The sequence below is a fragment of the Callithrix jacchus genome, chromosome X, assembly GCF_049354715.1.
Source record: "Callithrix jacchus isolate 240 chromosome X, calJac240_pri, whole genome shotgun sequence".
Taxonomy (NCBI): Eukaryota; Metazoa; Chordata; class Mammalia; order Primates; family Cebidae; genus Callithrix; species Callithrix jacchus.
This window is the reverse complement of record NC_133524.1, coordinates 24,701,697-24,845,875: the sequence shown is the minus strand read 5'-3', so window position 1 is coordinate 24,845,875 and position 144,179 is coordinate 24,701,697. Positions and strand designations below refer to the sequence as shown.

General features: G+C 42.5%; 2 protein-coding genes across 14 annotated transcripts; one reads left to right on the top strand and one right to left on the bottom strand.

Annotated features, from left to right (window-relative positions):
• Window positions 1-30,462: 30,462 nt before the first annotated feature.
• On the bottom strand, window positions 30,463-52,578 carry EIF2S3 (eukaryotic translation initiation factor 2 subunit gamma). Of its 3 annotated transcripts, none has more exons than XR_013531454.1 (12): window positions 52,497-52,578; window positions 51,865-51,928; window positions 50,301-50,428; window positions 50,101-50,222; window positions 47,597-47,691; window positions 45,594-45,752; window positions 44,154-44,288; window positions 42,067-42,161; window positions 41,100-41,244; window positions 37,646-37,815; window positions 34,931-35,984; window positions 30,463-32,430 (listed from the first exon to the last, which is right to left on the bottom strand). XR_013531454.1 is itself a non-coding variant. In XM_002762729.7 (12 exons), the coding sequence occupies exons 1-12, from the start codon at window positions 52,563-52,565 to the stop codon at window positions 32,367-32,369; spliced, it is 1,419 nt and encodes a 472-aa protein (XP_002762775.1). In that variant the 5' UTR covers window positions 52,566-52,578; the 3' UTR covers window positions 30,463-32,366. The 3 variants fall into 3 exon arrangements, 2 of the variants coding, with proteins under 2 accessions (XP_002762775.1, XP_008987331.1); XM_002762729.7 differs by having other exon boundaries at window positions 35,812-35,984; XM_008989083.4 differs by lacking the exon at window positions 34,931-35,984.
• A 24,101-nt stretch (window positions 52,579-76,679) lies between these two features.
• On the top strand, window positions 76,680-127,670 carry KLHL15 (kelch like family member 15). Of its 11 annotated transcripts, XM_078362545.1 has the most exons (6): window positions 78,193-78,249; window positions 78,804-79,005; window positions 91,486-91,580; window positions 93,381-93,530; window positions 98,946-99,657; window positions 122,391-127,670. In XM_078362545.1, the coding sequence occupies exons 5-6, from the start codon at window positions 98,953-98,955 to the stop codon at window positions 123,498-123,500; spliced, it is 1,815 nt and encodes a 604-aa protein (XP_078218671.1). In that variant the 5' UTR covers window positions 78,193-78,249; window positions 78,804-79,005; window positions 91,486-91,580; window positions 93,381-93,530; window positions 98,946-98,952; the 3' UTR covers window positions 123,501-127,670. The 11 variants fall into 11 exon arrangements, with proteins under 11 accessions (XP_035144022.1, XP_078218671.1, XP_078218673.1 ...); XM_078362547.1 differs by lacking the exon at window positions 91,486-91,580; XM_078362546.1 differs by lacking the exon at window positions 93,381-93,530 and having other exon boundaries at window positions 91,489-91,580.
• The last annotated feature ends 16,509 nt before the right edge of the window (window positions 127,671-144,179 follow it).

Sequence of the window (144,179 nt, the reverse complement as noted above, 5' to 3'; positions counted from 1 at the left end):
CCCCTGTAATCCCAGCACTTTGGAAGGCCAAGGTGGGTGGAGCCCAGGCGTTCGAGACCATCCTAGGCAACATGGCAAAACCCTGTCCCTACAAAAAAAGTACAAAAAATTAGCCGGGCATGGTGACGTGTGCCTGTAGTCTCAGCTACTGAGGAGCCCGAGGTGGAAGGATGGCTTGAGCCTAGGAGTTCCAGGCTGCAGTGAGCCACAATCATGCCACTGCACTTCAGCCTGGGCGACAGACCGAGACCATCTCAAAAAAAAAGAAAAACAAACAAAAAAAAAACCTGCAAAAGAAGCCAGCTGTGACTCACACCTGTAATCTTAGCATTTTTGGAGTCTGAGGCAGGAGGAGAGCTTGAGCTCAGGAGTTCAAAATCAGCTGGAGCAATATGGTGAGACCCCATCTCTACACAAAAAATAATAAATTTTTTTAAATTAGCCCAGCATGGTGGCACATGCCTGTGGTCCCAGCTACTCAAAAGGCTAAGGAAGAGGATTGCTTGAGCCCAGGAGGTGGACGCTGCATTGAGACCACTGCACTCCAGCCTGGGTGACAGAGTGAACAAAAGACCTGTCTGAACCAAAAAATGAAAGAGGAGAAAAGGCATTAGCACTAAGAAATGAAAATTAAATCACTGGCCGACTTTGCATCTGCCAACAACTGGTTGACAGATGACAGCAGAATGATAGTTTCAAAGTGAAAAAGGAAATAATTAGCCACTTAGGATTTTATACCTAGATAAATGATCTTTCTAGAGTAAAGGCAAAATAGAGACATTTATAGACATAAAAAAGTAGGGTTTACTACTCTCAAACTCACTAAAAGAAATACCATGGGCCAGGTGCAGTGACTCACACCTGTAATCCGAGAACTTTGGGAGGCTGAGGCGGGTGGATTACTTGAGGTCAGGAGTTCAAGATCAGCCTGGCCAACGTGGTGAAACCCCATCTCTACTAAAAATGCAAAAAGAAAAAATTAGCCGGGTGTGGTGGCACATGCCTGTAATCCCAGCTACCCGAGAGGCTGAGGCAGGAGAATTGCTTGAACCTGAGAGGCAGAGGTTGCAATGAGCCAAGATCGTACCACTGCACTCCAGCCTGGGTGACAGAGTGAGATTTTGTCTCAGAAAAAAAAAAGAAAGAAAGAAAGAAGGAAGGAAGGAAGAAAAAGAAAGAAAGAAGAAAAAGAGAGAGAGAGAAGGGAGGGAGGGAGGGAGGGAGGGAGGGAGGGAGGGAGGGAGGGAGGGAGGGAGGGAGAGAAAAAGAAATATTATGAATGTGCTGATTTCTGTTGCCAGCCAAGATGGAGTAAGCCCACTATAATCTCTCTCTCCTACTAATGACAACTAAAATTTCTGTAGAAAACACAAAAAGCAGGAACTGCATGAGAACTCTGAAAAGTAAGCAAGACTAGGTAAATTGGGGAAAAAAAGTCAAAACTTGAAACAGTGCTCAAAAAGGGAAGAGTCACTTATATTTTTCCCCTACCTTCTCTTCCAACATTTATCAGCAAGGAAGTCTCCAGCAAAGCTGCTGTAGTCAGTGCAGGGAAGAAAACTCCAAGGAACCCCATTTTACTGGCCAGAAGACAGAGAAAATGGGGCCCTGAAAACTGGACAGTGTGGAGGGAATCACAGAGGAGAGAACTGGAGAGGGGATCCTTGAATTGTCTGTGTATGAACATGGCACCAATCCCAGACTCACCTCTGAGCTGAGCATGTGTGTGTCAGACACGAAGAAATAGCAGACTTTGAGAACTGAACTACGATTTAAAACACTAGACTAACCCCTGAGGAGGCCATATGTGAAATAAGCCCAAAATAGTATAGCAAAGCCTTTGAAAAATGATCTGACATTGAACCAACTGCACACAGAAGGTAACAGAGAACTTGTAGTCAGAGCTTTACCAGGTTGATTGCCTGATTTAAAAAAGAAATTGCATTCGCCAGAGGACTTGAACAGGACCCATATTCTTACAATATAATATTCAAAAATGTCCAGGATCTAATCCCAAAATTACTTTGAATACAAAGAACCAAGAAACTATAATTCTCAAGAAGAAAGATATTCAACAGATGCAAAATCCAAGATGACTCAGATATTGAAATTAAAAGACAGACTTTAAAGTGGTTATTATAATTATGCTCTGTGAGGTGAGGTAAAAGTAAAGGTGAACACTTTTTTTTTTGAGATAGGGTCTTGCTCTGTCACACAAACTGGAGTACAGTGGTGTGATCTCGGCTCCCTGCAGCCTTGCCCTCTGCAGGCTCAAGCAGGTCTCCCGCCTCGGCCTCCCAAAGTGCTGGGATTACAGGCATGAGCCACCACAGCCGGCTTGAACACTCTTCAAATAAATGAAAATATAGGACTCAGCAGAGTAGAAAGAAACTATACAAAATAACCAAATGGAAATTAGAGAGTAAAAATACAATATATTTTAGGGCAGTAAAAATATTCCGTATGATACTATGAGGATGGATACATGTCATTATATATTTGTCCAAATCCATAGAATAAAGAACTCCAAGAGTGAATCCTAATGTAAACTATGGACTTTGAGTGATTATTGTTGTCAATGTAGGTTTATCAATTGTAACAAAAGAATCACTCTAGTGGGGGATGTTGATCATAAGGGAGGCTATACATATATGGGGCAGGGGATATAAAGAAATCTCTGTACCTTCTTCCTCTTATTTTTGCTGTGGACCTAAAACTCTAAAAACGAAGTCTTGGCCAGGGGCAGTGGCTCATGCCTGTAATCCCAGCACTTTGGGAGGCCAAAGCAGGCAGACCCCTTGAGGTCAGGAATTCAAAACTAGCTTGACCAACATGGTGAAACTCCATCTCAACTAAAAATACAAAATTAGCTGGGCCTGGTGGCACATGCCTGTATTCCCAGTTACTGATGAGGCTGAGGCAGGAGAATTGCTTGAATCCAGGAGGCAGAAATTGCAGTGAGCCGAGATTGCACCATTGCACTCCAGCCTGGACAACAAGAGTGAAACTTCATCTAAAATAATAAATAAATAAATAAGAAGTCTTTACAAAATACCAATGCACCAAAAATAATAATAATACAATATATCAAATTAAAACCTCACTACATGGGCTTAATAGCAGAAGTATATGTATATTAGGACACAGAGAGAGAGAGAGACAAGTCATATATATATATATATATATATATGTATATATATATATATATAGAGAGAGAGAGAGAGAGAGAGAGAGAGAGACAGAGACAGAGACAGAGAGAGGCAAGTCCAAGTTCTGTAAGGCAGGCCAGCAGGTGGAGACCCAGAGAAAAGTTGATGCTGCTATCTTGAGTTTGGAGGCATAATTCTTTCTTCCTCTTTAGTTTTACAGCCTCCTACTGATTGGATGAGGCTTACTCACATTATAGAGGATAATCTACTCAAAGTCTGCTGATCTAAATGTTAATCACACATTAAAAAAATACCAGCTGGGCGCAGTGGCTCACCCCTGTGATCCCAGCACTTCGGGATTTAGTTTTGCCTTTTCCAGAATGTCATATAGTTGGAGTCAAACATTATGGAAACATAATGGCTGCCAAGGGTTGGAGGGGAGGGAAGGAAGAAGGGATCAGTAGGTGGAACATGGGAATTTTTAGGACATCAAAACTATTCTGTATGATATTGTAATGGTGGACACATGTCATTATACATTTGTCCTAACGCGTAGAACATATAGTGCAAAGAGTGAACCTTAATGCAAGCTACAAACTTCAGTTAAAAGGAAACCTGCTGAAGAGTTAAATGAAAAGAACACAGCCAAGGAAGTCATAGTAACAAGTGTTGGTGAGAATCTGGAGAAATCACAGCCCTGGTACATTGCTGGTGGGAATAGAAAGTGTGCTGCAGCTGCCGTGGCACATAATCCGGCAGTTCCTTAAATAGTTACCATGCGACCCGGTGATCACATTCCTAGGTATACACTGAAGAGAAATGGAAACATATGTCTACACAAAAACTTATATAAAATGTTTGTAGCAGGTGGGGCATGGTAGCTCATGCTTGTAATCCCAGCACTTTGGAAGGCCGAAGTGGGTGGATCACCTGAGGTCAGGAGTTCCAGACCAGCCTGGCCAACCTGGTGAAACACCGCCTCTACTAAAAATACAAAAATTAGCTGGTGCCTATAATCCCAGCTACCCAGGAGGCTGAGACAGGAGAATCACTTGAACCCGGGAGCAGAGGTTGCAGTGAGCTGCGATTGTGCCAGTGCACTCCAGCCTAGGCAACAAGAGAAAAACTCCATTTCAAGAGTTTTGAAACAAAAACAAACAAACAAAATGTTTGTAGCAGCATTATTCATAAAAAAGGTAGAAACGCAAATGTCCATCAATGGATGAATGCATAAACAAAATGTGTTATATCCACACAAAGAAATATTATTCCAGCAATAAAAAGGAATGAAGTACTAATAGATGCTACAGCTTGGATGGACCTTGAAAACATTAAGCTAAATGAAAGAAGTCAGTCACAAAAGACCTTCACGTTGACGGGGCTCCCACTGGCCAAACAAGGAATAATTTGAGGATCAGAAACAATAATGAATGTAATTGATTGAAATATGTAAAATATATAATATACGTGAGCCCACAGAGATCATTTTAATAACCCTCGCCATGCTAGAGCACAACCTCATAACTCTGCAAACTGATAAATGGAAAGAATCAAACACTAATCATGGCATTTCTGTCCCCAGCCAGAACCTCAGGGTCACCAAGTAATTAATGTAGAATACTTTGTCTCCACAGAAGAATTCCAGACAAAAAAGTATAGAAAGAATGAGAAAATTAGAAAATCAACATTTTGCCACTCTTAATGAAGTTATGAATTTAGGTTTCAATTATCAACGGATGTTAAAACCCCTAGATGAGAGGTGAAAGGTGAATTTTATAAGAGGGATCACACTGAGAACACCTGAACCCAATAGCTCATTAAAAGTGGGACAAACGGGCTGAGTGCATGGTTCACGCCTATAATCCCAGCACTTTGGGAGGCCAAGGCAGGAGGATCACTTGAACACAGGAGTTTGAGACCTGCCTGGCCAACATTGTGAAACCCTGTCTCTACAAAAAAAAAAAAATACAAAAATTAGCCAGGAATGGCGGCACACGCTGGTGCTCCCAGCTATAGGTGTGAGCCACTGGGCATGGGCTTTTTTCTTTTCTTTTCTTTTCTTTTTTTTTTTTTTTTTGAGACGAAGTCTCACTGTGTTGTCCAGGCTGGAGTGAAGTGGCACGATCTCGGCGCACTGTAGCCTCCACCTCCCAGGGTTCAAGTGATTCTTGTGCTTCAGCCTCCCAAGTAGCTGGGATTACAGGCATGAGCCACCACACCCAGCTAATTTTTGGTACAGATGGGGTCTCACCAAGTTGGCCAGGTTGGTCTCGAATTCTTGACTTCAGGTGATCCACCTGCCTCAGCTTACCAAAGTGATGGAATTATAGGCGTGAACCACAGCGCCTAGACTTGCTCTCCCCACTTCTATTCAACATTGTAGTAGAGGTTCTAGCCAGGGCAATCAGGCATGAAAAAGAAAGAAAAAGCCTCTCAGATTGAACAAAGAAGCAAAACTGTCTCTATTTGCAGAAGACACAGTCTCAAATGTAGAAAATCCTAAGAAATCTGCTTAAAAAAAAATCAGAACTAAGGAACAAGTTCAGAAAAGTGGCAGAATACAAAATCAACATGCAAAAGTCAGTTACGTTTCTATACACTAGCATTGAAGAATCCAAAAATCAAATTAAGAAAACGATCCCATTTATACTAGCAGCAAAACCAATAAGATATCTAGGAATAAATTTAAGAAAAATTACAAGATTTGTACACTGATAACTATAAAACACTTTTGAAAAAACTTAAGTAGATCTAAAAAATGGAAAGATATATATGTTCACGGATTGGAAAACAAACGTCATCAAGATGATAATACTCCCCCAATTCACCTCCAGATTTAGTGGAATCCCTATCAAAATCCCAGGTTGTTTTGTTTTGCATAAATAGATAATTTAATTATAAAATTCATATGAAAACACATGGAACTCAGAATAGCCAAAAATATTGAAAAAGATCAAAGTTGGATGACTCACATGTCCCGATTTCAAAATTTACTACAAAACTTAAAGTAATCAAGACAGTGCAGTACTGTCATAAGGATAGGCATAGACATCAATGGAACAGAATTAAGAGCTCAGAAATAAACCCTTACATTTGTGGACAATTGATTTTGAGAAGGTTGCCAAGATGATTCCATGGGGAAAGAATGGTCTCTTCAACAAATGGTCCTGAGACAACTGGATATCCAAATGCAAAAGAATGAAGATGGACCCTAAACTCACACAACACACAAAAATGAACTCAAATGGATCACAGCCTGAATGTAAGAGCTAAAATGGGGAAACCCTTAGAAGAAAATATAGGAGTATGTCTTCATTACCTTGGATTTGCAAATGGTTTCTTAGATATAATAGCAAAAGTACAAACAACAAAATAAAAAATAAACTGAGCTTCCTCAAAATTAAAAACTTCTGTGCTGCAAATGATCAAGAAAGTAAAAGACAATCCACAAAATGGAAGAAAATCTTTGCATGTTACATATCTATAAGGAACCTGTATCTAAAGTACCTAAAGGGCTCAATAATAAAAAGACAAATAACCCAATTAAAAAATGGGCAAACGAGGCCAGGCACAGTGGCACATGCCTGTATTCCCAGAACTTTGGGAGGCTAAGACAGGTGGATCACCTGAGGTCAGGAGTTCAAGACCAGCCTGACCAACATAATGAAACCCTGTCTCTACTAAAAATACAAAAATTAGCCAGGCTTGGTATGGCAGGTGCCTGTAATCCCAGCTACTTGGGAGGCTGAAGCAGGAGAACTGCTTGAACCCATGAGACAAAAGTTGCATTGGGCCGAGATCGCGCCATTGCACTCCAGCCTGGGCAACAGAGCAAGACTCTGTCTCAAAAAAAAAAAAAAAAAAAAAAAGGGCAAAGGATTTAATAGACATTTCTTCAAAGAAGATATGCAAATAGCCAACAAGCACATAGAAAGATGCTCAACATCCTTACTTGTCAGGGAAATGCAAATCCAAACCACAATGAGATACCACTTCACATCCACTAGGATGGCTAGAATCAAAATAATACATGCTGGTGGGGATGTAGAAAAATCAGAACCTTCTTACATTGCTCGTGGCTATGTAAAATGCTGCAGCAGCTGTGAAAAACAGCCTGGCATTTCTTCCAAAGGCTAAACACTGAGTTACCATACATCCCAGCAATTCTACTCCCAGGCATATATCGAAGAGAATCAAAAATATGTGTCCACCCAAAACCCGCATGTTCATAGCAGCATTATTCATAATAGCCAAGAAGCAGAAACAACCCAAGTGTCCATCAACAAATGAATTAATAAAGAAAATGTGGTATTTCCATATTATTCGAACATGATTTGGCAATAAAGGGAATGAAGTACTGCTATGAGTTGAGTTGTGCCCCTCGAAAAAGATACCATGGAGGCCGGACGCGGTGGCTCACGCCTGTAATCCCAGCACTTTGGGAGGCCGAGGCGGGTGCATCACGAGGTTAAGAGATCGAGACCAGTATGGTCTCGATCTAAAAATACAAAAAATTAGTTGGGCATGGTGGTGCGTGCCTGTAGTCCCAGCTACTCAGGAGGCTGAGGGAGAATTGCTTGAACCCAGGAGATGGAGGTTGCGGTGAGCCGAGATCGCGCCATTGCACTCCAGCCTGGGAAACAAGAGCGAAACTCCGTCTTGGAAAAAAAAAAAAAGATACCATGGAAGTCCTAACCCCCCGGTACCTTAGATTGTAAACTTATTTGGTAATAGGGTCCTTACAGAGGAAATCAAGTTAACATGAGTTCATCAGGGTGGGCCTTAACCCAATATGACTGGTGTCCTTAAAAAAGAGGAAACTTGGACACAGAGACAGACACATACAAGGAGAATGCCACCTGAAGATGAAGGCAGAGATAAGGGTGATGTGGCTGGGTGTGGTGGCTCACGCCTGTAATCCCAGCACTTTGGGAGGCCGAGGAGGCGGGATCACCTGAAGTCAGAAGTTCAAGACCAGCCTGCCCAACATAGTGAATTTTGTCTCTACCAAAAATACAAAAATTAGCTGGGCATGGTGGTGAGCACGTATAATCCAGCTACTCAGGAGACTGAGGCAGTAGAATCGCTTGAACCCAGGAGGCAGAGGTTGCAGTGAATCAGGATCACGCCACTACACTCCAGCCTGGGCGACAGAGTGAGACTCTGTCTCAAAAAAGAAAAGAAAAGAGATAAGGATGACACATCTTATCTTTGGAATGCCAAGGACTGCCAGCAAGGCAGCAAAAGCTAGGAGAGAGGCCCGGAACAGATTCTTCCTCACAGCCCTCAGAAGGAGCCATTCCTGCCAGCCTTGACCTCAGACTTCAGTGTACAGAACTGTGAGACAATACATTTCTGTTGTTTTAAGCCACCCAGTTTGCAGTACTTTTGTTACAACATGGATGAACCTTGAAAACGTTATGAAAAATGAAAGAAGCTGGGCAGAAGAAGCCACATATTATATGAGTCCATAATAAAAGTGTCTAGAATAGGCAAATCCAAAGAGACAGAAAGTAGATGAGGGGTTGCCAGGGGCTAGGTGCGTTTGAGGTAGTGCTGGGAATAACTGCCTAATGGACATGGGGTTTTATTTTTCACAATTAGATCATGGTGGAGGCTGCATAACTTTGGGAGTATACTAAGAGCCACTGAATTATATATTATAAAAGGGTGACTTTATGGTATGTGACTTGTATTTAATACAAAATAAAATTAAAGGCTGGGCCAGGCACAGTGGTTCACGCCTGTAATCCTAGCACTTTGGGAGGCCGAGGCTGGCAGTTCACTTGAGGTGAGGAGTTCGAGATCAGCCTGGCCAACATGGTGAAACCCAGTCTCTAAAAATAACAAAAATTAGCCAGGCATGATGGCAGGTGCCTGTAATCCCAGCTACTAGGGAGGCTGAGACAGGAGAATCACTTAAACCCGGGAGGCAGAGGTTGCAGTGAGCCAAGACTATGCCATTGCACTCCAGCCTGAGCAAGAGTGAGACTCCATCTCAAATAAATAAATAAATAAATACTATAAAAATAAATAATCCCTCAAGCCTCAAGGAACAGGACAAGGCCCAGTGGCTGGATTCCTGTTGTGGCTGGATGTTGAACCCACTGGTTCCTGGGGAAGGGGTTTGATTTAAAAAAAAAAAAAAAAAAAAAGGCTGGGTACAGTGACTCACACCTGTAATCCCAGCACTTTGGGAGGCTGATGCAGGCAGATCACTGGAGGTCAGGAGTTTGAGACCAGGCTGACCAAAAAGGAAAACCCCATCTCTACTAAAAAAAAATACAAAATTAGCCAGGCATGGTGGTGCATGCCTGTAATCCCAGCTACTCAGGAGGCTGAGGCAGGAGAATCACTTGAACCCGGCAGGCGGAGGTTGCAGTGAGCTGAGATTGCACCATTGCACTGCAGCCTGAGCAACAAGAGCGAAACTCCATCTCAAAAAAAAAAAAAAAAGTTGTGAAAACAAAAATAGGAAAGCCTGGAAATAAGTGAGTTATATATTCAGTTCAGGATCTTAGATAGAAAAGTAAATCGAAAAGAAATAGAAAGATGGATATAAAATATATAAGAGCAGAAATTAGTGACAGAAAGGAAAGAAAAAAGCAATCAGTACAACCAAAATCTTGTTCTTTGACAAAACTACTAAAACAGAAAAAAACTGTTGGGCACAGTGGCACCTGTAAACCCAGTTACTCAGGAGCCTGAGGCAGGAGGATCACCTGAGCTCAGGAGTTCAAGGCTACAGTGAGTTATGATCCTGTCACTGTACCCTAGACTAGGCGACAGAGTGAGACAGCATCTCTGACTTGAAAAAGAAAAAGGAAAAACTTCCAGCAAGTCTGATCATCAGACAGGAGTAAGAAGAGAGAAAATAAACAATATTAGGAACAGAAAGAAAACATAACAAATGATAACAGCAGAGATTTTTAACATCATGTGAGAACACTGTGAACAACTTTATCCCAGGACATTTGAAAACTAAGATACCACGGAAAGATTTCAACAAAAATATAAATTACCAAAATAGGAACTGATAATCAAATACCTTTCATGATAAGAAATATGAAGCCCACACAGTTTTATTAAAAAGTATTATCAAACCTTCAAAGGAAAGATAATCTCTCTATATTAAATAATTCTTAAATAATATTCAGAAAACAGAAATATTGAGAAATTTACTCAGCCCATATTATAGGCTAATATAAACTTAATATCAAGTTCACAAAACAGTGTTAAAGAAAGTAATGTTTTGGCCGGGCGCAGTGGCTCAAACCTGTAATCCCAGCACTTTGGGAGGCCGAGGCAGGTGGATCACGAGGTCAAGAGATCGAGACCATCCTGGTCAACATGGTGAAACCCCGTCTCTACTCAAAATACAAAAAATTAGCTGGGCATGATGACGCATGCCTGTAATCCCAGCTACTCGGGAGGCTGAGGCAGGAGAATTGCCTGAACCCAGGAGGCGGAGATTGCAGTGAGCTGAGATCATGCCATTGCACTCCAGCCTGGGTAACAAGAGCGAAACTCCGTCTCAAAAAAAAAAAAGTAATGTTTTAGCTGGGCGCAGTGGCTCACCCTTGTAATCTCAGCACTTTGGGAGGCCAAGGTGGGCAGACCACCTGAGGCCGGGAGTTCAAGACCAGCCTGACCAACTTGGAGAAACCTCGTCTCTGACAAAACTACAAAATTATCCAGGCGTGGTGACACAGTCCTGTAATCCCAGCTACTGGTGAGGCTGAGACAGGAGAATCATTTGAACCTGGGAGGAGGAGGTTGCGGTAAGCCAAGATCACACCATTGTACTCCAGCCTGGCCAACAAGAGCAAAACTCCGTCTCAAAAAAGAAAAAAAAAGTTTTAGACCAATCTCACTTATTAACATTCATGCAAAACTTCTAAATAAAATAACATGGTGGATCCAGTGCTGCATGCCTGTGGTCCTAACTAACTGGAGGCTGAAGCAGGAGGCTAAGCCTGGGAGTTTGAGGCCAGCCTTCGCAATATATCAAGACCCCAACTCTAATAAAAACGAATGTAGTAACCAAATTTTAGCAGACCGTGTCTCTAATAAAAATGATAAGCCAGGCACAGTGGCTCACGCCTATAATCCCAACACTTTGGGAGCCCAAGGTGTGTGGATCTCTTGAGCCGAGGAGTTCAAGACCAGCCTGGGCAACATAGTGAGACCTGTCCACAAAACAGTCCTTAAAATTAGCCTGCTGTGGTGGCACATACCTCTAGTCCTAGTCCCAGCTACTTGGGAGGCTGAGGTAGGAGGATTGTGTGAGCCTGGGAAGCAGAGGTTGCAGTGAGCCAAGATTGTGCCACTGCACTCCACTCCGGGCAACAGAGGAAGACCCTGTCTCAAAAAAAATAAATAAATAAAAATAAAAAGTAATGTATTATGACTAAGTAGAATTTTATGAAGAATGCATGAGGAAGGGTTCAACATTGGAAAATCTAGTAAAATATTTTATAGATTAAAGGGAAAATGTAATCATTTCATGAGATAAAGAAGAGACAAACACTCATTTAAAACAAAACAGGCTGGGTGAGGTGGCTCATGCCTGTAATCCCAGCACGTTGGGAGGCCGAGGCAGGAGGATCACCTTGAGGTCAGGAGTTTGATACCAGCCTGGCCAACATGGTGAAACGCTGTTTCTACTAAAAATACAAAAATTAGCTGGGCGTGGTGGTGTGTGCTTGTAGTCCCAGCTACTTGGGAGGCTGAGGCATAAGAATCTCTTGAACCTGGGAGGTAGAGGTTGCAGTGAGCCAAGATCATGCCATTGCACTCCAGCCTGGATGACAGAGTGAGACCCTGTCTCAAAAAATAATAATAATTAAGTCAGAAGCAGTGGGTCAAACCTGTAATCCCAGCACTTTGGAAGGCCGAGGCAGGAGGATCGCCTGAGGTCAGGAGATCAAGATCAGCCTGGCCAACATGGTGAAACCCTGTCTCTACTAAAAATACAAGAAATAAGCCAGGCATGGTGGTGGGAGCCTGTAATTCCAGCTACATGGGAGGCTGATGCAGGAGAATCACTTGTTGCTGGGAGGCAGAGGTTGCAGTGAGCCGAGACTGTGCCATAGCACTCCAGCCTGAGCAACAAGAGCGAGACTCCGTCTCAATAATAATAATAAAACAAAACAAAAAACTTCTAAGATAATTAGAATTAAAAGGAAATGTCCTTAATCTGGAAAAAGAAATCTATTTAAAAAAAACAACACTGTAGTAGAGGCAGGACTTCCAGTGAAGATGGAAGGCAAATCCTCTTCCAGAAAAGTAACTATAAAGATGGACAAAATTGACAAAAAACAACTGTACAATGATCTGAGAAGTGCTCATGCCTGAAAAATTGCTGAACTTTGTGCAAGAACAGTGGGATTCTGCGGCGTTCTTCCCTGGGGCCTCTCCCAGATTCCAGCTCCATTAGCATGAATGTTCTGCTAAGATCGGGTTGGCTGTGAGGGAGGTTGGCAGCTTTGCTGCCACAGTCAAAGTGGTCTCACTCAGTTGGCAACAGCGGGCAATGCCCATGCACAGTAGCACAGTCAGAGGAAGTGAGGATCTCAGCAAAGGGCGTGAGGAGGTGATACACATCTCTCTTAGCCTGGGGTTGCCATTGTGGGTGCAGCAAGTACACTCCTGGCTGAGACTGTGTGTACAGCAAAATCAGACAAAATGGTGTTTAAGATAAGAAATTTTTCTAGAGACAAAGACGTTCATTTCATGATGATAAAAAGGTCAATACATCAGCAAGATACAACAGTTATAAATTGATATATACCTAATGAGAGCCTCAGAATACATGAAGAAAAAGCAAACGAATTCAAAGGGGAAACAGACAATTCAGCAACAATAGACAAAGATTACAATACCCCATTCTTGGTAATACGTGGAAAGAAAACTTTTTTAAAGAGTCTCAATATGTTGCCCAGGCTAGTCTCAAACTCCTGGACTCAAGTGATCCTCCCGCTTCAGCCTCCGCAGTAGCTGGGACTACAGGCATGTAACACTGTGCCTGGGATAGAGAAAAAATTGAACAACACTATTGTAGTAGACATAGTCCCTCCAAAATGTCCACATCCTAATCTCCAGAACCTGAAAATACATTATCTTACATGACAAAAGGGACTTTGCAGGTGTGATTAAGTTAAAGATCCCAAGGATTATCCTGGATTATCTGGGCGGGCCCAATGTTATCACAAGCGTTCTTATGAGTGAAAGAGGAAGACAGAAGAGTGAATTTCAGAGTGATGTAATGTGAGAACGACATGAGCAGCCTATTGCAGACTTTGAAGATGGGGAAGGGGACCATGAGCCAAGGAATGCGGGGCAGCTTGTAGAAGCTGGAATGGCAAGAAAATCCCCTAGAGCATCCAGAAAAGAATGCAGCCTTGTCAACATCTTCCTCTCACCCAGTGAGACCTATTGCAATCTTCCGACCTCCAGAACTATACGATAACAAATACGTGTTGTTTTAAACCACTAAGTTGGTGGCAACTTGTTACAACAGGAATAAAAACTGACTACTACTATCAACTAACTCAATCTAACAATTTTAGAACATTCCACTCAACCAGTTCAGAAAACACATTCTTTTCAAGTAGACAGGAAACATTCTCCAAGATAGAGCATATCATCGGTGATAAAACAAGTCTCAATAAACTTAAAAGAACTGAAATCATAGAGTGTGGTCTCTGACTGCTATGGAATCAAACTAGAAATCAAAATCTCTGAACATATGGGAACTAAACTCACTTCTAAATAATCTACAGTCAAAGAGGAAATTTCAAGGGAAACTTTTAAAATACAGTAAATTAAAAAGTTAAGTATTATATGATTCTCTACTTAAATAAGGTATCTAAATTTATCAAATTCGTAGAAATAAAAAGTAGAATGGTGTTTACTAGGGGCTAAGGGGGAGGAGGGGGAGTTGCTTAGTAGGTATGGAGTTTCAGATCTGCAAGATGAAAATGTTGGGGAGATCTGTTTTACAGCAACGAGGTGGATATATTTAAAACTACTGAATGTATAGTCAAAACTGATTAACATAGCAAATATTTATGCTATGCTTTTTAAGATTAAAAGGTAAACACATCACATACTTTGAGAAAACTGGAAAGAAAAATTAATCACCTTTATCAAAATAAAAACAAACAGTGAACTGCATGAAAGTGAAAATACAATTATCAATATTTGTAGAACATTAGCTGAAGCAGTATTAAGAGGGGAAAAAATATCTCAAAGCAATAATGTAAGCTTCCAACAGAAGAGCCTAGGAAACTAAGAGTAAAATTAACCCAAATAAAGCAGAAAGGAGGAAATAATAAAGATAAGATCAGAAACCAATGTGAAAAAAAAAATAGAGAAAAGTCAATAGAGCAAAAAGCTGGGTTCTTGGGAAGAGACCAATAAAATTGACAAACCTCTAGCAAGATGGTTGAGTGAGAGGTGAAGGACATAAGCTACCAATATCAGGAGTGGAACAGGGGCTATCGCCAGAGTCCCCACAGACATCAAAGTATAAGGGAATACCACGAACAGCTCTATATAGAAAAACTTGTCTTTTTTTTTCCTTTTTGTGGAGAATGGGGTCTCGCTATATTGCTCAAGCTATCCTTCTGCCTCTGCCTCCCTAGTTTCTGGGATTTATAGGTGTGAGCTACTGCGCTTGACCAGAAATTTGACAACTAAGATGAAGTGCACCAATTCACCTGAAGACACAAACTAACAATGCACCCAATATGAAATGCATAATTTGAATAGTTCTGTATCTCTTAAGGAAATTGAATTCTTACTCATGTAGGCCAGGCGCAGTGGCTCACACCTGTAATCCCAACATTTTGGGAGGCCCAGGCGGGCAGATCATGAGGTCAGGAGATCGAGACCATCCTAGCTAACACAGTGAAACCATGTCTCTACTAAAAATACAAAAAGTTAGCCAGGCGTGGTGGTGTGTGTCTGTAGTCCCAGCTACTCGGGAGGCTGAAGCAGGAGAATCGCTTGAACCCGGGAGGTGGAGGTTGCAGTGAGCCAAGATCGTACCACTGCACTCCAGCCTGGGCTACAGAGCAAGACTCCATCTCAAAAAAAAAAAAGAAAAAGAAAACCCATGTAAAAGGCTGGGCACAGTGGCTCATGTCTGTAATACCAGTACTTTGGGAAGCCGAGACAGGTGGTTCACCTGAGATCAGGAGTTTGAGACCAGCCTGGCTAACATGGCGAAACCCCGTCTCCACTAAAAATACAAAAATTAGCCAGGTGTGGTGGTGGGCACCTATAATCCCAGCTACTTGGGAGGCTGAGGCAGTAGAATCGCTTGAACCTGGGAGGCAGAGGTTGCAGCGAGCTAAGATTGCGCCACTGCATTCCAGAGTGAGACTCCATCTCAAAAAAAAAAAAAAAAAAAAAAATTCCATGTAAAATGGTGTAGCAGCTTCGGAAAATACTTTGGAAGTTTCTTAAAAAGTGAAAACATATAATTACCATGAACCAGCAATTTCACTTCTAGGTATATACCCAAAAGAATTGAAAACAGGTGTTCAAACAAAAACTTGTACAGGAATGTTCATTGCACCACTATTCACAATGGTCAAAACATGGAAACAACCCAAATGTTCATCAACAGATGAATAAATAAACAAAATATGGCATATTATTCAATTGCAAAAAGGAATGAAGTACTCACACATGCTACGACATAGAGGAACCTTGAAAACATTATGCTAAGTGAAAGAAACCAGACACAAAAGACCACATATTGTATGATTCCATTTATATGAATTATCCAGAGTTGGCAAATCCATATAAACAGAAAGCAGATTAATGGTTGCCAAGGGCTGAGGGGAATGAGAATGAGGAGTGACTACTCAACGAGTCTAGGGTTTGTTTTTGGGGTGATGAAAATGTTATGGAATTAGATCATGGTAGTGGTTGCACAACATTGTGAACGTACTTAATGTCATTAAACTGTGCACTTTACGTGGCTAAAATGGGACATTTTATGCTACGTATATTTTACTACAATAATTTTTTTTTTTTTTTAGTGAATGAGAGGTTTTTATGTTGCCCAGGTTGGCCTCAAATGCGTAGCCTCACCTCCTCAAGCACCAGGACAACTGGTCTGAGCCACCGCGGCTCCCAATTTTTTTTTTCCAGATGGAATCTTGCTCTATCGCCAGACTGGAGTGCAGTGGTAGGATCTCGGCTCACTGCAACCTCTGCCTCCTGGGTTCAAGCGATTCCCCTGCCTCAGCCTCCTGAGTACCTGGGACTACAGGTGCCTGCCACCACACCTGGCTAATTTTTTGTATTTTAGTAGAGACGGGGTTTCACCATGTTGGCCAGGATGGTCTCAATCTCCTAATCTCATGATCTGCCCGCCTCAGCCTCCCAAAGTGCTGGGATTACAGGTGTGAGCCCCCTAGCCCGGCCTAATAATTTTTTTAAAAAAGGAATCAGGCCGGGCGCGGTGGCTCAAGCCTGTAATCCCAGCACTTTGGGAGGCTGAGGCAGGTGGATCACGAGGTCAAGAGATCGAGACCATCCCGGTCAACATGGTGAAACCCCGTCTCTACTCAAAATACAAAAAATTAGCTGGGCATGGTGGCGCGCGCCTGTAATCTCAGCTACTCGGGAGGCTGAGGCAGGACAATTGCCTGAACCCAGGAGGCAGAGGTTACCGTGAGCCGAGATCGCGCCATTGCACTCCAGCCTGGGTAACAAGAGCGAAACCCCGTCCCAAAAAAAAAAAAAAAAAAAAAAAAAAAGGAATCATATGCCGGCAGGGCGCGGTGGCTTATGCCTGTAGTCCCAGCTACTTGGGAGGCTGTGGCAGGAGAATCTCTTGAACCCGGGAGGCAGAGGTGGCAGTGAGCTGAGATTGCACCATTGCACTCCAGCCTGGGCAACAAGAATGAGACTCCGTCTCAAAAAAGAAAAAGAAAAAAGCACTCATACACCATGACTAAATAAGGTTTTTTCCATGGATGAAACTTTGGCTCAATATTCAAAAATGAATCAAAGCAAGCCACCACATTAACAAGCTAAAGAAGAAGATCACATAATCATATCAACTGCTGCTGAAAAGGCATTTGACACCCATTCAACACCTTCAACACCCATTCCTGATAAAAATTCTCTGAAAACTAGGAACAGAGGGTAACTCCTTCCACTTGATAAAGGATATCTACAAGAAAACTTGTAGTTTACATATTTACTGGTGAAACACTGAATGCTTTACCCCTAAGAACAGGAGCAAGGCAAGGATGTCCCCTCTCATTACCTTCTTCAACATAACACTGGACATTCTAGCCAGTGCAGCAAGGTCAAAAAGAAAAAAAAAAAAGGAAATAAAAGCCATCTTAATTGGAAAGAAATAAAATTGTCCCTATTTACAGATGATATTATTATCTATGTAGAAAATCCACAAAAGAACTCCTAGAACTAATAAGTGAGTCCAGCAAGGTCACAGAATACAATATGAACATACAAAATCAATTGCATTACTATATATTAGCAATGAACACATGGACAATGAGATTTAAGCCACTGGTCGGGCCCAATGGCTCACGCCTATAATCCCAGCACTTTGGGAGGCTGAGGTGGGCAGATCATGAGGTCAAGAGATCGAGACCATCCTGGCCAACATGGTGAAACCCCGTCTCTACTAAAAACACAAAAATTAGCTGGGCATGGTGGCACACACCTGTAGTGCCAGCTACTCCAGAAGCTGAGGCAGGAGAATCGCTTGAACCCAGGAGGCAGAGGTTGTAGTGAGCCAAGATCATGCCACTGCACTCTAGCCTAGTGACAGATCAAGACTCCGGCTCAAAATTAATTAATTAATTAAAATAAAATAAAATAAATACCTTGGCTGGGTGCTGTGGCTCACACCTGTAATCACAGCACTTTGGGAAGCCAAGGCAAGTGAATCACCTGAGGTCAGGAGTTTGAGACCAGCCTGGCCAAGATGGCGAAACCCTGTCTCTACTAAAAATACAAAAATTAGCCAGGTGTGGTGGTAGGCGCCAGTAATCCCAGCTACTTGGAAGGTTGAGGCAGGCGAATCGCTTGAACCCGTAAAGTGGAGGTTGCAGTGAGCCAAGGTCACAGCACTGCACTCTGGCCTGGGCAACAGAATGAGGGCCTGTCTCTCAAACACACACATACTAAAAAAGAAAAAAAGAAAAAAAAAAGGGAAGAGAAGAGAGAAAAAATAAAATCATTTATAATTGCTCAAAAAAATGAAGCAGGTGTAAATCTGACAAATCATGTATAGGACTTGCATGCTAAAAACTCCAAAACACTGATTTAAAAAAATAAAAGAAGATCTAAACAAATGGAGAGACATTTCCATAGATTGGAAAACTTAACATAGAAAATATGTCAATTTTCTTCAAATTGATATACAGGTATAATACAATTCTTATCAAAATCCCAGTAAGATTTTTTTATTGATATAGACAACCATATTCTAAAATTTACATGGAAAGAAAAAGGAACTAGATTGGCTAAATTAATTTTGAAAAAAATCAATAAAGGGGAAGGAATAAGTTGATCTGATTTCATGCTTTATTATACAGTAATCCAGATTGTGTGATATTGGCAAAAGGATAGATATAGATCAATGGAACAGACTAGAGAACCCAGAAACAAAACCACACAAGCATACCCAACTTCTTTTTTTTTTCTTTTCTTTTTTTTTCCTTTTTTGAGACAGAGTCTCGCTGTGTTACCCAGGCTGGAATGCAGTGGTGAAACCTCGGCTCACCACAACCTCCGCCTCCCGGGTTCAAGCGATTCTCTTGCCTCAGCCTCCTGAGTAGCTGGAACTACAGGCAAGTGCCAGCATGCCTGGCTAATTTTTTGCATTTTTAGTAGAGACAGAGTTTCACCGTGTTAGCCAGGATAGTCTCGATCTCCTGGCCTCGTGATCCACCCACCTTGGCCTCCCAAAGTGTTGGGATTACAGGCGTGAGCTCCTGCGCCCTCCTGCCCAACTGATTTTTAACAAAAAGCCTTTTCAATAATTGGTGCTACAGAAATTATACATTCATAGGCAAAAAATGAGACTCCACCTAACTGCACACCTTATACAAAAACTAACTCAAAATGGGTCATGGTCTTAAATATAAAACATAAAACTACAAAACTTCAGGGAAAAAAAAAGTAGAAAAGCTTTAGGACCCGGGGCCAAGCTAAGTGTTCTTGGATTTAACACTCATAGTATCATACAAGGAAAAGTGAATATGTTGAACTTCATCAAAATGTACAATTTTGCTGTAATAGAACCTATTTAGAGGATAAGAAGTCAATCTACAGACTGGAAGGAAATATTTGCAAACCACATATTTGACAAAGAATTAGTATCTCAAAACTCAACAGTAAATAAGTAAATAATCCAATTATACAATGAGAAAAAGACATAACAGTCATTTCATCAAAAAGGATATACAAATGGCAACTAAGCCCATGAAAAGATATTTAATATCATAGCCATTCCAGAGATGAACAGAAGTTAAAACCACAATGAGCTATCACTGCACACCTGCACACCTATCAGAATGGCCAAAATAAAAAGTATGACCACACCAAAGGGTGTGGAAAAACTGGACGCAAGGCTGGTGGAAATGTTAAAAAGTACAGCCACTCTGGAAAACAGTTTAGAAGTTTCTTTAAAAACTAAGTATGTTTAAAAAGTAAAACTACCTGGCTGGGCACAGTGGCTCACGCCTGTAATCCCAGCACTTTTGCAAGGCCAAGATGGGGGGGATCACCTGAGGTCAGGAGTCTGAGACCAGTTTGACCAACATGGAGAAACCCCATCTCTACCAAAAGTACAAAATTAGCCGGGCGTGGTGGTACATGCCTGTAATCCCAGCTACTCAGGAGGCTGAGGCAGGAGAATTGCTTGAACCCGGGAGGCGGAGGTTGTGGTGAGCTGAGATCGCACCACTGCACTCCAGGCTGGCGACAACAGTGAAACGCCATCTCAAAAAAACAAAAAAAAACCTAACTACCTGTTCTGTGAGTTACCCAGAATAAATAAACAAATACTAAAACTGTCACACAACCCAGCAATTATACTGCTAGCCATTTATTCAGGAGAACTGAAAATTTAAGTTCAAAGACCTGTATATGAATATTTATAGCAGCTTTACCTTTTTTATACATGTATTTAATCTTGCTTAATTAAGCTGAATATGGCAGCTTTATTGCAACAGGCAATAAATGGAAACAACCCAGAGGTCCTCCAATAGGTGAATCGTTAGACAAACTATGGTATATCCAGAATACTATTCGGGGGGGGAAAAAAAAAAGGAACAAGCCTGGGCAACATGGCAAGACCCCACCTCTACAAAAAATATACAAAAAATTAACCGGGCATGGTGGTGCGTGCCTATAGTTCTAGCTACTTTGGAAGGTTGAGATGGAAGGATCACTTGAGTCCCAGAGGTAGAGGCTGCAGTGAACCGAGATTGTGCCACTGCACTCCAGCCTGTGGGACAGAGGAAGACCCTGTTTCAAAAAAAAAGGGAAAAACTATTGAACTATTGATACACACAACAATTTGGATGGCTCTTCAGAGAATTCTGCTGAGTGAAAAAAAAGGAAGTTATGGTTTCATTTAGATAACATTCTTGAAATGGCAAAATTATAGAAATGGAGCACTGAATAGTGGTTGCTAGGAGTGAGGTAGGAAGAAAGCAGACGTGGTTACATAAGGGATCTTTGGTGGTGGAACAGTCCTGCATGCTGACTGTGTCAACAGTCCTGTATGCTGACTGTATCAACAGTCCTACATGCTGACTGTGTCAATGTTAGTATCTTGGTTGCCCTATATGGTGCTACAGTTTTATAAGATGCTGCCACTGGGGGACACTGTAGAAGGTACATGGGATCACTCTTTATCAGCGATACCCAACCTTTTTGGCCCCAGGGACCTGTCCCTTGGAAGAAAATTTTTTCATGGATAGGGGGTGGGTGGTTTCAGGATGAAATTGTTCCACCTCAGATCATCAGGCATTAGTTAGATTTTCTTAAAGAGCATGCAACCTCGATTCCTTGCATGCGGGGAGTTCTCCCTCCTATGAGAATCTAATGCTCGCTCGCCTCCTGCTGTACGGCTGGGTTCATAACAGGCCATGGACAGGTAAGGGTTCACCACACCGGGGTTGGGGACCCCTGCTCTATATGATTTCTTAGAACAGCATGTGAGTCCACAATTATGTCCTTTTAAAAAATTTAATTTTTGTTTTTCTGAGACAGAGTCTCGCTCTGTTGCCCAGGCTGGAGTGCAGTGGTGTGATCTCGGCTCACTGCAACCTCCACCTCCCAGGTTCAAGTGATTCTCCTGCCTCAGCCTCCTGAGTAGCTGGGAACACAGGCATGCACCACCACACCCAGCTAATTCTTGTATTTTTAGTAGGGACGTGCTTTCACCATGTTGGCCAGGATGGTCTCGATCTCTTGACCTCATGATCCACCTGCCTCGAACTCCCAAAGTGCTGGGATTGCAGGCGTGAGCCACTGTGTTCGGCCTAAAGAGTTTAATTTTAAAAATAGGAAGGGATACAGACAAAATGGTGCTTAGAGAGAAACTTACAGCTTTAAATGCCTATATCAGAAAAGAAGACGGCATCACTATGCTTCTACCTTAAGAAACTAGAAAAAATTAGCTGGGCATGGTGGCGCATACCTGTAATCCCAGCTACTCAGGAGGCTGAGGCGGGAGAATTGCCTGAACCCAGGAGGCAAAGGTTGCGGTGAGCAGAGATCGCGCCATTGCCCTCCAGCCCGGGTAACAAGAGTGAAACTCCGTCTCAAAAAAACAAAACAAAACAAACAAAAAAGAAACTAGAAAACAGAAGAGCAAACTGCACCAGACGTGAACATAAGAAAGAAGTAATCAAAAAAAAAGTAATAAAGGTGAGAACTGAAACACAGAAAACAGAAGAAAGAATAGAGAAAATCAAATAAATGAAACGCTGTTTATTTGAAAAGATCCAAAAAATTGACAAACCTTTTGCTACATTGCCACATAAAAAAGTGAGAAGAGGGCCTGGCTTAGCGGCACACACCTATAGTCCCAGCTACTTGGGAGACTGAGGCAGGAGAATTGCTCGAACCCCGGAGTTGGAGGCTGCAATGAGCTATGATCATGCCACTGCACTTGAGCTTGACAGAGTGAGACCCTGACTCAAAAAAACAAACAAATCAACCAAAAAAGTGAGAAAGAGAGAGAGAAGACATAAATTACCAAAATCAGGAACGAAACTTTATAGCACTACCTACACTTCATATACAAGGATTAAAAGGCATTCTGTGAATAACTTTATGCCCACACATTAGAAAACTTAGATGAAATGAATAAATTCCTAAAAAGACACAAATTACCAAAATTAACTCAACAAGCAATAGAAAATCTAAATTAGGCAGAATATCTTGTTTTACTACACTTCGCAGATATTGCATTTTTTAACAAATGGAAGGTTTGTGGCCACCCTGCGTCAAGCAAGTCTAGCAGTTGCAATGTTTTTAACAGCGTGTGCTCGCTTAATGTCTCTGGGTTACATTTTGGTAATTCTCAAAATATTTTAAGTCTTTTCATCATTATTATATCTGTTATGGTGATCTGTGATCAGTGGTCTTTGATGTCAGTACTGTAATTGCTTTGGAACACCAGGAACCGTGACTCTGTACCCATAAACATTATGTGTGTTCTGACCGTTCCACTCACTGGCCACCAGTCTCCCTCTTCCTGGGACCTCCTTATTCCCCGAGACACAACAATATTAAAAATAGGCCGATTAATCACCCAACGATGGCCTCTAAGTGTTCAAATGAAAGGTAGAGTCACGTATCTCTCACTTGAAATCAGAAGGTAGAAATGATTATGCTTAGTGAGGAAGGCAGGTGGAGAGCCAAGACAGGCCAAAAGCTAAGCGTCCCGTGCCAAACAGCCAAGTTGTGAACGCAAAGAAAAACCTTTTGAAGGAAATTAAAAGTGCTACTCCAGCAAACACACGAATGATAAGAAGCAAAACAGCCTTACTGCTAATATGGAGAAAGTTTAAGTGGTCTGGATACAAGATCAAACCAGTTACAGCATTTCCTTAAATCAAACTCCATTCAATTCTATGAAGGTTGAGAGAAGTGAGGAAACTACAGAAGGACGGGTGGACGCCAGCAGCGATTGGTTTATGAGGATTAAAGAAATAGGCCATCTCCAAAACAAAAAAGTACAACGTGAACCAGCAAGTGCCGATTTACAGGCTGCAGCAAGCTATCCGGAAGATCTAGCTAATGGATAAGGTGGCTGCACTAAACAACAGATTTATTTCCAATATAGACAAAATAGTCCTCATTTTGAAGAAGATACCATCTAGGACATTTATAGCTAGAGAGACATCAATGCCTGGCTTCAAAGCTTCAAAGCACAAGCTGACTCTCTTGTCCTAGGGGCTAATGTATTACTAGCTGATGACATTAACTTGAAGCCAAAGCTCTGGCCATTTCAAAAAATCCTAGGGCCTGGGCCTGGTGTGGTATCTCATGCTTATAATCTCAGTGCTTTGGAAGGCCAAGGTAGAAGGATCCCTTGAAGCCAGGGGTTTGGAGACCAACCCAGGCAACATAGCAAGACCCCAATTCTACAAAAAATTTAAAAAATTAGGCATGATGGAGCATGCCTGTAGCCTTAGCTACTCAGGAGGCTGAGGCAGGATTCCTTGAACCCAGGAGTTTGAGGCTGCAGTGAGGTATGATCATGCCACTGCACTCCAGCCTGGGCAACAGAGTGAGCCTCCGTCTCTAATAAAATAAAAATAAAATCCTAGGGCCCTTAAGAATTGTGCTAAATATACTCTGCCTGTGCTCTATAAATGGAACCGAAAACCTGGATGACAGCATATCTATTTGCAGCATGGTTTACTGAATATTTCAAGCCCAATATCAAGACCTATTGCTCATTTTTAAAAAAAACTCTTTCAGCCAGCGCAATGGCTCACACCTGTAATCCCAGCATTTTGGGAGCCCAGAAGGGCAGATCACCTGAAGTCAGGGGTTCGAGATGAGCCTGGCCAATATGGAGAAACCCTGTCTCTACTAAAAATACAAAAAATTAGCCAGACATGGTGGTGCACACTTGTAATCCCAGCTACTCGGGAGGCTGAGGCAGGAAAATTGCTTGAACCCGGGAGGCAGAGGTTGCAGTGAGCCAAGATCATGCCACTGCACTCCAGCCTGGGTGACAGAGCAAGACTCTATCTCAAAAAAAAAAGGTATCTCATGCCTGTAATCCCAGCACTTTGGGAGGCCAAGGCGGGTGGATCACTTGAGGTCAGGAGTTTGAGACCAGCCTGACCAACATGGTGACACCCTGTCTTGACTAAATATACAAAAAATTAGCCAGGTGTGGTGGCAGGCACCTGTAATCCCAGATACTCCAGAGGCTGAGGTAGGAGAATTGCTTGAATCCAGGAGGCGGAGGCTGCAGTGAGCCGAGATCATACCACTGCCCTCTAGTCTGGGCAACAGAGTGATATCCTGTCTCAAAAAAAAAAAGGTTTATAAAGTAACCCCCACCCCCCATCTCTGGTTTTGCTTTCCAAGGTTTAGTTACCTGTGGTAAACCACAGTCTGAAACTATTAAATTGAAAATTCCAGAAATAATTCATAAATTTTGAATTCTGTGCAGTTCTGAATAGCACCATAAACTATCATGCCATCTCACTGTGCTGCCTATGTACATCCCCTTGTCCAGCATATCCATGCTGTATGTACTATCTGCACTTTTGTCACCTAGTAGCCATCTTGGTTATCGGATCAAAAAATAGAGTATTTATAGTATTTGGTACAAGCTACTGTTTCAGGCATCTACTGAGGATCTTGGAAAGTATCCCCTGCAAGTAAGGGGGAGACAACTGTAATAACAAAACAACAACAACAACAAAAAGGCCGGGCACGGTCACTCACACCTGTAATCCCAGCACTTTGGGAGGCTGAGGCTGGCGGATCACGAGGTCAGGAAATTGAGATCATCCTAAATAACACAGTGAAATACTGTCTCTACTAAAAAAAAAAAAAAAAATACAAAAAATTAGCCAGACTTGGTGGCACACGCCTGTAGTCCCAGCCTCTCAGGAGGCTGAGGCAGGAGAATCGCTTTAACCAGGGAGTCTGAGATTGCAGTGAGTGGAGATCGTGCCATTGCACTCCAGCCTGGGCAACAGAACAAGACTCTACCTCAAAAAACAAACAAACAAGAAACAATACCAAGTATTAGAGAAGATAATGAGAAACCGGAACCCTCCTCCATTGCTGTTGGGAATGTAAAATGACACAGCCTGGCTGGACGTGGTGGCTCATGCCTGTAATCTCAGCACTTTGGTAGGCTGAGGTGAGTGGATCACTTGAGATCAGGAGTTCGAGACCAGCCTGGCCAACATGATAAAAACCCCGCCTCTACTTAAAATACAAAAATTAGCCAAGTGTGGTGGTGGGCACCTGTAGTCCCAGCTACTCGGGAGGCTGAGGCAGGAGAATCACTTGAACCTGGGAGGCGGAGGTTGCAGTGAGCCAAGATCATGCCACTGCACTCCAGCCTGGGCAACAGAATGAGATTCCGTCTCAAATAAAATGAAATAGCACAGCCAGCTGGCAAAAATTTAGCAGTTTCTTTAAAACTTTAACATAGACTTACCACACAACTGAACATTCCACTCGTAGGAACCTACTCAAAGCAATTAAAACATACGACCGGGCGCAGTGGCTCACGCCTGTAATCCCAGCACTTTGGGAGGCTGAGGCAGGTGGATCACCTGAGGTCGAAGTTTGAGACCAGCCTAACCAGCATAGTAAAACCCCGTGTATACTAAAAATACAAAAATCAGCTGGGTGTGGTGGTGGGCACCTGTAATCCCAGCTACTCTGGGGGCTGAGGCAGAGAATTGCTTGAACCCAGGAGATGGAGGTTGCAGTGAGCCGAGGTCACACCACTTCACTCCATTCTGGGTGACAGAGCAAGACTCTGTCTCAAAAAACAAACAAACAAAAAAAAAAACCTACTACACAAAGACTTGTATGTGAATGTTTATAGCAGCATTATTCTTTTTATTTTTATTTTTATTTTTTTATAGAGATGAGGTCTTCCTATGTTGTCCAGGCTGCTCTCTAACTCCCAGGCTCAAGTGATCCTCCCACCTTGCCTCCCAAAATGCTGGGATTACAAGAGTGAGCTAGTGCGCCCTGCCTGCATTATTCTCAACAGACAAAAGGTGGCAAGATCCAAACGTCCATCAAGTGGTGAAAAGATAAACAAAATGTGATATTTCTTTATAGTGTAATACTATTCAGCAATTAAAAGGAACGAACTATTAAGACATGCTACTACATGGATGAATCGCAAAATATTTTAAGTGGCTGGGCATGGTGTGTTACGCCTGTAATCCCAGTACTTTGGGAGATGGGTGGATCAAAAGGTGAGACATTTTAAATCTTGACAGATGTAACAGTAATATATCCTCACCAACATTGATTATAAATATTTTTAACATTTTTCTTTTTGAGATAGGTTATTGCTGTCACTCAGGCTAGGCTGGAGTGCAATGGCGCCATCTAGGCTTACTGCAACCTCCACCCCTCACCCCCACCCCCACCCCCACCCCCAGCTCAAGCCATCCTCCCACCTCAGCCTCCCGAGAAGCTGGGACTACAGGTCGTGCTACCATGCCTGGCTAATTTTTTTTTTTTTTTTTTTTGTAGAGGTGGGGTTTTGCCATGTTGCCCATTCTAGTCTGGAACTCATAGACTCAAGCCATCCGCCCTCCTCAGCCTTCCAGAGCTGGGATTACAGGCATGAGTCACTGCTCCCATTCTTTTTTTTTTTTTTTTTGAGACAGAGTATTGCTCTATCACCCAGGCTGAAGTGCACTGGCGCCATCTGGCTCACTGCAACCTCTGTCTCCTGGGCTCAACCGATCCTCCCACCTCAGTCTTCCGAGTTGCTGGAACTACAGGCACATGCCACAATGCCCAGCTAATTTTTGTATTTTTTGTTGAGACCAGGTCTCCCTATATTGCCCAGGCTGGTCTCAAACTCCTGGGTTCTACCTTGTCTTGGACGACAGAGTGAGACCCTGTCTCACAAAAATTTTCTTTTAAGCCTTTCTGGATTAGATTGAATTTGTAGAAAAAAATGGCACAGTCATCTGTACAGTATTGATCCTATCCAATAATATTTTTCTTATAATTCATCTCTTCTTTAGCAAACGTTTTATTCATACATATCGTGAGTATTCCTGTTAAACGTATACCTGGGTAGTTTACATCTATCACATTTTTTTTTTTTTTTTTTTTTTTTGAGACGGAGTTTCGCTGTTGTTACCCAGGCTGGAGTGAAATGGCGCCATCTCGGCTCACCGCAACCTCCGCCTTCTGGGTTCAGGCAATTCTCCTGCCTCAGCCTCTCAAGTAGCTGGGACAACAGGCACCACCATGCCCAGCTAATTTTTGTATTTTTAGTAGAGATGGGGTTTCACCTTGCTGACCAGGATGGTCTCGATCTTTTGAGCTCGTGATCCACCCGCCTCGGCCTCCCAAAGTGCTGGGATTATAGGCGTGAGCCACCGCGCCCAGCACATCTATCACGTTTTGATTTGTGTGTGCGCACACACGTGTCTGCGGTGAATAAGGAAACTAATATTAAATAATTTTGCATATTTATCTTGAATTTGTCACCTTATTGAACTCTCCTAGCAGTTTATGTTTTTCCGTTTCTGGGTTGTATTTTCTAGATGGACTATCTTATACTTTGCGAATAACAGTCTCTCCATAAGGTGAACTATCTTACATTCAGTCTCTTCCATTCCCAGCACTAACATCATTTGCTAAGCCCCAGAGAACAATGTTGTGGAGTTGAAGTAGGGGCTGACATTCTTTAGAACTTAATGAGAATAGAGGTGATGAATTCTGATATAATGCACATGATTGCTTCTCACACTCTGAATTGCATCCTAGTTATTTCATCAAGCTCACAACAACCCATTTTTACCCAACTGACATATTTACCCCACCTATCACATTATGGCAAGGATGTTATTTTGCTCCAGTGTCTCATCAACTGAAAATGACTCTGCAAGTTCTTTGCTTAGTACACATTGTTCGCAGTTCCCCTTACATTATCTGAGTGTTGAATCACTTCGAACTGTATCAAACACATTCCCTAGGTACTTTTTCTTTCAACCTATAGTACATCCCTGTATACACAAGAATGCATTATTTTTAATACATTGCTGGGTTTATTAAATTTTAGTATAGACTTTATATCTGTATGTGAGAATGGTCTCTAGCTTTTTTTTTTTTTTTTTAAAGTATTCTATCTTCAAGTTTGAGTAGTGGGAATAGAATAACCTTGTCTTTCTTTTTGTTTTTGAGACAGTCTCACTGCAACGCCCAGCCTGGAGTGTAATGGCACAATCTCGGCTAACTGCAATCTTTGCTTCCCAGGTTCAAGCAATTCTCCTGCCTCAGCCTCCCAAGTAGCTGGCATTACAGGCATGCACCACCACGACCGACAAATTTTTTGTATTTTTAGTGGAGACGGGGTTTCACCATATCGGCCAGGCTAGTCTCGAACTCCTGATCTCAAGTGATCCAATCACTTTGGCCTCCCAAAGTGATGGGATTACAGGCATGAGCCACCATGCCTGCCCAACAGAGGCAACTTTTAAGAAATTATTGAGACAGAGTCATGCTCTGTCACCCAGGCTGGAGTACAATGGTGCGATTTTGACTCAATGCAACCTCCGCCTCCCAGGTTCAAGTGATTCTCCTGACTCGGCCTCCCGAGTAGCTGGGACTACAGATGCCTGCCACCTTTTGTAGTTTTAGTAGAGACGGGGTTTCCCCATGTTAACCAGGCTGGTCTCAAACTCCTGACCTCAGGTGATCCACCTGCCTGGGCCTCCCAAAGTGCTGGGATTACAGGCGTGAGCCAACACACCCAGCCCAGCAGAAGTAATTTCTGAATCACCTTTCTCATAGTTATTAATCTTTTAAGGGTATCTGCTTCATTTTAGGTAATTAAAATTTTAAAAATTTTTCTAGAAAAGCACCCATTTCACTGGAAGCATCACCCTATCAAGTTTTTCTACCACTCTGCCACCCAGGCTGGAGTGCCGTGGCAAGATCTAGGCTCACTGCAACCTCTGCCTCCCGGGTTTAAGAGATTCTCCTGCTTCAGGCTCCTGAGTAGCTGGGATTTCAAGTGTGGGCCACCACACACAGCCGAAAATGTTATGTAAAATGAAAGCTGGGCAGAAAAGGCCACATTATATGAGTCCAGAATGCCTATTCTGGAAACTACAGAAGTGTCCAGAATAGGCAAATCCATAAAGTCGATGAGCAGTTGCCAGGGGCTGGGTGTGTCTGAGGTAGCGCTGGGACTAACAGCCTAATGGATGTGGGGTTTCATGTTTCACAATTAGATCATGGTGGTGGCTGCATAACTTTGGGAATATACTAGGAGCCACTGAATCATATCTTTTAAAAGGGTGACTTTATGGTATGTTGACTTTTAGTTAACAAAAGGCCAGGCCAGGAGCAGTGGATCACACATGTAATCCCAGCACTAAGAGGCCAAGGTGGGCGGATCACGAGGTCAGGAGTTGGAGACCAGCCTGACCAATATGTGTGAAACCCTGTCTCTACTAAAAAGACAAAAATTAGCCAGGCATGCTGGCACACATCTGTTATGCCAGCTACTCACAAGGCTGAGGCAGAATATCTTGAACCCAGAAGGTGGCAGTGAGCCAAGATCGTGCCACTGCACTCCAGCCTGGGTGACAGAGCGAGACTGTCTCCAAAAAAAAGGGGGGGGGGAGGTTTGTTCTATGAGTGTAGTTATTTGCATACCCTTATTCGAATAAGTCACATTGCCTCTGCCAAAACAAGCACACACATGCATCCTCTTTGGAAGTTAGATACAAGAAGGAAAAGTGCAGAATGCTTTTTAGGTCAGCTTGAAAGTCACTTGGATGATGTCACAGCTAGTCTGTCTTTATGCCCCTCATTTCTGAGGCTAACTTTACAACTATCATAGAGTTGTATGCAGTATTCTCTTAGAAACAGGGACTCTGGCTATTGTGTTGAGAACAGACTGCAGCAGTGCAAGTGCAGAAGCAGGACAGTCAGAAGGCCAGTCCCAGTGAGAGCCACTGGTGGCTTTGACTAAGCAGGTAGCAGTGGAAGTGATGAGAACTAAACAGATTTTGAAAATATCTTGACAGTAGAGCCTAGAGGATTTACATAAGCCATGTACTTTAATCAGAAACATTACAGGCACATTCTCAAGCAGGTACATCTCTTGCTAAGAATCACTGCCCTGGTTTCAAGTTCTATGAAAACAGGGTCCATTTTCTTCCTATCTGTATATGCCCATTACACTCAGCACAGTGCTTTACAAATTTGCTGCTAATTCATGTGGATGTCTTAAATTAATTACAATAGATTTCTGGTTTCAAATCTGACATGAGATTGTAATAAATTTGTCTATATTTTAAGTCTTATTCCAAAATTTCTGGTAGAAGTTACTTACAAAACACATGGGGACATGTTAGATATAAAATTAACATTTGATGTAGAATTGTTTATTTGTGTTCCTCATGCTACAACACAACCTTCGAAGTCAGCCAAGTATATAACATGAATATGCGTCCTCAAAAGATCAACTTACATAACCCATAGCCACAGGTTCTCAACTTCTACAATGCAACTTCAACACTCAAAAGAGCACAGTATGTTTCAAATCCCATCTCAATGCAAATTTAAAAGAGCAAACTGTATTATCAGACTATCAAAACTGTGAGATTCTGTAATTTAATATCCCTACTCCTCAACTCTCTAAATTTCTCAACACTGAGGAGAGTTGTTAAATGCCTGAATTTTACTCCAAGCCAATTAAATCACAACAATTAAACCAGAATCTCTGTGGGGCATCTTGACTCAGTTACAGCTTTCTAACATCTTTTACTTCTTGGCCTTTTGGAATGTCCAAAAATTAGTAATATTACAACATGTGTTATAATCAAAATATAACAGTTAAGAAAAAACATAAAATGAAGGCCTAGAAAAATCTTTGTTACTCATCTAGAATTATTTGGTACAATAGTATTTTCCAATGGAGGAAGACTATTGGATTTCAGGCATAAACCAACGCCGAAAAAATTTCAAGCCATCACAGGGAAAGAAAGGTAACTTCTGACTCTGGTTTCCTGTGTTTCAGGCCAGGAAGAGCAAGGGAAGAAAAAGATTTGTCCATAGGAACAATTTCTAAAATCTCTAAAGAACAATTTCATTTGAACCCATTAATTTCCTTTTCATGCAAAATTTCAAAGATAAAGCAATATAAAATATGGGGCCAAAAAAAAGGGGAGGTCTTCAAGGAGAATCTGTCTCTTTAAGTTTTCATTGGTACAACAGTTCATCGGCTTGGAGCTATTCAAAGAGGAATCATGAAAATGAAACTATTTCAGACGGTTTCAGTGGTATGTGTGTGTATATATATATATATATGTGTGTATATGTGTGTGTGTGTGTGTGTGTGCGCGCGCGCGCGCGCGCTACAGCAAAGGCTGGTTGTAGCAAAAATTCATTTCAAACTGTATGATATGGGCAGGGCAATATGGCTTATGCCTGTAATCCCAGCACTTTGGGAGGCCGAAGTGGGGTGATCACCCTGAGGTCAGAAGAGACCAGCCTGGCCAACATGTCTCTCCTAAAAATACAAAAATTAGCCAGGTGTGGTGGCACATACCTGTAATCTCAGCTACTTCGAAGGCTGAGCTTGAACCCAGAAGGCAGAGGTTGCAGATCAGGCCGCTGCCCTCCATCCTGGGTGGCAAAGCCAGACTCAAAAACAAAACAAAACAAGACATGCAGAACAAAACTGCATGATATATAATTGTGACATTATATGGGAATGCTTCTGTCAAAATATAGATTTAATCCAACATTACGCCAACTTTTATATTAATTTCAGTCCCTAAGTCTTCATAACCAAAAACATGAGAATAATCTTATAACTATCTACTTAGGTAACAAACTGTAAATAAATTCCCCAATATTGCTTTGAAAATAAACTCCTTGGTTGTTAAGAGAAATTCCAACTTCCAACTCCATCCAAATGCATTATTTAACTGGTGTTCGTCAGTCATCATCTACTGTTGGCTTGATTGTCACTCCTCTTCTTATCTGACCCCAACCAATTAAACTGCAAAATGAAAATAAAAGAAATCATAAATCTTACATCCATTTCATTGTCATTACCACACAATTGTATGATACATTTTACCTGCTTATCTTCTAAATTCAAATTTGTTCCGAAAGCCTCCTCCCTCCATGAAGAAAGCCCATACTATATTCTTAGATTACTTTTGTTGTTGTTGTATTTTTTGAGACAGAGTCTCACTCTGTCACCCAATCTGGAATGTGATGGCATGATCTCGGCTCAATGCAACCTTCAGCTCCTGGGTTCAAACGATTCTCCTGCCTCAGCCTCCCAAGTAGCTGGGACTACAGGCATGAACTACCATGCCAGGCTGGTCTCAAACTCCCGGCTTCAAGTGTTCCGCCCACCTTGGCCTCACAAAGTGCTGGGCTTACAGATATGAGCCACCGTGCCCAGCCTGAAAATTGTGGTTAAATCTATTTTAAAATACACTGGAAGTCATATGTTTGTAATAGCAATATATATATAAAACCACACAAGAAAGTAAAATCAAAAGGGCATAAATTACCACAAGCAATTATTTACTTAAGAGACAACAAAAATGTAACTTTCTAAATTACAGGGTAGTAATTCAGATAAATCTGGACAAGTGATGAGACCATTGTGGGTACAGTATCATGAAAGCCTAATAAAGCAAGCAGGGCTGGGTGGGGTGGCTAATGTCTATAATCCCAACACTTCCTGAGGTGGGAGGATGGCTTGAGGCTGGGAGTTTGAGATCATGCAGGGCAACACAGTGAAACTCAGTGCCTCCAAAAAACAAAAAAATTAGCTGGTCATAGTGGTGTAAGTCTGCAGTCCTAGCTACTTAAAACACTGAGGCTGCAGCAAGCTATGATCATGCCACTGAACTCCAGCCTGGTCAACAGAGAGACGCTGTTTCAAAAAAATACAAAATAAATAATTAAAGAAGGAGATAGTGAGCAGGGGTGATCTGAATAATTATGGGGACAGTCAGGGCACGAAACAGTCTAATTTAGAAAGTTTACATAAGACAATGCAGAAGGAAAGGTTAAATGGGTTGAAGCAGATTTCTAGTCCGAAGTATCAGAAAGTAGTGAGAAGCATCTAGAAATTATTGAGCATTGCATGATGAAAATATTTTGATTGAACTCTTAAGTAATAAAAGGCAAACTAGGAGTATTTCGCAATAACTGTGAAGTGTAAAGTGATGGTGGCATGGGCTATAATGAGGTGACAAGGAATGGAAAGCAAGGGGCAAACTCACTAACCTGGGAAAGAGCAAAAAGTCAGGAGCTACAAATGTGTGTGGGCTTCCTGGCTCTATCCTCTCAAAAGACCTAGAAGAGGGCCGGGCGCAGTGGCTCACATCTGTAATCCCAGCACTTTGGGAGGCCAAGGAGGGTGGATCACAAGGTCAAGAGATCAAGACCATCCTGGTCAACATGGTGAAACCCCGCCTCTACTAAAAATACAAAAAATTAGCTGGGCACAGTGGTGCGTGCCTGTAATCCCAGCTACTCGGGAGGCTGAGGCGGGAGAATTGCCTGAACCCAGGAGGCGGAGGTTGCGGTGAGCCTAGATCGCGCCATTGCACTCCAGCCTGGGTAACAAGAGCGGAACTCCATCTCAAAAAAAAAAAAAAAAAAAAAAAGACCTAGAAGCAATAGCACCCTAAGAGCAATGGGCATATACGTGAACACTCAGCTCTTCATTTATAAGAGAAATGGCCAGTTCTAAAACTGGAACAGAGAAAGTACAAGATGAGTCTAGAAGATCTTGTGCCAGAAAATAGGAAATGTTCCAAAAAAAGAAGAAGAAAGAGCCTGGGCGTGGCAGCTCATGCAAGGTCAGGGGTTTAAGACCACCCTGGCCAACATGGTAAAACCCTGTCTCTACAGAAAACACAAAAATTAGCCGGGCATGGTGGCATGTGCCTGTAGTCCAGGCTACTTGGGAGGCTGAGGCAGGAGAACTGCTTGAACCCTGGAGGCAGAGGTTTCAGTGAGCCGAGATCGTGTCACTGCACTCCAGCCTGGGCGACAGAGTGAGACTCGGTCTCAAACAATAAAAAAGAAAAAAATGAGTACATGTGAAAGGAACACAAAAGCCAGCCTGAAGGACGTCCACGGGCCAAACTTTGAACAATGCACATCAAAATAAAGGAAGACAGTGATGAATCATGATATGTTGAATAAGACTCTATTAATCCATATTATAACTAGATAGGTAAATAAATAATGGCAAAGAACGAATGCCAAATGATAAATGTGGGGTGGTATAGTTGGGGGAGGATACTGTGACCTGCTGAGGTGCTATGATTTTGTAATTATAGTCAAGTTCGATTCAGGCAAGAATCATCAGTGGATGCTATATCCAGGGGCGTGGGATTCGATGAGCAGCAGGCTATCTGTATCGGCTGAAAAGATCTCCCTACACATTGCTTATTAGTTGCAAGGATAGAGACTAACTACACAGCAGAGAAGCTGGACAACATCTTGACTACATAGTCAAAACTAACCTTAACAAAGAGGAGCAGTCAGATGACATGTGCCTCTGGCTGTGATTCCCGAAAAGGAGACTTCACAGTGTATTTAAGTATTCCAGCCAAGAATATATAACCTGAATCTAATGTTAGGCCTCCGAACCATAAGACAAACCAAAATTGAGGAATATTCTATAAAGTAACTAGCTTGTATTCTTCAGAACTGTTAATGTCAATTAAGACGAAGGCTGAAAAAGTTCCAGATTAAAGATCAAAGAGACATGAAATTAAATGCAATGCATGACTCTAAACAGAAGGAACGTAAACTACGTTATTGGGATAATAAAACTGAAACATGCACCATAGATTTCAGTATTTGACCAATGTTAAATTTCTATGTGGTTATGTAAGAATATCCTTTTTTGGTGAGAAATATACACTGAAGTATTAAGAGATCAAGGAGCATAACATATATAGCCTACCCTTCAAACGGTTCAAAAAAACATATGTAAATAAATGTGTATGTGTGTTTGTCAATCTAGGAAAGGGTTATAGAGGAGTTTTCTGTAAAATTCTTGCAATTTTTCTATTGTGTGAAATGATTTCCAAAGTCAAAGGAAATACCGAACCCAAATCATTGGGTTTTGCATAGGTTTGTGTCTAGGAGGAAGAGAAGCCAATCACAGTATTTGGACTAAAATACGGGACTATAGTGAAGGTTGAAGTATAGTTTTCAAAGTCATCCAAACAAATAGTTAAGACTGAAAGCCCCAATAACTGTTGTCCTCAATGAAGTGTGTGTGTGCTCATGTGTACACCACCAAGAACTTAAGGAAACTGACTGTTTTGTTTTTCTAAAACTTTTCTGTTTTAATGTCTTTTTTTAAGTAGACAGTGACAAAGACTAACAAACTTACCGCCAGTGTTTTTCAACTCTTCGGCTAAGGGCAATTTTTTCTCCTACCTCTGTGCACACTGGATTGGTCAAAACAATTTTACCCAAATCGGCCTTGACAGCACTAACTCTCCCTCCTGTAGACAGGGACCCTATGTTCACCATGAGTACTTCATTTTTAGACAGCTTTTGCACCTAGAAAAATAAATTGGAAAAAAATAAACCCCCAAATCAAGACAATGCTTTCCAAAAATACTAAGAATTTACCAAATACTACTGGAAGTATGTCAATCATAAAATTAAAAAAAAAATTCTATAGAAATTTCATTGTAAAGGAATTTAAACTATAGTCTAAAGATGACAAAAGGAAGGTTTATTTGCCACCCACTGAATTTACATAAGATCCACCTTTTAAAAATAAGGTAGTAACCATAGCAGAGAACCTCTTACAATTCTGAAGAAGTTAAATGGTACAAAATTCCCCAAAGTGGGGAGAGGGGAGGACTCTGGCTATATATGAGTTAATATAAACTAATATTATGGCTATAATAATAATATGGCCATATATATAAGAGTTAATATGGGCCGGGCACAGTGGCTAACGCCTGTAATTCCAGCACTTTAGGAGGTTGAGGCAGGCGGATCGCTTGAGGTCAGGAATTCGAGACCAGCCTGACCAACATGGTAAAACCCCATTTCTACCAAAAATATAAAAAATTCGCCGGGTGTGGTGGTGCGCTCCTGTAATCTTGGCTACTTAGGAGGCTGAGGCAGGAGAACTGCTTGAACCCAGGAGGTGGAGGCTGCAATGAGCCAAGATTGTGCCACTGCTCTCCAGCCTGGGTGACAGAGCAAGACCCCATCTCCAATAAATGAATGAATGAATACTACAGTGAAATTTGCTGGGATAGGGTGTTGCCACATTTAAATGTTGACAAATATCACCAAATTTCTCTCTCAGAAAGTATTACCAGTTTGTACTTTCTCAAAAAGCATGATTGCTTATTTTCCAAAATCTTTGCCAACACTAGGTGTCAGCAATTTCCCATCTCTGTCAACCTAATCTGGGACATTGAGATCGGCCTGGGTAACACAGCAAAACTCCATCTCTACAAAAAGTACAAAATTAGCCAGGCGTGGTGGCCCGTGCCTGTAGTCCCAGCTACTCAGGAGGTTAAGGTAGGAGGATGCCTTGAGCCGGGAGATCGAGGTTACTGTGAGTCGAGATCACACCACTGCACTCCAGCCTGGGCAACAGAACAAGACTCTGTCTCAAAATCAACAACAACAAAATCATATGGATATTAGGAATGTCATTTCTTTGTCATACATGGCAAAAACTTTTCTGTTTTATTGGTTTCTTTCTTACACTGACTGCTATATAGAAGCTCTCAATTTTGGCCAGGCACAGTGGCTCATTGCCCAGCACTTTGGGAGGCCCAGGCGGACGGATCACTTTAGGTAAGGAGTTCGAGACCAGCCTGGCCTACATATAGTGAAAACCCATCTCTACTAAAAAATAAAAAAATTAGCTGGGCGTGGTGGTGGTGTACGCCTGTAGTTCCGGTTTTCCCTTATTTGGGAAACCAAGGCAGGAGAATCACTTGAACCCGGGAGGCAGAGTTTGCTGTGAGCTGAGATCACATCACTGCACTCCAGCCTGGGCAACAGAGTAAGACTCCATCTCTCAAAAAAAAAAAAATTTAAAAAGTAGTTCTCAATTTTGCAGAAGTCAAATTTATTTACCTTTTCTTTTTTCTAAATTTCATGTTAACTATAAAAAAATAAAGCTCAAAACTAGTTTAACACTCCCATTTGTCATGTTTTTAAAAACAGGAATTATAAAAAGCATTTACCTTTGCTGCTTTCTTGTCTCCTTCAGTGCGTACACCTAGAAGTCGTCTAAGCAGGAAATAGGAAATTTCCAATTCTGTGAATATCTCAGGTAAGGCTCCGACTGCACCAAGTACCTGCCCCACCATTCTGTCAGCCCGGCACAAAGTGGGGTCAATTTTTGTTCCAACTCCTAATATAAAAATAAGATGTATATAGCTCAATGTTTTATTTCCTAAAACACCTATAAAGTTAATTAGTTGGCTGGGCACCGTGCCTCACGCCTGTAACCCCAGCACTTTGGGAGGCCAAGGCAGGTAGATTGCCGGAGGTCGGGAGTTCGAGACCAACCTGAGCAACATGGTGAAACCCCGTTTCTACTAAAATACATAAAATTAGTTGGGCGTGGTGGCATGTGCCTGTATTACCAGCTACTCTGGAGGCTAAGGCAGGAGAATCGCTCGAACCTAGGAGGCGGAAGTTGCAGTGAGCCAAGTTCACACCACTGCACTCCAGCCTGGGTGACAGAGTGAGTCTCAAAACAATTTTTAAAAAGTGAACTAGTTACCCCAAAGCCAAATAAGCACAACATGTACCTATATACTTTAATACATACTTTTATTTTCATACTCATATAATAGCTATATAGGCATATGAAAATACCTGTTTTACCGAGACAAATAGATATGTACACTCATGAGATGACTGGGCAAATGAGAATAGAAACATTCTCTTGATTTAAATTCTAAACAAAGGGTTTAGAAACCTGATATTCTAGGAATGATGGCTTGGCTGAGAACTTAATGCAGGAGATGGTACTTGGTCTGCAAAACGATAAAAATAAGTTCTAAACAAAGAATAAATAGAGATAATAACGGAACTCAAAATAGCCTTAACAAAGACTGAAAAAATAGAAAATTCACAATGAGAAGTTTGCAGAATATTTGCATGCCACTTCTCCCCTGGAGGAATGATTGAAAAGACAGCTTAGAGACTACATATGGGCCAGGCCAGGCACAATGGTTCAGGCCTATAATCCCAGCACTTTAGGGGGCCCAGGTGGGCAGATCACCCGAGGTCAGGAGTTTGAGACCAGCCTGGTCAACACAGTGAAACCCAACCTCTACCAAAAATACAAAAAGCAGTTGGGTGTGGTGGCAGGTATCTGTAATCTCTGTTACTTGAGAGGCTGAGGCAGGAGAATCATTTGAACCCAGAAGGCAGAGGTTGCAGTGAGCCGAGATCTCAGCTGGGGCGACAGAGTGAGACTGTCTCAAAAAACAAAACAAAAGTAAACAAAAACAAAAAACCACATATGATTCCTGGGATTCACTTCAAAATACTCCAGCTGTGTCTTTTGGGGAGTGGAGGAAAGAAGACATATAGAGCAAGATTAGGAAAATTTTTTTTTTGAGACAGTCTCTGTCGCCCAGGCTGGAGTACAGTGGTGCAATCTCGGCTCACTGCAACCTCTGCCTCCTGAGTTCAAGCGATTCTCCTACCTTAGCATCCTGAGTAGCTGGGATTACAGGCATGTGCCACCACATCTGACTAATTTTTATATTTTTATTAGAGACAGGGTTTCAACATGTTGGCAAGATCGGTCTTGAACTCCTGACCTCAGGTGACCTGCCCACCTTGGCCTCCCAAAGTCCTGGGAATACAAGTGCAAGCCACCGCGCCCAGTCAAGATTGGTAAATCATTAATAATTGCTGAAGCTGAGTGATGGCTACATGGGGTTATCATTATAGCATTCTCTCCTATGTTTAAAGAGTTCCTTAGGCCAAGTGTGCTGGCTCACACCTGTAATCCCAACACTTTGAGAGGCCAAGGAGGGTAGATCACTTAAAACCAGGAGTTTGAGACCAGCCTGGCCAACATGGAGAAACCCCATCTCTACTAAAAATACAAAAATTAGTTGGCCATAATGGTATGTGTCTGTAGTTCCAGCTACTCTGGAGGCTAAGGTACAAGAATTAACTGAACCCAGGAGGCAGAGGTTGCAGTGAGCTAAGATCACACCACTGCACTCCAGCCTGGGTGACAGAGTGAGACTTTGCCTCAAAAAAAAAACAAAAACAAAAAGAAAAACAAAAAAAAAAAAACAAAATTTAAAAGTTCGTTAAGTTAAATTTTAAAAAAGTTTCCAAATTTCCCTTGATTACCACACACATGCACATAAAGGATAAAATGATAGATGGGACTATAGGCATGCATCACCAAATCCAGCTAATTTTACTATTTTATTGGAGAAATGGCAGCTTACTGTTACCCAGGCTGGTCTCAAGTGATCCACCCAAGTTGGCCTCCCTAAGTACTGGGATTGCAGGTGTGAGCCACCACGCCCAGCCTCTTTTTTTCTTTTGAGACAGGGTCTCTTGTCGCCCAGGCTGGAGAGCAGTGGCACGATCTTGGCTCCCTGCAGCGTCAACCTCCGGCCTCAAGCAATCCTCCCACCTCAGCCTCCTAAGTAGCTGGGACTACAGGCATTTGCCACCACGCCTAGCTGATTTTTGTAGAAACAAGGTTTCACCATGTTGCCCAGGCTGGTCTCAAAGTCCTGAGCTCAAGCGATCCACCCACCTCGGCCTCCCAAAGTGCTGGGATCACAGGTGTGAGCCACTGCACCCGGCCAATCTGGTAAACTGTTTTTCGTGTCTTTTTTAAATTTCCTCTTTACAATTTTTAACCAAAGATACAACTTGTTAGGTGAAGAATAAACTGTTTCTTCAATTAACATTTTCTTCTTTAATCTAAAGGTACAACATCCCCTTTAATTCTCACTGAATCTTTCAGTTTTGGGGGTGTTCAATAATAAACTAAGTTGTAAGGGACTATTGCACAATATACATAAAAGCAACCACGGCCAGGCACAGTTGTTCACACCTGTAATCCTAGCACTTTCTGAGAGTCCGAGGCAGGGGAGGTGCCTGAGCTCAGGAGTTTGAGACCAGCTTGGGCAACACAGTGAAACCCCATCTCTATTAAAATACAAAAAGTTAGCTGGGCGTGGCCACATGTGTCTCTAGTCTCAGATACTTGGGAGGCTGAGGCAGGAGAACTGCTTGAATCCAGGAGGCAGAGGTTGCAGTGAGCTGAGATTGCACCACTGCACTCCAGCATGGGTGACACAGCAAGATCCATCTCCCCCCCACCCCCCAAAAAAGGGGAACTGTTATCTACCACAAAAATTGTGCAAACAAAAACGTTAAGTGTAGGTAAGAATCTTAAATGATAAGTCATCAAACTTATCTGATCAGAATGTATCCTTTGTGTTTAAAAATAATTTTTATTAACTCATAAAGTCATCTTATAACCTAAAGCAAGAGCTTAACCACATGACTGTTCCCCCACCCCACTCTATTATTAAAATAGCCAGTTAAAAAATCTATAATATGCCCCTTTTGGTAATCCACCTCCCACGGTAAGTACCACAAATAGCCACGAATTAGAAGAGATGAGAAGAAAATCTTTACCAATAAGACCGCCTGGAGCAGCATATTGCAGATCATTATGCTCCGCAAAAAGTGATACAATTTTGGAAAAGATTGGTTTACACATGAGTTTTCCTTCGCTATCCTTGGAAACAATACCAGGTCTTACTTCTATCTCCTGGCCCACCTGTAAACATATAATTAGTAATTAAAATTATTGTGTTACAGCAAAATTATCATTTACCTATCAAAAGTTCCATCAGGGGCCGGGTGTGGTGGCTCACGCCTGTCATCCCAGCATTTTGGGAGGCCAAGGGGGGTGGATCACCTGAGGTCAGGAGTTCAAGACCAGTTTGGCCAACATGGTGAAACCCCATCTCTAACGAAAAAAATTAGCTGGGCAAGGTGTCAAGTGCCCATAGTCCCAGCTACTCGGGAGGCTGTGGCAGCAGAATCACCTGAACTAGGAGGCAGAGGTTGCAGTGAGCCGAGATGGTGCCACTGCACTCCAGCCTGGGTGACAGAGAGAGACTGTGTCTCAAAAAAACAACCTAAAGAAAGAAAAGAAAATGCAATGTGTACACACACACACACACACACACACACGAATATTATTCAGCCACAAAAAAAAAACAAAACAAAGAAATTCTGCCATTTGCAGCAACTTATCTAGAACTGGAGGCCATTGTGTTAACTGAAATAAGCCAGGCATAGAAAGACAAATATCACACATTCTCACTCATGTGTATACGCAGGGGTTAAAAAGGTGGATCTCACAAAGGTAAAGAATGGACTGGTGGCTATCAGAGGCCCAGAAGAGTGAGGGGAACAGAGTTTGAAGAGGGAAAAAAAGAATATTAAAAAAGAGAACTCTATCAAATACCAGAAACCATGGAAAAAATTTTTTTTCAATCTGGATCATGAATTTTTTTTTCCTGATTAAGACAAAGGTAAAACAAAGAAGAAAAGCAAAACAAAACAAAATCACAACATTCAAAACCCAGTTTACCTTTAATACTCCTTTTAGGATACTACCACCAGCTACACCCCCCTTAAGGTCATCAACTTCACAGCCAGGTTTGTTGACATCAAAAGATCTAATAACTAAAAGAAAATAAAACAAATTAAAGCCAGCTGTGTTAATTTTAACTTTAGAAGAAATATTATTTGCCATGTTAACTTTTCTAAAATAGTGGCAATATAAGATTTATACCAAGGGGTGACTTTCTAACAAAATCTATTATTACTCCAATGCTTATGCAGCCTCACTTATGATGGGGAAAAATGAAAATAAGTTTATTAACAAGTGGCATATATATCATATACCAGTATTACAGAGTATCATGCAGCTATTAATGTTAGAGCTATAGGTAATGATCTGGAAAAATAACCCTCATATACTATTAAGAATAGTTAGAAAAACTACATGCATAATATAATCCCACTTCCATTAAAAAAAAAAAATTCATGTCTGTATTTGGATTTTTTTTCCCCCTCTATCACAGAGGCTGGAGTGCAGTGGCACAATCATAGCTCACTGCAACCTCAAACTCCTGGGCCCAAGTAATCTTCCTGCTCCAGCCTACCGAGCAGCTGGGACTACAGGTAGACACCAACGTACCCAGCTATAATATTTTAGTTTTTGTAGAGACGGGGTCTTCCTTTGATGCCCAGGATGGTCCCAAAATCCTAGCCTCAAGCAATCCTCCCACCTCAGCCTCAGCATCCCAAAGTGTTGGGATTACAGATGCAAGTCACCATGCCCAGCCTGTGTATATGTTTATACATGATGATATGAAAAAAGAGAAAAGTGTGGGAATAATGGACACCAACTGTTATCTTTGCTTACTTTAGGGCTAAGGGACTAGAACTTGAAGACAGAGAGATTATGAACATTTTCTTTCTTTATTTTTTTTTTGAGATGGAGTTTTGCTGTTGTAACCCAGACTGGAGTGCAATGGCGCGATCTCAGCTCACTGTAACCTCCGCCTCCTGGGTTCAAGCAATTCTCCTGCCTCAGCCTCCCGAGTAGCTGGGACTACAGGCGCGCACCACCATGCCCGGCTAATTTTTGTATTTTTAGTAGAGACGGGGTTTCACCTTGTTGACCAGGATGGTCTCGATCTCTTGACCTCGTGATCCACCCGCCTCGGCCTCCCAAAGTGCTGGGATTATAGGCGTGAGCCACCGTGCCCGGCCGAACATTTTCTTTATATACCTCTATATTATTGACTCCTGTAAGAACAATTCAGCTTTATAACTACAAAACAACACTAGGACTACATGACCTGCACTTAAGTCACTGCAGAGAATATTTCCTACTAAACACCAGGAGCCTGGATGAAGGCCCAGACAAGTTCAAATGTCTGTTTCGAGAAGGCTTCTACATTCTTGGATAGGAACCACAAGCTTAGGTGATCAAATTATACCAGTATCAGTTTTTCTCTAATGGAACAATAAAATCATCTGTATAACGTTTTAGTCAGGAAGTTCTAACGCCCTGACTAAAACCTTATGATTCCATAGATAAGATTCTATATTATTCCATCTTGATCACATACCATGTATTGAGCACAGAAAGGTTAACAGTTGTTTTTGTTTTTTTGAGATGCAGTTTTGCTCTTGTTGACCAGGCTGGCATGCAGTGGTACGATCTTGGCTCACTGCAACCTCCGCCTCTCGAGTTCAAGCAATTCTCCTGCCTCAGCCTCCTGAGTAGCCGGGATTACAGGCACGCGCCACCATGCCCAGCTAATTTTTTGTATTTTTAGTAGAGACAGGGTTTCCCCATGTTGGCCAGGCTGGTCTCGAACTCCTGACTTCAGGTGATCCACCCACCTCAGGCTCTCAGAGTGCTGGGATTATAGGCACCAGGCCGAGGTTAACAGTTTTTATTGTGTTCAGGACTCTGTCCTTCATCCGGTAATCTAATACTGCCAACACAATCTCAGAATTGATTGATTTCAAAAAAAAAAAAAAAACCTGTATGAATTATCACCTATGCAGAAACAGGAAATATTAATAAACAGCCTTAAAGAGGAATCACCAATGTGGGAAAGATCAGATTAAGAGTTAATGGTAAATCCAATCACTTACCAATAAGGCGGGGCTCTGAAGTAAAGTCTCTTGGGGGTACTGGAATTTTCTTTACTATGTACTCACAAACAACTTCAATATTGTATTTCAGCTGAGCCGAAATTGGAATAATGGGAGCTCCCTCTGCTACTGTACCTATATGACAAAATTCAGAAAGGTCAAAGTTCTATAGTTTTATAAAATTTATTCTATGTATGTTATATAAAACAATTAAGATTACTATAATAAAATAGATGCCTAAACCCCATACAAATGTCAGCAACAAGTGCAAAGTGGATATTTCTGTTCAAAAAACTGGCAATATTCTGTTTTTTTTTTACTCCTGAAAATGAATACTATTCCCTTTAAGGGAAATTTGTTAAATTATATTAATAGACATACTTAATATTAGTTCAATGATAAACCTGTTTATATAAAGAAAATACTAACATTCCTATGAAAGAGCACTCTACTAGTTGAAAAGACTTCTAACATGTAATAACTCTCTCAATAAATGTCAAGATAAAATTACAGACTCTGATAATCCAAGACTGCTGGCACGTGTAATTTTAATTTTTTGTTTTTTGAGACAGGGTCCCGATCTTTCACCCAGGCTGGAGTGCAGTGGCACAATCACGGCTTGTTGCAACCTCCACTTCCCAGGCTCCAGCAATCCTCACCCATCAGCCTCCTATGTAGTAGCTGGAAACACAGGTGTGTGCCCCCAATCCCAGCTAATTTTTTGTAGAGATGGAGTTTTACCATGTGGCCCACGTTGGTCTTGAACCCCTGGACTCAAGCGATCCGCCCGCCTTGGCCTCCCAGAGTGTTGGCATTACAAGTGTTAGCTACCATGCCCAGCCATTTATATTTGCTCCATATTACTTATATGTCAAACAAGCTAGTCAAAGAAATAGACCAAACACAATTAGACTTTAATTAAAATCATGTATTACTTTTCGTGATGACAGAACTGAGTTCACAAGAAATTAACCTTTCTAACAAGAAAAACAAGACTAAGAGAAAATGTCAACAATAAGATATATCATGTCTCTATGCTATTAGAGAAAGGGACATTATAGAGATTAAATCACTGTCACTTCCAAATCTGAAAGTAGCTGTTCAGTAACAAATACTGTAAGCCAAGTTTTTTTAGATTATGTTACTCATTTTACTATTACTGAGATTTTTAAAAAATCTGACTGGTAAAGTTTCCAGAATACAACCCCAGTTCTAACTTGCTGCCAGCAAAAATATACTTTAGTATGTTAAATTCAGAAACATAGATTTTATTAGTTATATCAGGTTGCTAACAAGCAGTAGGTAGAGTGCTAAGGCTTAAGACTCATAAGTTTACCGTGTTTTAGATAATATACATTACAAGTTAATTTAACATCTAGTATCCAGAGTAAATGCCCATCAAAGTGATTCATAGATTTATTACATATTATGGCTTCTTACCTTGGACAAAAGCAAGTATCTGCTCGTATTGTTCTTTAGCCTGACTTTCTTTTACCAAATCAATTTTATTTTGTAGAATCAAAATATGCTTCAGTTTCATGATTTCTATAGCAGCTAGGTGTTCAGATGTCTGAGGCTGAGGGCAAGATTCATTACCAGCTAGTTGATGAAGAATAAAAAAGATCTATTTAAGAATAGCCAGAAATACCCAGAACAAGCAGACAAATCCATAAAGAGAGAAAGCAGAGTACAGGTTACTAGGGGGTGGGGGAGGGAAACATGGGGACTGATGCTTCATGGGCATGGGGTTTTCTTTTGTGGTGATACAAACGTTCTGGAACTAGATAGTGGTGACACTACAACCACTATGTTGTACAAAATTGTGAATGTACTTAATGTCACTAAGTTGTACACTTTAAATACATAAGATAGTACATTTTATGAGTCTCTTTTGCCACCCACACCCCCCCCCACCACCCTAAAAAGCCTGGCATCTAATAAAGGAGACTTCTGAATGTTCTAGCTGTACTCAAGGCAACAGTTCTAGATATTATTGCCAGGCAACCACCTTTTGGCCCCGCTTTACCCTGTTACCTGCATTCACTGGAACCTCCCCACTGTCTGGCTCCCAACCCTGGTCCTAAGCAAGAAGCTTAAAATCAGTAAGTATGGGTTCTCAGGGTCTGCCCTCAGCTTTTGCTCAGGTATAAGGTAAACCCCTCTAGCTCTATCCAGTCTTGGAAATGCTCTGGCCCAGCCAACTTCCTGAGAGGTAGAGAGTAATTAAGAGGAAAAAGCACTTAATACTATCTAAGAATTTTAACTAATATCAGAGGCTCCTCTTCAACCGAGAGGGAAGAATGCTGACTGTTAAGATAACCAACAGCGTATTATAAACAGGCATGTTTGGTTGAGCACTCTAATCCTCAAGTTGTGATGTTCAAGTGTCCTGACTATACTCAAGTGGCATGCTTTAAAAAAAATTTTTTTTTTTTTGACACTGAGTCTCACTCTGTCTCTGTCACCCAGGCTGGAGTGCAGTGGCCTCATCTCTGCTCATGCAACGTCTGCCGCCTGGGTTCCAGCGATTCTCCTGCCTCAGCCTCCTGAGTAGCTGGCGTACCCCACCACACCCAGCTAATTTTTGTATTTTTAGTAGAGGTGGGGTTTTACCATGTTGGCTAGACTGGTCTTAAAACTCTTGGCTCTAGGATTACAGGCATGAGCCACCATGCCCAGTTGCTTTGAGACAGAGTCTCACTCTTGCTGCCCAGGGTGGAGTGCAATGGTGTGATCTTGGCTCATGGCAACCTCCTCTTCCTGGGTTCAAGCGATTCTCCTGCCTCTGCCTCCCGAGTAGCTTGGATTGCAGGCGTGCACCACCGCACCTGGCTAATTTTGTATTTTTAGTAGAGACGGGGTTTCACCATGTTGGTCAGGCTGGTCTGAAACTCGTGACCTTAGGTGATCCGCCCGTCTCGGCCTCCCAAATTTCTGGGATTACAGGCGTGAGCCACTGCGCCTGGTGCTTTTAATGAAATCTCTCAACAGCTTACACAGGAAACAAAGCATATGCTACCCTTGCAAACTCCACTTATTTCTAGACTTCAGCACTTATTATGAATGGTATTTGTATCTTAAATACATCTACAGTAGACAGTTCACACACACACACACACACCCCACAAATAGTTTTACACATACATTTAGAACTAAATAAATCACCTCACATGATTTCAATAAGAAAAATGAACCAATGACTTTTTTTCTTTTTCTCAGATGCTACCACAAGAATTCTCACAAGCCATCAGCCCCAAGTCTATCTTTTTGAGTATTTTGTGATAGCTGGTAGGTAGGAAAGTCATCCTGGATGACATGTTAGCTCCCATTTGTGTCAGCTGTAGGTAATAGATATGGTCCTTAAAGGCCTTAGTTCCCCTTTAAATATTTCATCTCGGATTTGTTCCACATTCTTTTGTCCAGACCAATTGGGAGGTATTTACCTATCAAGAGAAGAGCTGCATCCATCACCGCTGCACCATTCAGCATAGTAGCCATCAAAATATCGTGGCCAGGACAGTCAACAAAGGAAACATGTCTAACAATTAAGAAATAAAAATCAGTTTTAACATGAATTACTACTTAAACATGCTATAGATTTCTTAAAGTTAAATAAACTTAGGAAATAATCTTATCGCTATAAAATTGGTACAGGGCTTGGTGTTTCTAGAACTTAGAAGTTCACCAGCTGAAATTAAAACCACTACAGATTACAAAGCAAATTCAATTAGTTATGTGCAGAATGGAAGATAAAGAAACCCCCAAATCCAATTAAAGTGAATATGGTATAGAATAATGGTACAGAGTATATACTGAGAATCTCATTGATTGGAAAGCTAAAACTTATAATGACTTACAAAAACCATGTTAAATCTGAAAAAACAATTTTCTGTCTGGGCGAGGTGGCTCACACCTGTAATCCCAGCACTTTGGGAGGCGGAGGCAGGTGGATCGCCTGGGGTCAGGAGTTTGAGACCAGCCTGACCAACATGGTGAAACTCCATCTCTATTAAAAATACAAAATCAGCCGTGTGTAGTGGCACATGCCTGTAATCCCAGCTACTCAGGAGGCTGAGGCAGGAGAATCTCTTGAACCCAGGAGGTGGAGGTTGCAGGGGGCTGAGATCATGCCACTGCACTCCAGCCTGGGCAACAACAGTAAAATTCTATCTCAAAGAAAATTTTTTTTCCAAAAATAGCTCTGGCACCTCAAAAAACTAGACTTGCCCATTTGAAGTGGAGATGGCAGCACTTGTTTAAAGCACAACTATGGTATTCAATTTAGAGCCACAATTTTTTTTTAATGGGGTTAGCCCTTAGGCCAAATCTGGCCCACCACCACACCTATTTACACACATATTGTCTACATCTGCTTCTGTAATAGAAGAACAGAAGTGACAGAAACTCTATGGCCTGCAAATCTGAAAACATTTACTATCTGGCCCTTCATGGAAAAAGTTTGCTGATCCACTATTAAGGGCCAGGACTACAGTGAGGCAAAACGCAAAATTTAAGAGAACGCCAAAAAACTTAGTCTTCAAGGTAAATGGCCAGGCACAGAGGCTCATGCCTGTAATCCCAACATTTTGGGAGGCTAAGGCAGGTGGATCACTTGAGGCCAGGAGTTCAAGACCAGCCTGGCCAATATGGTGAAAGCCTGCCTCTACTAAAAATATAAAATCTAGGCCGGGCACGATGCTCACACCTGTAATCTCTGCACTTTGGGAGGCCGAGGCAGGCAGATCACGAGGTCAGGAGATCGAGACCATCCCGCCCAACATGGTAAAAACTCCCTCTCTACTAAAAAATACAAAAATTAGCTGGGCATGGTGGTGTGTGCCTGTAATCACAGCCACTCAGGAGGCTGAGGCAGGAGAACTGCTTGAACCAGGGAGTCAGAGGTTGCAGTGAGCCGAGATCACGCCACTGCACTCCAACCTGGGTGACAGAGCAAGACTGTCTCAAAAACCAACCAACAAACAAAAGATAAACATATATATTCAATATTTTTAAAAAGTCAAAATTAATGCAAAAATCAGTCATGAACAAAATACAATGCCATGATGAGCCATAAAGTGATACTGAAGCAAGAGGGGAAAAAATTCATTAATACCGAGTCTGCCCTTATTTATATATTTGATATTCTGTTTATCACATTTTTTTGCACTAATTTCAAAAGAGATATTGTATTAGCCCATCTCTACTAAAATATAAAATATTAGCTGGGCATGGCAGTGTGTGCCTGTAATCCCAGCTACTCAAGAGGCTGAGACAGGAGAATGACTTGAACCAGAGGCAGAGGTTGGATGAGCCAAGATCGCGCCACTGCACTCCAGCCTGGGTAACAGAGCAAGACTCCACCTCAAAATAAACAAACAAATAAATAAATAAATAATTTATTCCAATCACTGAGTTTTTTGGCATACCTGCCACCCCCAAGCCCAGTTAAATTTTGGGTGAAAGGCCTCACTTGTCTCTCCCTGATCCCAGCCCTGCTCCTGATCCAAAAATTCCCTGTAGAGCATCTTCAGTCCCCAGAAACATTACTATAGTCAGATGTCAGTATCCTCTGATAAAAAACCAGGTATGCAACCATATTCAGAAAATAGATGGGGAATTAGAAATGGCTCTGTTCCTCTCCTATTTAATATACAAAAACAGCACTGAGTTTTTTTACTCAGGAAGCCTAGAAAAAGAATCCCTTCAATCCAATGAGTTGTTTCTCCATTTTGTTTATATGATACTTTTAGTTTGGAGAAACTGCATATAAGTATTTTAACTTAGATTTACATGCTTGACTTTTCAGATTTGCCATAAAAACATAAAACAACGGGAAAACAAAACCATTGAGCAATTAAGTTCATTGTTTAATACCTCAATAATTCAAAAAGCACAAAACAGAAGACAATAAAACACAGTGAAGTGTTTTTAGCAAAAATGAAGTCACCTGACTAATTTGAAGTTCCCTTTGGTCCCTGGAATATCTGTAGGAAACTCATCAGGTGTACTGCTCCCACAAGATCTATAACATTCTGGCCGAGGGCAACTTGGGTCATCAAGTTTATAAATCTAAAATTTCAATAAAAAAGATTTTGATTTGTTATCTGCACAATTAAATACTTCCTTGTTCCACAGTACCCAGCTCACCTTAGCATTAGCATATCCAAGCTTGATTGTAATATTTCTTTCTAGTTCATTTTTGAACCTGACCGTGTGAACTCCAGAAATAGCTTTGACAACTGTGGATTTCCCATGAGCTACGTGACCAATTGTACCTACAGACAAAGTACAAAAAAATTAATTCCTGTGTATTTAATTACACACCAAATATTTTTTCAAATACTGTTAAGAGTAGAAAACCCACAGCTGGCCAGGCACAGTGGCTCACACCTGTAATCCCAGCACTCTGGGAGGCTGAGGTGGGGAGATCACAAGGTCAAGAGATCGAGACCATCCTGGCCAACATGGTAAAACCCCGTTTCTACTAAAAATACAAAAATTAGCTGGGCATGGTGGCGCGTGCCTGTAGTCCCAGCTACTCAGGAGGCTGAGACAAGAGAATTGCTTGAACCCGGGAGGCAGAGGTTACAGTGAGCAGAGATCACACCACTGCACTCCAGCCTGGCGACAGAGCAAGACTCCATCTCAAAAAGAAAAAAAAAAACCAAAGCCATAACTCACTGTAAATATCAACACAGAACCAACAGTGACTTCAATTTTTCCTTTTCCATATATCCACAGTTCTCATACAGGACTGAAGAGAACCTTCCATGTAACTAACAACTTTGTTTTAAAAACATAGTCTGGACCAGACAGGATCTCCTGCTGCTGCCCAGGCTGGAGTGCAATGGCCTGATCACAGCTCACTGCAACCTCAACCACCTGGGCTCAAGTGATCCTCTCACCTCAGCCTCCTTAGTCGTGGGGAAACAGTCATGCATCTCCATGCACGGCCAATTTTTTGCACTTTTTGTAGAGATAGCTATGTTACCCAGGCTGGTCTCCTGGGCTCAAGCGATCCACCTGCCTTGGCCTCCCAAAGTGCTGGGATTACAGGCATAAGCCACTGCACCAGACCAGAATTCTATATATTAAGGAATCTTCCAGCATTTCCAGATTAAACAGGTATGAGGGGCCCTGACACAACAAAAAGGGATTTGTGAACCAATAAGGAAACCCAAGTTTAACAACTGCAATGGTGTAACTTTTTAAAAGTCTCATGGTGGAGTCTTACTTTTTAACTGTGCTGTTTGTATAAACTCAAAATGTCCAAAATTTACACTCAATCAACATAACGTCTCCTCTAAAGTTCTAGGTGTCAATTAAGAAAAAAAAAAAATCGACCTAATCACAGCTTGTACATCAAATAAAACTTGCATAAATTCTGCCCTTTAAATAATCCTGTGTGGCAGGTATAGCCACATTTTCACCTCTTCCTTAAACTTCTGATACATATGACTACATACTGCCTTATGCTATTAAACTTCTATGTCTTCGTTTTTTATTCTTACCAAGTCTGTAAGCTAGACATGGGCAGCATTCTTTGGGATTGCCCCCACCCTGCAAAAAATCTAGCAGGTGCTTTATTCACAGGGACTTAATATCTATTTCTTGAATATCTGAATCCTCATATTCAGGTAATCACACAAAAAGTGGGGATAAAATTCATTGCTGGAGATCAAGCAAATCAGGTCTCTTAAGTTACTCTTACCTATATTAATTGTGGCTTGTCTGCTGATAACTTCGTGTGAAAGTGGCGTCAACTTGGTAACATCCTGCAATGAAATATTTTAAAACACTGCACATAAAACAAATCAGAACTTTTCCTTTGACTTTACATTTGCAATCTACTTCTCACCACCATCTGCATAGTTTTCTTCTACTTCTAAAGCGCCTTTCACGGATCAGTAACCTTATACTCCTATGGCTGGAAAGCCGTAAGAGCCCTGCATCATTACAAAACAGATTACACTTTCACCTCCGTATAACTATGGGATATCTAGAGGTCAGAGACCTCCCAATCTTGGGAACATAAGCACTAAAAGTAATGCAGACAAGACACCCCTTTCCCAGACGTTCAGAAGCTGAAACCATGACAATCAACATCAAGACTTTCCAGCCGAATCCTCCAGAAGTTCGAAATCCCAAGACCTTACATCCCTGCACCCTGACCGTGGACTGACCTGGGTACAGGCGACGCAAGCATGGCTTAGGGCTCCCGGTTACAGGTCTCCCTCCAGACCCATGCTCCCGACAACCCGACACTAATCCCAATGCCACCCGGGAGGATCGGTCAACTCCGCTCCCGAATTCACTCTGCATCCTCTCCAAGCGAAACCTCACCAAGGTGGTCAGATCCTGGCGCGAAAGATGCGGCTGCCCCAAAGTCACTCCTGCTTCTCCTCCCGCCATCTTGCCAAAAGAGGAAGGAGGTCGCCCCGGCTGCCGCCTGATCGGCTGCAGGGGTCCTAGTGCGGGGCGAGGAAGCCGGGACGGGAGGGCCGACTGGGGGCTCGGGGTGGCCAGTGCAACAGCGGCCTCAATGCTTGGACGTCTCTCTGCTTGAATCTGCACAGTGCCTGTCGGTAGGCTTACTGGAAAACATGGTGCAAAGTTGCAGGAGCTATTAGTTGCGGCCCTGGTAGATATTTGTGCAGGCAATACTGAGGGCAGCCATCACACCCCACCCCCTCCCCAGGGCGAGGCGGGTGTTGCAACCCGGCGCGCGCGCCGGCCAGAGTGAGACTATTTCCGTTTCCTGTGGAGTTTCCCGAAACCTGGGAATCGGCTATGGCGTGAGAACAGAAAAGAGGGAGTGTCCTCCCCGCCCCCCTCCTTTTTTTTGAATACAGATGTCTGTAATTTAGGCGAGATCGACTTGGGGGTCGGCGCCCACCAATGACGGGGCTCTTGGCTGGAAGAAGACCGCGTGCTGAGCCCCGGCGGCTGGCGGGGTGGGCGCCACCGCGCGGGAGTTTGGTGAAGGGCTCAGAGGGGCAAGGCTAACAAAATCAAAAAGTTCCTAGCTTGTTCCCAGAGAGCAGTTTCTAGGGCCTGGGAGGTGGGCCTTGGTGACGTTTGACTACGTTCCGAGTGAAATTAGCTAGGTGTCGTCACAGTGCCCGAAGTTCGCTGTGTTTTTTTTTTCTTAAAGAAGCAGATCCAAGAAAACCTCGATTACCGATAAATAGGTATTTTAAAATTTAAAGATTTTTGAGACATTCTTAACCCACTTTTCGTCGTGTTAAAAAGCAGTGGAGTTTTTTTTTTTGTTTTTCTTCATTTCTATACAAATTTTATCATTAAGAGCTATTTCCTCTTTTTGTTTGCAATAAATTTATAAAAACGTATTAGACAACTATTATGCAAAAGTATAGTAAGAAGTGAAAAGATAATATGAAAGCCACAATGACGAATACTGAGAAGCCGAGCTCACTTTAGAATACTTATAAGTAGTCATCAAGGTAGATTAGGAAATAAATATTATAAATGAAAAAATGAGGGAAATTAGGGAAAATGAGGGACAACATAAGTGAAGAAAGGAATTAACTAAGGTGATAACTTCTCTGCTACCTCTTTTTTTTCTGACTTTTAAGTTCAGGGCGCATGCGCAGGATGTGCAGGTTTGTTAACGTAGGTGAACTGTGTGCCATGGCGGTTTGCTGCACAGATCATCCCATCACCTAGGTATTAAGCCCAGCATCCATTAGCTAACTCTTCCTGATGATCTCCCTCCTCCTACCCCCAACCCTTGGACAGGCCCCAGTATGTGTTGTTGCCCTACATGTGTCCATGTGTTCTCACCGTTCAGCTCCCACTTATAAGTGAGAATATTTGGTTTTCTGTTCCTGCGTTAGTTTGCTGAAGATAATGGCTTTCAGCTCCATCCATGTCCCTGCAGGGGGTATGATCTTGTTCCTTTTTATGATTGCATAGTATTCCACAGTGCATATGCACAGTATTTTCTTTATCTAGTCTATGATTGATGGGCATTTGGGTTGATTCCATGTCCTTGCTATTGTGAATCGTGCTGCAGTGAACATATGCATGCATGTATCTTTATAATAGAATGATTTATATGTTGGGGGGTACATACCCAGTAATGAGATTGCTTGGTCAAATGGTATTTCTGCCTCTAGGACTTTGAGGAATTGCCACACTGTGTTCCACAATGGTCGAACTAATTTACACTCCCCCAGGAATAGTGTAAGAGCATTGCTTTTTCTCCACAACCTCGCCAGCTTCTGTTGTTTTTCGATTTTTTAATAATCGCCATTTTGGCTGATGTGAAATGGTATCTCATTGTGGTTTTGATTTGCATTTCTCAAATGGTCAGTGGCGTTGAGCTTTTTTCCGTGTTTTTTGGCCGAATGTATGTCTTCCTTTGAGAACTATCTGTTCGTGTCCTTTGGCCACTTTTTAATAGGGTTGTTTTTTATAAACAGCTATTTCAAAGCAGAAAAAAAATGTAAGGAGAGGTGAGTAAATACGAATTTAGGTTTTCTGGGCTGAGTACGGTGGCTCATGACTGTAATCCCAGCACCTTGGGAGACCGAGGTGGGCTGATCATTTTAGGTCAGGAGTTCGAGACCAGCCTGGACAACATGGCGAAACCTCATCTCTACTAAAAAATGCAAACATTACCTGGGCATGGTGGCACGTGCCTGTAATCCCAGCCACTCCAGAGGCTGATGCAGGAGAATCACTGGAACCTGAGAGGCGGAGGTTGCACTGAGCTGAGATTGCGACATTGCACTCCAGCCTGGGCAATGGAGCCAGACTCCATCTAAAAAAAAAAAAAAAAGTAGAATTTAGGTTATTTCTGTGTTCATTGAATACTTAAGTAAAATTTAAATGAATGCGTGTTTTCTATCATGGAAATTATAGATACAACAATTTACCTAAAATAGGAAGTTATGCTTCAATAAATGCATGCATTAGTTAAGTGATGGTGAAAACTGGAGGTATTCCCTTTAATCTTACATTTTTTTTTTTTTGAAATGGAGTCTGGGCTCTGTCTCCCAGGATGGAGTGCAGTGGCACAATCTCGGCTCACTGCAACCTCTGCCTCTTGGGTTCAAGCAATTCTCATGCCTCAGCCTCCCAAGTAGCTGGGATTACAGGTGTGCACCACCACGCCCAGCTAATTTTTTTGTATTGTTAGTAGAGACAAGATTTCACCTTCTTGGCCAGGCTGGTCGCAAACTCCTGACCTCAAGTAATGCACCTGCCTCGGCCTCCCAAAGTGCTGAGATTACAGGCCTGAGCCACCATGCTCGGCCTTAATCTTATATTCTAAATATTTATACCAGCCAATTAAGAACACCCACTGACGTGATTAAAATGCTGGGGAATTATTTAGTGGTGATAATTGCATATCTTTGTAAATATGCCAGAAACCAGTGAATTGTACAGTATAACAGGGTGAATCTTAGGACATGTGAATTTTATCTAAATAAAAAAATCAAGGCTGGGCACGGTGGCTCACGCCTGTAATCCCAGTACATTGGGAGTTCAAGGCGGGCAGATCACGAGGTCAGGAGATCAAGACCATCCTGGCCAACATGGTGAAACCTTGTCTTTACTAAAAACACAAAAATTAGCTGGGTGTGGTGGCACCTGCCTGTAATCCAAGCTACTCGGGGGACTCTGATATGAGAATCACTTGAACTTGGGAGGTCAAGGTTGCAATGACCCAAGATTGTACCACTGAATTCGAGCCTGGCAACAGAGCGAGACTCCATGTCAAAAAAAAAAAAAAAAAAAATCCAGGCCAGGCGCAGTGGCTCATGCCTGTAATCCCAGCAATTTGGGAGGCCAAAGCCAGAGGATCACTTGAGCCCAGGCGTTCCAGACAAACCTGGGCAACATAGAGAGACGCCATCTCTACAGAAAATATGAAATTAGCCTGGTGCAATGGCTTATGCCTGTAATCACAGCTACTAGAGAGACTGAGGTGGAAGGACCACTTGAGCCTAGGAGGTTGAGGCTGCAGTGAGTCGTGATTGAGCTACAAGCCTGGGCAACAGAGGAGACCCTGTCTCAAAAATAAAAATAAATAATAAAATTCATTGTCAATAGAATAACAATATGTTTCATCGTCAGAAACATTTATTGGAAGTAGAAACGTCACACAAAATAAAATGTTTATTAATAAAAATAATATCGTTAACAATTATTGGCAGCAGCCGATCAAGTTTTAACTTTAATTTTCACACAATCCAATAAGGTAGATTCCCACTGTTCAGGTGAGAAAACAGTCCTAGAAAGATTGAATAACATGCCCAAGATTCTATAACTAGTAAGTAGCAGAGCTGGGATTCATAGTCAAGTATGAGCATACTCTTTTTGTTTTTAAAGCTTTATTGAGATTGAATTTATGTACTATAAAATTCACCAATTGTAAGCTGGGCACAGTGACTCACATCTGTAAGGCCAGCACTTTGGAAGGCTGAGGCAGGTGTATCACCTGAGGTCAAGAGTTTGCGACCAGCTTGACCAACATGGTGAAACCCCATCTCTATTAAAAATAGAAAAATTAGCTGGGCATGGTGGTAGGCACCTGAAATCCCAGTTACTCGGGACTCAGGAGGTTAAAGCAGGAGAATCGCTTGAACCCAGGAGGCGGAGATTGCAGTGAGCTGAGATCGCGCCGTTGCACTCCAGCCTGGGCGACAGAGGGAGACTCCGTCTCAAAAAAGAAAAGAGAAGAAAAGAAAAGCTCATCCAAAGTTCGCCGTTTTTTTTTTTTTTTTTTTTAAAGAAGCAGATCCAAGAAAACCCTGGTTACTGATAAATCAGTATTTTAAAATTTAAAGATTTTTTGAGACCCTCTTAACCCACTTTCGTCATGTTAAAAAGCAGTTGAATGATTTGTTTGTTTGTTTCTCCATGCATTTCTATACACATTTTATCACAAAGAGCTATTTTTCTTTTTGAGACAGAGTTTCGCTGTTGTTGCCCAGACTGGAGTGCAATGGCACGATCTCGGCTCACTGCAACCTCCGCCTCCTGGGTTCAAGCAATTCTTCTGCCTCAGCCTCCCGAGTAGCTGGGACTACAGGCGCGCACCACCATGCCCAGCTAATTTTTGTATTTTTAGTAGAGACGGGGTTTCATCTTGTTGACCAGGATGGTCTCGATCTCTTGACCTCGTGATCCACCCGCCTCGGCCTCCCAAAGTGCTGGGATTATAGGCGTGAGCCACCGCGCCCAGCCTATTTTTTTGTTTGCAGTAAGTTTATTTCCATGAAAACTTATTAGACAACTATTACGCAAAAGTATAGTAAGGAGAAGTGAAAGGATAATATGAAAGCCACAATGACGAATACTGAGAAGCCAAGCTCACTTTAGAATACTTTTAAGTAGTCATCAAGGTAGATTACTTAGAAAATAAATATTGTAAATGAAAAATGAGAGAAATTAGGGAAAGTGAGGGGCAATATGAAGTGAAGAAAGGAATTCATTGAGGTGATAATTTCTCTGCGACCTTTCTTCTTTTATTCAGGGCGCATGCGCAGGATGTGCAAGTTTCTTAACGTAGGTAAACTGTGTGCCATGGCGGTTTGCTGCACAGATCATCCCATCACCTAGGTATTAAGCCCAGCATCCATTAGCTCTTATTCCTGATGATCTCCCTCCTCCTACCCCCTGTCGTTCCCCTACATGTGTCCATGTGTTCTCACCATTCAGCTCCCACTTATAAGTGAGAATGTGCGGTATTTGGTTCTCTATACCTTGCTGAGGAAAATGGCTTTCAGCTTTATTTTATCTCTGCAAAGAATACGATCTTGTTTTTTTATGGCTGCATAATATTCCATGGTATATATGTACAACATTCTCTTTATCCAATCTATGATTGATGGGCATTTGGGTTGATTCCATGTCCTTGCTATTGTGAATCGTGCTGCAGTGAACATATGTGTGCATGTATCTTTATAATAGAATGATTTATATGTTGGGGGTATATACCCAGTAATGAGATTGCTTGGTTAAATGGTATTTCTGCCTCTAGGTGTTTGAGGAATTGCTACACTGTGTTCTGCAAAGGTTCAACTAATTTACACCCCCACGAATAGTGTAAGAGAGTTCCTTTTTCTCCACAACCTCACCAGCAGCTGTTGTTTTTTTTACTTTTTAATAATTGCCATTCTGAGTGGTGTGAGGTGGTATCTCATTGTGGTTTTGATTTGCATTTCTCAAATGATCAGTGGCGTTCAGCTTTTTTCCATGTTTGTTGGCTGCATGTATGTCTTCCTTTGAGAAGTATCTGTTCATGACCATTGCCACTTTTTAATGGAGTTGTTTTTTATAAACAGCTATTTCAAAGCAGAAAAAAGTAAGGAGAGGTAAATAAATAAGAATTTAGGTTTTCTGGCTCACAGTGTCATCCCAGCACTTCTGGAGGCTGAGGCGGGCTGAACACTGCAGGTCAGGAGTTTGAGAACAGCCTGGCCAACATGGCAAAAACCCATCTCTACTAAAAAATACAAACATTACCTGGGCATGGTGGCACGTGCCTATAATCCCAGCCACTCAGGAGGGTGAAGTAGGAGAATTGCTTGAACCCAGGAGGCAGAGGTTGCAGTGAGCTGAGATTGTGCCATTGCACTCTAGCCTGGGCAACAGAGTCAGACTCTGTCTCAAAAAGAAGAAAAATCGAATTTAGGTTATTTGTTTGTTCATTGAATATGTAAATAAAATTTAAACGAATAGTTTTATATCACGTAAATTTTAGGTACAACAATTTACCTAAAATAGGAAGTTATGTTTCAATATGCATTAGTTAAGTGATGGTGAAAACTGGAGATATTTCCTTTAATCTTACATTCTTTTTTTTTTCTTTGAGGTGGAATTTCACTCTTGTTGCCCACGTGGGAGTGCAATGGAGCGATCTCAGCTGATCAGAACCTCCGCCTGCTGGATTCAAGTGATTCTCCTGCTTCAGCCTCCTGAGTAGCTGGGATTACAGACATGTGCCACTACGCCCAGCCAATTTTGTATGTTTAGTAGAGACGGGGTTTCTCCATGTTGGTCAGGCTGATCTTGAACTCCCGACCTCAGGTGATCCACCTGCCTCAGCCTTCCAAAGTGCTGGGATTACAGGAGTGAGTCACTGCACCTGGCCACGTTCTTTTTTTTCTTTTCTTTTCTTTCTTTCTTTTTTTTTTTTTTTTTTGAGACAGAGTCGTGCTCTGTCACCTAGGCTGCAGTGCAGTGGCAAAATCTCAGCTCACTGCAACCTCTACCTCCTGAGTTGAAGCAATTCTCGTGCCTCAGCCTCCCAAGTAGCTGGAATTACAGGTGTGTGCCACCACGCCCAGCTAATTTTTTTTTTTCTTTTTTTGAGATGGAGTCTTGCTTTGTCACCAGGCTGGAGTGCAGTGGCGCAGTCTCAGCTCACTGCAACCTCTGCCTCCCGGGTTCAAGCTATTCCCCTGCCTCAGCCTCCTGAGTAGTTGGGACTACAGGTGTGTGCCACCACACCCGGCTATTTTTTTGTATTTTTTAGTAGAAACAGGGTTTCACCATGTTGACCAGAATCATCTCGATCTCCTGAGTTCATGATTCGCCTGCCTCAGCCTCCCAAAGAGCTGGGATTACAGGCATGAGCCACTGTGCTGGACCTTTTTTTTTAAATTTTAGTAGAAATAAGTTTTCACTTTTTTGACCAGGCTAGTCTTAAACTCCTGACCTCAAAGTAATCCTCCTGCCTTGGTCTCCCAAGGTACTGGGATTATAGACGTGAGCCACGGCACCCAGCCTTAATCTTACATTCTAAATATTTATACCCACCAATTATGAAAACCCATTGAGGTTATTAAAATACTGGGGAGTTATATAGTGGTGATGATTGCATGTCTTTGTAAATATGCTAAAAACCAGTGAACTGTACAGTTTAACAGGGTGAATCTTAGGATATGTGAATTTTATCTAAATAAAAAATCTGGCGATATCATGCCACTGCACTCCAGTCTAGGTGACAGAGTGAGACTCTGTCTCAAAAAAAACCCAAAAATCCTGGCCAGGCATGGTGGTTAATGCCTGTAATCCTAGCAATTTGGGATGCCAAAGCCGGAGGATCACTTGAGCCCAGGAGTTCCAGACCAGTCTGGGAAACATAGGGAGACCACCATTTCTACAAAAAATATAAAAATTAGCTGGGTGCAGTGGCTCACACCTTTAGTCCCAGCTACTAGGGAGAATGAAGTGGAAGGATCACTTGAGTCCAGGAGGTTGAGGCAGCAGTGAGCCATGATTGAGCCACTGCACTCCAGCCTGGGCAACCGAGGAGACCCTATCTCAAAAACAAAAATAAATAATAAAATCTATTGTCAATAATAATATGCTTAATCATTAGAAACATTTATTGGAAGTAGAAACGTCTCAGGAATTAAAATGTTTCTTAATAAAAAGTATAGTTAACAATTATTGGTACCAGCTGAACAAGTATTAACTTTATTTAATTCTCACAAAATCCAATGTATAGATACTGTTATTCCCATTTTACAGAGGAGAAAACAGTCCTAGAAAGATTGAATAACATGCCCGATTCTACAGCTAGTAAGTAGGAGAGCTGGGATTCATAGTCAAGTATGAATATACTCTATTTTTTTCTTTTTTGGGACGGAATTTTGCTCTTGTTGCCCAGGCTGGAGTGCAATGGCACAATCTCGGCTCACTGCAACCTCTGCCTCCTGGATTCAAGCAATTTTCCTGCCTCAGCCTCCCAAGTAGCTGGGATTACAGGCACCTACCACCACGCCTGGCTAATTTTTTGTATTTTTAGTAGAGACAGGGTTTCACCATGTTGGCCAGGCTGGTCTCGAACTCCTGATCTTGTGATCCGCTTGCCGTGGCCTCCCAAAGTAGCTGGGATTACAGGCATGAGGCACTGGGCCCAGCCAAATACACTCTTTCTCTTAGTAAAAAAAAAAAAAGCTTTATTGAGATTAAATTTACATGCTATAAAATTCACCAATTTTAGGCCAGGTAGAGTGGCTCCTGGCTGTAATCCAAGCACTTTGGGAGCCTGGGGCAGGCAGATCACTTGAGGTCAGGAGTTTGAGATCGGTCTGGCACACATGGTAAAACCCTGTCTCTACTAAAACTACAAAAATTAGCCGGGCAAAGTGACCCAAGCCCGTAATCCCAGCTACTTGGGAGGCTGAGGGAGGAGAATCACTTGCACCTGGAAGACGGAGGTTTCGGTGAGCTGAGATCATGCCACTGCACTCCAGTCTGGGCAGCAGATCGAGATTCAGTCTTGAGATTCAGTCTCAAAAAATAAATAAAATAAAATAGAATTCACAAATTTTAATTACGCAATTCCATGATTTTTAGTGAGTTTACAGAGTTGTGTAACCATCACCACAATCCAGATTTGGAACATTTCCATCACCCCAAAGAAATCCTTTGCATGTATTTTCATTCAATCCCTTTTCCCATCTCCAGTCCCAGGCAATTACTAATGGATTTTCTTTCTCTGAAGATTTGCCTATTGTGGACATTTCATTTAAATGGAATCATATAATATGTGGTCTTCTGTGTCTGACTTCTTTCACTTAGCATCATGATTTTGAGGCTCATCCATGTTGTAGCATGTATCAGTTCATTCCTTTTTGATGTTGAATAAAATTTCGTATCACATTTTATTGATCCATTCACCAGTTTAATAGATATTTGGATTGTTTTCACTTTTTGGCTATTGTGAATAATTCTGCTAATGAACATTTGTGTACAAGTTTTTATGACTAATCCCAGCACTTTGGGAGGCCGAGGTGGGTGGATCATGAGGTCAGGAGATAGAGACCATCCTGGCTAACATGGTGAAACCCCGTCTCTACTAAAAATACAAAAAATTAGCCAGGCATGCAGCTGTAATCCTAGCTACTCTGGAGGCGGAGGCAGGAGAATTGCTTGAATCCGGGAGGCGGAGGTTGTGGTGAGCTGAGATTGTGTCATTGCACTCCAACCTGGGTGACAGAGCAAGGCTGTCTAAAAAAAACAAACAAAAAACCTAATTAGCTGTAGAATTGCTGAGTTCTATGGTAAATATAGGTTTAATAGTGTGAGAAACAGGCTGGGTGCAGTGACTCACTCGTGTAACCCCAGCACTTTGGGAGGCCTAGGCAGCCGGATTACCGGAGGTCAGGAGTTCAAGACCAGCCTAGCCAACATGGTGAAACCCTGTCTACTAAAAATAGAAAAATTAGCCAGGTGTGGCAGTGGGTGCCTGTAGTCCCAGATGCTCAGGAGGCTGAGGCGGGATAATTGCTTGAATCAGGGAGGCGGAGGTTGCAGTGAGCCAAGACTGTGCCATTGCACTCCAGCCTGGGAGACAGTGTGAGGCTCTGTCTCAAAAAAAAAGTTTGAGAAACATTTCAATTGTTTCCCAAAATGGCTGTACAATATTACATTCCTACCAACAGTGTATGAAGAAGGTTCCAGTTTCTCCACATCCTCACCAACACTTGTTTTTTGTTTTGTTTTTGAGACAGAGTCTTACTCTGTTGCCCAGGCTATAGTGCAGTGGTGCAAGCTCGGCATACTGCAACCTCCGCCTCCCAGATGCAAGTGATTCTCCTGCCTCAGCCTGGGATTAGCTGGGACTACAGGAGCATGCCACCACTTGCGGCTCATTTTGTATTTTTAGTAGGGATGGGGTTTTACCATGTTGGCCAGGCTGGTCTTGAACTCCTGACTTCAGTTGATCCGCCTACCTCAGTCTCCTAAAGTGGTGTGATTACAGGCGTGAGTCACCATACCCAGCCCCTCACCAACATTTGTAATTGTCTCTTTGTTTAGGACAAAGAGACATTCGTTTTTTTTCTTTTTTAAAGGAAAGATGGGGTCTTGCTGTATTGCCCAGGCTGGTCTCAAATTCCTGACCTCAAACAATCCTCCTGCCTTTCTTTTTCTTTTCTTTCTTTCTTTCTTTTTTTTTTTTTTTTGAGACAGAGTTTTGCTTTTGTTGCCCAGGCTGAAGTGCAATGGCACGATCTCAGCTCACTACAACCTTTGCCTCCTGTGTTCAAGTGATTCTCCTGCCTTAGCCTCCGGAGTAGCTGGGATTATAGGCATGTGCCACCACGCCCAGCTAATTTTGTAGTTTTAGTAGAGACAAGGTTTCTCCATGCTGGTCAGGCTGGTCTCGAACTCCCGACCTCAGGTGATCTGCCTACCTCGGCCTCCCAAAGTGCTGGGATTACAGGTGTGAGTCACAGTGCCTGGCCTTGGTGTGGTTTTAATTTGCATTTCTGTAATGACTAATGGATGTTCAGCATCTTTTCATGTACTCATTAAGCCATTCATATCTTTTCTTTGGTAAAATGTCTATTCAAATATTTTGCCCACTTTAATTTGTATTTATTTATTTTTTTAGAGACAGGACCTTGCTCTGTCATCTAGGCTAGTGTGCAGTAGTGCAATCATAGCTCACTGCAGCCTTGAACTCCTGGGCTCAAATGATCCTCCTGCTTCAGCCTCACAAGTAGCTGGGAGTACAGTGGCATGCCACCATGCCCAGCCAATTTTTGATCTTTTTGTAGAGATGGAATGTTGCTGTGTTGCCCAGGCTACTGCCCCCCCCTTTTTTTGATACAGAGTCACCCAGGCTAGAGTGCAGTGGCAAAATCATGACTCACTGCAGCCTCAACCTCCTAGGCTCAAGTGATTCTCCTACCTCAGCCTCTCAAGTAGCTGGGACCACAGGCATGTGCTACCATGCCTGGCTAATTTTTAAATTTTTTGTAAAGACAAGATCTCGGTATGTTTCCCAGGATGGTCTCAAACTCCTGGGCTCAAGTGGTCCACCTACCTCAGCCTCCCAAAGTGCTGGGATAATAGATGTGAGCCACTGCACCCGCTGGGTGCCCAAATTTTTTTTGGAAAAATTAAAAAAATTTTTTCAAATAGAGACAGGGTCTCACTATGTTGCCCAGGCTGGTCCCAAACTCCAGAGCTCAAGCAGTCTTTCCACTTCAGCCTCCCATTTTTAAATTGTTTTTTTTTTTCATTATTATTAGCCTTGCTTTGACTAAATTGGGTTATTTATCTTATTTATTTATTTATTTATTTATTTTGAGACGGAGTCTCTCTCTCTGTCACCAGGCTGGAGTGCAGTAGTGGAGCGATCTTGGCTCACTGCAACCTCTGTCTCCCAGTTCAAATGATTCTCCTGCCTCAGTCTCCTGAGCAGCTAGAGACTACAGGCGTGTGCCACCACGCCCAGCTAATTTTTGTATTTTTAGTAGAAATGAAGTTTCGCCATGTTGGCCAGGATGGTCTGGATCTCTTGACTTCATGATCCGCCCGCCTCGGCCTCCCAAAGTGCTGGGATTACAGGCGTGAACCACCTTGCCCAGCCTATTTATCTTCTTAATATTGGGTTGCAAGAGGTTTTTTTTTTTTTTTAATATTCTAGTTACAAGTCCTTTATCAGATATTTGATTTGTAAATGCTTTCTCCCAGTCTGTAGTTTGCTTTTTTATTTTCTTACTGGTGTCTTTGAGGAGTGAAATTTTTTAACTTTGATGAAGTCAATTTATACATTTATTTTCTTTTTTATGGATCATGCTTTTGGCGTCATATGTAAGAACACTTTGGGCCGGGTACAGTGGTTCACGCCTGTAATCTCATCTCTTTGGGAACACTAGGTGGGTGGATTACAAGGTCAGGAGTTCAAGAACAGCCTGGCCAACATAGTGAAACCCAGTCTCAACTAAAAATACAAAAAATTAGCCAGGTATGCTGGCAGGTGCCTGTAATCCAGCTACCTGGGAGGCTGAGGCAGAGAATCGTTTGAACTGGGAGGTGGAGATTGCAGTGAGCCGAGATCGCGCCACTGCAGTCCAGCCAGGGTGACAGTGCAAGACTCCATCTCAAAAAAAAAAAAAAAAAAAAAAAAAGAATACTTTGCCTAACCCAAGGTCACAAAGATTTACTTTTTTTTTTTTTTTTTTTTTTTTTGACACGGAACTTCGCTCTTGTTACCCAGGCTGGAGTGCAATGGCGCGATCTCGGCTCACTGCAACCTCCGCCTCCTGGGTTCAGGCAATTCTCCTGCCTCAGCCTCCTGAGTAGCTGGGATTATAGGCACGTGCCACCATACCCAGCTAATTTTTTGTATTTTTAGTTGAGACGGGGTTTCACCATGTTGACCAGGATGGTCTCGATCTCTTGACCTCGTGATCCACCCACCTCGGCCTCCCAAAGTGCTGGGATTACAGGCTTGAGCCACCGTGCCTGGCCTAAAGATTTACTTTTATGTTTTCTTCTTAAAGGTTTTTAGTTTTAGCTCTTACATTTAGGTATGTGATCCAATCCATTTTAACTTTATTTTTGGGTATAGTTTGAGGTAAGGGTTTTTTTTTTCCTTTGAGACAGAGTCTGGCTCTGTTGCCTAGATTGGAGTGTGGTGGTGCAACCTCAGCTCACTGCAACCTCCACCTCCTGGGTTCAAACAATTCTCCTGCCTCCCGAGTAGCTAGGATTACAGATAGCACCATCATGCCTGGCTAATTGTTTTTTTTTTTTTTCATTTTTAGTAGAAACAGGGATTAACCATGTTGGCCAGGCTGGTCTCAAACTCTCAACCTCAGGTGATCTGCCCACCTCGGCCTCCCAAAGTGCTGGGATTACAGGTGTGAGCCACCACGTCCAGCTGATTTTTGTAATTTTATACTACATTTTGAAATTGGGAAGTATAAATCCTTTAACTGTGTTCTCTTTCAAAATTATTTGGCTATTTCTGGGGCCTTTGCATTTCCATATCTATTTTAGGATCAGCTTGTGACATTATATAAAAAAAGCCTGCTGGATTTTTTTTCTTTTTTTTTTTTTTTGAGAGGGAGTCTGGCTTTTTTGCCCAGGCTGGAGTGCAGTGGCACTATCTCAGCTCACTGCAACTTACACTTCCTGGGTCCAAGCAATTCTCCTGCTTCAGCCTCCCAATTATTTGGGACTACAGGCACCTGCCACCGTGCCTGGCTAATTTTTGTATTTTTAGTAGAGATGGGGTTTCACCATATTGGCCAGGCTGGTCTCAGACTGCTTGACCTTTGCTCTGCCCGCCTTGGCCTCCCAAAGTGCTGGAATTACAGGTGTGAGCCACCGTGCCTGGCCTGGATTTTCTTTTATTGTAAAAATTTACCATGGTAGCCATTTTTAATTGTACAGTAGTGTTAGTTGTTTTTATTTAGTTTTAGGTTTTGTTTTGTTTTGTTTTTGTTTTAAGACGGAGTCTAGCACAGGCTAAAGTGCAGTGGTGTGACCTTGGCTCATTGCAACCTCCGCCTCCCAGGTTCAATCAGTTCTCCTGCTTCAGCCTCTGGAGTAGCTGGGATTACAGGCACCTGCCACCACACCCAGCTATTTTTGTGTTTTTAGTAGGGATGGGGTTTCACTGTGTTTTCCAGGCTGGTCTCAAACTCCTGACCTCACGATTTGCCTGCCTTGGCCTCCCAAAGTGCTGGGATTACAAGCGTGAGCCATGGTGCCCAGCCAGTAGTGTTAGTTATATGTGCATTGTTATGCAACCGATCTCTAGAACCTTTTCATTTTGCAAAACTGAAACCCTGTACCCATTTAATTTTTAAGACAGGGTCATGCTATGTTGCCCATACTGGCCTTGGACTCTGGGTTTAAGGGATCCTCCTGCCCCAGCCTTCTGAGTAGCTTGACTATAGGCATGTGCAATCATACCCAATTAAGTTTTAACCCGGCTCTCCTGCTGGATTTTTTTATAGGAATTGTTTTGAATCTGTAGATCAATTGGGAAGAACCATCATGTTGACAATATTGACACCTCCAATCCCAGAGGACTATCCTGCCTTACCTGTACTTAGCATTCTCACCTCCCTCACCAAGACTATGCTGCCTCTTCTCCCAAGTCCCTAAGACAGCATGAAATTTAGCCCTCCTTTTGTCCAGGCCTGTTCCCAGATGTCTATGTGTGAAACTATACCCCTGCTTTCTCTTCCACTATCCACACCCAAAGCCAGGGAGGCCAGGATTGACTTACCTAAAGTTTCTGTATCTAGAAAGAAATTCTCTTAGAGATAGTTTTGTGATCACTAGGTTTTTGTTTATGTGTTTTGTTTTTTGAGACAGAGTCTCACTCTGTCACCCAGGCTGGAGTACAGTGGTAGAATCACAGTTCACTGCAGCCTTGACCTCCCAGGCTCAAGCGATCCTCCCACTTCAGCCTCCTGGGTAGCTGGGACCACAGGTGCACAGCACCACGCTGGGCTAATTTTTTGTATTTCTTGTAGAAATGGGGTCTCCCTATGTTGCCAGGCTGGTCTACAAGTCCTTGGCTCAAGCCATTTGCCCCCCTCGGTCTCCCAAAGTGAGGGGAGGATTACAATCATCAGCCACTGCACCCAGCCTCACTGTTTTTTAAAGAACTTAGTTTTAGAATCAATAAATAACCTCAGAGCCTGCATTCAATCTTGTCTCTATCCTTAACTAAAGTCCCCAAACCCTGAAGTTGTGCTGCTGGCAACAGCAATTACTGGAGGGTTTTTTTTTTTCCACTTCTTTCGTCATGCAACATCATATAGCAGCTCTTTATTCCTGCTACTCACCTCAACTCTGGCGCTCACACTTAGGATGTGTGTGTGTTTGGGTCCACATCTACTGAAATGCAATACTTAAGAATATGTGGCTCGGGCCAGGTGCAGTGGCTCATCACTGTAATCTTAGCAGTTTGGGAGGCTGAGGCAGGAGGATCACCTGAGGTCAGGAGTTAGAGACCAGCTTGGCCAACATGGTGAAACCCCATCTTTACTAAAAATACAAAGTTAGCCAGGCGTGGTGGTGGGTCCCTGTAATCCCAGCTACTTGAGAGGCTGAGGCAGGAGAATTGCTTGAACCCAGGAGGCGGAGGTTGCAGTGAGTGAGCTGAGACTGTACCATTGCACTCCAGCCTAGGCAACAAGAGTGACACTCCGTCTAAAAAAAAAACATGTGGCTTGTATCTTGAGGCTTCTGAAGTATAGTGTTATTTTGCATTGGTTTATAAAGAACTTAAAAATGATTAATTTTGGCTGGGTGCAGTGGCTCACTGGCTCATGCCTGTAATCCCAGCACTTTGGGAGGGGGAGGCGGGCAGATCATGAGGTCAGAAGTTCAAAACCAGCCTGACCAACATGGTGAAACCCCGTCTCTACTAAAAATACAAAAATTAGCTAGGAGTGGTGGTGCGTACCTGTAATCCCAGCTACTTAGGAGGCTGAGGCAGAATTGCTTGAACTCAGGAAGTGGAGGTTGCAGTGAGCCGAGATCGTGCCACTGCACTCCAACCTGGGCAACAGAGCAAGACACTGTCTCAAAATTAAAAAGATGATTAATGTTGCTAGGCACAGTGGCTCAAGCCTGCATTTTGAGCTACTCAGGATACTGAGGCAGGAGGATCCCTTGAACTCAGAAGTTTGAGGCTGCAGTGAGCTATGATCACTATGATCACACCATTGCACTCCAACCTGGGCTACAGAGAGGTACTTCATCTCTTTTTTTTTAATTATTATTTTTTTTAACAATCACACTTGACCCCCAAAAGATACCTCATCTCTTTAAGAAAAAAATTTTTTTTAGTGATTAACGTTGGGAAAGGGGGTATGTTACTCCTTTTAACTTTTTAATTTACTAAGAGGCATTGTCTACATTGCATTTCAAAGTAAATAGATTTAGTTAAAATGGTGACATTTGTTTCATCTTTCATTGATAGTGAATGTTTAGCAAATACAGTACTTTTCTATCTGGCTTAGCATAGCACACTCTTTGTCTTACTCTTATCTCACTGGCTACTCCTTCTCTGTGTCCCTGATGGTCCCCTATCTTCTCCCAGATGACTCCTTCACATTGCTGGGCCCCAAAGCCCAGTCCTCGCTGTACTCTCAGCCCTTTGATAATCTCATAACCACTTCTTGAATATAGGTGGTTTGAATTTTGATGCTTCTGAACCCAAAGCATAATGTTATTTTTCATTGTTTCATAAGGAGCTCAAAAATGATTACTTTCTTTTTTTTATTTTTTAATTTTAATTTTTATTCATCTGGGTGCAGGCGGGCTGAGGCCAAAAAGGGCATCAGCCATGATTACTTTCTTTTTAAGGTTTTCATTTACACAGGGGCATTGTCTACACCATGTTTCAAAGTAAATATATTCTGTTAAAATGGCAATATTCATTACGTCTTTTATTGATAGTGGATGTTTAGCAACTTCCAGTAACTTTCTCTCTAGCTTGTGGCATTCCACACTCTTGTCTGATCTCCACGTACCCGTTCCCTCTGTTCTCCAGGATGCCTTCGTAACCCGGGCATGCCTCTGAGCCCAGTTCCTGCAGCTTTTCCTTCCTCCCACTCCCTTCAAAACTGATCCTCCTGAGGTTTTCCTGATGTCAGGAAATGACAATTCCATCCTTCCAGTTGCTCAGGACGGAAACCTTGGTGTTATCCATGACTCCTCTCTTTCCTTTATCCCTACATCCAGGAAATCCTTTTGGCTCTTCCTCCAGAATATTTGCAAAGTCTAAGCACTTCTCACCACCTCCACTGTAGCCTCCATTCCATTCCATTCCATTATTGAAATAGTCTGCTAACCCATCTCCCTGCTTCTGTCCTAGTCCACCTAAATTCTGTTATTTACATAGCCACCTAAATGTTAAATCATATTGGTCCTCTTCACAAAACCTTCCAGTGGTTCCAATTTCTCACAGGCCAAAGACCCCACAATCGCCTACCAGGCTTTATACAGTCTGGTCCCTAATCTCCTTCAAATGATACCTCCTAGTTTGGTCATCCCAGTTAAAATTGGAACACCCTTCCCCAGCTCTGTTATTTTCCATAGCATTCATCACATTTTGATTTGGGGGAATAGATGCTACAGAATTAGTTCAGGCAGATCACTAAACAAACAGCAAATCAAACAATAGCAAAAACCACTCCCCCGCTGGATTGGGAGTGGGTTAATACAGAGTCCAGAGTTGCTAGAACATATTATCTAAAAGAAACAGGATGTACAAAGAAAGAGCAAAGTGTGACCCACATTCAGGAAAATAAGGAGTCAACAGAAAACTGCCTCTGAGGGGTGTTACTGCGATCAGTGCAATTACAGATTTTTTTGTCCTGCATTTTCACATAAGATTATATTTGAAACAATTTCATAAGCCATTAAAACTATGAAAATTATATATATATATATATATATATATATATATATATATATTTTATTATTTTTTTTTTTTTTGAGACAGAGTCTTCCTCTTGGCCCAGGCTGGAGTGCAGTGGCGCAATCTCGGCTCACTGCGACCTCCATCTCCCAGGTTCAAGCAATTCTCCCGCCTCAGCCTCCCACGCAGCTGGGATTCCAGGCGTGGGCCACTGTGCCTGGCTAACTTTTTTTTTGCATTTTTAATAGAGACAGAGTTTCTCCGTGTTGGCCAGGCTGGTCTCAAACTCTTGACCTCAAATGATCCACCTGCCTGGGCCTCCCAAAGTGCTGGGATTACAGGCATGAGCCACCACATCCGGCCACATTTATCACATTCCAACAGACCACATAATTTACTTAATTATTTTGTTTATTACCCGACATGTGTAATCCGCATGAGGGCCAGAGTTTTCATATGTTTTATTCACTGATGGATCCCCAGTGGGTACAGCAAGACTTAGCATGTACTAGGCACTCACAAATACTTATGGAATGAAGGAATAAATCGTATAGTAGATTGCAAACCAACAATTTATGGAATTAAGTAGGAATAAAAATACAACAATGTGAAGATCATTTACTATGTTAATCAATATAATTACATGTTACAGTGGAAAGAGCATGGGGTGGCTGGACGCAATGGCTCATGCCTGTAATCCCAGCACTTTGGAAGGTCAACGTGAGCAGATCACCTGAGGTCAGGAATTCGAGTCCAGCCTGACCAACATGGTGAAACCCTGTCTCTACTAAAAATATAAAAAATTAGCCAGGCATGGTGGTGGGAGCCTATAATCCCAACTACTCTGGAGGCTGAGGCAGGAGAATCGCTTGAACCCAGGAGGCGGAGGTTGTAGTGAGCCGAGATTGCGCCACTGCACTCCAGCCTGGGTGACAGAGCAAGACTCCATCTCAAAACAAAACAAAACATAGCATGGGTGAGAAGCAACACAGGAGGGTGGTAGCCCTAACTGCCACCATCTACACTTGGTGGCCTACTTGATCTTTTGCTTCTTTCCCCTCCCCCCTACTTTTGTCCTACACTGTAACCCTACTAAATTATCAGCTATTCTCTAAAGGTGCCTTGCTGCCTCTCTCAGGCCTGGTTCACTGCCCTGTAGATGTCTTTTACTCCCTCCATTTTCCCCCCTCCTTCTTCTGTTTGGACTGAACTTACAGATCACTGACTCTGAGAAGCGTTCTTTGACCCTCCCAAGCCTGGGTTTTGTTTGTTTGTTTGTTTGTTCTGTTTTGTTTTTGTTTTTGTTTTGAGACAGAATCTTGCTCTGTTGCCCAGGCTGGAGTGCAGTGGTGCGATCTTGGCTCACCACAACCTCCACCTCCAGGGTTCAAGCGATTCTCCTGCCTCAGCCTCCTGAGTAGCTGGGATTACAGGCACGCGCAACCATGCCTGGATAATTTTTGTATTTTTAGTAGAGATGGGGTTTCACTATGTTGACCAGGCTGGTCTTGAACTCCTGACGTTGTGATTCGCCTGCCTTGGCCTCCCAAACTGCTGGGATCACAGGCATGAGCCACCGCACCCAGCCACCAGGGTTACACCATAATACCCCATGTTATATAAACCTGTCACAGTGTGTTGAGGACTTGAAGACCAAGCCTGAGTGTGTCTGAACCCTTGATGGCTGGTAGCAGGAGCCAGACAATTATTCTAACAACTAGCAACAGATATTTGTTTGCTAGGGGTGTGTGTGTGTGTGTGTGTGTGTGTGTGTGTGTGACAGAGAGACAGACAGAAGAGAGAGAGAGATCTTCCACAAACTTCTACGGCTTTAAGGGTGGAAGTGAAATAGTAGAGAAGCCCTTGGTTCCAGGACAGATTGCGTTGAGTCATGTACATATAAGTCAAATTATCAATTCATTTTCCTCAGGTAGCTCCCTACACTGGTAAAAGAATGCAAAGATAAACACTTCAGACATGTTCTTTTCTCTTTTCTTTCTTTCTTTCTTTCTTTCTTTCTTTCTTTCTTTCTTTCTTTCTTTCTTTTTCTTTTCTTTCTTTCTTTCTTTTTTTTGAGACAGAGTCTCGCTCCGTTGCCCAGGCTGGAGTGCAGTGGCACAATCTCAGCTCACTGCAATCTCCATCTCCCAGGTTCAAGCAATCCTCCTCCCTCAGCCCCCCCAGTAGCTGGGATTACAGGAACATGCCACCATGCCTGGCTTATTTTTGTCTTGTTTTTGTTTTTGCTATGGAGTCTTGCTCTGTTGCCCAGGCTGGAGTGCAGTGGCATGATCTTGGCTCAATGCAACCTCCGTGTCCCGGGTTCAAGCAATTGTCCTGCCTCAGCCTCCTGAGTAGCTGAGACTACAGGCATACGCCACCACACCCGGCTCATTTTTTGTGTTTTTAGTAGAGACGGGTTTCACCGTGTTAGGCAGATGGTCTCAAACTCCTGACCTCGTGATCCGCCCACCTCAGCCTCCCAATGTGCTGGGATTACAGGTGTGAGCCACCGCGCCCGGCCTTATTTTCATATTTTTAGTAGAGATGGGGTTTCACCATGTTGGCCAGGCTGGTCTCGAACTCTTGACCTCACGTGATCCACCTGCCTTGGCCTCCCAAAGTGCTGGGAGTACAGGCATGAGCCAATGTGCCTGGCCACTTCAGACGTTTTCTGTTTCATGTGGGGTACCCTTTGCAGTTTGTTTTGTTTCTGCACTCACAACCCTTTTGGATGTTTAGGGATTTGGTTCCCTCAGCTGGGCCCGGGGGATGGATTCGGGGCTTCTAGGATTGGGGAAGAGAAAAGATGGAAGTAACAATTGATATGCATAGGAAGGGGTTCCCACCAAATGACTGCAGATCTCACTTAGAAGTGCCCAGTGAGCAAATTCCCTATGTAGGGACCTCTGGAAGCCATGACGTGTTTAAAGAGATCGTACTTTCCTTGTGATACCTTTAGGTTTTTGCTTTACATAGGGAAGTAGAGGGAGAATCAGGTTCATGAGTTAGGAAGGAGTGGACAGAGAGCTGGAGAAATGTAGAGAGGTGAGGCCAGGATCGGTGGCTCACACCTGTAATCCTAGCACTTTGGGGGGCCAAGGCGGGCGGATCACCTGAGGTCAAGAGTTCGAGACCAGCCTGGACAAAACCCCTGTCTCTGCTAAAACTACAAAGATATTAGCCGGGCATGATGGCACGCACCTGTAGTCCCAGCTACTCTGGAGGCTGAGGCAGGAGAATCGCTTGAACCTGGCAGTGGAGGTTGCAGTGAGCGGAGATCACATCACTACACTCCAGCCTGGGCAACAGAAGAAAGAATGAGAGAGAGAGAGAGAGAGAGAGAGAGAGAGAGAGAGAGAGAGAGGTGGAGAGGTGGTAACAGATCAGGTTGGAGGTAATGGGAGAGAAGCTAAGAGGGGCTAGCCTAAGTGAGAGGTGACCAGCAATGACCAACGTGTAAACAGAAGCCAGGAATCCTCCAACATTCATGAAGATACTAATTTCCCATTAGTCATGCAATGCAAGGGCTCAAGTTATTCTCTTTGGCTGTCAAAACAATGAACTTAAAAGGCTGGACAATTGGACCTTCAGATTGCATTTTGAAGGATCCATCTGAGATAGAAACCAAGATATAATGTTTAGGATGACAGCCACCATCCTGTTAGAACACACTGGCTTGATGTGGACATGCAGAAGTTAGTACTGATCAGGGGATACCAACGGACCCTGAGGGACTGACATGGGCTGAATCCTACAAGATGCCTTGAAAATTCTGAACAGCTAAAGAGGGCTTGGTGAAACAGTTTTCAATAGGAAATAGAATGGATGTGCAGTTTTATTAGGCTTTGCTGAAGATAATGCTCTGATTCCCAAAGATTCAGTGGGGACTAGTCACATGAAAAGTGATTGCCGGCTGGGTAGAGTGCCTCATACCTATAATCCCAGCACTTTGGGAGGCGGAGGTGGGTGGATCACTTGAAGTCAGGAGTTCATGACTAGGCTGGCCAACATGGGAAAACCCATCTCTACTAAAGTTACCAAAATTAGCCGGGGTGGTGGCATGTGCCTATAGTCCCGGCTACTTGGGAGGCTGAGGCAGGAGAATTGAACCGGGGAGGCAGAGGTTGCAGTGAGCTGATCATGCCACTGCATTCCTGCCTGGGCGTTAGAGGGAGACTCCATCTCTCACTCTCTTTCTCTCTCTCTCTCTCTCTCTCTCTCTCTCTCTCTCTCTCTCTCTGTGTGTGTGTGTGTGTGTGTGTGTGTGTGCGCGTGCACAGAGAGTAAAAAGAAAAGTGATTACCAAGACAACTACTGCAGACTGAATTTCTGAAAAGCCTCAACTTTTGTTTTTGTTTTTGTTTTTTGAGACAGCCTTTAGCTCTGTTGCCCAGGCTGGAGTGCAGGGGTGCAGTCTCCACCCTCTGCAACCTCCGCCTCCTGGGCTCAAGCCATAGTCCTACATCAGTCTCCTGAGTAGCTGGGACCGCAGGCCGTGCCACCATGTCCAGTTACTTTTTTGTATTTTTAATAGAGACGGAGTTTCATCAGGTTGGTCGGGCTGGTCTGGAACTCCTTACCTCTAATGATCTGCCCTCCTGGGCCTCCCAAAGTGCTGGGATTACAGGCATGAGCCACCACGCCCAGGCCTCAAGTTCTTAAAAAACAAAAACAGGAGGGAGGAGGAGGGTATGCAGTATCCTAAATCCTCAGAACCCCTGGGGAGGAACCTCATTCCAACTCCACCAGCACTCCCAGGCCCAAGCCTCTAGCAGGCCTCCGACCTCGCTGGCTGCTAAATAGATAGCTATTGAGGAATGTGTATTCTCAAATACTTAGGCTAGAGGGCTAGAAAAAGACAGCTTCCATCTGCCTCTGTGGGACTCTACCAATATGAAAGGATACTCTCAAGGTATTTAGCAACTCCCATTACAGTCCAGCAATTGGTGGGAAAAGTTAGAATATCTTTTTTTTTTTATTTTTTTGAGACGGAATTTTTGCTCTGTCGCCCGGGCTGGGATACAGTGGCGCCATCTCGGCTCACTGCAACCTCCGCCTCCCAGGTTCAAGCGACTCTCCTGCCTCAGCCTCCTGAGTAGCTGGGATTACAGGCGCCGGCCACCACGCCCAACTAATTTTTGTATTTTTAGTAGAGATAAGGGTTCACCATGTTGGCCACGCTGGTCTCGGACTCTTGACTTCAGGTGATTCACCCGCCTCAGCCTCCCAAAGTGCTGGGATTACAAGCGTGAGCCACCAGAACCCGCCGAAAATTAACATTTCAAGACAGGAATTACCTGGAGTTTATTTAAATGAGAGGGTTTTGGCCGGGCGCGGTGGCTCACGCCTGTAATCCCAGCACTTTGGGAGGCCGAGGCGGGTGGATCACGAGGTCAAGAGATTGAGACCATCCTGGTCAACATGGTGAAACCCCGTCTCTACTAAAAATACAAAAAATTAGCTGGGCACGGTGGCGCGTGCCTGTAATCCCAGCTACTCAGGAGGCTGAGGCAGGAGAACTGCCTGAACCCAGGAGGCAGAGGTTGCGGTGAGCCGAGATCGCGCCATTGCACTCCAGCCTGGGTAACAAGAGCGAAACTCCGTCTTAAAAAAAAAAAAAAAAAAAAAAAGAGAGTTACTTTCCTTGATATTGGAAGAGCAGAATGTTTTATTAAGGTACTACATCTTTTTATATATTACACACTACTTTTTAATTTTAATTTTTGATTGAGATCGAGGGTCTTGCCACGTTGCCCTAGCTGGTCTCAAACTCCTGAGCGCCAGAGCGCGGTGGCTCATGCCTGTACTCTTAACACTTTGGGAGGCCGATGCGGGCGGATCGCTTGAGCCCAGGAGTCTGCGACCATGCTGGGCAACATGGCCAAACGCCGTCTCTACAAAAAACAGAAAAGTTAGCCAAGCATGGTGGGGCACACCTGTGGTCCCAGCTACTCGGGAGGCTGAAGTGGAAGGATCGCTTGAGCATCGGAGGACAAGGTTGCAGTGAGCCATGATCGCGCCTCTGCCCTCTAGCCTGGCCGAGAGTGAGACCATCTCAAAATAATAATAATAATAATAATAAAATAAAAATAAGAAATAAGAGTGAAAGAGGCATCATTGATTAAATATAACTTTTGGAGGTGGTTTATATAGTAAATGTCTAGATTGATTGAAAGACCCAGCCCAGTTTCAGAAACTACAATAAATATTCAAAAAAGCACATTTGAAATTCCACATGTGAGACCTTGTAATGTCAACATAAGGGAGGGCGGGGGAGGGGGCATGGTGATCACACTATGGCTTATGACATCACTCACTACATTTATACCTGCTGCACAGAATGCAGAAACATTTCAGCTCTTGCCTGAATCAAGAACAGAAGCCTCTCTTTAGACAGGTCAGTGCCACATAGTAATGTATAGATTAAAATATATGTCTGTTGGTTAATGTACAAAAATCAAAATTCAAGCGTTTAGATGTTTGGGAATAATGTATGAAAATTTAAATATTCAGAAGTTGAATGTATGCGTTTTAAAAGTTTATTTTAAGGTTTTAAAAAATTTGTGTTAAGGGGATAAATTCTGGGGTAATTTCATATATTAGATACAAATACAGCAAGCAAGGATTTTTAAATAATGAACAGAAATATCTTAAAGGAGCTATTAGAAAAGATGGAAAGAATGTGTGAACAACTTGGGAATTTCAGTGTCTTATAGTTTTTTAAAGCTTGTTATAGTTTAAATCATAATAAGGAAGCTTATTTCCAAAAGACTGAGGTGATTCTGTTATCTTTCCCACGAAGTAGTCTACTTCAGCAAAACAGTACACCGTGTGCTATTTTGGCCTCTTGGGAAAGATGGCACGTTCAAGTTTGCTAGAAAGAGATAATGATCGCTTTTAGCGACACATCTCACGGAAAGTTCATCGGGATATTGGTCTAGAGAGAAAATGGCGGCGGGGGGTGGGGGTGGGGGAAGCCGAAATACCCCAGTTTAGGATCAGCAATGGCAATGGATGCCCTAATTTAAGGTTAATTGTAGAACCACGGGCTTCCAACCGTGCATTTCCGTCACCTACACTTTTCTCACAAAGATATTGCATAATAAATTTACAAAACAGTCCTATAGTCTAGTTTTATTTTCTAAAGTCAAGAAAAGGTTAAATTTTAAAACTATTAGCTAGAATTCTATAGCTGATGTGTTAAAAACGAACAAAAAAAAATCACTACCCTCTGAATGTTCGTTCTTTATTATTTTGACGCAAGTAGAGACAGAATAGCTTTTTTAGATCCGGCATTTCTCCGGGTAGTGCAGACATGCCATTTTTATTAATTTTCCCACCCCTGGGAAATCGATTTCTGAAACGTGTAATTCTTGTGCAGTGAGCCAAGTGGACAGTGACGCAATAATCCACTGCAAGTTGCCTTACAAAAAATGATGTCATTTGGCGCAGATCTAGTCACTTTTATAACAGGTAGTAATGGCAAAGCTCCCTACACGCTGTCCCCGATTCCCCCACCCCCACCGTGGCAAAGATGCAAAAGGACACTTTCCTGGCTTCCTAGCCCTTAACTTGTCGAGGGTGGGCGCACCGCAGTGGCTCCCGGCCCAGCGCTCGTGCCGGGGGAGAGGGACCGCTGCAAGGGGACGAGGACAGCTGAGCGTCCTCAGCCCCGACGGCGGCGCCGTAGGGAAAGCTGCGTCGGGCCAAGCCCGGGGCCGCGACGCCCGGTCGCCTGTTTACCTCAGTGGGGCACCGCTGGCGTGGCGGGCCGGCGGCCGGGACTCGAGGCGCAGCGGGCGCGGGACAGCCTTCCCCGCCCCCTCCCCCCGTTCCCACACCCGCTCCCGCTCCCGTGGCGCCGGAAGTGACGCGCTTTGGACTGAAAGATGGCGGCATTGGCGCTCGACCAGGGGGAAGGTAAACACCCGCCAGGCCGCGCGCTGGCTCCCTCGGGGCGCCAGCAGGGGCCGAGGGGCCCTCCCGGGCCAGCTTCCCGCTCCCCACCCGGCTTCCCACCCTCCCCCCGAACTCCTAGCGTGGCGGGCTTCCGCGTCTAGACAACCGCGCACGGGGGGCCCCCTGCCAGGCAGCCCCGCCTCCCTGGGCGGGCCTCGGGCGGCTCCCGCGGCCCGGAGCGGTCCCCGGCTCGTGGCCCTGCACGCCCCGCCCCTTTCCCGCCCCTTTCCCGCCTTCCTCCACCCCCGGCGTGGGTGATCCCGAGGCTCGGCGCGCTTCGGGGCAGAAGCCCGGAGACGCCGTCGTTGACGCTGCGACCGCTGGTGCTTCTCTCTCTGCCCGCTGCCCCCCAGCCCTTTCCTCCGCCCGCGGCCCCAGTCGGTCCTCCCGCCGAGCCCCGCCGGGTGCTGCAAAGACCCCGGCGTTGGCAAGGCCGGTCCGGGCGCCGACGCCGCGCCGCCTCGTGTGGAGCCCGACTGTCTGGTTTCGCGACTCAGAGGTGTCTTCCTTCCCAGGACTTACTCAGAGGGGGCTGCAGGCGAGCACACTTGTGCCCCGCCGGAGCGACCCGGCTCGGGCCGCGAGCGGCTGCTCGTAGACGTCCGAGAAGCCTGCCGAGTGCCTTCCCGGCGCCCGACCGCCCACCCATCGGCCTGCCGGCCCCGTTCTTCCTAATGCGGACTGCCGTCCACTAGAGGTTGGACAGGACCCCCAGAGGTACGTAACCGCCCCCGGTCGCCGGCCTGCGGAGCCGGGGCTTCGCCCGCGGCCCCGAGCTAAGCACGAATTCTCCGGCCGTCTCTGCACGGACGCGAGTCAAACATTTGATAGACGCCGGGACCTCATTTGTCTTTGAGTTTACTTAAATTGTTTGAAATGTAATTTCTTTTTCCCGGAGAGAGCGAGAAAGAAAAAGGAAGAAGCATAATTCAGCCATTTTTTGCAGCACACAGCTGCAGGTACCATGATTATTTTTTCCCTAACGCGTTCCTTTCCTTTAACAATTCTATTTATGCTTGAAATAGAACTACGCGGAATGCGAGGCATAAAACTAGGAATCGGAAGGTCTGGGTTCGACTTGGGTGACTCTGAGGAAAAATCGCGTACCAAGCCTCTGTTTCTTATCTATGAAATATACTCAGTACTACCAACCTCTCAGGGTTGAGAGGACTATATGAGGTCATATATGTGAAAATAATCCTTAACTGTAGAGTGTTGTAAGAATGCAAGGCCGTTTTTTAAAGTAACCTTTGCTAGAGTGGTTAATGTAGTGGCTAACTGTTGCTGCGTCTTTCTTTCTGTATTATAAATATCAGCAAATAAGTACGGAATAATAGTAAAGCAGTGCTGTGAATCCATAGATTTATAATAGTCACGTTGCTTGGCCTTCCTCCTACCAAGTGCTAACTGCTTATTTAAATAACGGTATTCTTTATGTCAAACGTAACGTTACTGTAGGGGCTTTGCTTTTTATCGTTCTAGGCCGCTTTAGGCCCCTTTTCTTACTCCGAATATTTAGTTAACACCTTACATTTGCTTAGGCTTTTCTATTTTCCGAATTTGTTTGCGTTTGTTAATCTGATTAAGTTGTAATTTAGAAAATGCCTTGCAGACTTATATGCCCTAATTTTAGTGCCTGTTTTTCATATCTAGGGAACAGGGTGCTTGACTACATTTACTAATTTGAAAATTGTTTTTGAAGAGCTTATCAATGCATTCATGTTTCAGTAATCCTTGATCTAGAAATGTACAGGACATTTCAACTTTTTTGCACTTAACTAATATTTAGATAATTTGATTCTCATTTTTAATCATCACAGCACTTAGTAGGTGCTTAGAGTCACGTTTATCAGTGGTAAAGGACGTTAGTTTGCACTTTTCATTACTGATTAGTTTGGGGAAAGAATAGGAGAGTAAATATCTGTGGTTTGAAATTGAATGTATTTTGCCAGAATTTAGATGTGTAACAGATCGGTATGGATTATTCTTACTTGGCACATCAAAAACGTAGGATGGTTTGGCTTAAATGGTCCACAAAAAGTGGAAAAGAAGCATTTTCTGAGTATACTGTTATTTTTAGCTAACAAGTGGTTTTGAGTAGAGATGTTTTATTAAAATGTATAATCCTCTAGGCCAATACCAGTTGTCTTTCAGAGTATACTTGTCTGTCTTGTAAAAAGGCAGAATAATAGAAGATGGGTAGGATTAACATAGTAAAAGGAAGAGCCTACTTCAAAGTGGCTGCTTTTATAGATTGGATTTTTCACTTATCTTGAAGATAAAATTCTGACAAATCATTGCTTTATCGGGAATTTTAAGATTTGACCTTCCTCTACCTTGAGTTGGGTTATCTCGGAAATCCAACCTTGATCAGGGCAGGCTTGGCTTTTTGGATGTTCAGAAGGGCCCCACACTTGGTTTAATAGTCTGCATGTAAAACTGGGATTGTACGGTATCAGGGTGAATGGTAAAATTCATGCTAGTTTAAATTTTTAATTTTCCTTTACTCTGAACAACATTAAACATCAAATTTAAAAGGCACTGTGAAACAGGCGAGAGATACAAAAGAAAGGAAAAAGCTTTATATTTTAATACCTATAATGACCTTTTTTTTTTTTTGAGACGGAGTCTGGCTCTGTCACCCAGGCTGGAGTGCAATGGCGCGATCTCCGCGCACTGAAACTTCCACCTCCTGGGTTCAAGCGATTCTCCTGCCTCAGCCTCCCAAGTAGCTGGGACTACAGGTGCGCGCCACCACGCTCGGCTAATTTTTGTATTTTTAGTAGAGACGGGGTTTCGCCATGTTGGCCAGGTTGGTCTCAAACTCCTGGACTCAAGTGATCCTCCCGTTTCGCACCCCGAAAGTGCTGGAATTACGGGCGGAAGCCGCCACACCCATCCTATTTCTTTTTAGACAAAGTCTCGCTCTGTCGTCGAGGCTGGAGTGCAATGGCGCGATGTTGGCGCAATACAACCTGCGCCTCCCGGGTTCAAGTGATTCTCCTGCCTCAGCCTCCCAAGTAGCTGGGACTGCAGCTGCGCGTCACCACGTCTGACTTATTGTCGTATTTTTAGTAGAAATAGGGTTTCACCGTGTTAGCCAGGCTGGTCTCGGAACTCCTGACATCAAGTGTTCCAACAGCCTCTGCCTTCCAAAATTCTGGGATTACAGGCGGGAGCAACCGCACCCGGCCATCGCCCAGCCTTTTAACGACATTTTCCCCTGATTTTGAACAACAGTCCCCGCAAATGCTGTAGTTGCCCAGTTGTCAAGCCTGGTCTTTCCCAGGGCAAATGTTCTAAGAGTGAATAATGCTGTGAAGAGAATGAATCTTTAGCTTAGAGGAGGTGGACTACTTTACTAGCATCCATTTTCTCTGACTTGGAGTGCTAGACTAGAATTTCTGAATTTCATCTTAGACCAGAACTTAGAGGATTTGGGTTCCCCTCCCACCCCCAATTGAGGCTTTTCTAGAATTCTCAGTGGATCCAGTCTCTAAAGGCTAGGGAACGAATGTTTAGCTTAGAGGAGGTGGACTACTTTATTAGCATCGTTTTCTCTGAATTGGAGTGCTAGATTAGAATTTCCGAATTTCATGTTAGACTAGGACTTAGAAGATTTGGGGTTTTATTCCCCAGTAGAGGCTTTTTCTAGAATTCTCATTGGGTCCAGTCTCTAAAGGCTAGGGAATGAATCTTTAGCTTAGAGGAGGTGGACTACTTTATTAGCATCTGTTATCTCTGAGTTATAGTGCTAGATTAGAATTTCTGAATTTCATGTTAGACCTGAATTTAGAAGATTTGAGTTTGAACATTTGGGGTTTTCCCCCCACCCAATAGAGGCTTTTTTCTAGAATTCACACTGTTTCCAGTCTCTAAAGGCTAGGGAATGAATCTTTAGCTTAGAGGTGGTGGACTACTTTATTAGCATCTGTTATCTCTGAGTTATAGTGCTATATTACAATTTCTGAATTTCATGTTAGACTAGGACTTAGAAGATTTTGGATTTTATTCCCCAGTAGAGGCTTTTTCTAGAATTCTCACTGGACCGATTCTCTAAAGGCTAGGGAATGAATATTAGGTTAGAGGTGGTGGACTACTTTATTAACGTTTTCTCCGATTTATACTGCTAGATTACAAGTTCTAAATTTCAGGTTAGACTAGGACTTAGAAGGTTTGGATCCCCCCCTTCTCCCCCAATACAGGCTTTTCTTTTAATTCTCACTGGATCCGGTCTCTAAAGGCTAGGGAATGAATCTATAGCTTAGAGGTGGTGAACTACTTACATTATTAGCATCTGTTTTCTCTCAGTTGGAGTGCTAGATTAGAATTTCTGAATTTCATGTTAGACCAGAACTTAGAAGATTTGGGGTTTTATTCCCCAATCGAGGCTTTTCCTAGAAATCTCACTGGATCCAGTCTCTAAATGCTTGGGAATGAATCTATAGCTTAGAGGCGGTGGACTACTTTATTAGCATCTGTGTTTTCCAAATTATAGTGCTAGATTACAATTTCTGAATTTCCAGTTAGACTAGGACTTAGAAGATTTGGGGTTTTTAAATTCTCCAATAGAGGCTTTTCCTAGAATTCTCACTGGTTCCAGTCTCTTTAGCTTAGAGGAGGTGGACTACTTTATTAGCATCTGTTTTCTCTGAATTGGAGTTCTAGACTAGAATTTCTGAATTTCATGTTAGACTAGGACTTAGATTTGGGTTTTTCACCCCTCCCCAATAGAGGCTTTTCTAGAATTCTCACTGGATCCAGTCTCTAAAGGCTAGGGAACGAATGCTTAGCTTAGAGGAGGTGGACTACTTTATTAGCATCGTTTTCTCTGAATTGGAGTGCTGGATTAGAATTTCTGAATTTCATGTTAGACTAGGACTTAGAAGATTTTGGATTTTATTCCCCAGTAGAGGCTTTTTCTAGAATTCTCACTGGACCGAGTCTCTAAAGGCCAGGGAGTGAATATTTAGGTTAGCGGTGGTGGACTACTTTATTAACGTTTTCTCCGATTTATACTGCTAGATTACAAGTTCTAAATTTCAGGTTAGACTAGGACTTAGAAGGTTTGGATTCCCCTCCCTTCCCCCCCAATACAGGCTTTTCTTTTAATTCTCACTGGATCCGGTCTCTAAAGGTTAGGGAATGAATCTTTTATCTTAGAGGTGGTGAACTACTTACATTATTAGCATCTGTTTTCTCTGAGTTGGAGTGCTAGATTAGAATTTCCGAATTTCATGTTAGACTAGGACTTTGAAGATTTGGGGTTTTATTGCCACTAGTGGCTTTTTCTAGAATTCTCACTGGATCTAGTCTTTAAAGGCTAGGGAGTCAATCTTTAGCTTAGAGGTGGACTACGTTATTAACATCTATTTTCTCTTAATTGGAGTGCTAGAGTAGAATTTCCAAATTTCATGTTAGAGGTGGACTTAGAAGATTTGGGTTTTTTTATTCTTTAATAGAGGCTTTTCCTAGAATTCTCACTGGTTCCAGTCTCTTTAGCTTAGAGGTGGTGGACTACTTTATTAGCATCTATTTTCTCTGAACTGGAGTTCTAGGCTAGAATTTCTGAATTTCATGTTAGACCAGAACTTAGAAGATTTGGGGTTTCCCCCTTCGCAATAGAGGCTTTTTTTTTTTTTGGAATTCTCACTAGATGCAGTCTCTAAAGGCTGGGGAATGAATCTTTAGCTTAGAGGTGGTGAACTACTTGATTACCATCTGTTTTCTCTGAATTGGAGTGCTAGACTTGAATTTCTGAATTTCATGTTAGACTAGGACTTAGAAGATTTGGGATTTTATTCCCCAGTAGAGGTTTTTTCTACAGTTCTCACTGGATCCAGTCTGTAAAGGCTACGGAAGGAATCTTTAGCTTAGAGGTGGTGGACTACTTTATTAGCATCTGTTTTCTCAGAATTATATGACTAGATTAGAATTTCTGAATTTCATGTTAGACTAGGACTTAGAAGATTGGAGTTTTATTCCCCAGTAGAGGCTTTTTTTAGAATTCTTACTGGGTCCAGTCTGTCTCTTTTTTTTTTTTTGTAAACATTGTCTACAGGGTTAGATCATTGTCTACAGTGGTGCAGGGACCTGATCTTGGCTCCCTGCAACCTCTGCCTCCCGGATCAAGGGATTCTCCTGCCTCACCCTCCTGAGTAGCTGGGATTACAGGCGCCTGCCAGTATGCCCGGCTAAGTTTCATATTTTTAGTAGAGACAGGATTTCACCATGTTTACCAGGCTCATCTGGAACTCCTGACCTCAGATGATCCACCAACCTTGACCTCCGAAGTGCTGGGATTATAGTCGTGAGTCACCTTGGTCGGGTCACTGGATCCAGTCTCCAAAGGATAGGGACGAATCTTTAGTTTCAAGGAGGTGGAATACTGTATTAGCATCTATTTTCTCTGAACTGGAGTGCCATAGCATTTGGCTTTTTTTTTTTTGTGTAAATAATTGAAGAGAGATGAAAGATGGAGCCATGGCTGAGGCATTGTAGAACAGTGGTTAATCAGCCGGGCTCTGAAGTCAGGTGGACCCCAACTTCATTTGCTAATCATTATATCCTTGGGCAAGTAACGTAATCTCTGAGCTTGATGTTCTTGTCTTTTAAGTCAGGGTTGGATACACAACATGGAAGGTTCTGAGGATTAAATTTATTCCTCCCACAAATTTAATTAAGCAGTTACTATGTGCCAAGCACTGTTTTAGGTGCTAGAGATAACAGCAGTCAGTGAAGCAAAACTGACAAAAAAAAATGAAGTAGAAAGGAAATTAAGTAAAATGGATAGCCTATATTGCCATTTAATAGACTGCAGAGAAAAATAAACCAGAGGCACATGGGGATTATCTGGCTGATGGGGCATATGGGGTTTTGAAACTTTAAAAGAGGGTGTTTGAGGAAGGCTCACTGAAATGACACCAAAGACCCTTAGGGAACCATATGTGTGTGTGTGTGTGTGTGTGTGTGTGTGTGTGTGTGTGTGTGTATGGGGATAATGTGATCCTGGCAGAGGCAGCAGGGTGTAGAGAGGCCTTATGCTGGGAGTATAGCTGGTTTTCAAGGAACAACAGGACCAAGGGAGAGAGTAATATAAGATTATTGTCATTTTAAGAATCATTGGAAAGACTCTCATAGTTCATCTCTGCCAAGGGTATATGTTGTATTGCTGCTGGTCCAAAAGTAGAAGGCCTTTTCAGAATTGGAAATTTTAACTTTGGAAGCAAGGAATTAGGAAAGGCAAAATATGTTGTCAGATTTTCTATTTTTAATGTGAGATCCTTAAAGCTCATTGGGCTGAATCGCTGAAACATATAAGAATGGATAGAAAAGTTATCCTTTGTCTCTGATAAGATCTTTGAATTTAGTTAATGATGTATATCATAGACTTTAATGATTTCCAGGAAATCTGTGTCATAACAGCAAGACCTTCCAGATATTTAGTTTGGTTGTATAATTCTTATGAGGAACTAAAAGGCTAACGTTACAGTATTTGTGATTTCATATTAGACGAGAACTTGGAAGATTTGGGGTTTTATTCCCCAATAAAGGCTTTTCCTAGAATTCTCACTGGATCCAATCTCTAAAGGCTAGGGAAGCTATTTTCCATGACATCACTCTTGGACTACCTCTAGTTGTAGTGTGGAATAAGCAGAGAAGCATTAAAGTCCTTTGATGAAAAATAGCATTCAAGCAGGGGTATTTTTTTTCTTATAAGGCTTCTTGTATTATCGGATGACTAAATGCTAAACATACCTGAAAAGTGAATTAATTTGGACAGTAGGTGCCAGTCTGGAGGCTGGAGGACCCAGGGCCTTCCTGATAGCTTAGTTAAATGGTCATTTGCAATTTGGTACTGAGTTATAAAAGTATTTTGATGACAAGAGAATTTTTAGTATTCAATTAAACTTACACAACCTCTCCTCCCATATTAAAGTGAGTTCTCAATTTGAGTAGTGTATTGAGAGTAAAGTGACTGCTGATAGAGCTAAAAAGTCTGTCTTTAAATTTGTCTTTTCTTTTAGATTGGTATGTTGAGAAGTTGGGTGCTTTGAGATTGTCGGATTTACATTTTTTATTTTATAGGTTACCGAAGTGAGAAATGTTATGACTCAGAAATTAATTCTGTTTTTATCTGTAGTAAGCCTTTCCATTCCCTTTTCAATGTGTAAGTGTGGCATTTTCTGCATAGGCGTCAATTTTGGTAGGAGAACAGGTTGGGGATGAAGATAGTATGAAGTCATTTAAATTTTTCATTGAGGATAAGTGTATTGTATCAACCTCTGAGAATCAGAGCTTTTGCATTGAATACCTTAAGCTTTTGTATGAATTTTCAAGCAGCTATGGAAGGAATGTGAAAGTAATACATTCCTGCTTATGGCATAAACATGGAGGTTAATTTTGAAATGTCTTTTAATTGCCTAGAATTTTGTCTTCACATCAGAATGGCAGCCTTATAACTGAAAAGGAAGCATTTAATTACTTTGCCTTTAATTTCCTGTCCAGTTTTACCCCACCACACTTCTTTCTTTACTAGTCACTAGAGAGTTTGAACTGTTCGAAAATTCTGTGATATAAATAGCAGTAATAGTCTTCCAGGGCAGAGGTAGGAAGAGGTTGAGGTTTGTGTGCGTACACGTGTGTGTGTGTGTGTGTGTGTGTGTGGTTACTTATCTCTTGTCATTCTTTCAGTTCTTCTTAAGCATGTGGTCTCAGGACTTGTTTGTATTCTTAAAAATTAGTGGGGTCTGGGCTTGGTGGCTCATACCTGTAATCCCAGCACTTTGAGAGGCTGGGGCCGGTGGATCACTTAAGGCCAGGAGTTCGAGACCACACTGGGCAAATGTCAAAACCCCGTCTCTACTAAGGATACAATAATTGGGTAGGTGTGGTGGTGGGCGCCTGTAATCCCAGCTACTGAGGAGGCTGAGGCAGGAGAATCACTTGAACCCCGGACCAGAGGTTTCAGTGAGCCGAGATCTCGCCGCTGTACTTCAGCCTGGGTGACAGAGCAAGACTGTCTCAAAAAATAAATAAATAGATAAAAATTAAAAAGCCTATTGCATGGCAACAGAAATAACATTTTTATATGAAAAAGAACTTTTCTAAAACACTTAAGAACTTGGTGAAAAAAGTAGCATTGTTTTAAATTTTCGCAAATCTGTTTAAATGTCTGGCTTAATAAAAGCCAATGGGCTTCTCATCAGCTTCTGCATTCAGTCTGTTGCAATATCACATATCCTGTGAAAACCTCTGGAAAACAGAATTGAAGAGAAAAAGACAAATAACTATTTATTTATTTAGAGATAGAGTCTTAGTCTGTTGCCCAAACTGGTGTGTGGTGGTGCAATCTTGGCTCACTGCAACTTCTGCCTCCCAGGTTCAAGCAATTCTTGTGCAATTCTGGAGTAACTGGGATTAGAGGCACATACCACCACCCCTGGCTAATTTTTGTATTTTTTAGTAGAGATGGGGTTTCACCATATTAGCCAGGCTGGTTTCAAGCTCCTGAGCTCAAGTGATCGGCCCGCCTCTACCTTCCAAGCTTCTAGGATCACAGATGTGAGCCACTGGGCCCGGCTAACTGATAACTTTAAAAAATTATTTTGATAATAATTTTGACATTGGGAAGCCCCTTTAGTGGGGTCTGGGATCTTTTAGGACAACTGGGTCCACTTGTCCCCAGTGTGGGTAACACCCCTCATGGGCACCGAGGAAGGAGAACTGTCCAGACCCCAGGCACAACTAATGCCTGAAGAATATCTTAGTTCATAGTGTTACTGCTCAGCTGTTTTCTTTATATAATCCTTCATATATAATATATTAGTTTATAGGATTAGTGCTTGAAGTGTAACTTACCGCTTACATATATGTAGTTTATATAATCAATACTTATATCTAGCATACTTAGTTCTATATAATCTTTCTATATAATCATATAGGTATTGTAGTCGGAGCTGTACTGACACATTTAGTGCTGATTTATATAATGCTTCTATATAACCATGCAGTAGTTTGTAGTAGGAGGAATGCCTAGGGCAGTCACAGAACAGAAGCAGTACATGGGAAAACAGCCAGACCAGAACAAGAACCAAAGAAGAACCAAAGATCCAGGCAGTGGCGTCCCTGCCTGAAAGGGCACATGCTGTAAGGCAGGCTTGGAGCAAGTGCCTCTCCTCCTAATAAAGGAATTGTAGTACCTTGCAACCAATTCCTGTGGAAAGTAGGCCTCAGGCCTGAGATCCTGTAAGTAACCGAGGGAGAAGAACCCCTCTGGTGTGACCAGTCACAGCGGCTGTACACCCCGTCAGTCTTTTCTCGCTTCTGTGCTAGCTCAAATCATCCTCCCGTAAATATCTTAAGAGAAGAGCACAAGTCTGTCAGCTCCCACTGCATTAAGCTTACAGTATCCTTCTATTAGAAATCCTTTGAAGTCTCCAGCTCCCAGATAAGAAGTGTTGCCCACGACACCTGTTGCACACAGCCCACCTCCTTGCCTCGGTGACCTAATGGGAATGGACCCCTTTTCTGCACACTACCCTCTACTGCTGTGCATGGCATGGCCCCCTGCTGCACATGGCCCACCTCTCTGCCCAGGTGACATAATGGGGTGGCCCCCTCGCTTGTAACTCACGTGGTTATGTATGACCTATTACTAAACCTATAGGTGATGACCTCACTCACATCCCTGCCCCCTGCTTGTACCTAATAAATACAGATGCCCTTGGGCATTTCGGGGCCGTAGCTGATCTCCACTCCCAGGTGGCGTGGCCCACTGAGTCCAGATGCTCTTCACCAGTTCTTCAGTGTCCTGTCTCTTTACTTGTCGGATCCTGCACCTCAACACAGCATAAGGGACACCCCATGATCCTGTGGGGCCCCTGCGGCCCTACACCCAGATCATGCTTTGAGAATTACTGTACTAATCATTCTTCTGCACAAAAACATGAGGCTTTTTAAAAATATATATATATAGTCAGTACAAAGGCTATGAAACAAGGTCCCACTTTTCAGTATTTCTTTCCTGGTAGTTTAAGTATGCATTGTCATTTGGTCTAATTTAGGTTGGTTCCCCTCTTGAAAAAAATAGTACCATTTGAAATTCTGAAGGCCAAGTGTAAAGTGTTGATAAACCTATATATGAAAAGTGAGGATACAGAATTTTTCTACGTTGAACATTTTATCAGTAAATATCTTTTCTCAAAGCCTCTTAATTTTTTTCTCCAGCACTCATTGATTGAAAGACTTCTTAAGGTTTTTGTTAGTTTTACAGTGACTAGTTTTTTTCTTTTGGGGGAGTGGGGCCAGGCACTTCTTGCTGAGTACGCTGGTGCCGCCATCACCTCTGTCATTACAAAATAGTTCTTGTAATAGTTTTCTTCCTTAAATTGATATAATTCTGTACTTAGATTTTTTTCAGAGACAGGGTCTTGTTCTCTTGCCCAGGCTGGAGTACAGTGGCTGTATCATGGTTCACTGCAGCCTTGATGTCCTTAGCTCAAGCGATTTTCCTGCCTCAGCCTCCCAAGTAGCTGGGGCTCCAGGAGTATGCTACCATGCTCTGCTATTCAAAAAAATTGTTCAGAGGCTGGGCATGGGGGCTCATGCCTGTAATCCTGGCACTATGGGAGGCCGAGGCGGGTGGATCACAAGGTCAGGAGTTCTAGAGCAGCCTGGCCAAGATGGTGAAACCCGGTCTCTACTAAAAATACAAAAATTAGCTGGGCATGGTGGTGGGAGCCTGTAGTCCCAGCTACTCGGGGGGGGGGGGCTGAGGCAGAGAATTGCTTGAACCTAGGAGGTGGAGGTTGTATTGAGCTGAAATTGAGCCATTGCACTCCAGCATGGGTGACAGAGTGAGACTCTGTCTCAAAAAAAAAAAAAATTTTTTTTTTCTTTTAGGCCAGGCACCGTGGCTCACGCCAGTGATCCCAACACTTTGGGAGGCTGAGGCATGCAGATCACAATGTCAGGAGTTCGAGACCAGCCTGGCCATATGATGAAACCCCATCTCTACTGAAAATGCAAAAATTAGCTTGGTGTGGTGGCTCACAGGTCCCAGCTACTTGGGAGGCTGACACAGGAGAATTGCTTGAACCTGGAAGGCAGAGGTTGTAGTGAGCCAAGATTGCGCCACTGCACTCCAGTCTGGGTGACAGAGCGAGACTCTGTCTCAAAAAAAAAAAAAAATTTTTTTTTTTTGTAGAGAAGAGGTCTGGTCACATTGTCCACGCTGGTCTTGAACTACTGGATCAAGCAATCCTCGTGCCTTGCCTCTCAAAACATTGCACCCGGTTAAAGAGTTATGTACACAATTTTGCACATTTTTCTTTTCTTCTTTCTTTCTTCCTTCCTTTCTTCCTTTCATTTCTTTCCTTTTTTCCTTTTTTTTTTTTTTGACACAGTCTCACCCTGTTGCCCAGGCTGGAGTTCAGTGGTGGATTATGGCTCAATGCAACCTCAGCCTCCTGAGTACCTGGACTACAGTCATACACCACCACATCTGACTAATTTTTGTATTTTTAGTAGAGATGGCGTTTTGCCACATTACCCATGCTGGCCTCAAACTCCCAGGCTTAAACGATCCTCCCACCTCAGCCTCCCAAAGTGCTGGGATTACAGGTGTGAGCCACTGTGCCTGACTCTGATCTGTTATGAACCTGCATTATGATAAACCCTAGGGAGGCATGGGGTCAGTAGAGAGGAGATTGAGAGTTCTCACTTACCAGTTCATTCATGGACATTACTGTCTGCATCTATGGAGTTAGAGTTGACATGGGTCCTGAGTCCTGAGAAACTGTATTGAGAAGGTGGACTCTGGGGGGTTTCTTCAAAGTTAACTAGATCAGGCTTACTATTTTGGCTGCAGTAGTACCATATGAAGGGGCATAATAATAAACCTTGATGTTATAGTGTACTTAAGGTCCATGCACCATTCTAAGTGCTTTACATGCATTAACTCATTTAGTCCTCTTGGCATCCTGTAAGGTGGGTTATATTAGTATTAGTTCTCCATTTCTTTTTAGACAGGGTCTCACTCTGTTGCCCAGGCTGGAGTGCAGTGGTGCGATCTCGGCTCACTGCAACCTCCACCTCCTGGGTTCAAGCGATTCTCCCTCCTCAACCTCCTGAGTAGCTGGGATTACAGATGTGAGCCCAATGCCCAGCTAATTTTTTTTTTTTTTGTATTTTCAGTAGAGACGGGGTTTCGCCTTGTTGACCAGCTGGTCTTGGACTCTTGAACTCAAGTGATCTGCCCGCCTTGGCCTCCCAAAGTGCTGAGATTACAGGTGTGAGCCACTGCAATTTATTTATTTATTTATTTGAGATGAGTTTCACTCTTGTTGCCCAGGCTGGAGTGCAATGGTGCAATCTCAGCTCACTGCAACCTCTGCCTCCTGGGTTCAAGCGATTCTCCTGCCTCAGCCTCCCAAGTAGCTGGGATTACAGGTGCCAGCAACCACACCCAGATAATTTTTGTATTTGTAGTAGAGATGGGGTTTCACCATGTCAGGCAGGCTGGTCTCAAACTCCTAACCTCAGGTGATCTGTCCACCTTGGCCTCCCAGAGTGCTGGGATTACAGGCATGAGCCATTGTGCCTGGCCCAGATGTTACATTTTAGAGCACAGAGAGGCTGAGTAGCTTGCCCCAATGTCACAGAACTAAAAAGAGGTAGAACCACACTTCAAACCTAGGCATCTGACTCCAGACCTATACCCTAACTTACTACTTTGATCTAGAGTCTATATCATGTTGGTCATACAATCACTGAGTATTTCAGTGTTTTCTACTTAATACGAGTTTACCATAAAAGTGTAAAATACTGCTGCTGCTCTAAAGCTATTAGTCTTATTGATAAACGCACTAAGCTTTTTAGATTGAAAATAAGTTGCCACATATGTCTCGGCTATCACAGATTAGTTTTAGAAGCCTATTTAGATCAGGTGAACTTCACAAATGCATTGCTGAGAGTTTAAAAGTAGCTATAGTTTATTTAATTGCATGTGTATATAAGTGCACTGCATATTTACAAAATCATATAAAAAGAATGAGAATTTCAGGACTAAAAATATTTTAGAGGTCATGTCTAGGCCTCTTATTTTTACAGATGCAGAGAGAAGCCCAAGAAAGTTTGAGTAGCTTATAGATACTTCTCTTCTAAAACTATTAGTTAGGACTCTTGGTTATAAGTAGGAAAAATCAACGTAAGGTAGTAAAGAGGAAGAATTTATTCTAAGAATGTAAGGCTCTCTCAGAACCCAAGGGCAGGCATAGAACTGGGCCTAGCAACTGGGAAAATGAGGCGTTAAGGAGCCCTCCCCGCCCTCTCCTTTTGGCTCTATTCTTTCTCAGTTGACTGCCTTTCTCTGATCTTCAGCCCGCATGGCAGACAGAAGTGGGTGCCCCCACAGCTGCTCTTTGACATGTTCCAGTTCCAGTCATAAACAGTCAGTACACGTCTCTCTCTTTTTCTCTTTGTTTCTCTCTTCTCTCCCCTCACCTTTGCTAAGTTTCTGTTCATCTTGATTCATATTTCCCACTCCTATATGACCATGTGTGACCGTGGCTGGGATCAAAGAGTGGGAGGCAGCCTGCTAGGAATCCCTCTTGGCAGGGTGGGTGCCCAGAGGACAGTGCTGTGTACTCAGGCAGGAGCTGTCTTTACATATGTCTTTGGGGTCTTCTGACTCACAATTTGGCAATCCGCCTCCTGCTGTTCCCTCTACTTCTCTGCCTTATAATATTTCTACCATAGTAAGTATCTGGAACCTTGTTGTTTTTTTGTCTGTTTTTTTTTCTTCTTCGAGAAAGCATAGTTTCTCCTTTTATAAATTTCCTTTAAATGGAATATTTTTCAGAAAGGTGAGTATTAGCTGTTTTAGATTTTTTCAGGTAGTGATTGATTAACTGTTGAATAGAGAGGGTAACTTGGACATGAAGTGAAATGTGGTATTTTAGGCATTGTCAAAACAACTGATGAGTGAAACACAAAGCAGTTTACTCTCAAGTATATGCACAGTACTTTCTATTATTAAATCTTCATTGAATGTGACCAATAAATCCTTTTTTATTTATTTTTTTTTTAAGGTGGAATCTTGCTCTGTTGCCCAAGCTGGAGTATAGTGGTGCTTTCTTGGCTCACTGCAACCTCTGCCTCCTGGGACTACAGATGCCTGCAATCACGCCCGGCTAATTTTTGTACTTTTTGTAGAGATGGAGTGTCACCATACTGGCCAGGTTGGTCTTGAACTCCTGACCTTGTGATTCACCTGCCTGGATCTCCCAAAGTGCTGGGATTACAGGCATGAGCCACTACGCCCGGCCCGATTTTTGTTTTTTAATTTTGTTAGAGATGGGGTTTGTGTTTCTTAGGCTGGTCTTTCAAGTAATCCTCCTGCCTCAGCCTCTTGAGCTGCTTGGTTTAGGGATACAAGCCACTGCTCCCTGCAGACAAATACAGCTTGACAAGCCAGAGGGATTGTTGGTGACCGTAATTATCCTGAAAAAAAAAGTAATATCAAATTTTTATCCAGTTTAATTTGTTTTTTATTTTAATTTTTTTTATTATTACTCTTTTTGGAGATGGGGACTTGCTGTGTTGCTTAGGCTGGTCTCAAACTCCTAGGCTCAACCAGTCCTCTCACCTCGGCCTCCCGAATTGTGGGATTACGGGCATGAGCCACCACACCCAAGCCCTATTCTAATTATTTTGAAAACTGATAATTAGTGTGATGTTGATAGCCCTGTTAGAATGGTTATTCAGACACAACACTATGAGATTCCTTTTGTTACCAGTGTGCATTTTTATATGTAGGAAAATTCTGAGTTCATTAATTTTACCTTTAAAAATAATTCAAGGCTGGGTGTGCTGGCTTGCGCCTGTAATCCCAGCACATTGGGAGGCTGAGGCAGGTGGATCACTTGAGGTCAGGAGTTTGAGACCAGCTGGCCAACATGGAGAAACCTTGTCTCTACTAAAAATACAAAAAAAAAAAAATGAGTCGGATGTAGTGGCACATACCTGTAATCCCAGCTACTTGGTAGGCTGAGGCAGGAGAATCACTTGAACCCAGGAGGCAGAGGTTGCGGTGAGCTCTGATTGTACCACCGCACTCCAGCCTGGGCAACAGAGTAAGACTCTGCCTCAAAGGAAAAAAAAAAAGCTGGGTGCAGTGGCATGCCTACTCAAGAGACTGAGGTAGGAGGATCACTTGAACACAGCAGTTCAAGACTGTTCTATGATCATGCCTGTGAACAGCTACTGCATTCCAGCCTGGGGAACATAGCAAGACCCTGTCTCTAAAAACTAAATAAATAATTCATTTAAACAAGACCAGACTGGTAGCTTACTTTGATCTTCAATGTGTTAGTAAAGTCCTTCTGCCAATCATTGATTACAGTGTCCAGAATATATTTTTTTCCAAATTGTAGACAGCCCTCTTGTGTTCTACCTTCCCAAGTGAATGATATAGCTTTCAATTAATGGAGTACTAATAAAAATTTGTTATTAATTTAATCTTTTACATACTTTTGTTGTCTTAGATAAGTGAACATTTAATGTGGTAGAATCAATAGGGCTTAAAGATAGGTTAGGGGACAGATGGGAGGAAAGAGACACCTCAAATATCTCTTGAAAAGATGGGGAATACTGAAAAATCTGATGTCCGGGTAGAATAAAATTAATGATTGTTGAGACATGCTGATTTTGAGATGTCAAAATGGGATCATCCCAAAATAGAGCACCTAGAAGTGTCTATCAGGGAGTTGATTCAACGTTTATATGGACTGGAGTAAGGCTAGATATCTGGACAGAGGTTATCCAGGTATTGATGAAATTAAGTAGGAACCATGGATTTAGGTGAGATCATTTAGGGAGACATAGTGTTTAGATGAGAAAAGAGGCAAGAACAGAATCCTAGGGAATACCGGTGTTTAAAGGGTAGCTCAGAAAAATGAGCCCATGAAGGAGATTGAGAAATGAGCAGGCCAGGGCTAGGAAGAGAATCAGGAGCTCAGTGTCAAGGAGCTGAGAGCGCGATGAGCTAAGCATAAGTTACGCTACAGAAGGATCCAGGGAAATAGGGACTAGGATGTAAGCTCTGAATTGGACCAATTAGAGCTTGCTGCAACCTCCGCCTCCTGGTTCAAGTGATTGTCCTGCCTCAGCCTCCTGAGAAGCTGGGACTACAGGTGCATGCCACCACACCCAGCTAATTTTTATATTTTTAGTAGAGATGGGATTTCACCATGTTGGCCAGGCTGGTCTTGAACTACTGCCTCAGATGATCCACCCTCCTTGGCCTCCCAAAGTGCTGGGATTATAGGCATGTGCCACCACACCCGGCCTTTAATTTTTATATTTTTAGTAGAGACAGGGTTTTACCATGTTGCCCAGGCTGCTCTCGATCTCTTGACCTCAAGTGGTCCACTTCAGCTTCGCAAAGTGCTGGGATTACAGGTGTGAGCCACTGTACCTGGCCCCAGGCCCCAGTGTTGAAGTCTTCATCAAATGTGGGAGAGTGATTGATCAGAAGATGTGTATGGAAGTGACAGGGTATGACAGAAAATGGATTTTTATCGAGCAAAAGGCCAGGTTTTAGGAAAAAAAACAATAGAAAGCTAAGAGAAAGAAAGCTTGAAAAGTAGGTCTGTAAGCTCTAAAAGCTTTTTTTTTTTTTTTTTTTTTTTTTGAGATGCAGTCTCTGTCACCCAGGCTGCAGTGGAGTGATTTTGGCTCACTGCAACCTCTGCGCCTCCCAGGTGGTGGTTCACGCGATTCTCCTGCCTTAGCCTTCGGAGTACCTGGGACTACAGGCGTGTGCCACCACTTCCGGCTATTTTTTTTTTTTTTTTTTAGTAGAGATGGGGTTTCACCATATTGGTCAGGCTAGTCTTAAACTCCTGACCTCGTGATCCGCCTACCTCGGCCTCCCAAAGTGCTGGGATTTACAGGCATGAGCCACCATGCTTGGCCAAAAGTTGGTTTTTTTTTTTTTTTTCTTTCCCCCAAGATGCATGGGAGTAGGGATAGAGGTTGGAGGCAGGAGGCCCAGAAGCTGTGACTTTTAGGAAAACTATGTCTCATTTAAATCAGGTTGAAGAGGGAACTTTCTATGACCAACCTGAGCATGTAGGGGAGTTTGTTTACATTGAAGTAAGGTTCCACAGGGCACAGTGGAAAAGTTAGGGAAGGAATTTAGGGATGGAAGATGGGTCATTGGGAAGGAAGATGGGAACTATGTAAGGATGAGAATGAAGAAGATAGATGGCCTGGGGGAGGTATGTGAAAAGGAGAAAATTAATTTGCTTCATAAATAGTCCAGTAGACTAAATTAATGGCCAGGCTCAGTGGCTCATGCCTGGAACCCCGGCATTTTAGGAGGCCGAGGCAGAAGGTTCACCTGAGATCAGGAGTTTGAGACCAGTAGTCCCAACTCTGGACGACAGAGCGAGACTTGTTCCCCTGCCCCCCTCCCAAAAAGTAGACCGAATTAGTTTATTCTGCTGTATTTAAGAAATCTAAGGCCCGGCGCGGTGGCTCAAGCCTGTAATCCCAGCACTTTGGGAGGCCGAGGCGGGTGGATCACAAGGTCAACAGATCGAGATCATCCTGGTCAACATGGTGAAACCCCGTCTCTACTAAAATTACAAAAAATTAGCTGGGCACGGTGGCACGTGCCTGTAATCCCAGCTACTAAGGAGGCTGAGGCAGGAGAATTGCCTGAACCCAGGAGGTGGAGATTGCGGTGAGCCAAGATCGCGCCATTGCACTCCAGCCTGGGTAACAAGAGCGAAACTCCGTCTCAAAAAAAAAAAGAAATCTAATTATAGTTCTCTGCTATTTAAGCTTCATTTCTCTGATAATGGAAAGATGTGGTTTAATTTCCTTAAAAATTATATATTTGTATTTTTAAATATATAAGCATTACATCATTATTGTTTTTTTAAGTAAGGGTAATGAGGTAATTACAAAGGAAAACCCTCTCCTGAAAACCCACTATGCAGGGACATCATTGAAATATATTTCTCTAGACTTTTTCTCATCTAACAAATATATGTGTATTTAGTTTTCAAAGATGTACTCAGTATACTGCAGTCACTTGCTTTTTTTTTTTGAGACGGAATTTCACTGTTGTTAACCAGACTGGAGTGCAATGGCACGATCTCGGCTCACCGCAACCTCCGCCTCCTGGGTTCAAGCAATTCTCCTGCCTCAGCCTCCCGAGTAGCTGGGACTACAGGCACGCACCACCATGCCCAGCTAATTTTTGTATTTTTAGTTGAGACGGGGTTTCACCTTGTTGACCAGGATGGTCTCGATCTCTTGACCTTGTGATCCACCTGCCTCGGCCTCCCAAAGTGCTGGGATTATAGGCGTGAGCCACCATGCCCAGCCCAGTCACTTGCTTTTTTTCATGTAATATCTGACAAATATTCTTTGTAAGAATTGGTAAACTATTGACATCATTTTAAATTGTTACAGCAATTTATTGTAGAACTGTACCATGTTTTAATAATTTGTTATTGGACTTTTGAATAGTTGCTAATTTTTTAATAGTAAGCCTGTATAGAAAAATCTTATATGTACAACTTGGCTATTTATTTTAATATTTCCTATAGGTAAATTTCTAGGATTTTTCAAGTATGCTTTTTAGTTTCATTTTTGTCCCTTTTTTCATAATTTAGTATTTGCCTGTGAAATCCTTTTTATGTTGCTAATTTTGGAACACGTTTAAAGTATATTTGATGAACAATATGAAATCAGTGGAATAGGCATATATTGTTTATAACAATTTACTATTGACACATATATGTGTGTGTGCGCGCACACACACACACACACACATATTTTTGAGATGGAGTCTCGCTCTGTCTCCCCGGCCTGAACTCAGTGGTGTGATCTCGGCTCACTGCAACCTCTCCTACCTGGTTCAAGCGATTCTCCTGTCTCAGCCTCCTGAGTAGCTGGGACTACAGGCGCATGCCACCACACCTGGCTAATTTTTGTATTTTTGGTAGAGATGGGGTTTCACCATATTGGTCAGGCTAGTCTTGAACTCCTGACCTCAGGTGATCCACCTGCCTCAGCCTCCCAGAGTGCTGGGATGTGAGCCACCGCGTCTGGCTGATATACATACGTATATATAGACATATATATATATGAGAGATAGGGTCTTGCTCTGTTGCCCAGGCTGGAGTGCAGTGGTGTTATCATAGCTCACTGTAGCCTCAAACTCGTGGGCTCAAGGGATTTTCCCACCTCGGCCTCCTAAGTAGCTGGGGCTACTGGCAGTGTGCCACCATGCCCAGCTACTTTTTAAAATTATTTTGTAGAAACAGGGTTTGCCATCTTGTCCAGGCTGGTCTCCAACTCCTAAGCTCAAGTGATGCTCCTGCCTTGGCTTCCCAAAGTGCTGGAGATATAGGCATGAAATGCTGATGTATTTTTAATAGATTATTTTCCTTAGGTAAGGAAGCCAAAGACGTTAATCAGCAAACTTTTAGGTTGTCTTCTCCCAAAGAACTTGTACATTTTGGACTTAGGCAGTGGAATTGAGATAATAATAAAAATTATTAAAACTCTAAGTTAATAATGTCTTCTGAATGCATGGAAGTGATTAACATTGTTGTCTTTGATTACTTTTTTCCCAGGTGATTCATGGCAGGGGACGTGGAAGGATTCTGTTCCTCCATCCATGATACCAGTGTCTCTGCTGGGTTCAGAGCACTGTATGAGGAGGGATTGCTTCTTGATGTCACTCTGGTTATTGAAGATCATCAGTTCCAGGCCCATAAAGCACTCTTGGCCACCCAGAGTGACTACTTCAGAATTATGTTTACTGCAGACATGAGGGAACGAGATCAAGACAAAATTCATTTAAAAGGTCTAACTGCTACCGGTTTCAGCCATGTCCTGCAATTTATGTACTACGGAACTATAGAACTGAGTATGAATACTGTTCATGAGATTCTTCAGGCCGCCATGTATGTTCAACTTATAGAAGTGGTGAAGTTCTGCTGCTCTTTTCTCTTAGCAAAGATCTGCCTAGAAAATTGTGCAGAAATTATGAGACTCTTAGATGATTTTGGTGTAAACATTGAGGGAGTCAGGGAGAAGTTAGACACTTTTCTACTAGACAACTTTGTTCCACTCATGTCTAGGCCTGACTTTCTGTCCTATCTGAGCTTTGAGAAGCTCATGTCTTATTTGGATAATGATCATCTAAGCAGGTTCCCAGAGATAGAGCTGTATGAGGCGGTGCAGTCTTGGCTACGGCATGATAGAAGACGCTGGAGACACACTGATACCATCATTCAGAATATCCGGTTTTGCTTGATGACCCCATCCAGCGTTTTTGAGAAGGTTAGTATGTTAGAAAGCAATAGACGGTACTCATCATTTAGTTAAGGCAGAGTATGTCTTTATAGATAAGGTTCACACACTTAGTTAGGAGCCAAGAATGAATAACTTAGAAGAATACTTTGTGTAAGAAGCCTGCTTTGTTGTGCATTAGGTTTTGTAAAATACATTTTGTGGGTGAAAGATAAACCAGGTAGGTAGTAGAATAGTTTTATTTTAAAAGTGCTTTTAAAGTTGAAGCATAATTGTTTGATCCAAAGTATTACACATTTGCTGTAGCTTTTCATTTCACAAATTGAATCTGAACTGGGTCAGGCTAGCTCCCTTTTTAAAAATAAATTCAAGTAATACATGCAGAAATTGGCATTGAGAAGAGTTCTGTATGATATACATTAATAGAGTTTCCTATTCCTCTAAAATATAGTAAGGACATACAAAATAGCTCTTGAAAATCAATAAGCTCTAATGGTGATTTTCTTCCCTACTCTTCCCTTCTGGTTTTCCCCATTTTACTGTGAATACTAACTAAATTTGACAATGAAAACATGTTACATGTCTAAAAACATCATTTTTTCATTTCTAAACAACTAGACTATAAATCCTCTATCTACATTAATCAACCATCCCTGGGCACATTTTATCATGTAAATAGTTCTCTTAAAGATAGTCTCTCTCTGAAACAGCCTTGCCCTTTTTTTGCATGTAAAGCATTTTCTTTCTTTCTTTTTTTTTGAGATGGAGTCTCCCTCTGTTGCCCAGGCTGGATGGAGTGCAGTGGCAAGATCTCAGCTCATTGTAACCTCCACCTCCTGGGTTTTCTTTTTGTCTCAGAATGTATTGCTATGACAAAAATAATTGAAACTGAAGAATATATATATTAATTATTTTTTGTTTAGTGATAATTAGCCCCACATCAATTATGTAAATCATTTGTCTGATGTTTTGATTTTTTTCTATTGTTTTTATTGTTCTCTTTCTCTGGGGAATCGTTTTTTGAGAAGGAATCTCACTCTCTCCCAGGCTGGAGTGCAATGGCATGATCTCAGCTCACTGCAGCCTCCACCTTCCGGGTTTCAGTGATTCTTCTGCCTCAGCCTCCTGAGTAGCTGGGATTATAGGCACCCACCACCACGCCTGGATACTTTCTGTGTGTTTTTAGTAGAGATGGGCTTTCACCATCTTGACCAGGCTAGTCTCAAACTCCTGACCTCAAGTCATCTGCCGGCCTCAGCCTCCCAAAGTGCTGGGATTACAGGTGTGAGCCACTGCGCCTGGCCCGTTTTATCTTTATACATTAAATGCAAATGCTTTCCCACTGCTAGAACAAAATCACTCCAGCCTCAGTCTAGATGGATGGTACTATGATATAAAAATAAGATTTTCCCTCTTGTCAGATAATATGATAGATAATTGGTAGCAGTAAGTTTTATTTGTTTGTTTTTTGAGATGAAGTCTCACTCTGTCACCCAGACTGGAGTGCAGTGGCATGATCTTGGCTTACTGCAACCTCCGCCTCCTGGACTCAAATGAATCTCATAACTTAGTCTCCCGAGTAGCTGGGATTATAGGCGTGAGCTACTATGCCTGGCCATATTAAATTATTTTAAGTGCTGAGCTGCAGAGCCTTCTTACAGTCCATTGATCAGTTCAAGACAAACAAAAGTGACAGTATCTGGAAATTAACAATACCCTATCAGGTAATTTTGCAAACTGTAGAAAACATCAGTTGTATCTACTGGTGGATTCCTTTGGCATGTATGACATAGGAGGTGGATATTACCCATTGGCCAGACATTAGGAGTTATCAAAATAAACATGTTCTTAAGGCTTCCTTCTGGAATTAATTTTTTTTTTTTTTTTTTTTGAGACGGAGTTTCGCTCTTGTTACCCAGGCTGGAGTTAAATGGCGCGATCTTGGCTCACCGCAACCTCCGCCTCCTGGGTTCAGGCAATTCTCCTGCCTCAGCCTTCTGAGTAGCTGGGATTACATGCACACGCCACCGTGCCCAGCTAATTTTTTGTATCTTTAGTAGAGACGGGGTTTCACCATGTTGACCAGGATGGTCTCGATATCTTGACCTCGTGATCCACCTGCCTCGGCCTCCCAAAGTGCTGGGATTACATGGAATTAATTTTTTAGGAAAACTTAGTAAGGACCTAGCCACGGAGAATTATTATTATTGTTTCTGTTTTTTTTTTTTTTTTTTTCTTTGAGACAGGATGTTGCTGTCACCCAGGCTGGAGTGCAGTGGCACGGTTATGGCTCACTGCAGCCTCCATCTCCTGGGCTCAAGTGATCCTCCCACGTCAGTTTCCTGAATAGGTAGGACTATAGGTATGCATAACCCCGCCTGGGTAATTAAAAATAATTTTTTTTTTAAGAAATGAGGTCTCACTACATTGCCCAGGCTGTTCTCAAGCTCCTGACCTAAAGTAATCCTCTCGGCCTGGCCTCCCACAGTGTTGAGAGGTGTGAGCCACGATGCCTGGCCTATGTCTCTCAATCAATGAGGATGTTCACAAAAAGTTGAGTAAAGAGTATGATGATTGCTTATATAGCTATCGCTTAGGTTCAATAACTGTTAATAATTGCTTTATTTGCTTCACATAGATTTTTTTCTTAGTTGAACCTTTGAAAATAAGTTATAAACAGGCTGGGTGTGGTGGCTCAAGCCTGTAATCCCAGCACTTTGGGAGGCCGAGGCAGGTGGATCACAAGGTCAAGAGATCGAGACCATCCTGGCCAACATGGTGAAACCCTGTCTCTATTAAAAATACAAAAATTAGCTGGGCGTGGTGGCGTGGGCCTGTAGTCCCAGCTACTCAGGATGCTGAGGCAGGAGAATTACTTGAACCTGGGAGGCAGAGGTTGCAGTGTGCTGAGATTGTACCACTGCACTCCAGCCTGGTGCCTGGTGACAGAGTGAGACTCTGTCTCAAAAAAAAAAAAAAAAAAAAAGAAAAGAAAATAAGTTATAAACATCAAGACACTGCCTCCCAATTACTTAACATGCTTCTCCTAAGAATGAGGACATTTTCCTACTTAAGTACAGTACTAGAATACTATTCCACCTAGGAAAATTAGGAAGACCCTAATATCATTGTCTGATCTTTCTTCATCTAGAACTGTTCTTTGCTTTTTTTTTTTTTTTTTTTTTTGAGATGGAGTTTTGGTCTTGTTGCCCAGGCTGGAGTGCAGTGGCACAATCTCAGCTTACTGCAACTTCCACCTCCCGGGGTCAAGCTGTTCTCCTGCTTCTGCCTCCTGAGTGGCTGGGATTACAGGCATGTGCCACCATGCCTGGCTAATTTTGTACTGTTAGTAGACACGGGGTTTCTCTCTGTTGGTCAGACTGGTCTTGAACTCCCAACCTCAGGTGATCCACCCACTCGGCCTCCCAAAGTGTTAGGATGCTGGGATTACAGGTGTGAGCTACCATGCCCACCCAGCCTTTCATTTTTTTTTTTTTTTTTAGAAAGACCAGACCACCAGTTGTCTCAGTGTGTCCTACATTATGAGAGTATCTGATAACTTCTTTGTGTTGCTGTTAACTTAGTTCCTCTATTCCCTTTATATTCTATTAACACATCTTTTTAGCACCATGTTTTTCAGGACAGTTACAGGAAAATGTTGAATGCCAGAAAAAAACTTAGAAAACTACTTAATCAAAGTTGTAAGTAGTTTTTATGAACTTTGTATTATGAAGAGAAATAGCTCAATTATAGTACTAAAATCAACAAGAATTTTGTTCACACTATTCTGTGTTAGGTTTCTTTTAGATTCCTAAAATCCCCTCCCTCTTTTTGATTTAGAACACTTTGATTTAATTTATTGGGATTAAAAACTAGCTAAAGTGGCAGTGACCCTAGAACTGCACTGTTCAATATGGTCACCATGTGTGGCTCTTGAACACTTGAAATGTGGCTAGTCTGAATTGAGATTTCAAAGACTAGGATGATAAAATGAATGTAAATTACCTCAATAATTTTTGTACTGGTTACATATTTTGGGTATATTGAGTTCAACAAATATATTATTAAAATCAACTTTACTTTTTTTTTTTTTGGCGGGGGAGACAGAGTCTTGCTCTGTGGCCCAGGCTAGAGTGCAATGGTGCAGTCTCAGCTCGCTGCAACCTCTGCCACCCAGGTTCAAGCCATTCTGCTGCCTTAGCCTTCTCAGTAACTGGGATTACAAGTGTCCACCACCACACCTGGCTAATTTTTTTTTTAAGAAGAGACAGGGTTTCACCATCTTGGCCAGGCTGGTCTTGAACTCCGGACCTCGTGATCCACCCGCCTCAGCCTCCCAAAGTGCTGGGATTACAGGCATGAGCCACCACACGTGGCAGTAATTTTTATATTTTTGTAGAGATGGGGTTTCACCATGTTGGCCAGGCTGGTCTCAAACTCTTGACCTTGTGATTTGCCTGCCTCAGCTTCTGAAAGTGCTAGGATTACAGGTGTGAGCCACCGCGTCCAGCCTGTTCTTTTTACTTTTTGAAATGTACTAGAAAATATAAAATTTCATCTTTGACTCATATTTGTAGCTCAGATTCTATTTTTATCACACAGCACTGCTCTAGAAGTTGAGTTGTTCATTAGAAACTGTCTGAATGTGTATACGATAAATAGGCTTTCTCACATACTTAACCCTTCTCCCGATTCCTAGCCTTTAGAAATGTTATGTAGTTAGTGTTAAATGAACTTTCACCTACCTAATGATTCTGTGGAGTGGCTGATGAAAATAACTGTTAACTGAGTATAGCATCTTTTTGTCAGGATCTTTTCTTTGGCCTCGGGAAAATAAAAAGCAACTATAAAAAGCTTGAGGAAGGAACCCATGGAGTTTTTTGTTTTTTGGTTTTTTTGAAACGGAGTCTCACTCTGTTGCCCGCATGGTACAATCTCGGCTCACTGCAACCTCTGCCTCCCAGGTTCAAGCAATTCTCCTGCCTCAGCCCCCCAGTAGCTGGGATTACAGTCACATACCACCATGCCTGGCGTTCGTTCGTTTGTTTTATTTATTTATTTATTTATTTATTTATTTTTGAAATGGAGTTTCGCTCTTGTTACCCAGGCTGGAGTGCAATGGCACGATCTCGGCTCACCGCAACCTCTGCCTCCTGGGTTCAGGCAATTCTTCTGCCTCAGCCTCCTGAGTAGCTGGGATTACAGGCATGTGCCACCGTGCCCAGCCAGTTTTTTGTATTTTTAGTAGAGATGGGGTTTCACCATGTTGACCAGGATGGTCTCGATCTCTTGACCTCGTGATCCACCTGCTTCGGCCTCCCAAAGTGTTGGGATTACAGGTGTGAGCCACCACGCCCGGCCTTATTTATTTATTTATTTATTTATGCATGCATGCATGCATGCATGCATGCATGTGACGTAGTCTTGCTCTGTCGCCCAGCCTGGAGTGCAGTAGCTGGGACTACAGGTACATGCCACCATGTCTGGCTAGTTTTTGTTTTTTTTTTTTTTGTTTTTTTTGAGACAGAGTCTTGCTCTTGTTGCCTAGGCTGGAGTGCAATGACGCGATCTTGGCTCACTGCAACCTCTGCCTCCTGGATTCAAGTGATTCTTCTGCCTCAGCCTCCCAAGTAGCTGGGTTTACAGGCACCTGCCACTATGCCCAGTGAATTTTTTGTATTTTTAGGAGAGATGGGGTTTCACCATGTTGGCCAGGCTGGTCTTGAACTCCTGACCTCGTGATTCACCCGCCTCGGCCTCCCAAAGTGCTGGGATTACAGGTGTGAGCCACCATGCCCGGGATTGATTCTTAATTCTTCCTTTGGTAGTAACAGATTTGAGCAGTGACTTAATAGTGTAGGGAAGGGGACATTCTGCCTCAACCCAAGGAAAAGCCCCAGTTTGTTCCAGGGACCCAAATCTTGTCCTCTAGCTGTTCTGAAATCTTTGGGTTTGTTCTTCTGCAGTATCTATGTAGTCCTCTACTGGATTTTCTCCTTAGGTGAAGGTAAGATTGTCTTAACTTTTTGTTTTCTTTTTTTTAGTATACTTTTTTCTTTTATAATTTTTTAAATTTTTCTGTAGATACAGGATCCACTATGTTGCCTGGGCTGGTTTGAGCTGGCCTTGAGCTGGCCTCAAGTGATCCTCCTGCCTCAGCCTCCCAAAGTGCTGGGATTATAGACGTGAGCCACCATGCCTGGCCAGATTGTGTTAATTTTTGTACTGAGTATTCTATGGGACCATCACCAAAGAGGCCAAGGCTTCCAAATTTCCTCACTGAGTTTCTTAGAGGCGGTGATACTGTACACACACACACAGACATTTATGCTAGGTCATGCACTAAGTGCTCTACTCTACATATGGGTAACATCTATATGTTTGTTATTCCTGTTTTGTAGATAAAGAAACAGGCTCAGAAAGGTTAAAAATCTTATTCCAGACCAAGTGGCACTGTCCAGACTGAAAGTGGAGGCAGCTTGCTTCCCAATCTGGGACTTTCTGTTATAGCTAATAGAATAGGGAGAAGACCCTAAGGTGCAGGAAGCATGCTGTTAACCTGGGACCCAGCCTGGGTCATTAAGAAGTTATTACAGGCCTGGCATGGTGGCTCATGCCTATAATCCCAGCACTTTGGGAGGCCGAGGCTGGTGGATCACGAGGTCAAGAGATCGAGACCATCCTGGTCAACAAAGTGAAACCCCATCTCTACTAAAAATACAAGAATTAGCTGGGCATCGTGGTGCGCCCCTGTAGTCCCAGCTACTCGGGAGGCTGAGGCAGAAGAATTGCTTGAACTCAGGAGGCAGGCAGAGGTTGCAGTGAGCCGAGATCGCACCATTGCACTCCAGCCTGGGTAACAACAGCGAAACTCCGTCTCAAAAAAAAAAAAAAAAGTTGTTACAGAGCTATGAAAATTCTAAGCTGTTTGCATTAACAAAACATAGCCTAAGGGGCAGGTTCATGTTCCAGAGTTGTAAAAATTCTAAGGTGTTTACAGGAGCAAAACATAGCTGAAGGGCCAAGCAGGTGGCTTACCCCTGTAATCCCAGCACTTTGGGAATTTTAGGCGGGAAGATCATTTGAGTCCAGGAGTTGGGGATGAGCCTAGGCAGCAACACAGGCAAACCTATCTCTCCAAAAATTTTTAACAACTAGTTGGGTGTGGTGGTGTATGCCTGGAGTCCCAGCAACTGGGCAGGTTGAGGTGGGAGGATTGCTTGAGCCTGGAAAGTTGAGGTTGCAGTGAGCTATGATTGCACCACTGCATTCCAGCCCAGACAATAAAATGAGAACCTGTCCCTCCCTCCCACCTCTCCAAAAAAAAAATAATAATAAAGGAAAACATAGCCTAGGAAATTTAATGACACTGAAAAAAAATATATATAAAGTGTGGGAAAACTTTGATATGAAAGCATATCTTGGGTTTTCACTGAATAATCAAAGAAATTGAAATTGTAAGGATCTTGTTCTTTTGACAGTTTAAGGGTTCTTGTGACTTTCATGATCTATAGTGGATTCCTAGTTTTTTAAAACTAGACTACAGTTTCAGTTTTTACTTACACAAATGTCTGTGGCATTTTTTTTCTTTTGAGATGGAGTCATGCTCTGTAGCCCAGGCTGGAGTGCAGTGGCGCAATATCGGCTCACTGTAATCTCTGCCTCCCGGGTCCCAGTTCAAGCAGTTCTCCTACCTCAGCCTCCCAAATAACTGGGATTACAGGCACGAGCCACCATGACCAGCTAATTTTTTTTTTTTTGTATTTTTTAGTAGAGACTGGGTTTCACCATGTTGGCCAGTCTGGTCTTGAACTCCTGACCTTGTGATCCACCTGCCTCAGCCTCCCAAAGTGCTGGGATTACAGATGTGAGTCACTGCGCCTGGCCTTTTTTTTTTTTTTTTTTTTTTTGAGACAGAGTATCGCTTCTGTTGCCAGGCTGGAGTGCAATGGCGCAATCTCAGCTCACTGCAATCTCTGCCTGTCAGGTTCAAGCAATTATCCTGCCTCAACCTCCTGAGTACATGGGACTACAGGCGTATGCTGCCATGCCGAGCTAATTTTTTTGTATTTTTAGTGGAGACAGGGTTTCACCATTTTGGCCAGGATGGTCTCCATCTCTTGACCTCGTGATCCGCCCACCTTGGCCTCCCAAAGTGCTGGGATTACAGGTGTGAGCCACTGTGCCCAGCCTGTGGCATATATTTTTACTAGCTCTGATGGTCTTTGCACATGTTAACAGAGATAAGGCCTGACATTTGTCATTCTGAATTTCAGTGATGTGAATATTTAAATAGTTAAAACTGCTTTCTTTGGTCTTTAGATTTTAAAAATCAATTATTGTTTTATTGAAAACATTTTATGAAGTAAATGTGTATTTGGCAAAATGCATATTATACTTGACTTTTTTTTTTCTTTTTGAAATGGAGTCTTGCTCTGTCTCCCAGGCTTGAGTGCAGTGGGATGATCTTGGCTCACTGCAACCCTTGCCTCCTGGGTTCGATTCTCCTGCCTCAGCCTCCCGAGTAGCTGGAATTACAGGCGTGTGTCACCATGCCCAACTAATTTTTGTATTTTTAGTAGAGACAGGGTTTCGCCATGTTGGCCATGCTGGTCTCAAACTCCTGACCTCAGGTGATCTGCCCACCTTGGCCTCCCAAAGTGCTTGGGTTACAGGTGCACCACACTTGGCTTATACTTGACTTTTTTGTACGTAAAATATTTTTTTAACCAAAATTATTCAGTTATTCATTAAAGTATCTGTATGTACATTGACATTTTAGTACATTGACATTTTAATATTTTTGAACCCAGGGTATCTTCAGGGTCATAAATATGCATAAGGTAAGATTCAGCATCCCAGTGATCCCCTTAGAAATGGTGTTAATATGTAAAGTACAGTATCTTCATAATTGTAAAATCTTTCAATTTCTCAAAGGGAAAGAAAAATCTATTTTAAATCCTATAAAGATAAAAAACACGCTGGTTCAGCTTTGTATTTAGGATTTTATAGTTGATTTTTCATTGATTATTAAGGAAGTAGATTATATAGGAGTGTTCTGCTTTAAATAAAGATATCATGCTTATTCCAATTTTTTTTTGTATAAACTGGCTCATGGTATTGAGACCCCCTAATATACTTTAAGAATATTCACAACTTTGAGATAATTTTGATAGCTGTTCACTATTTGGGAAAATCTAAGCATCAGTAAAAATTAATACCTCAGGTAAGCTTTTTATTTTTTTATTTTTTATTTTTTTTGAGATGGAGTCTTGCACTGTTGCCCAGGCTGGAATGCAGTGATGCAATCTTGGCTTACTGCAACCTCTGCCTCCCAGGTTCAAGCAGTTCTCCTGCTTCAGCCTCCCAAGTAGCTGGGATTACAGGTGTATACCACTACACCCGGCTGATTTTGTATTTTTAGTAGCAACTGGGTTTTACCCATGTTGGCCAGGCAGGTCTCGAACTCCTGACCTCAGATGATCTGTTCACCTCGGCCTCCCAAAGTGCTTGGATTACAGGCGTGAGCCATTATGCCTGGCCAGAAAAGCTTTTTAACACTTAAAAAAATATATATCTAATTTAAGGAGTAGAATTTATGGCTTTTTTTTTTTTTTTTTGGAGGCAGGTTTTCACTCCAAAAACCTGGACTCTAGTGATCCTCCCACCTCAGCCTCCTGAGTAGCTTGGATTACAGGTGCACACAACCATGCCTGTTAATTTTTTGTAGAATGTAGTAGCTCTTGGAACTGGTCTTCAGGAAACACTGATAATCTTCCACATATTTTCTCTATCAGCATAGTTGACCTGCATAGTATTAACAATAGCATATGACACATGAGGACATTTATTGTCCTTAATCTCATGCTTAGGTGGTATGCTGTTCTGGTTAATTGAGGTACAACCCATTTGGTAAATGAAATTGCCTGGGCAAAGCCACGTCTTTGTAAAGTGTAGGTGCTATATGCCTCTCTAGAATTCCTTCACTTAGGCATTGGAACATGTTTTGACAAATCCAGCACTTGACCAGTGCAAAATTTCTGTCCAGGAACCAAACCGTTACCTGTAGTGTTACCATCATTCAGCCAAAAACTCTTTTTGGGAAAAAAAAAAACAGTTCATTTACATCTAATGACTTCAGCTAGAGCCAGATATATCTAGAGAAGTAGAAATTTCCCTCTAACCCTCAGTTTTAGAAGTACATGAGAAATATAAGCAGTGCTGTGTTTGACAGCAACAAACTTTTTTAAAGATAGTATCCTGTATTTCAAATGTGAAATTTGATTAGAATTCCTAATAAGCTTGAGTTTTTAAAAAAGTTTTAAATCTCCTTCAGATATCATATAATACACAGCTAGAACCTGAAATTGCTCAAATTAACAATCAACTTTCTTGCCTCTTAGAGTGAAAACATAGAGATGAGCAGCTTTTCTGTTGGAAACTAGGTCAGTGGGTTAAGTGTGCTTTCTCAGTTAACTTAATGTCTTTTTCTGCATCAGACTCCTTTTTGCCAGCCCCTCCTACCCAACCCCATGGACTTGAAAGATTGTAATTAACACATGTACAGTTCTTTAAAAATCATCGGAGGTGTTTTTCTTCTTCGAAGTTTTCTGCCTTTTATGTATAGACATAGAGTGCTCTTATTTTCCACCTCTGCTTTGCATTCACTCCAGGTTCACAGGTTCCTGAAGAGTGACTATAATCTAGTTGTTGACTGCTATCAGAGCCCCGGGAAAGAGAGTATCTTGGGAGTGTATTAAGCAGAAAGGAGGAACCTGTTGAAAATTGAGTTGAAAAATTCAATCTTAACTTGCTTGTTTTCTTTTTGAATAAAATGGATGAAAACAAGCATAGGAGAATTGGAAATTAAAAAGAAAGTCATAGAACAGGGACAGCTTTGTTGACGTATAAAAGGAGAAAACCCTTTTAAGAAATTGGAAAAAAAAGTGATAAGCAGAAATTGAAAAGGATCAGAGAGCCTGGAAATGACTGGATAAAAGGTTTGAAGCAGGAAAGGAACGGGGGGAGTACTAAGAGTTTAGGCTTTAAAGTTTCGTTTTCAAATTTATTATTCAGAAAATGCGACTTGTGTAATAGGTAAGCATTGCTCATTCAAAAGTTAGTTTTAGGATGAAATCTTTTATTTGGTTTCCTGTTCTATCATAAATAGTAGGCCAGGCGTGGTGGCACACACCTGTGGTCCCAGCTACTCCAGAGGCTGAGACAGAAGAATCACATGAACCTGGGAGGTTGCAGTGAACTGAGATTGTGCCACTGCACTCCAGCCTGGTGATAGAGCAAGACTCCATCTCAAAAATAAATAAATAAAGGAAAAAAATCCCTCATAAGTTGTGAATTCTAGAACTTAATAGTACTATCTAAATATTAGTATAATAAGAAAATAAAAAGATGGTCTTAAATCTTTTTAAAAGATGCATTATTTTTTACCTTTGAGGCTTGTTAGGGTTTTTTTGTTTGTTTGTTTTCTGGTAGGGATGGCGTTTTGCCATGTTTGTCAGTGTGGTCTCAACTCCTGGCCTCAAGCCATCCTTCGCCTCAGGCTCCCAAAATGTTGGGATTACAGGCATGACCCATGGTACTTGACTGAGGCTTATTTCTTTTTCTAAAATTAAAAAAATTTTTTTGAGACTGAGTCTCACTTTATAGCTGAAACTGGAGTGCAATGGCATGATCTCGGCTCACTACAACCTCTGCCTCCTGGATTCAAGTGATTCTGCTGCCTTAGCCTCCTGAGTAGCTGGGATTATAGGCACGCACCACCATGCCCAGCTAATTTTTGTATTTTTAGTAGAGGTGGGTTTTCACCATGTTGGCCAGGCTGGTCTCGAACTCCTGAGCTCAGGTGACCCACCTGCCTCCCAAAGTGTGGGTCTACAGGCAGGAGCCACCATGCCCAACCAAAAAAAATTTTTTTAGAGACAAGGTCTTGCTTTGTCGCCCAGGCTGGAGTGCAGTGGCACCATCATAGCTCACTGCTGCCTTGAATCCCTGTGCTCCAGCAGTCCTCCCATTTCGGCCTGATGTGTAGCTGGGCCTACAGGGGTACACCACCATGCCCAGCTACTTAAGTTTCTAATAGTGTTCTATGCACTGAAATTGGAAGGAAATTACACTTTCTAAGCACATTTATTTTTAAAATATTTTTTATTCTCTAGATAGAGTTGAAGGAATAGAAAACTTTACCAAATTGTGCTTAAACTCTTAGAATCTTGCCCTGAGGGGGCCTTTCCCTTACCCCTACTTACCCTGGTCACTTTACTTCCGAAGTTCAGTTCCCTTTTGACTCTTGCCTGCTTGGAGAGGGTGGGTAAATTCTTACTACAGTTTGTCTTTATTTACCATTTGACGTTTGACTATAATTGCAGTATTACTGAAAGGATTTGTGCTTAGCATGAACTGATTTTTCATAGCTTTATCACTGATTATTAACTCAGTTCTTCAGGACAAAGGGATTAAAAGCATCTTGAACGTAGCTTTTTTTGTGATGATTTTGTTTTACGTAAATCAATATTAGCTTTAGTTCTGAGCAAGATTTTATAAATAAAGACTTCTCATACCAGGGTAGATAGCTTGCAATATAGCATCTAAAGACTGCTCCAGGCTAGAGTGCAGTGGCGAGATATCTTGGCTCATTGCAACCTTTGCCTCCTGGGTTCAAGCGATTCTCCTACCTCAGCCTCCTGAGTAGCTGGCATTACAGGTGCCCGCCACCACGCCCAGCTGATTTTTGCATTTTTTAGTAGAGACAGGAGTTCGTCATGTTGCCCAGGCTGGTCTTGAACTCCTCACCTCATGTGATCCATCTGCCTCAGCCTCCTAAAGTGCTGGAATTACAGGTGTGAGTCACTGCAACCGGCCTGATATGGATGATTTGTTTCAGCATTAAAGCACCACGATGGTAACTACTTAGGAAGATTGCATCATGGTGGGGAGGGAATGATAAAACTGACAACCAAGTGTGAATCTTGGTACCTCCTTATACTTATCATTCTAACGATTAGGTTAGCATTTTTTGGATATAGAAAGGGCCAGAGGTACCTGTTCACACAACTAACCTCTCTTTTATAGGACTGGACACCATCTTAAGTTTAGGAATTGCCCCCCGATCCCTCTGATACATAAACTAATAAAAGGTATTTTATTTGAATCAGTGTTAAGTATATTGAATATTTTAAAAATTATTTTGCTGCTGTGTGCGATGGCTCATGCTTGTAATCCCAGCACTTTGGGAGGCCAAGGCAGACAGATCACCTGAGGTCAGGAGTTCAAGACCAGCCTGGCTAACATGGTGAAACCCTGTTTCTACTAAAAATACAAAAAAATTAGCTGGGCGTGACGGCGCTTGCCTGTAATCCCAGCTACTCAGGAGGCTGAGGCAGGAGAACAGCTTGAACCTGGCAGGCAGAGGTTGCTGTGAGCTGAGATCACGCCATTGCACTCCAGCTTGGGCAACAAGAGGAAAACTCCGTTCCAAAAAAAAAATTATTTCAAAAAGTGAGACAGCTTATAGTATCTTAAATTGGCTGGCTAGGCTGGGCGCAGTGGCTCATGCCTGTAATCCCAGGATTTTGGGAGGCCAAGGTGGGCAGATCATGAGGTCAGGAGTTTGAGACCAGCCCGGCCAACGTAGTGAAACTCCATCTCTCCTAAAAATACAAAAATTACCCGGACATGGTGGCATGTGCCTGTAATCCCAGCTACTCAGGAGGCTGAGGCAGGAGAATTGCTTGAACCCTGGAGGCAGAGGTGGCGGTGAGCTGATCGAACCACTGCACTCCACCCTGGGAAACAGCGAGACTCCATCTCAAAAAAAAAAAATGGCTGGCTAAAAGCCTAAAATAATTCTAGACTGTAGTCAGTTTGAATAGATTTTTTTTGCAATTCCAGATTTTTTAATGAAATAAAGATAGTAAGCTCAAGTGGAAATGCCTATTTGAATTAGATTGCAAGTTTCATTTTAATTCTCTCAAAATTAAGGGTATATACAAATTACCTTTAAAACATAAGAGCTTGAATATCATGGATTGTGTAACATTTTGACAGTAAATGGAGAAACATGAAATTTTTGCTCAGCAGTAATAGCTAGTTATCATTTCTTCAACTTAATATACGTGTGTGTGTGTGTGTGTACGTGTATATACATATTTACAGGAACTGTATTCAAAATCATTTGTCACATTTCATTGTCAACTATATGCATATGTGCGTACAGAATTACATTAATCTAAAAGATGTTTAGAGGAAATGGCCAATTTAAATTTTCAGGCTGGTCATGGTGGCTCATGCCTGTAATTTCAGCACTTTGAGAGGCTGAGGTGGGAAGATCACTTCAGCTCAGGAGTTTAAGACCAGCCTGGGTAATATAGTGAGACCAATATCTGTTTTATTAAATAATAAATAAATTTAAAAAAGAATGTTTTTCAGACCACTGAAATCATATATATATAATTATATAATATATTCAGAATAGGACAAAATGTTTTTCATAATACAATTTCTTAAAGCATCAAAGCAAGAAAAGTGGTAATGTATTCTTTCCAAGCTTTAAAACATGACCAAAAAAAAAAAAAATGACAGCTATTTAATCCTACAAAAGGCAAAGGAAAGTTATTCAGAACATGAAAGATATGTCATTCTTTTCATACCTCTTAGAGAACACCTGATACACAGATAGTTAAACTGATATGTGAGGAATGAAGGAGGGGAGAAGTGCCTTCTCTATGGAAAGATGAGTCACGTGTTTCTTTTTGGATAGCTCCCATCATTAATGTGTTTTAAATTTTTCCATTCACATAGAAGATTTCAGCCCTATGCCTTTTGTTTCAAAGTTGAGTATATCTGTAATTGCTTTGTCCAGGGTTATCAGAGAGGCATTAATTTCCCATTTCTATAATGAAAGAAGAAACTGGTTATGCTTAATGATGTGTGGTTTTAGAGGCAAATCACAGCAGTGAATAGCTTTGGGAAAAGAGCAGGGCAGACCTAGAACTAGCCTTGGTAAAGAGAAATAAGAGATAAATTTCTTTGATGGAACAGTCAGCTGTCTCAAAAGGCGTCTTCCATTATTGGGGGCTTAGAAGTAAAACAAATTAGATAAAGATATGTAGCTTTGACTTGGACTTTAACATAGAGTTGAAGTGATTTCTCGTAAACTCTTTCGAACCCGGATTTCAAAGGAGCACAATAGAATGAATGGGGAGAGGACAGAGAGACCAGAAGATTGGGTGTAAAGTGAAAGGCTAGTAAATGACTCCAATTTGATGATATTGGCAAGCGCCTGAAGTTGGAAGGTAGAAGGAAGGAAGGCTGTTAAGGGCATTTGTCCTAGTCCTTCATGGGATGCTGGAATCCCTCTCCAGCGCTCCTGATAGACGGTCACACCTGGACTGCCTCCAGTGACAGGATGCTCACTGACTTTGGGAGCTAACAGTCCTTGACTTGGGGGAAATACATATCCGTAACGCTTTTTTTTTTTTTTTTTTTGATAGAATCTCACTCTGTCGCCCAGGTTGGAGTGCAGGTGTGTGATCTCGGCTTACTAAACCTCCACTCCTGGGTTCAAGCAGTTCTCCTGTCTCAGCCTCCCAAGTAGCTGGGATTACAGGTGCCAACCATGACGCCTGGCTCATTTTTGTATTTTTAGTAGAGACGGGGTTTCGCCGTGTTGACCAGGCTGGTCTCAAACTCCTGACCTCAGGTGATCTCCTCCCTCAGCCTCCCAAAGTGCTGGGATTACAGGCATGAGCCACCGCACCTGGCCAACCTTTTTCTTATTACAAAGCAGAGATATGGTCCTTGTAAAAAGAAAAATCCCAAGACCAACCTGTATCTAATCGAAAAAGGGCAAGTCCCCAAGAGCTCACTGGTAACCATACATTTTCTGTGTATACAGACTTTTTAAAAAAATTAATTAATTAAATTTTTTAAAGATGGGGTTTCACCATGATGGCCAGGCTGGTCTTGAACTCCTTACCTCAGGTGATCCACCCACCTCGGCCTCCCAAAGTGCTAGGATTGCAGGCGTGCCACCGTGCCCAGCCTTACATTTTTTTCCTACATATGCAGCTGACTACAAAACAGTCCGTTTTTATTTTTTGAGAATATTACACATTTTGTTCTGCAGTTTTGTCATTTAACATTTTGAATATCTGTGTTAGTGCATATGGATTAACCTCGCTCTTTTTCACAGCTGCACATGGTATATACCAGAGTTTATCCAACCAATGTCTTATTGATAGGTAATTTGAGTTATTTCCAGTTTTTGTGCTCTTACAAACAGTAATGCAATGAGCATCCATTCTTTTGACAGTTCTTACTACAGAACTTTTTCTTATATTGGTGTAAGATCCCTTTTAACTTCACTTACTGGTCTTGAAAATAGTTGCCATCTTTCTGAGTCTTCTCTTGTATTGAAACATTCCTCACCCATTTGAGCGTGTTCTCCTTTTGGATTCCTTCACTGTCTTCCAGATGTGGTCCAGTTTGTCAATGTTTAATAGTATAGTGTTACAACTGAACACTGTCTTGGTTGTGGTTTTGCCTGAATGGAGAGGGTTGGATTGTCTGTTTTCTTTCTCTTCGCTTCGCTTCGCTTTTTTTTCTTTTTTTTTTAGACAAGGTCTCTTTTGCCCAGGCTGGAGTGCAGTGGTACTGTCATGGCTCACTGCAACCTCCGCCTGGGCTCAAGCTATTCTATTCTCCCACCTCAGCCTCCCAAGTAGCTGGGAGCACGGGTGCATGCCACCACGCCTAGCTAATTTTTGTATTATTATTATTATTAATTATTATTATTATTTTAGAGACAGGATTTCGCCATGTTGCCCAGGCTGATCTCCTTAAGCACCAGGACAAATGGCCGGAGCCACTGCAGCTCCCAGCCCAGGCTGATCTCAAACTCCTGATCTCAAGTAATGTGCCCACCTTGACCTCCCAAAGTGCTGAGATTACAGGTGTCAGCCACTGCACCCAGCCAGGATTATCTGTTCTTTTAATTTAGTTTACAGTTTTGTTAGCTCCTATGGCTGCCATATCACTTCAGGTCATATTGAGGATAGTCAGTTAAAGCTTTACATTTGGAGTTCTTGGGTCCCTGGAGCACCTGATAAAAACTATGGACTTCCAGTCACCTCACCCTACCCTCCAAATGTATTAACACACAGTTATTACTGAACTTCACGTGGCTCATGAGTCCCTGGTGTTTCTCTTTTCTTTATGAGTAGACATTGTTGATTATTACTTTGCTGAAGTCATAGGTTCTCTCATTCTCTGTCAGTGCTGTTACATCATCAAAAATTCAGCAGGAAACTGGGTCAGCCTTGGCATTACCCAGTAAGTTCATGCTGCCTCCAAGTGTGGGGCGCTTTTTTGTTTTCAAGGGCTGTTTTTCAGTGACACAGGATCTACCTCAGGCTAACCAGTCTGTAGTTAGGAATCTGTCTGGCTTCTAGTCCTGTCCCATTCATCACGATTCCACACAGATTGCAGAAGGCAATTATGCAGCCTTATCTACGAAGCCTCAGGATCCCAGGACATGATTTGTGAGCTCGAATGACTTGAACTTGGTGAGAATAACTAGCTAGTTTTTCTTTTTGTTCTCAAGCGTCTTGGATTTAAGTTTCTTCTTAGTAATTGTATTTAATCCTCAGATTGGAAAGAATAAGTCATTATTAGCTGAGAATGGAAATAAAATAGGAGTAGGGTTATTTCTCTTTGTTATTTGTTAATATTATATTAACCACCCAATGGGGGTGGGGTTCACTCTTTAACATATAAAATACCATTTATTCCATATCTCTTTGTAAAGTCACGGTTCATCCTGAGGCTTTAGCCTTATTCACCATGTTCTTGTAGCTTTATTTCACTCGTTATAATACTTGCTTTTTGTGCCCAATTTTTACCATCTGTTGTAAGTGGTTTTTTAACATCTGAATTCCAGAAAACTCTCTGTGCAGCACATCAGAGTTTTTAGATACTTTCCCCTTTTCTTCCTCTTATCAGTGTATTTTGCAATTATGCAGTCAGCATTATGCTTTTGAGAGCTTCCAAGCCTTCTTGAGCTTCCTTACACAGTTTCTGATCTTGGAATTGATCCTAATTTTCCTTTGAAAAACTTGAAATCTGCCTATCCAATATGTGCAGCATTCTCCTTCCTTTGTTTCTTGATCTCCAAACAACATGGCTGCTTTCTCTAAAGCTTCCTCCCATTTGCACGTTACCAATCATGTTTCACTAGTGAGGATTAGGTCTGAAGTAACAGTTTCTCTCATTTCTCCTCTATCTTCTAAACACTAAATTTTTACACAGGCAAAAGGATGTCATCAGAGGCACTGATTAAAGCTGAGTGACACTTTCACAAATATCCCCTGGTCATTAATAATAGCTAGTAACAGCTGATAGTTTTTGCACATTGCCACATGACAGGCACCATACTGAATCCATTTCACATAATCTCACTTCTCTCCTGTAATAGGGTTATGAATGTGTTATCCCAGTAATACAGTTGTGGATATGGGCTTAAAGATAATTACCTATGTGCCCAAGACTGCCACAGCTTATGAGTGCCAAAGTCAGAAATTTCCTAAATTGGATCCTTAATCACCAGACATGGTGCTTAATTACCATGCTGGACAGGATTCTATTATTTGAAAACCTGTGTACCTCTCAGACCACTGGATGTGTACAGTAGGCACTTAAATATTTAATTTGAGGTTTGTGATTCTTGTTGATTTTTGGAGTATTGCCTTCTAGCTCCTTTAAGTAAAAGATGAGAAGATTAGGTAAGGCACACTATTAGGCAATTTATAGAAGAAATGAATGGAAAATGAATATGTGAAGAAATTCTCGTTTTTTTTTTTCTTGTTTTTTTTGCGGGGTGGGGATTCTATTGTTTCGAGACGGAGTCTTGGAGTCTCGCTGTGTCATGTAGGCTGGAGTGCAGTGGCATGATCTCGGGTCACTGCAACCCTTGCCTCTTAGGTTCAAGCAGTTCTCCTGCCTCAGCCTCCTGAGTAGCTGGGATTACAGGCGTGCACCACCACACCCAGCTAATTTTTGTATTTTTTGTAGAGACAAAGTTTTACCATGTTGCTCAGGCTGGTCTTGAACTCCTGGGCTTTTAAAATCATTTTGATGGAGAACCATTTTTTGAATGGCAAGAACTCTTTCTGTTTATAAATATGATACACAAAAGAATGCAAAACTGTTTGTGTGAGCTACCATGCCCAGCCCACTTTAACTTTTTATGTATGAAGTAAAAGTAGTAAAATAGAAGATCTTAGGTTATTCTCACCTTTTTTCCTTTATTATATTATTTGTTTTATTGAAATTACTTGTTTACTAGTATTCATCATTTGCTGTGATTTTTCCAGAGTTATTTGTGGTAGGAAGAATTGGGCTGGATGCCCAATCACTGTAATTCATACAATTGATTTTTTTATTAAGAGCAATTATGTTGTCTTTTATTTGAGAGGGGTCATTAGGCTCATTCATTGAACATGTTAAGTGTTTTAATAAATGAGTATATAATGTAAAAATTTTTCTAAAGAGTAATGGAAGCTGTGTTGTAACCTTCTGGAAATTATATGAGCTTTGAAGTAAAATTGTCCTTATTTAAGGTTCAGATCCCAGCTCTACCGGTTTTAGTTATGTAAACAATTTGGACAAATTACTTAACATTCTAAGCCTCAGTTTTCTTATCAGGAAAACAGGGATGGTTATCACACTCTCACAGGAGGAATAAATTAATGTGAGATGCACATGTAAAGCACCCAGTGCAGTAACAATGTTAGGTTTTTCTTTTCTTTTTCTTTTCCTTTTTTTCCATTGAGATGGAGTCTCACTCTGTCACCCAGGCTGGAGTGAAGTGGTGTGATCTCAACTCACTACAACTGCTGCCTCCCGAGTTCAAGCGATTCTTTTGCCTCAGTCTCCTGAGTAGCTGGGATTACAGGCGTGCATCACCATGCTCTGCTGATTTTGTAGTTTTAGTCAAGACAGGGTTTCACCGTACTGGCCAGGCTGGTTTTGAACTCCTGAACTCAGGTGATCTGCCTGCCTCAGCCTCCCAAAGTGCTAGAATTACAGGCATGAGCCACCGTGCCTGGCCAGTGTTAGTTTTCTGTCTTACGAAGTTGGACAAGGGTTTCTCAGCCTTTTTTGTGCCATTTACTGCTTTGCTAATCTGGTGAAGCTCATGGAAGGACCACTTCTCAAAATAACGATTTTAATGATAAAATGCCTGACATTACAAAGGAAATTAGTTATATTGAATACAGTTAACAAAATACTTAAAACAAATTTGTCATGCTTTTTGTTTTGAACACTGTTTTGGGCTAAGGCAAGAAATAAAGTAATGAATGTGGTAAAGAAAGAAAGGAAGGAGGAAAGGAAAAAGAGGAGAAGCAAAGGGAGGAAGCTCATAAATGTATATACCTGGTTTTGACTCCCTCCCAAGCTGTCATCCCAGATTTCCAACAGGCTCTTAGACATTTCCTCCTCAGCACCCTACCAATGAAGTTGAATGAATACCTTTCCCAAACCAGCTCATCTTCCCTGTTTTCCCTTATTGATATCACCACATTCTGTATCACCTTAAGTCTAAATGCTCAAATCACATTTGAGTCTTCATTCTTTCACCCTATTTCAAATCACTCATGGTTGTCTATAGATTTTAATCTCTATACTAATTCCTATTTTCCAAATTTAAGACCCTCTTATCCTTGTCTTATTATGATACAGGATTTTTCTGCTTGGTCTCCAACTTCCTACGTCTTCTACAAAGTTTCTCTTGAATGTTTTGGGCAAGTTTAATATATTCTATATCTCTAATTCTGCAGTACTCGCAGATGTGCTGTTTGGCTTCATACCTAATTGTCACTGACTTACTTACCTATTGGTAAATTTGTATTTGTTTTCACTTTCCCACATACATTCTAGGTTCTTTAAGGAAACGGTTCACATCTTATACTTATTTTTGTTTCTCCCTATAGCGCTTAGCACAATACTTAAAAGTGCTTTATTTTTTATTTTTATTTTTTGAGATGGAATCTCGCTTTGTCTCCCAGGCTGGAGCGCAGTGGTGCAGTCTCAGCTCACTGAAACCTCCGCCTCTCAGATTCAAGTGATTCTCCTGCCTCAGCCTCCTGAGTAGCTGAGACTACAGGCGTGTGCCACCACATCTGGCTAATTTTTTGTATTTTTAGTAGAGATGGGGTTTCATCTTGTTGGCCAGGATGGTTTCAATTTTCTGACCTCATGATCCACCCACCTCAGCCTCCCAAAGCATTGGGATTACAGGCATGAGCTACTGCGCCTGGCCAAAAGTGCTTTTATTTTAATTTAGTTTAATTTTTATTGTTTTTGTAGAGATGAGGTCTTGCTTTGTTGCCCAGTCTCAAGTGATCCTCCCACCTTGGCCTCCCAAAGTGCTGGGATGACAGGCATGAGCCACCACACCTGGCCAATCTTGGTAGTCATCATAATTAGTTAGCTCCAGCTCCAAAAGCAAAAGGGAAAATGTTTGCCAGGCATAGTGGCTCACTCCTGTCATCCCAGCAGCTCAGGAAGCTGAGACAGGAGTATCGCTTGAGGCCAGAAGCTCAAGACCAGCCTGGGCAACACCAAGACCCCATCTCTAAAAATATATAGTAATAATAATAATTTTTTTTGAGACAGAGTTTCGCTCTTGTTGCCCAGGCAGGAGTGCAATGGCACAATCTCGACTCAATGCAACCTCCACCTTCTAGGTTCAAGGGATTCTCCGGCCTCAGCCTCCCGAGTAGCTGCGATTGCAGGCATGCACCATCATGCCCAGCTAATTTTGTATTTTTCGTAGAGAAGAGATTTCTCCATGTTGGTCAGGGTGGTCTTGAACTCCCAACCTCAGGTGATCGCCCACCTCAGCCTCCCAAAGTGCTGGCATTATAGGCATGAGAATAAAAATAATTTTAAAATAAAAATTTAAAAATTTGACCTAATATTTGCTGATTTTTTTTTTTTTTTTTTTGAGACAAGAGTTTCGCTCTTCTTGCCCAGGCTGGAGTGCAATGGCATGATCTTGGCTCATCGCAACCTCTGCCTCCTGGGTTCAAGCAATTCTCCTGCCTCAGCCTCCTGAGTAGCTGGGATTACAGACATGCGCCACCATGCCCAGCTAATTTTGTATTTTTAGTAGCGACAGGGTTTCTCCATGTTGATCAGGCTGGTCTTGAACTTCCGACCTCAGGTTATCTGCCCACTTTGGCCTTTCAAAGTGTTGGGATTACAGGCATGAGCCACTGCATCCAGGCCTGAATTCTTACCGGAGTTGATATCAGACCAAGTCTTTATGTCAAAAACCTGAAATTGTACATGTATTTAAATTTTCACTAACTTAGCTCCCCAAATGATTCAGTCACGGCTTTGTGGTGTTACTTGTGGTTAAGAAAACTGTGGTATGGTTTCCTGTACTTTGAAAGACTGTACTTGTCCTCATACCCCCTACTTGTAGCCCACAGCTTGACATATAGGTACCTAATTGTTGTTTACTTTTAAAAGGTTGGGAATGTACATATCATTACAAATTTAAAAATATGTGATTTTTTTTTTAAAAAAAAGCTTTTAGAAAACAAAAGAAAGTAAGTGATCTTAGCAGGAAAAGCAGTTCTAGTAAAGTGAGCCTAAGATGATCATGTTAGTGGGATTTGATAATTTGTTTGCCGTTGATGCTTTTTACTTTGGTCAAATTCTTTTTCTTGTGTTCTTAGGTTAAGACATCAGAATTTTATAGATACTCCCGACAGCTCCGTTATGAAGTTGACCAAGCATTGAATTACTTTCAGAATGTTCACCAGCAGCCTTTGTTGGATATGAAGTCAAGCCGCATCCGTTCTGCAAAACCGCAAACTACAGTATTTCGAGGAATGATTGGACATAGCATGGTTAACAGTAAAATACTTCTCTTAAAGAAACCAAGAGTCTGGTGGGAGCTAGAAGGCCCCCAAGTACCTCTGCGACCTGACTGCCTTGCTATTGTTAATAATTTTGTGTTCCTGTTAGGCGGGGAAGAGCTGGGCCCGGATGGTGAATTCCATGCTTCTTCCAAAGTATTCAGGTATGATCCGAGACAGAACTCCTGGCTGCAGATGGCAGATATGTCCGTACCACGCTCTGAATTTGCTGTTGGTGTTATTGGGAAATTTATTTACGCCGTAGCAGGCAGAACCAGAGATGAGACTTTCTATTCAACTGAGAGATATGACATCACCAATGATAAATGGGAATTTGTGGATCCTTATCCAGTTAACAAATACGGACATGAGGGGACAGTGCTCAATAACAAGTTGTTTATCACCGGTGGAATCACCTCATCTTCCACCTCCAAGCAAGTGTGCGTGTTTGACCCCAGCAAAGAAGGGACCATAGAACAACGGACCAGGAGAACTCAAGTAGTTACCAACTGTTGGGAGAATAAGAGCAAGATGAATTACGCAAGATGCTTTCACAAAATGATTTCTTACAATGGCAAGCTTTATGTCTTTGGTGGCGTCTGTGTGATCTTAAGGGCCTCTTTCGAATCTCAGGGATGCCCTTCTACCGAAGTCTACAACCCAGAGACTGATCAGTGGACCATCTTGGCATCCATGCCGATTGGTAGAAGTGGCCATGGTGTGACCGTGCTGGACAAACAAATAATGGTTCTTGGAGGCCTTTGTTATAATGGTCATTACAGCGATTCCATTCTCACTTTTGATCCTGATGAAAACAAGTGGAAGGAAGATGAGTACCCTCGGATGCCATGCAAGCTGGATGGTTTACAAGTATGCAACCTGCATTTTCCGGACTATGTACTGGATGAGGTCAGGCGTTGCAATTAACGACATCTGTCTCCCAAAAAAAAAAAAAAAAAAAAAAAAAAGGCAAACAAAGTATTTGTTTGTAATAAATTAGTTAATTAAAACATAAAGCAAAACCTCACCAATTTTACTATCAAAGCCATTGGTCTAACATTGTAAGAATTTTTCATTCTGTGCTAGCATCCTATTTTTCTTTTCAGTGGCCTCAAACTCACGCAATAAGTTAATTCTAAGTGCTAGCTCTTGAAACTACTTCCAGAAGCAGTTTAATAGAATGCTCCACTTATCTGGGAAATTGATTTTCTGCTTTAAACATTTCTTTCAGATGTTAGCGTAGGAGTCATGCATCCTCTAAGAGAAGACCCGATAAGTGTCACTGGATGTGATTTCAGTCCCTATCTCTATCTGAAACCTTTTTCAACATTTCAGTGTATTTCAGTCTGTTAAACTTTTTGGTTTTATTATTTAAAAATTTAAAACTCTTGACCTTTTTGCATGGCTTTTTGCTGAAAATGCAAAAATATAAATTTTCTACAAAATTAACTTTTTATATTCAAAACACTATTTCTAAGCTGCCTTCTCTTATCCGCATTGTGTTAGTGAAAGCATATTCATACTCTCATACAACCTATAAATATACAAGGCACATCCCTTTTATGTGTGGTTAGGATTCTGTATTTTTAAGCTAGTGCACTTGCACACACAGTTCGCCATACTTGTTGAATTTTAGATGTAACGTCTTTTCATGTGTTAACATTTTTAGAAAGTTAAAATAACTGGAGTCCTCATTTGCTATCAGAGTAGCCTATCTTCAGTCCATACTTGATTCAGTAATATTTGAACTTATATTTCTGAAGCATGTATGGGTATGAAAATTAACATTTTATATTTTATTTTCAAAAGTAAATGTTAGTGTTGTTTGTCGATGTGTGTCTTTTCTTTTTGAAAATGTTTTTCTTTGCAGTCTGTTTAACATTGCCCTGTTTTTAGTGAGAATCAGAGTGGTATATGACAAGTTCTGACCCTGCAGCATGCAAGCACTTTTAAAGAGCATTTAGGTAATACCAGACTCCTAAATCAAGGCCCCTTAAAAGTAAGTGCAACTCCCATTTTTGACATTCAGTAAGGCTGCTGCATTTGTTATTGAATGGAAGGTAGAAACTTAGAAAATTTGAGCTCAGTTTTGACTTAGAGATAAGACATAGAATTCTAATGTTACTGTTTATATCTACTTGTTTATTTTGTACAAAATATCCAGCGACTAGGGATGTAAGCCCTCAGGTTTCGTTTCATTTACTGAAAGCTACTAGCATGAAGGTTACTAACACGAAGTTCAGAATGGATCAAGAATAGCTGTTTAAAAGCATTTATAGTAAGTATTACAGGATTAGTTGCACCTTTCAACTCTTTAAATGCAAAGGAAAGAATATAGTTGACAAAGTTAAGCAAGAATAACCTGGGAGTGGATCATTGAAATTGATGTCATTTTCTCATGAGTAGTCTATATCTGATACAGACTAGATCTACTCTGGCAAAACTTGCCAGGTCTTAGGATATTGGTGCAATATTGCAATGCCTTCTATATGGCTGCTGATGTATAAATTTTCTAGTTTCACTTTTTTTTTTTTTTTTTTTTTTTGCTGCTGCCACCATTGAACATAAAATGCAAGTGTGAAGTCATGGAAATGTGAAGACTTTGGTTTTTGGGTTTTTGTTTTTTGCAGTTACTAGGTATACTATGAGATTAAACCTGATCTTCAAACTCCAAAATTGGAGGCATTTGGGTTTAAGAAAACAGGTACGCAAGTAGCTTTTGAAAAAGAAAACCATTGGCGTTGATTTCAGAAATCAATGATAATCTTATTTTATGTATGAGACTTAAATTTTCATTAACTATTTCTATCATTTACTTACACTTTCCAAACATGAAATTAGGTGTCTTGTTTCCCATGGTAATATGGGTAAAAGTGTTTTTCTGCATTAAAAAAGTATTTTTGAAAGCTAGGAATAAGTTAGCCAATTAAATTTTTTTCTACATTAGTTTAGTGGCTTTGTATGTGTGCTATTTTGCTTTAAAATAACGTCTTCATTATTTTCCTCATTGATGTCTTTTGCTTGAAAAGACCAAGAAAGAGCCATCAGACCAGGTATCCAAATCAAAGGCTTTACATTATAGTGGTGGTTCTCTTTAATTACTTATGTATGACTTCATGGCCCTAGTTAGGGTGACATCTGGGCAAATATTTGAGTATTCTTGGTCTTCCATTTTAAAGACAGGCCAGGATCAAAGTTGATGTTTTGTAAAATTGGTGAAATCTTAACTTGAACTAACTCTGGGTTCAGCTTCACGTAAGGCACGTCGGACCTGATGTTAGCTGTGATCAGTTTTGAGCTTTAAGAATAGTTGCTGTTGCTTGGGTTCTGAATGTATGAGAAAACTCTGTTTATATGTAGTTCTAATTTAGGTTATTTTAAATCCGTGATTAACTTACATTCCCTTTTAAAATTATGGTTTAATTGCTGCAAGAGATTTATTTTTGTTATACTAAAGTATGGAGAATTTTTTCATAGCAGTTTTTTCAAGTTTATTTTGTGTGTGCTTCATTTGGAATTATTTTTGTTTATATACATTGTATACACTCAAAAAAGCAGTTTTTAAAAAATCAGTAAGAGATTTGAATATATACAGTTTAACTGTTAGGACCTTTATGCGTGTTATTTTCACTTTACGTTTTAAATGCCAGAGTTCACAAAAATAGCTGATCTTCATTAATTGCATCCTAATTAGAACCATTTGTTCTCTCCCATGTCTTTGGCCTTCTAAGTTTTGATTTTAAAGAAAATCCTTGCACTAAAACCTTTTTATAAAATGCAAGTTTTTCACATTGAAGGTTTTGTGTTGGAAGAAATGCTACTGGTTTTTAAAAAGCAAAGCGTAACTAATAGAATTATTAGCTTTTCTGGAGACAGCTTTCTGTGTTCTCATTACTCTGCTCTGTGTGAGTGTTAATAGAATTTGTGAAATATTGACTGAGCCCTTCACTTATCTTTTCTAAAGCAGCACCTTTAGACACCTCATTCTGGGAAGTCTGTTCGAGTCATAGTAAAGGACACACACTTTGTGTGGGGAGAAGTGGTAAAAATGGAGTTTTGTCTTAATTACATGAAACTAAGCTTTAAAATATTTTATAACAGATTATTTGAGCTGCGTAATCTAAACATGTCAAACGTTCAGTGGGACTATTTTTATATATGTATATGTGGGTGTAGGTCATAACATTTCAGTTTATAATATAAATTGTTTTTTCAGTTCATAAGCTATCTCAGAGGAGACTAGCTCTTTTGAGAGTTCATAATTTAAAGTTTTAAAGTAAAACACAACATAGATAGTAGTGTAAATCAGATATAATTGAGGGCTATATGGCAGTAAAACTGCTAGTGCCAGTTTTCTTGTTTGCCTGTTATACGTTTTTAATTTTTGTTTCGTATTCTGAACGGTTTTGGAGATCATATGTTTGTTCAGTCATATTTAGAGTTGGTTTGGGAATAAATATCTTCTAAAAAGAGATTTATCTTAAAAATGGAAGTCCTAAAAATTAGTTTATCCAGAGTTTATAAAGTCAAATATTCACTAGGCATAGACTGGAATAGATAAATTCATGGAAAATCATACCCTTTCAGTACACTGCATAACTTCAATATCACACAACTAACATTGGGGAGAATGCCATCAGCTTTCTTCTCCCTTAAATTCTTAGATTTTCTTTTTACATTTTGGGAACAACTGCATTTAAGATGTTATTAATCAGTATATAGTAAGGATTAGGTGTTTGCTTTTTGAAGGAATGTTCCAGTGAGGTGATTGGGAGAGGTTATTTTCTACCTAACTTGTATATGCCCTGTACCTCTTGGGCATACTTTGTCTATAGAAAAATATTTTGACCTTTAGGTACATTTTGGGCCAGTAGTCAAATAATCCTAGGGCCAATATAAAAATCTTAGAATAATTTAAGGTTTGCCTTTTATACCTGTTTTGAAAGCCTTTACATTTTTGTCAGGTAATTTTTCCCAAGCCGTGGATATAATCTATTCAAACATGTTTATGCTATCCATTCTGTTTTTAAATTGAAAAAAAAATGTTAAAAGTGTTTATTAAGAAAAGTTTAAATAAAATATTTTTAATCTTTAAAATACACTTCATCTCTGATTATTTGCTGTTTTTTTATTTAATCCATCACTTTCAAAGTCACTAATGACTTGATTAGCAGAATATATTTTGTTTTCCTTCAACATGCCAAGGAAGTGCCATGAAAATGTGATTTCTGCCAATGCTTTCAGCCAGATTCAAATGAGAGCATTAGAGTGAAATTATTTATACTCTTATATGCAATGGAAATTTTATAATGAAGCCAAGTAATTAAAGTTCTAACACAGAGTTTTGCAGTCTTGCAAAACAAAAATGTAGAACTGAGAAAAAGCATTTACAAGCCTCAAGCCTTAGTTTGGTGATTTTTAGATTTCCTTTAGCGTTTCTGATTCATTGGTCTTACAGGCATTTCTGAAATTCAGAACTGGGTGGAGGCTTTGGGTATACATAGGCATGTGTGTGCCATCTTTCAAATGGACACCTAAGAAACATTCAGCAGGATTCCCAAGCACCTAGATCCTGGCCTCAGGCAACCTTTCCAGCCTTTTTCTCCCCACCACTTCCTACACTCCATTCTACTGTGATCGTTACATGTGTTCCTTTCCAGCCTAAAATTACTTGCCTTTCTTTCCCCTGCCCTGCTTGTTAAAATCCACTTATTTTGAAAAGTCCAACTCAAATATGTCCCTCCCCTCCTGAAAGCTGTGTTAGCTCTTCCCTTGAATTAATTGCCTCTTCTACACTCAACACACTTACAGTTCTATTTAATTTCATTTTGCAGAACAATTGGTCATGATTCTCCACAGCTAGTTCATAGTCTTCTTGGGTGAAAGGATCTTTCACTCTTTGTGCCCTCATATATAGTATGATGCTTTGTAAGTAGGCACCGAGCTAAATGTTTATTGCAGCATAATGACGAATTCCATATGTAACAGACAGATGTGATTCAGATGAGAGATCACAGTGTCCTGGGGTTTTTGTCTCTGCTTTATTTTCAGTTTACACACTCTGTACTACCTCATCCATACCTACACCTATGGCTTCATCTACAACTGGTTTCTTTTCCTTTTTTTTGAGACGGAGTCTCACTCTTGCCCAAGCTGGAGTGCAATGGTGCAATCTCGGCTCACAGCAACCTCCGCCTCCTGGGTTTGAGGGATTCTCCTGCCTCAGTCTTCCAAGTAGCTGGGATTATAGGCGGGTGCCACCACGCCCAGCTAATTTTGTATTGTTAGTAGAGATGGGGTTTCACCATGTTGGACGGGCTGGTCTTGAACTCCTGACCTCAGACAATCCACCCATCTTGGCCTCCCAGAGTGCTGGGATTACAGGCATGAGCCACTGCACCCGGGTTACAGCTTTTATTCTGATACCCATCAAATCTGTATTTCTCAACCCAGAGTTCCAACCATATCTCATGTGTTGTGTTGGAATTTCAAACTGAACAAGTGTAAACCTGAATCCATCATCTCCTCCCCCAAAACATGCCTCTTACCTTTTCTGTATTATCTGACTCTACCATTGCCTGTGATTGTTCACTTATAACCTGGGAATGCCTCTCCCCCACTTAACCCCAATATCTTAGTTCATCCAGTTCTCGCTGCCCTCTCCATCGATCCTGTCCTAGTTTGGACTCTCATAGTTCTTGCTGTCCTTTTGGAGCTTTCTGATCATCTACCTCCATAATCCACTTTTTTTTTTTTTTTTTTGAGACAGAGTCTCACTCTGTTCCTCACGCTGGAGTGCAGTGGTGCAATCTCAGCTCACCACAACCTCTGCCTCCCAGGTTCAAGCGATTCTCCTGCCTCAGCCTCCCAAGTAGCTGGGATGACACTCCCGGCTAGGTTTTGTATTTTTAGTACAGTCAGAGTTTTGCCTTGTTAACTAGGCAGGCTGATCTCAAACTCCTGACCTCAAGTGATCCACCTGCCTTGGCAAAATTGACTTTTTACATTGCTGCCAGAAGGAGCTTTCAAAAGGTAAATCTGATCCCGAGATTCAGCAGCCTTTTACTGATCTCCCTTCACCCTGAGAATAAGATCCAAATTCCCTAGCGTGTGTGCCACACAAGGCCTTGCATGCGTTGCTCTTTGTACCCGTTCAGTCTGTTTCACGTTCTATATTTCAGCTATGCAAGCTAATTGGAGTTCCTGAATAGACCATGTTTTCTTAAGCCTCTCTGCCTTTGCACACACGCTTCCCCTTTTCCATTCCTGGCTAACCCTTTGTTGGCCTTCAAGAACCAGCCTGAGCATCATGGCCTCTGTCAGATTTGTTTTTTTTTTTTTTTCAGAGATGAAGTTTTTTGCTCTTGTTGCCCAGGCTGAAGTGCAATGGTGCAATCTCAGCTCACTGCAACCTCCGCCTCCCGGGTTCAAGCGATTCTCCTGCCTCAGCCTCCAGAGTAGCTGGGATTACAGGCATGCACGGCTAATTTTGTATTTTTAGTAGAGATGGGGTTTCTCCATGGTGGTCAGTCTGGTCTTGAACTCTCAACCTCAGGTAATCTGCCTGCTTCGGCCTCCCAAAGTGCTGGGATTGCAGCTGTGAGCCACTGTGCCCAGCCAGGGTTTTTTTTTGTAACCCCTTGGCCCAGGTTAACATTGTCCTCTTGGTCTTACCATAACACCTGTGGATACCTAGACCTTATCTCCCCTAACACATGATTAGAACTGTCTTCTCCATCCCGCCCTTAACCGTACTCCTTGAGGGCAAATACTGTGTGTTTATTTTCCGAGACTCTGACTTAATGTCTGGCACATGGTAAGGTCCTCCTTAAAAATAGAAACCAGAAACTTGGAATATTGCCAATGAAATGCTCCTGGTGAGGGGAATACCTGTATTAGAGAGCTTGACTATCTGCCAAAATTGGCCTCCCCAAGGAATTTCCCTCCATTCATTTCCACTACCACTGCTCCTGTGTCTAGAAGGGTGATGCATACAGCTTTCACAGCTGTCAACAAATACTTCTTCCCTTAACATCTCAGTGATCCAGGCTGAAAATATCAAGCAGAACAGACCAAAGGGTGTTTCTGCAGAGTATTAATCCCATGAAATGCTCTGTTGGGGGAAGTGTTCAGTGGTCACAGTAATCTTGGGAAACACTATATTTCTCATTCTTAGAGAATCTCAACTAACATTAGCATATTAAAGGCTTCGAGAAGTCCTGCTGTTCACTCATTTTTATTTTGTTTAGCTCAGTATAAACCAAACATTTGTTTGCAAACCAAACAGCTGAGCTCTTTTTCACAGAATATATGTGATCCGTGAATGCTCTTGAAAAAGCTTCCCTAAGGAATAACTGAAAGAAAACAGTCCAGCTAATTGGGAGGCTGAGGCAGGAGGATGGCTTGAGCCCGAGAGTCTGAGGCTACAGTGAGCTATGATCACGCCACTGCACTACAGCCCAGGTAACAGAGTGAGATCCTGTCTCTAAAAACAAAAAAAAGCACAGGAATGCTAATTCAGGTACTCTGGTCTACAAAACAGGACTTCCTCCTCCAGGTCCAGTTAGTTTCTAGGCTGAAGTTAATATTTTGCCAAGATGACATTACGTTAGGGATTTTACTTAGCAAGGAAGGTCCCACTTTCTCCTAAGAGAAGGATGAATTTGTTTATTTTTTTTTTTGAGACAGAGCTTGCTCTGTCACCCAAGCTGGAGTGCAGTGGCACGATCTCAGCTCACTGCAACTTCAGCCTCCCAGGTTCAAGTGGTTCTTGTGCCTCAGCCTCCCCAGTAGCTGGGATTACAGGCACCCACGATCGCACCTGGCTAATTTTTGTATTTTTAGTAGAGATGGGGTTTCACCATGTTGGCCAGGCTGGTCTCGAACTCCTGACCTCAAGTAATTCTCCTGCCTCAGCCTCCCAAAGTGCTGGGATTACAGGTATGAGCCACCACACCCGGCCAGTATAATTAATTTTTATGACTCATATGGTTTAAGGAGCAGTGCTTACAGGAAGACCAAGCAAGGAGCTCAGTAAACCCTCTCCCTAAAAAGCAATGACAAAACTGAACAAACTTGTCAAAAAAAATTTTAAGATTGGAAGTTGACCCAAGGCATACAACAAATTGAGGAGCCTTTATTCAAGGATATCTACTGACCCCCTCCTTAAGAACAGTGGGAGTCTGTGATGTTTTAACCTGGGGCTGCTCCCATCTCGACATCCCTTTCCCCATGCTCTGTGTCACAGAAGTTCTAGGGCTTTGGGAGGGGGCTGAGTTCATTTGGAGTAGAGTGTGGCGAATCCCCTATCTCACTGTGGCCAAGATTGCAGCTAGCTTGAGGTCTCAATAGTGATTTGGGCTAGCAATAGAGAGGCAGACAGAGCAGCGAGCCGTTTAACAGGGAGATCCTGGGAATGTAACAGCCAAATCGGCTTGATAAAATCCCACTTATCCCTGGTGGTCCAGAAGGCCGTGCTCATCATGTGCAGGGCTGTGTGCACCCAAGAAGAGACCTAAAAGGGCCCTAGCAAGGTGCTTATCCCTGCCTGCATGTGAAGACTTGCAAACACAATCAAAATGAATAAATAGACTTGGAAACTGCTCTAGCTTGAATGCATTCCCCAGGTCACACATGTTCATCAGCAGAGGATGAGACCTTTGCTGGTTCAAGGTGTTTTAAACACAACTTTTGACCAGTCATTGGCTGACCTATGCTGACTCAGGAGTGATCCCTGTGAATCCAGGCTTAAAAACAAGAATTTTAAAAACTGAGCAGTTGCTGTACACTGCAGGGAGTAGTGGGATGGCAGAGAGTGAGGTGGGGAATAGAAGCCACAGAATTAATCCAGGCAGATCACTAAACAACAAATCAAACAACAAAAGCAAAACCGACCACCCCCTGGATTGAATGGGTTAATACAGAGTCCGGAGTTGCTACAGCATATTATCTAAAAGAAACAGCAAAGTGTGACCCATACTCAGGAAAAGAAGTCAACAGAAAACTGCCTCTGAGGGGAGAGTGTTACTGTAATCAGTGCAATTATAGTTTTTTATTCTGTATTTTCACATAAAATTATATTAGAAATTTCATAAGCCATTACAATTTCTATTAAAAGAATATATTTTTGGAGACATAGTCTTGCTCTGTCATCCAGGCTGGAGTACAGTGGTGCAATCTCAGCTCACTGCAACCTCCACCTCCTGGGTTCAAGCGATTCTCCTGTCTCAGCCTCCCGAGTAGCTGGGATTACAGGTTCGCACCACCACGCCTGGCTAATTTTTGTGTTTTTAGTAGAGACGGTTTCATCATGTTGGCCAGACTGGTCTCGAACTCCTGCCCTCAGGTGATCCGCCTGCCTAGGCCTTTCGAAGTGCTGGGATTACAGTCGTGAACCACTGCACCCAGCCTGAAAATAATATTTTTAGTGATTATACTGTCATTTATCTAACCATGCCCCTATTGTGAGAAATACTTTTTTTTTTTTTGAGACAGGCTCTTGCTCTGTCCCCCAGGCTGGAATGCAATGATGCAATCTCAGCTCACTGCAACCTCTGCCTCTTGGACTCAAGTGATCCTCCTGTCTCAGCCTCTTAAGTAGCTAGGATTCCAGGTGTGTGCCACTATGCCCAGCTAATTTTTGTATTTTCGGTAGAGACAGGGTTTCAGTATGTTGGCCAAGCTGGTCTCAGACTCCTGAGCTCAAGTACTCCTCCCGCCTCAGCCTCCCTAAGTGCTGGGATAACAGGTGTGAGCCACTGCGCCCGACCTGATTTTTAAAATTATACAGTCAAATTCCATTTAATGTGAAAAGCAAATAAAACAGATTCTAGAGAAGATAAAAAGGATGACAATTCCACTGATGAAGCAAAATGATTGAAAATCAAATATATTTGAGAAAGGGGGAAGCTGATAAAGATACAGAGAACAGCATGGTGTACACGGTTTTTAAGAGGAAACGTGTTCAAAAGTTATCAACATTCTACTTAGATACAGAATATGAGAAGTTTCTTCGTAGGGTTCCATCTTCTGTAACGGAAACACACATTTAAACTGTTATTGAATACCTGCTTTGTGGGTGGTGGCAGGAATGAAGTTAGTTGGGACTGAAAAAAAAAAACACCCTGCTGTCCATCTAGCAGAGGAGCATAAACAAGTAAAAATCACTGAAGGTAGGAAAAGGCGCTAAACAGAGCGAAAAGCAGCATGTTGTGGGAGCTCAGAAAGTTCAAATTGCCACTGATGAGAATCAGGAAAAGTTTCATAGAACTGACTTTTTACTTGGTCATGAAGATTAAGTAGGATTTCTCTAGGTGGAGAATATGAAAAAGGGCTTTCAAGAGAGGATGTGCAAAAAAGCACAGGAAGGTCACACGAGGCAGGAGCTTCTTTTTTTTTCTTTTTCTTTTCTTTTTTTCTTTTTTTGAGACAGAGTTTCACTCTGTTGCCCAGACTACAGTGCAGTGGCACAATCTCAGCTCATTGCAACCTCCACCTCCCGGGTTCAAGCCAATCTCCTGCCTCAGCCTCCCGAATAGCTAGGACTGCAGGCACATGTCACCATGCCCAGCTAATTTTTTTTTTTGTATTTTTTATAGACAGGGTTTCTCCATGTTGGCCAGGCTGGTTTTGAACTCCTGACCTCAGGTGATTCTCCTGCCTCAGCCTCCCAAGTAGCTGAGACTACAAATCTTGAAGGCCTAAATTTTGTCAAGAAGATGTCATTTTTTTTTTTTTTTTTTTTTTTTGAGAGGGAGTCTCACTCTGTCGCCCAGGCTGGATTGCAGTGGCGTAATCTTGGCTCACTGCAACCTCTGCCTCGCCTCCTAGGTTCAAGCGATTCTCCTGCCTCAGCCTCCTGAGTAGCTGGGACTACAGGTACGCGCCACCACCCCCAGCTAATTTTTTGTATTTTTAGTAGAGACAGGGTTTCACCATGTTAGCCAGGATGGTCTCAATCTCCTGACCTCATAATTCACCCACCTTGGCCTCCCAAAATGCTGGGATTACAGGCGTGAGCCACTGCAACCGGCCAATTTTTTTTTTTTTTAATTTGAGACGGAGTTTTCATCTTGTCACACAGGCTGGAGTGCAGTGACACAATCTCAGCTCACTGCAACCTCTGCCTCTAGGGTTCAAGCAATTCTCCTGCCTCAGCCTCCCAAGGAGCTGGGATTACAGGCATGCGCCACCACAACTGATTAATTTTGTATTTTGAGTAGAGATGGGGTTTCACCATGTTGGCCAGGCTGGTCTCAAACTCTGGACCTCAGGTGATCTTCCCACCTTGGCCTCCCAAAGTGCTGGGATTACAGGTGTGAGCCACTGTACCTGGCCAGAGTTGGTAGAACTCTGATTTAAATGTTTGGACTTAGAAACATGGAGTCACAGTGTAGAGTCCTCAGGCTCAAAACAAGGGGAGGGTCGAAACATCCTGTTCCTAAGTTGCTAGCAGCCAAAAATGAAGGGGGTTTGTGCCAGGGGAAATTGCACGGGTAAATGCAGAGCGGAAAAGCATATGGAAAGCTTTGGGAATGATGAATTCCTCACTGACAGAGCTATGGGAGCAGATGTCAAGCAAACAGAAAATCACATTCATGAATATTCTGTGGATCTGCAGATTACTTTGTTAAAAGAGGATAAGAAAAAATAGGATCTTACAGTCCCACAGTGAAATACCTCACAACTCTTCACTAAAATCTCCCATGCCCTTATAGGAAAAGAATAAAAAGCCATTAAAGATTGACAGACAATGTCATATAAAATTGTAAGTTGCCTTGAAAATAATTTTAAGTTTAATAAAGTTAGACTCAGAGAAGCAGATCCATACTTCACCTTGTGGAATACCCAGGCTTCCCTTCGTGAGAGCAACTGGAGTAAGAGGTTTTTTTTTGGCCAGGCGCGGTGGTTTACGCCTGTGATCCCAGCACTCTGGGAGGAAGAGGCAAGCGGATCCCCTGAGGTCTAGAGTTCGTAGATCAGCCTGGCCAACATGGTGAAACCCCGTCTCTACTAAAAATACAAAAAATTAGCTGGGCATGGTGGCAAACACGTGTAGTCCCACCTACTCGGAGGCTGAGGCAGGAGAATCACTTGAACTCCGGAGGCGGAGGTAGCAAGCAGTGAACTGATATCGCGCCACTGCACTCCAGCGTCGGCAACAAGAGCGAGACTCAGTCTCAAAAAAGAAAGATTTTTTTATTTTTGTAAAGGTACATTGTTCTTGCTCCACCAACTGTGTTCTGACTCCGAGCTTCAGGCCCTTAGCTGCCAGAGGACTGGGCATTCACCTCTCGATTCCCAGGAGGAAAGGCAATTTTGCCTGTGAGGCAGGCAGTTTTGTTCCTGAGTTTTGCTCCCTTGTTGCCTGTTTCCAGCTCCATCTACCCATTGTCCTTTGTGTGTGTGTGTGTGTGATGGAGTCCCACTCTGTCACCAGGCTGGAGTGCAGTGGCATGGTCTCAGCTCACTGCAACCTCCACCTCCTGGGTTCAAGTGATTCTTCTGCCTCAGCTTCCCAAGGAACTGGGATTATAGGCACATGCCACTACACCCGGCTAATTTTTTGTATTTTTAGTAGAGACGGGGTTTCACCATGTTGGCCAGGCTGGTCTCAATCTCCTGACCTCATGATCTGCCCCCCTCAGCCTCCCAAAATGCTGGGATTACAGGAGTGAGGCGCTGCACCCCGCCATCGTGTGTGTGTGTGTGTGTGTGTGTGATGGAGTCTTGCTCTGTCACCCAGGCTGGAGTGCAGTGGCGTAATTCAGCTCTCTGCACCTCCGCCTCCCAGGTTCACATGATTCTCCTGCCTCAATCTCCTGAGTAGCTGGGATCACAGGCATGCAACACCATGTCCCACTAATTTTTTGTATTTTTAGTGGAGACAGGGTGTCACCATGTTGGCCAGACTGGTCTCCAACCCAACCTCATGTGATTCGCCCGCCTCGGCCTCCCACAGTGCTGGTGTTAGATACAGTGAACCCCAAGTTTCTCTTCAGAGAGTCAGTGTGTCAGTGTGTTCAGCTCTTATTCTTTAATTCTCTATTTTAAAGTTTAACTTCCTTGTAGTTCCAGTGAACAACCTTCCCCACTGGTCCTAATCAGTAGTTCACATCTGTTCTGGTGCCCCGGCTCTGTCCTGACTCATCCCAGTCATCTGCTTCAGTCACCTGCTCCAGTCACCTTCTTTGACCTAGGTCACCCCGGCTACCTGCGCTGACCCGCCCGTAACTGTCCTTCCCACCAAACCACCTACGCTGCCCCTCCAGCTTAGACCCCTGCTCTCTTTAAAATAGGCAGTCGGGATTAGTCTAGCTTGTGCGGTCTAATCCTAGCCAATAGGAATAGGGGAACGACACAGCAGTAGGGGCGACCCCTGTCAGGGCACAAGTACCCCTTTTCCTCCCTTGTCCAGGTGTGCACTTGCCATTGTTCCATCTGTGAGCTGCACCCTTCTATAGAAGTAAATTGCCTTGCTGAGGAAATTTATATTCGAGTGGTACTTCTTTTGCAGCATCGAAAATTCTACTCATAACACTGGGATTACAAGCATGAGCCACCACGCCCAGCCCCCACTGTCTTTTTACATTGACACAGAGATCAGTTCCAGTAATCAATTGGGCAGGAAGTAAGGAGAGACTGGTCTTGATATAGTATAGAGCATATTCTTCCCATTAGGCACTTAAGGGTAACCATAGAGACAGGAAAACTCTTCCACTTAGTACTATGGCATCCATATCAGACAGGAGAGGATGAGAGGAAGGAGACACCACCAGGCTACAAAGAGGTACAATAAAGAAAAGCCAACTGGAAAGTAAAATGCAAAACTGGAAGCTGTGCCCTTCCACTTGTCCACTTCAGTGGCTTCAGATTTATCAAGGGGTTGAACCAGTACCCAGGTGGATATAAATTGGGACGACAGGCAACCCACACACTGTCTTGTTGACACACTGAGTTTGGAAGGGTCTTTCCTTATTTCTGTATGAGTTAAGAAAAAAAACAAATTGGAGTGTACCAACAAATACTGTGGGATATAAGAAATAGATGGAGAACTTAAAGAAAGGAAATGCTTCTGAAAATTATTTGCTTTCAAGCTGGACGCGGTGACTCATGCCAGCACTTTGAGGGGCTGAGGAGGGAGGATCACCTGAGGTCAGGAGTTTGAGACCAGCCTGGCCAATCTTCAAATAAAAATAAAATAAAATAATTTTAAAAAGGAAAATTATTTGCTTTCAGAGCCAGAAGAAAAACTCAAACTATTTGGCATCTTCAAAAGATTGCAGGTAGGGTGCAGTGGCTCACGCCTATAATCCCAGCACTTTGGGAGGCTGAGGCGGGTGGATTAGTTGAGTCCAGTAGTTCGAGACCAGCCTGGTCAACATGGTGAAACCCTGTCTCTACCAAAAATACAAAAATTAGACGGGAATGAGGGTGCAAGCCTGTAATACCAGCTATTTGGGAGGCTGAGGCAGAAGAATCGCTTGAACCCAGAAGGTAGCGGTTGTAGTGAGCCAAGATCATGCCACTGCTCTCCAGCCTGGGCGACAGAACGAGACTCCCATCTCAAAAAAAAAGAAAATAACAAAGACATTCAGTTCTTCACCTGATGCTTAGTGAACACAGAATATATGCCAGTCACTGTGCTAGGTGCTGGACATAAAGGCCTTTATATTCTCTATCCTCAGAGTATGACAGGCCATCATTAACCCTTAAACACAAGTTAATATATAATTGCAAACTGTGATGGTGTGATGGTTGCCACAAATGGAATCCAGCACTATAAAGATTGCCTGGGAAAACCAGCTCTAATCCGGTGCTTAGGGAAGTGCTGTAATCCCAGCACTGAAGATGTGCTGAAAAAGAAATATGTAAGGCCAGGCATGGTAACTCATGCCTGTAATTCCAGCACTTTGCAGGCTAAGGCAGAAGGATTGCTTGAGCCCAGCAGTTCAAGACCAGCCTGGACAACTTGATGAAATCCCATCTCTACAAAAAATACAAAAAAAAAAAAAATAGCCAGGCATGGTGGCACGCCTGTAGTCCCAGCTACTCGGGAGGTTGAGGTGGGAAAATCACTCGAGCCCAGGAGATCGAGGCTTCAGTAAGCTGAGATGGCACCGTGGCACTCTAGCCTGGGTGAAACAGGGCGACCCTGTCTCAAAAAAAACTTGGGGCAGCCAACAGACTGAAAGAGAACCAGAGCATCTGGTTGAGGTGAGGAATGCAGAGAATGTGATGCAAGATGAGATGGGAGAGGAACTAAGGCCAGAACACCCAGGGTCACATAAGGGACCCTGAGGAGTATGTATTCTATTCTAAGGGAAGCGGGACGTCATTGAAGGGTTCTAACTAAGTAGGTGCAATTTATACTTTTATTTTATTTTATTTTTACTACTATTTTTTATTATGATTATTTTTTGAGGCAGAGTCTCGCATTGTCACCTGGGCTAGAGTGCAATGGCGTGATCTCGGCTCAAAGCAACCTCCGCCTCCCAGGTTCACATGATTCTCCTGCCTCAGCCCCTTGAGTAGCTGGGATTACAGGGGCACACCACCATGCCCAGCTAAGTTTTGTATTTTTTTAGTAGAAACAGGGTTTTACTATGCTGACCAGACTGGTCTGGAACTCCTGACCTTATGATCCACCCACTTCAGCCTCCCAAAGTGCTGGGATTACAGGCGTAAGCTACTACACCCAGCCAATTTTATTTTTGTGTTTAGACGGGGTCTCACTCTGTCACCCAAGCTGGAGTGCAGTGGTACGATCCTGCCTCACTGCAGCCTCGACCTCCCAGGGTTCAGGTGATCTTCCCACCTCACCATCCAGAGTAGCTGGTATTACAGGTACACACCATCATGCCTGGCTAATTTTTAAATTTTTCTGTAAAGATGGGGTTTTACCATGTTGCCCAGGCTGGTCTTGAACTCCTGTGCTCAAGCAATGCACTCCCCCTGCCCGCCTCCCTAAGTGCTGAGATTACAGGTGTGAGCCACTAAGCCCAGCTGCAATTTTTTTTTAAAAGTTCATCTGGTCCCTCTCAGATAGAATTGGGAAGCTCACTGGGGGGTCAGGGCAATGTAAAGGGTGATGATGCCTTGGGCAAGGGTGGTGGCTGACACTGCAGAAAGAAGTGAATGGAGTTAGAACATATTCTGGAGGTTAAGACTGGCAGAACGTGATGACAGAGTGGATTTAGGAGGTGCTGGAGAGGAGAGACCCAAAACAACTCCTGGATTTCCAATTGGAGCACAGGATATGTGATGATGCCGTCAATTAAAATGGGAAAGAGCAATTTGGGGAGAAAATCGCAGGAGTATAGGTTTAGGTTGGTTTGGCTATGTCCCCACCTAAATCTCATCTTGAATTCCCACGAGTTGTGGGAGGACCTGGTGGGAGGTAATCAAATCCTGGGGAACAGGTTTTTCCCGTGGGAAATCATCTTTCCCATGCTGTTCTCGTGATAGGTCTCACGATATGTGGTAGTTATAAGGGGGAGTTTTTCTGCGCAAGCTCTCTCTTTGCCTGCTGCTGTCTTTGTCAGATGTGGCTTGCTCCTCCTCGCCTTCTGCCATGATTGTGAGGCCTCCCTAGCCACGTGGAACTGTAAGTCCATTAAACCTCTTTCTTTTATAAATTGCCCAGTCTCAGGTATCATTTTATCAGCAGTGTGAGAACGGGCTAATAAAAGGTGCATTAGGCCTCCAATGTTTGTGAGGTGCACAAGAGGAAGGAGGTCAAAAAAGTCCTAGATTTAGAAATCTGGATGAAGCTCAGAAGAGGTCAGATCAGGAGAGAGACATTGGACAGTCGCCCACTATTACAGATAGTACTTCTTTATTTTGATTTTATGTACTTTTTCCTTATGGAAATTGTCAAACACAAAAGTAAAATAACGTAATGATTCTCCACACACCCATCAGGGTAAAAGTAATATTTTGCTATGAGAATGGTAAAGTCTCCTAGAGAGGAGCAGCCACCTCCCACTTAACTGCTCCAGCCCGAGTTTCCTCATCGGTAAAAGGAATACTCGAATCTACCTCATGGAGTTCTGGTGAGGATAAAGTGAGATTAGCCCCGTCAATGATGTACAGTAACCTTTGTTAGGAATATTGTGTTACTGTTCGGGGGCAATATTGGTCCAATGTGGGAGGAAGAAAATATATCAAGGTTTGTGAGTAGAAACAAAATGAATTAACTTTTTAAACTTGGAGGAAAGTATTCGAATCAGTGACTCTTATGGATAGAACAAAACAGAAGCTGCTGACACAGCTGTGTCATGTCTTGGCATTCTTGCGAGTGAGAGACAAGCCAAAGGACACAGTCACAGAGCCCAAGTAGAATTAAGGTTTCAATGAAGGCTGAATTGTGCATATGTGACTACTGGGTGCCCTGGCATTGAAGACCTGTTCATGGTAATAACGTTATATTGAGGGAAAATATCACACAAAAATGAAGTAGGTATTAATAGTAAAGAGAGTCAGTATTATGTGATCTGGTCTGGTGAGGAGTTGGGGGTGTTCACTGTAAAGAATCACTTTGAGAGGTTGGGCTCAGTAGCTCACACCTGTAATCCAGCACTTTGGGAGGCTGAGATGGGCAGATCAACTGAGGTCAAGAGTTCAAAACCAACCTGGCCAATATGGCGAAACCCCATTCCTACTAAAAATAGAAAAAAATTAGCTGGGCGTGGTGGCACGTGCCTGTAATCTTAGCTACTTGGGAGGCTGAGGCAGGAGAATTGCTTGAACCTGGAAGGCAGAGGTTGCAGTGAGCCGAGATCGAACCACTGCACTCAGCCTGGCTGGACAAAGCGAGACTCTGTCTCAAAAAAAGACTGTAGGCAGACAAAAAATTGATTATGAAAAAAGGGTTAAACTGAGCCTGCACCCTGGAGCAGAGCTTCTCAAACTTTGATGTGCACACAAATCACCCATGTATATTGTGGAAATGCTCGTTCTGGTTCAAGGGTCCAGGCCGGGGCCTGAGGGTCTGTGTTTCCAACAAGCTCTCAGGTGTGGCCTTTGGAGCTGCTGGGCTGCACAGCAGGAGTCTCTCTGAGAGCCAAGTTGCTTCTGCCCCGCGCCATCCCGCTTTGCAGGAAGACTCCTACATCGCACATATCTGCCAGCACCACTGCTAGAAAGACCATGGGGGACCAGGATGAGGCAGAAACGCATTCCCCACTGGTGGCCTGTGGAAAAGGGCTGGGCTCGCTGCAGGTGGTGGCTTAAGATTCCTCCCCTGTCCCTTGGATGTCCCAGGAAGGTGGAACAGGAGTCAACTGCTCTTGTAATTAATACTTTCACCAAGTCCAAGCCCTGAGGAATTCCCACATTTGGAGGTGGAGAAGAGAGAAAATTATGAGAGAGATGACAGATATGAAGAACAGAGAATGCGGCACCAACACACAGATAGTTACCGTTCCTGGCCAAGAGATGCAATCATGAAAGAGCTTTAGAAAAAAATGTCCTAAGCTTAAGAAAGATCAGTATCTGCAGACTGAAGGAATTCACCACATTTCAGGAGAATCAGCTATCTACACGTACACACATCTGGAAACTTTTTTTTTTTAATTTTTTTTATTTTTGAGCAGAGTCTCACTCTCGTTGCCCAGGCTGGAGTGCACTGGCGCCATCTCGGCTCCCTGCAACCTCCACGTCCCGGGTTCAAGTGATTCTCCTGCCTCAGCCTCCTGAGTAGCTGGGACTACAGGCGCTTTCCACCACGGCCAGCTAATTTTCGTAGTTTTAGTAAGAGATGGGGCTTCACCATGTTGGCCAGACTGGGTTCGTACTCCTGGCCTGAAGTGATCCTCCCGCCTTGGCCTGCCAAAGTGCTGGGATTATAGGTGTGAGCCACTGCTTCAGGCCCAACCATTTTTAACTACGAGGAAAAAAACTCCCGCGATCATTATGGCAGGAGGAAACAGATCATCTTTTCTTGAGGACTTGTGTCCAACACATACGTGGTGCTTTACACGAATTCTCTCATTTAACCCACCCAGCATCCCAATAAAGTGGCGGTGCCGGCCTGGAAGTAGGCTGGACGCAGGAACTCAACCGATGTCGTCGGGGTCCCTTCTGCCCTCCAGCTGCTCGGCTCCAGTTGGTTCTGTGTGGTAGCCTGAACCTCTCCTACTGCAGACAGGCTTCCAGACGCGGCCCCGGCAACTCCAGGTTCACGTAATCCTAGCTCGGGAGCCCCAGAAGGAAGAAAGAGTCTCCCTCCCGGTTTGCCCAGAGAAGGCCTCCTGTTGTCTTCAGGCTATGCGCTGAACACTTAAATCCAGCACAGTGGCGGAGAGAATGCAGTGAGCTACTGGTCAGGGGATGGGGCTACTATGATCGGAAGTCCCACCTGAATCAAAAGGTTGGCGTTTTACTTACCAACAAGTAAAAGGGAGGAAGGATGGTTTGGCCCACAAATGCAAAGGGTCCATGACAGGGAGGGTCTATGAGTTGCCCCAACATTACAGGAGAGATCAAGTAACTTGTCCAAGGTCACACATCCAGTAAACGGGAGAGCCGGCAAACCAAGGCAGTCCAGCCTCAGAGCTCTTAACCACCCTGCTCTACCTGTTTGGTTTCAGAATTCTCTGCAACATTCACTTTCAGAGGAAAATGGAGCAACAGCTAGACTTTCTGGAGAAAAACATTGTAACTGAAGATTCCTATGTTCTGCCAAATTGTCTTTCACAATTTCAGGAGAGCTAAAAAGCATTAAACACGCACCATGGGACAGGCACTGTTCTAAGTGCTTTATAGGTATATTGAGCCATTCACTCCACAAACAACTCAGAGAGGACTTCTTATCCTCATTATATAGATGAGAAAACCAAAATCCTGGGAAGGAGGTCAGTTATCTAAGATCAGGATTGAGCCTAGGCAGTCCAGTCTTCTGAGTGATGCTGTGCATTGCCATGATACTAAGGTTAAACATAATCGATGCCCACTTCCTCACAAAAATCTAGTAAAAACATATACCACAATAACAAGACATCAAGAAAACTAAGCCAGGTATGGTGGTATGCTCCTGTAATCCCAGCTAATCGGAGGGCTGTGGGCTGGAGAATCATTTGAGCCCAGCAGTTCGAGAGCAGCCTGGGCAACATGGCAAGACTCCGTATCTACAAAAAATACAAAAATTAGCCAGGTGTAGTAGTGTGCGCCTGCAGTCCCAGCTACTCTGGAGGCTGAGATGGCAGTCTGGGCAATAGAATGAGACCTTGTCTCAAAAAAAAAAACAAAACATTCAAAGGCAATTTTAAAAGTCTAAATAATCTGTATCTAAATCTAAGATTTTATTAACAAAGAATGAGGAAACTGGCCGGGCACAGTGGCTCATGCCTATAATCCCAGCACTTTCGGAGGCCAAGGTGGGCAGATCATGAGATCAAGAGCTTGAGACCAGCCTGCCCAACATGGAGAAACCCCATCTCTACTAAAAATACAAAAATTAGCTGGGCATGGTGGCACATGCCTGTAATTCCAGCTACTCGGGGAGGCTGAGGCAGGAGAATCTCTTGAAACTGGGAGGTGGAGGTTGCAGTGAGCCAAGATTGTGCAACTGCACTCCAGCCTGGGCGACGGAGTAAGACTCCGTCT

Excerpts from the sequence above, each read along its gene's own strand:
- KLHL15 (XM_035288131.3), top strand. The coding sequence starts at position 98,953 with ATGGCAGGGGACGTGGAAGGATTCTGTTCCTCCATCCATGATACCAGT. Across the intron at positions 99,658-122,390 it reads CATCCAGCGTTTTTGAGAAG|GTTAAGACATCAGAATTTTA; the intron begins GTTAGTATGTTA and ends TTGTGTTCTTAG.
- EIF2S3 (XM_002762729.7), bottom strand. The coding sequence starts at position 52,565 with ATGGCGGGAGGAGAAGCAGGAGTGACTTTGGGGCAGCCGCATCTTTCG. Across the intron at positions 44,289-45,593 it reads GATACTTGCTTTTGTCCAAG|GTACAGTAGCAGAGGGAGCT; the intron begins GTAAGAAGCCAT and ends TTTGTCATATAG. Across the intron at positions 42,162-44,153 it reads TTCAGAGCCCCGCCTTATTG|TTATTAGATCTTTTGATGTC; the intron begins GTAAGTGATTGG and ends ATTTTCTTTTAG.